At 44.3% G+C, this 112,705-nt stretch overlaps 31 protein-coding genes across 31 annotated transcripts; 15 read left to right on the top strand and 16 right to left on the bottom strand.

The window, feature by feature from the left end:
• Positions 1–13,775: 13,775 nt before the first annotated feature.
• PFICI_11490 (Aconitate hydratase) lies at positions 13,776–16,047 on the bottom strand (the record flags this gene model as incomplete). The annotated part of the gene is made up of 2 exons (XM_007840071.1): positions 13,776–13,955; positions 14,017–16,047. 2 exons carry the CDS (start codon positions 16,045–16,047, stop codon positions 13,776–13,778), a joined length of 2,211 nt encoding a protein of 736 aa, XP_007838262.1.
• A 1,113-nt stretch (positions 16,048–17,160) lies between these two features.
• Positions 17,161–18,654, top strand: PFICI_11489 (Mitochondrial DNA replication protein YHM2; the record flags this gene model as incomplete). The annotated part of the gene is made up of 6 exons (XM_007840070.1): positions 17,161–17,275; positions 17,380–17,420; positions 17,491–17,586; positions 17,664–17,817; positions 17,952–18,268; positions 18,439–18,654. 6 exons carry the CDS (start codon positions 17,161–17,163, stop codon positions 18,652–18,654), a joined length of 939 nt encoding a protein of 312 aa, XP_007838261.1.
• A 766-nt stretch (positions 18,655–19,420) lies between these two features.
• Positions 19,421–20,242, bottom strand: PFICI_11488 (uncharacterized protein; the record flags this gene model as incomplete). The annotated part of the gene is made up of 1 exon (XM_007840069.1): positions 19,421–20,242. One exon carries the CDS (start codon positions 20,240–20,242, stop codon positions 19,421–19,423), a length of 822 nt encoding a protein of 273 aa, XP_007838260.1.
• Positions 20,243–20,401: 159 nt separating this feature from the next.
• Positions 20,402–20,746, top strand: PFICI_11487 (uncharacterized protein; the record flags this gene model as incomplete). The annotated part of the gene is made up of 1 exon (XM_007840068.1): positions 20,402–20,746. The coding sequence occupies one exon, from the start codon at positions 20,402–20,404 to the stop codon at positions 20,744–20,746; it is 345 nt and encodes a 114-aa protein (XP_007838259.1).
• A 1,379-nt stretch (positions 20,747–22,125) lies between these two features.
• PFICI_11486 (uncharacterized protein) lies at positions 22,126–23,958 on the bottom strand (the record flags this gene model as incomplete). Its single annotated transcript, XM_007840067.1, has 2 exons — positions 22,126–22,976; positions 23,034–23,958. The coding sequence occupies 2 exons, from the start codon at positions 23,956–23,958 to the stop codon at positions 22,126–22,128; spliced, it is 1,776 nt and encodes a 591-aa protein (XP_007838258.1).
• Positions 23,959–24,440: 482 nt separating this feature from the next.
• Positions 24,441–29,288, top strand: PFICI_11485 (uncharacterized protein; the record flags this gene model as incomplete). The annotated part of the gene is made up of 8 exons (XM_007840066.1): positions 24,441–25,603; positions 25,678–25,897; positions 25,948–26,094; positions 26,151–28,179; positions 28,236–28,617; positions 28,665–28,765; positions 28,870–29,037; positions 29,101–29,288. The coding sequence occupies 8 exons, from the start codon at positions 24,441–24,443 to the stop codon at positions 29,286–29,288; spliced, it is 4,398 nt and encodes a 1,465-aa protein (XP_007838257.1).
• A 1,227-nt stretch (positions 29,289–30,515) lies between these two features.
• On the top strand, positions 30,516–33,017 carry PFICI_11484 (uncharacterized protein; the record flags this gene model as incomplete). The annotated part of the gene is made up of 1 exon (XM_007840065.1): positions 30,516–33,017. The coding sequence occupies one exon, from the start codon at positions 30,516–30,518 to the stop codon at positions 33,015–33,017; it is 2,502 nt and encodes an 833-aa protein (XP_007838256.1).
• A 316-nt stretch (positions 33,018–33,333) lies between these two features.
• PFICI_11483 (uncharacterized protein) lies at positions 33,334–34,578 on the bottom strand (the record flags this gene model as incomplete). Its single annotated transcript, XM_007840064.1, has 1 exon — positions 33,334–34,578. The coding sequence occupies one exon, from the start codon at positions 34,576–34,578 to the stop codon at positions 33,334–33,336; it is 1,245 nt and encodes a 414-aa protein (XP_007838255.1).
• A 2,478-nt stretch (positions 34,579–37,056) lies between these two features.
• PFICI_11482 (uncharacterized protein) lies at positions 37,057–39,082 on the top strand (the record flags this gene model as incomplete). The annotated part of the gene is made up of 3 exons (XM_007840063.1): positions 37,057–38,660; positions 38,719–38,925; positions 38,971–39,082. 3 exons carry the CDS (start codon positions 37,057–37,059, stop codon positions 39,080–39,082), a joined length of 1,923 nt encoding a protein of 640 aa, XP_007838254.1.
• A 1,282-nt stretch (positions 39,083–40,364) lies between these two features.
• Positions 40,365–41,575, top strand: PFICI_11481 (uncharacterized protein; the record flags this gene model as incomplete). The annotated part of the gene is made up of 2 exons (XM_007840062.1): positions 40,365–41,014; positions 41,068–41,575. The coding sequence occupies 2 exons, from the start codon at positions 40,365–40,367 to the stop codon at positions 41,573–41,575; spliced, it is 1,158 nt and encodes a 385-aa protein (XP_007838253.1).
• Positions 41,576–42,636: 1,061 nt separating this feature from the next.
• PFICI_11480 (uncharacterized protein) lies at positions 42,637–43,703 on the top strand (the record flags this gene model as incomplete). The annotated part of the gene is made up of 2 exons (XM_007840061.1): positions 42,637–42,877; positions 42,937–43,703. The coding sequence occupies 2 exons, from the start codon at positions 42,637–42,639 to the stop codon at positions 43,701–43,703; spliced, it is 1,008 nt and encodes a 335-aa protein (XP_007838252.1).
• Positions 43,704–44,621: 918 nt separating this feature from the next.
• Positions 44,622–45,169, bottom strand: PFICI_11479 (uncharacterized protein; the record flags this gene model as incomplete). The annotated part of the gene is made up of 2 exons (XM_007840060.1): positions 44,622–44,711; positions 44,768–45,169. 2 exons carry the CDS (start codon positions 45,167–45,169, stop codon positions 44,622–44,624), a joined length of 492 nt encoding a protein of 163 aa, XP_007838251.1.
• Positions 45,170–45,915: 746 nt separating this feature from the next.
• PFICI_11478 (uncharacterized protein) lies at positions 45,916–46,358 on the bottom strand (the record flags this gene model as incomplete). Its single annotated transcript, XM_007840059.1, has 3 exons — positions 45,916–45,935; positions 45,972–46,039; positions 46,105–46,358. 3 exons carry the CDS (start codon positions 46,356–46,358, stop codon positions 45,916–45,918), a joined length of 342 nt encoding a protein of 113 aa, XP_007838250.1.
• A 2,896-nt stretch (positions 46,359–49,254) lies between these two features.
• Positions 49,255–50,330, top strand: PFICI_11477 (uncharacterized protein; the record flags this gene model as incomplete). Its single annotated transcript, XM_007840058.1, has 2 exons — positions 49,255–49,495; positions 49,558–50,330. 2 exons carry the CDS (start codon positions 49,255–49,257, stop codon positions 50,328–50,330), a joined length of 1,014 nt encoding a protein of 337 aa, XP_007838249.1.
• A 1,026-nt stretch (positions 50,331–51,356) lies between these two features.
• PFICI_11476 (uncharacterized protein) lies at positions 51,357–51,806 on the bottom strand (the record flags this gene model as incomplete). Its single annotated transcript, XM_007840057.1, has 1 exon — positions 51,357–51,806. The coding sequence occupies one exon, from the start codon at positions 51,804–51,806 to the stop codon at positions 51,357–51,359; it is 450 nt and encodes a 149-aa protein (XP_007838248.1).
• A 46-nt stretch (positions 51,807–51,852) lies between these two features.
• On the bottom strand, positions 51,853–53,007 carry PFICI_11475 (uncharacterized protein; the record flags this gene model as incomplete). Its single annotated transcript, XM_007840056.1, has 1 exon — positions 51,853–53,007. One exon carries the CDS (start codon positions 53,005–53,007, stop codon positions 51,853–51,855), a length of 1,155 nt encoding a protein of 384 aa, XP_007838247.1.
• Positions 53,008–55,400: 2,393 nt separating this feature from the next.
• Positions 55,401–57,080, top strand: PFICI_11474 (uncharacterized protein; the record flags this gene model as incomplete). Its single annotated transcript, XM_007840055.1, has 3 exons — positions 55,401–55,526; positions 55,592–56,718; positions 56,783–57,080. 3 exons carry the CDS (start codon positions 55,401–55,403, stop codon positions 57,078–57,080), a joined length of 1,551 nt encoding a protein of 516 aa, XP_007838246.1.
• Positions 57,081–57,648: 568 nt separating this feature from the next.
• On the bottom strand, positions 57,649–59,256 carry PFICI_11473 (uncharacterized protein; the record flags this gene model as incomplete). The annotated part of the gene is made up of 4 exons (XM_007840054.1): positions 57,649–58,089; positions 58,139–58,352; positions 58,412–58,731; positions 58,981–59,256. 4 exons carry the CDS (start codon positions 59,254–59,256, stop codon positions 57,649–57,651), a joined length of 1,251 nt encoding a protein of 416 aa, XP_007838245.1.
• A 2,672-nt stretch (positions 59,257–61,928) lies between these two features.
• On the top strand, positions 61,929–64,221 carry PFICI_11472 (Bilirubin oxidase; the record flags this gene model as incomplete). Its single annotated transcript, XM_007840053.1, has 5 exons — positions 61,929–62,155; positions 62,372–62,692; positions 62,762–62,786; positions 62,838–63,207; positions 63,266–64,221. The coding sequence occupies 5 exons, from the start codon at positions 61,929–61,931 to the stop codon at positions 64,219–64,221; spliced, it is 1,899 nt and encodes a 632-aa protein (XP_007838244.1).
• Positions 64,222–64,796: 575 nt separating this feature from the next.
• Positions 64,797–65,868, top strand: PFICI_11471 (uncharacterized protein; the record flags this gene model as incomplete). The annotated part of the gene is made up of 2 exons (XM_007840052.1): positions 64,797–65,473; positions 65,580–65,868. 2 exons carry the CDS (start codon positions 64,797–64,799, stop codon positions 65,866–65,868), a joined length of 966 nt encoding a protein of 321 aa, XP_007838243.1.
• A 779-nt stretch (positions 65,869–66,647) lies between these two features.
• PFICI_11470 (uncharacterized protein) lies at positions 66,648–68,156 on the bottom strand (the record flags this gene model as incomplete). Its single annotated transcript, XM_007840051.1, has 1 exon — positions 66,648–68,156. One exon carries the CDS (start codon positions 68,154–68,156, stop codon positions 66,648–66,650), a length of 1,509 nt encoding a protein of 502 aa, XP_007838242.1.
• Positions 68,157–69,832: 1,676 nt separating this feature from the next.
• Positions 69,833–71,311, bottom strand: PFICI_11469 (uncharacterized protein; the record flags this gene model as incomplete). The annotated part of the gene is made up of 1 exon (XM_007840050.1): positions 69,833–71,311. One exon carries the CDS (start codon positions 71,309–71,311, stop codon positions 69,833–69,835), a length of 1,479 nt encoding a protein of 492 aa, XP_007838241.1.
• A 1,015-nt stretch (positions 71,312–72,326) lies between these two features.
• On the top strand, positions 72,327–72,728 carry PFICI_11468 (uncharacterized protein; the record flags this gene model as incomplete). The annotated part of the gene is made up of 1 exon (XM_007840049.1): positions 72,327–72,728. One exon carries the CDS (start codon positions 72,327–72,329, stop codon positions 72,726–72,728), a length of 402 nt encoding a protein of 133 aa, XP_007838240.1.
• A 35-nt stretch (positions 72,729–72,763) lies between these two features.
• On the top strand, positions 72,764–73,396 carry PFICI_11467 (uncharacterized protein; the record flags this gene model as incomplete). The annotated part of the gene is made up of 1 exon (XM_007840048.1): positions 72,764–73,396. The coding sequence occupies one exon, from the start codon at positions 72,764–72,766 to the stop codon at positions 73,394–73,396; it is 633 nt and encodes a 210-aa protein (XP_007838239.1).
• A 653-nt stretch (positions 73,397–74,049) lies between these two features.
• PFICI_11466 (uncharacterized protein) lies at positions 74,050–75,977 on the bottom strand (the record flags this gene model as incomplete). Its single annotated transcript, XM_007840047.1, has 4 exons — positions 74,050–74,633; positions 74,690–75,286; positions 75,334–75,515; positions 75,568–75,977. 4 exons carry the CDS (start codon positions 75,975–75,977, stop codon positions 74,050–74,052), a joined length of 1,773 nt encoding a protein of 590 aa, XP_007838238.1.
• Positions 75,978–77,356: 1,379 nt separating this feature from the next.
• On the bottom strand, positions 77,357–78,747 carry PFICI_11465 (uncharacterized protein; the record flags this gene model as incomplete). The annotated part of the gene is made up of 3 exons (XM_007840046.1): positions 77,357–77,690; positions 77,754–78,214; positions 78,271–78,747. 3 exons carry the CDS (start codon positions 78,745–78,747, stop codon positions 77,357–77,359), a joined length of 1,272 nt encoding a protein of 423 aa, XP_007838237.1.
• A 652-nt stretch (positions 78,748–79,399) lies between these two features.
• PFICI_11464 (uncharacterized protein) lies at positions 79,400–80,983 on the bottom strand (the record flags this gene model as incomplete). Its single annotated transcript, XM_007840045.1, has 1 exon — positions 79,400–80,983. One exon carries the CDS (start codon positions 80,981–80,983, stop codon positions 79,400–79,402), a length of 1,584 nt encoding a protein of 527 aa, XP_007838236.1.
• Positions 80,984–82,219: 1,236 nt separating this feature from the next.
• Positions 82,220–83,373, top strand: PFICI_11463 (uncharacterized protein; the record flags this gene model as incomplete). Its single annotated transcript, XM_007840044.1, has 5 exons — positions 82,220–82,282; positions 82,341–82,937; positions 82,995–83,063; positions 83,112–83,205; positions 83,261–83,373. 5 exons carry the CDS (start codon positions 82,220–82,222, stop codon positions 83,371–83,373), a joined length of 936 nt encoding a protein of 311 aa, XP_007838235.1.
• A 181-nt stretch (positions 83,374–83,554) lies between these two features.
• On the bottom strand, positions 83,555–84,726 carry PFICI_11462 (uncharacterized protein; the record flags this gene model as incomplete). The annotated part of the gene is made up of 2 exons (XM_007840043.1): positions 83,555–84,597; positions 84,654–84,726. The coding sequence occupies 2 exons, from the start codon at positions 84,724–84,726 to the stop codon at positions 83,555–83,557; spliced, it is 1,116 nt and encodes a 371-aa protein (XP_007838234.1).
• A 1,416-nt stretch (positions 84,727–86,142) lies between these two features.
• On the top strand, positions 86,143–86,520 carry PFICI_11461 (uncharacterized protein; the record flags this gene model as incomplete). Its single annotated transcript, XM_007840042.1, has 1 exon — positions 86,143–86,520. One exon carries the CDS (start codon positions 86,143–86,145, stop codon positions 86,518–86,520), a length of 378 nt encoding a protein of 125 aa, XP_007838233.1.
• Positions 86,521–88,438: 1,918 nt separating this feature from the next.
• PFICI_11460 (uncharacterized protein) lies at positions 88,439–91,563 on the bottom strand (the record flags this gene model as incomplete). Its single annotated transcript, XM_007840041.1, has 2 exons — positions 88,439–90,955; positions 91,042–91,563. 2 exons carry the CDS (start codon positions 91,561–91,563, stop codon positions 88,439–88,441), a joined length of 3,039 nt encoding a protein of 1,012 aa, XP_007838232.1.
• Positions 91,564–112,705: the final 21,142 nt, after the last annotated feature.

Here is a 112,705-nt window from a genome sequence, read left to right as displayed (position 1 = left end):
AGCGATTGCTTGGCTGCTGTCTGCCCCGGCGTAACCCACCCATGGAGGCCACTTCCAATGAGCATCGCAAGCCGCCCAACCAATTTAACCACCATCTCACCCCGGGATTCTGCAACGTTCAGTTGATGCGACGCAGGCCCAAGCCCGCGGAAGGCACGGCGAGGCACAGCCTTTGCTGATCGCTCGTTGTAGTGTGATAATATATATATCGCGCGGACGCAGGACAACCCTCCCTGTCTGACCCTTGCTCTCCCTCGATCTACCATTTCGATATCCACAATCTTTGCACATCTATCCTACTGCTTACTTGCCTTTTGACGGTGAGCAAGATGGACAAGCGCGAAGCCATCACGGCTTCCAATCTTGGACCCGTAGTGAGTCTACTCACTTGGATTATGGAGGCTGCAATAATCATGGCACTGAGTGTTAAATTCACATTGTCATACATTATTCCCGGAAACCGTCACAGGGAAGACATGACGCTATATCTAGCAACAGTGAGATGAGTCCCAGCGACAAGGCACACGTAATACTGGCGCAGACATGCTAATCGCAGTTGACCAGGCTTTCAACATCGGGTTCACAGTTGCGATATCCATTGCGGTTTCACAGGGAATAGGAAGACACCAGGAAACACTGTCTCTGGATCAATTAGAGTCCCTGCAGAAAGCAGTATATTCTGCCGACATTTTATTCCTCTTGGTCTTGAGCTCTGTGCAATTGTCAATTCTCATCTTTCTTTACGATCTCACACCGAAAGACTTTCACCGTTGGCTTATTTACGCAATGTTTGGGTTCGTTGCCGTGTTTACCACGACGTCTCTTTTTGTCGCCATCTTTTCATGTCGTCCATCTCGGGTTTGGGGCATCATGGGTGATCAATGCATCGATCAACTTTCCTTTTGGCAAGCGTATGCAGCTGTGAACATCCTGGTGGAAGCTGCTTTGATTCTCTTGCCAGTTTTCATGTTCTATCCTTTGGCCATGAGACCAGGGCGTAAAGCCACAGTGCTTGCCTGCTTCTCTGCTCGGCTTTTGTATGTATTGAGATGTTCCCGAGACGCTCAAAATTGATGTCACGAAGCTAATATTGAATAGTGTTATCGGAGCTTTATCATATCAGATATATGAAGCCCAGAGACTTAAATCGCCTCATGATCGGACCTTTGATGCTTGGAGATACCTCCTTTCGGTTGTAATTGTTCACGGAGTTTCCTTCATCACTGCCTGCATTCCGTACATTAGGCACCTGCTCATAAGTATGGAGTCGGGAATGATACAGACGGGGCATATCAAGCTACCTAGTAGACCTGGCGCCGACAGTGAAATTCCCCTTCGATACATCGCTTCGGACAAGGTCGACAATACATTATCCGGCAGTTCACACGCGAGCGCACAGAGGGCCAGCTTCGTCGCATGAAAAATGGCCATATCAAGAGGAAAGCAAAGAACTGCTTCAAGGACTCAATATCATGCCAGATTAACGGCAATAATCTTGGCCTCGCCAATCATTTTCCTGGGAAATGTTAGCATCAGCAAGGAGCGTCGCGTGGCGGTAGATGATTCATGTGGGAATCCATATTACGCACCGGCGTTACCACTGTCCAAGAAGCATTCACGATGGAATAGTCCAGACAAATGCATGCCAGGACAACTAATGAAAGCCATCATGGCCACTTGACAAGGCTAGGCCAGGCAGCTCTACCAAGAAGGATACCGAGTATCATATCACCAAGGGACCGAAGGGATGGAACAAGGACCAGTCTTCCTACTCTGCCTAGACGGTGATTGCCTCGGTGTTTGTTGCAAGCATTTGTTGATTTGCTAAGTCAGGCAATCAAGATGCTTACCGAGGGGTTTATTGCTTGAGCTAGTTTCAAGGCGTTGACCCCCCCTGTAAATAGCTGGGCTCGGTAGCGACTCTTTGTTTGTACAGTATTGGTTAGCGTGCTCCAATTGGCATCGCCCCGACACCTCTGGTCTCGAAAAAACACGGTACGTATTAATTTGTTCAAAGCATATGGCACAAAACGTGGCATTTTATTTCTGCGGTCGTTATAAACAGGACTATAGCTAAAGACAGTTATTTAGGTCTGCTATATAATATAAACTCGAATACATTAGAGTCAATATGGCACTTCCAGCAGAAATGGCACATTCCCTGACTAGGCCCCTTGATGAACGAACCCTGTCGGCTTTGCCACTCATGCGCAACAAGACGCATGGATGCAAAAGGTGCACACAAATCAATCGCTGAACGGCCCACTCAAAATATCGAGGATTTCTTTGGCAATCCAAGAATGCGTGAGTGTGGTCGGACTATATCACGTCAGCACGCTACACAGCAAATGCGAATGTCACAATAGCAGGCAGGATTATGGGTGATGACATACTGATATTCGTCCCAGTAAACACGAACTTGTGGATCCGTACATATGGTCTCTTCGGGTGTTTCGCGGTAGGCGCCCACCAAACAGCTGCCGTATTTGCCGAGGGGGTCAAATCCGTATTTCTGCGGATCCGCGTAGTAGTCGAAATCGTCGAAGAGTGGTCGCAGATCTAGATTAATGACAGATTCCGAAGTATAGCCATTTAATAATTCGGCCAAAGAATCCGTATACGACCGCAGTTGCTCGCGACCTAGATTGTCGGTAAAGAACCCGTACGGCAGCTCAGCCAAATCTGGCGACGCTATTGTCAAGATCCTGGCACCGGGGATCGCTTCCGTTAGCTCGTCCCGGGCTTGGCCTAGTGCTTGGTATGACTGAGAAGCACTGATGTTCGGGTTGAAGAAGACGTCGTTTGCGCCAGCAAACAAAACAAACAGGGGCGTTGAAATGGCAGCCGTATCATTATCCGAGAAGGATGTGCCGTCAGGAGCCACCTTCTCTATGAACGATGCGACCTGGTCCACGACTGAAGGAACCGGAATGGTTGAGCCATTTCCAGTATATCCCTGCACCAGCTCGTTGGATGTTGTTGCACCTCCTACGGCATAGTCGTACAGCGGGATGCTAAGGTTGCCCGCCACATACTCGGGCCAAACTGGTCCATTGGAGAAACGGCCACCGTTACTTGCGGCAGCCAAGGTCAGTGGTTGTTTTGTACAGATTTGCAGATTGGCGCAATATCTTACTAGGGGGGAGTCGGCGGCCACGTGCCATTGGAGATTCGGTATGCACCATCGCCTAGGAGCCCATGATCAGTTCAAGAGGATTCCGACAGCCAAGACCAGTGCGATTCAGACGAACCATTATCACTGAATGAGTCTCCAAATACCACGATTCCAGAGAAGGATTGGCTAGCACCTCGGCGTATGGGAGAAGCAGAGATGCTTGGCAGCGCGAGGGCCGCAACTAGGATGAGAAACATGTTTCCAAATATGATGGTGTTTGCAGTGAGGCTCCTAAAATCAGACGACGATATCCCTCATTTATGTATTCTACACACACCTTTACCCAGAGTCAACAAGAGCAGACAGGAGCTGCCTCGGCCCGGGAATAAATTTTCGAGCAGCACTATTTGCAAGCTGAAAATCCTTCCGATCGTCGCATGAGTGGTGTGAACAAGGATTCAAGAAGGGATATCAACTTGATTGCAGTGTAAAGTCAGGAAGTATGCAATACCATGTTCCCGGGTTGTGTAGCCCTTGCTTTGCGATGCATCGGGGTGTAAGCAAGCGTGATTTTTAGGGCACTTTAAATCCGAGATAAGCCAGACTACGGTCCGATCCAGGCATGGTTTCCGTCCTCGCTCCGGCCATGGGTTGGCCTTTTGGATCCCAGTCAAGTGACGCCGCCCAAGGTAGTTTTTTGCTTTTGAGGGTAATTGCCCCGATCCCATTCGCGTCCTTCAAAGACAAGGTGACTGAAAGTTTCCGTGCTTCAAATAGAGGATAAACGTCGCTTGCACCTTCAATTAAGACAAGGAGTCGGAGTCGTTTACTGTGGTCGCTTGTTTCACCCCCCGCGCACCGTCAAATTAGGTTCCACTCAAACCCCCGCGCTGCTGCGTCTGCAGGTACTGGTGAACACGGAATACACTGTCGTTGTCCCTCGAATATTTACCACTAACCACAACAAAAACACACGAATAGTTACTTGCTGTACCAATTGTAATAGCATAGACTAGAGCAGAATAAAAGCATTTGCTATGGTGCTTGTATTTGAAATTATTCAAATTTGCAAAAGCGGAGGAGGCTGTCTGGGGAGTGTTATTGCCGGCAGTGCGGACGACAAGGGCATATTTATCGGTGGCAGTATTATGCAGATCCAAGACCAATTTCCACCGTGGCCTTGCAGATTATACACTTGAATTAGTGGTGCTATGAGTAAATATCCTGATGATGCTCAAAATAGTATCAGCGACTTGTTGATACCTTGATGCGTTGCGGTTTGTACAAATCCTCCAAAGTAAGTTGACCTTCCCGGGGACTAGTGCATCCAGCCGACCAGCCGCCACGAGGGTATCCATATAATATATATGCGCAATGCTCGATACTAGTCTCTTGTTCCCCTGCCTAGAGCCTTATTTTCGTTTAAGAGAAAAAGGCAGACTCTTTAAACGTCGTGGCAGTACCTTCCAAGGTACGTCAGCCAGTCTCCACGTAGAAAGGTTTCACCAATCCCGCCGAGAATAAACAGAAGCCGAGAATCAAATACATAATAATCATATCCATGGCGACGATTGCCGTCAGCGAAGGCATTTGGATAAATGAAATCAAAAAGTCTGGAGGAGAGTGCATAATATGGATTCGATTCCCACATTCCCGCAGGCGTTTCACGGAAAGCTGACAAGAATTGCCGGTCTTTGCCCCTTTAACCATATCGAAGGCAGATAAACATACCGAAGGCAGCCTATAATCGTGAATAAAAAAGGAAAGACCCCGAGTATAAATCGGCGCGAGTTTAGAATCGTGGACCCTGTAGCCGGGCAATGCTAGGTACATCAAGGTGTATGCACGCACCTTATTGCGGCACCAAGAAGAAGCTTTCCAACGACCCAGACTAGCACCCGCTAACCACGGCTAGGATTGTTCTTCAGTGGTTCCAATAACAGCCAGAATTCACTTCCCATCCAGAGTTTGCCCGCCACAGAGAAGTCTCATGAAATTGTCGCGACAAGCGATAGTCCACGACCTCGCCGCTCGCTGACTTAATCGGCGGTTCCTGCTCAATCATTTATATGATGCATTGCACCATAATGCATAAGAGGAGGCCATTGGTCGACAGAATTCATTTATCCTTCGTTACTTCGTGCATGCAGAAGGATTTCACACATGAAGCATTGCGACAGATCTCAGGAGCACAGGTCGCCTCTGATAGAGACGTCCAAAGATGAACAGGCGGTCGCTATATAACACTTTACAGACTCCCAATCCGTGAATGCGATGCGAATGGAACTTCCAATCTCCTAAACCCCCACGGCTTGATTCCTAGTGCGGGTTGACTTGCGTTGAGTATAATAGCTTGGAAGATTCATGCTGGCCAATGGTGGCAGAAAACTCTGGGAATATTCGTTGGAGACTGGAAGCTGATTTTTCAACTCAAGACTTTTGGCTCATTGCTCCATAATTCCAACGCTACATAAGTGGCGTGACAATGACATTCATCTCACAGGTCTTCAAATCGTGAATAATTACGAATGGATTAGTCTTGCATCATATTGCGCGTAAGGCATTCCATGAGATTCCTTGTGAGAGTTCCGCTAGCCAAGCTAGGTCTGGAGCCGAGTATAATAGCTTCAGCTTACGCAGGAGACAAGTTACGTGGACACCACCTTTTCGGATCTCGTTGCCATAACTCTCGGAGTTCTCGGAACTATGAATGATCGCAACGAAACAGAATCCAGTCACATGTATAATTCATATTCTCAAGCCCAAGACCAGCCAGGCAATGCCAGGCTGCATCGGGGTGGGCGAATAGCGACTTGAGACTCTTGCGACGCAATCCCCGCTTGATTGCATCGTTCATTGTGAAGGAATCTTTTGGTCGATCACTCCCGTTCAAGACAGCGGCTGCATTGTGGTGCTCCGGATAAGGACTTCTTGATCCAATTGGGTGTCTGCGAGACAGCTTGGTTGGGCACCGCACCTCGATTGTATGACAGCTCAACTTAGTATCGCCTTTCATTGGCTGCTTGCAAGAGACGGCGTTTTCCATTAAGCTCAATTAAGTGTGACTACCCACAAAATTAGTCATACCCGATATGGACATGGTAGTTGAAAGAGTATAAAATATATAGACATTTGATTGGGAGTATACTTCTACTTGATATAGCTTTCCATGCTGGCGCGTCGTGACAACTAGACCTAGATTTGGGATGGGTTTCTTTCTTTCCGGTTGGATACCTGTTTCGTAGTTGGACTATCCCGTTCAATATTCATTTGCAACTCTAGGATAGGCTATACCGAAGAATCTACTAGTAGCCAGTTGGAAATATTTCGCGAGCTGAACCTTTAGCTGCCTTCTATCTTGAGCTGTTAGTTACTGGGCGACATTGAATGGGCCGGCAATCCTTTCTGACTATGGCCTTCTCCCAAAGGTTGCTGCCTGCCTACATGGGACCATGGTTCTAACAAACTTTATTCATGAAGATGGCAGCTGAAGTACGTCCCAAGATTTCTTCTTCCCCGGTTGATTTTGAGTTTGAGAATGAGGAGGGATCTACCTGATCGTGGGAGTTTGACTCCTCATTTCCATGCCGACGGCAATTCGTGCAATCCATGACCACTTGTGGTCTGGACAGACGCAGAGGGTGACCGACGGACATTTAGACTCTTCGTATATATAGAAGGATGTTTCGCAATAGATTCAGTTGATTTAACTTTGTGACTCTACCACAGGAAATCTTGTCAATTATTTCTTTCACTCCAAAATTTTATTATACAATCACATACAGATTCTGCAAAGATGACTGTCAAAAACGGCACCCGTTTTGACTTCATCGTTGTCGGCGGAGGTACGGCTGGCGGTATTGTGGCCGCTCGCCTAGCCGAGAACCCCAACGCTCAGATCTTGGTTATTGAAGCAGGTACTGCCGACTCCATCAACCTTGATGAGATCCGCACACCATCGTCTGCCATGAGTCTGCGTAATGGCAAGCATGATTGGGCATTCAAGACTACTATGATCAAGAGGGATGATTATGAGCGCGTCGAGAAACCCAATACCCGTGGCAAGGCCCTAGGTGGTAGCTCGGCCTTGAACTATTTCACCTGGGCCCCTGGATCCAAGGCCACGTTCGACTTGTGGGAAAAGTACGGTGGTAAAGAGTGGACATGGGAACCCCTTGTTCATTACCTTCGCAAGAGTGTCACCTACTACGACGATGCAGGTGTCTACCCCAAAGAGCTTCAGAAGATTGGTGGCGGTGGTCCCATCCCAATCGCCCACGCGGAACTCATCCCAGAGATGCAGCCTTTCCGTGACCTCATCACCAAAGCATGGACATCTACTGGCCATCCCATCACCGAGAACATCTTTGATGGCACGATGCGCGGCTTGACGCACAGTGTCAACACCATCTACCAAGGTCGCCGTACAGGTAGCTTTTTGGCTGTTGCCAACAAACCGAACATCACCATCATGGGCCACACTCACTCCAAGAGGCTCATCATTGATGAGGTGGGCAAAGTTGTTCAGGGCGTCGAAGTTATCCTTCCATCTGGGGAGGAATTGAAGCTTTAAGCTACTCGTGAAGTCATCATTTCCGAAGGCGTATTTGAGACCCCCAAATTGTTGATGCTAAGTGGCATTGGACCAGCAGCAGAGCTGAAGAAACACAACATTCCCGTCATTGTCGACTCTCCACATGTCGGCAAAAATCTGCTGGACCATCCTGGTGTACCATTCGTTCTCCAAGTCAAGGACGGGTATGGAATGGATGACTACATTCTCCGCCACAACACAGATCAACATGGTGAAGCACTCAAGGCCTATGGTGAAGGGAAACATGGTGGCCCTTTGGGGTCTGGCTTCCTGGAAATGGTTGGGTTTCCCCGTATTGATGAGTACTTGGAAAAGGTTCCCGAATATCGAAGGGCAAAGGCCTCCAACGATGGCAAAGATCCTTTTTGCCCAGATGGACAACCTCATTTTGAACTCGATTTTGTCTGTCTGTTTGGCAGCGCCTTCCAGTGGCACTATCCGACACCAGCCAAAGGCAACTACCTGACGGTCATGGTCGATCTTGTCCGGCCAGTATCCGAGCCAGGAGAGATCACTCTCAACAGCACCGACCCTTTGCAGCAAGCGAACATCAACCTGAACTACTTCAATAATGACCTTGATGTCATCGCTATTCGAGAGGGTATTCGCTATGCTTACGATATCCTCAAGTACAGTGATGCCTTCAAGGATGTCGTCATTACTGAATATCCATTCCCCATGCCCCTGCACGACAACGACTTGATGAACAGAACTGTTTTGGACCGTTCTCAGACCTCATTCCACCCTTGTGGCACCGCCAGACTCTCCAAAGACATCAAGCAGGGAGTTGTCGATCCCGGTCTGCGAGTTCATGGCATCAAGAACTTGCGTGTCATTGATGCATCTTGCATCCCGGAGATCCCCGACTGCAGAATCCAGAACTCTGTCTATGCTGTGGCGGAAAAAGGTGCCGATGCTGTCAAGGCTGATCATAAAGACTTTTACTCTTGAAAAATGACGATAAACTCTCATGTTCTTAGCTTTCCGAATGGTTTTGGTTGATAGTTATTTGAGTTGACTACCCAGGACTTTACTTTGTTGCGATTGGCAATGTGTGAATCTTGTAGATGGAGCTATCGCTCACATTCCAAACCTCCCGAGTGCCTAGTTTCTCGGACATAAATAACTTCGAGCAATCTTCAACACTAAGAGTCAATTCGAGATGTCATGTCATCCTATCAGGGACAATTAAATACTTGATCACGTCTACTATAAAACAGCAACGCCAAATTGATGATTCGACCTCAGCTCTCGACTTTGAGCCATGTCCCCCACTTGCTCGCCATGACCGGCAGTGGTGTAGAGTTATTGTTATTTGGCTTGTTTCTGCAGCCGACAGGTGTGCAATTTCCCAGGAGCAACTCTTCGGTCTTGATGATTGTGATGAACCAGTCTATTATGCAAATGTCTCAATTATGAAACTGGTATGAAAGCCAGTTGGTAGGCTCCTTGCAAAATTAGTAGGCTTCGTGCAAAGCAACATGCAGAATCCGTTTAGATCTGAACTCGGAGCCACTTGTCATGGAGGGTTGTATTACGCTCGTTTATGGCTTCAAACACTTGACGACAATGAAACCTATTTCATGGGAATCTAGATGGCAATAATAATCGCCACTACATATATTGCGCCGTATCTGCCATATCCACTCTATTAGCCTAGCTACTAGTATGGAGCTTTATATTTTGGTCTGCTGGCGCAATAGCCAGATACGACAGTTATAAGCTCCGGTTCGCGCTGTTGCGCATAGTCTAGGTATAAGTCGTTTTACACTACCAGAATAAAGGGCATAGGTTCGAACCCCAGAATGGCCATCCGATACAAAACCCAAAACCCAGAACACCAGAACAAATCACAAAATAGATCATCAGAACAACCGATCACCAGAATATTAAAATAAACCACTAAAACAACCGATCTCTCAGATCCAAAGGGGAACTTCTAATTCTCCGTAGGTCCAGAGCCCGCCTACCAGCATATAGAGCCTTTAGATCGCAATTATTTTCACGATCTGGGGGGGTGTATTGCGCCATATCTGCTATATCCACATTATGAGCCTAGTTACCAGTATGGAGCCATATATTTTGGTCTGCTAGCGCAATAGCCAGATAGATCATAGGATAGTTATAAGCTCCGGCTAGCGCTGCTGCGCATTGTCCACTTCCAAATAGGTTCGATCTCCGGATACTTAGTATCACCAGATTTTCCAGACACCAGGCAACGCCAGCTAGGGTTGCAGGCGTCGCCGCAAGATCGGGTCGTACAAATGAAAGGCTAGACTCAAGGCCCCGGCTTGCTACTTTTTACTTCCTATTCTATTAAACCACAATTGTCTTCCCGATCTAAGTTGATATATTGCGCCGCATCTACCATATCCGTACCATTAGCCTAGCTACTAATATAGAGCTTTACATTTTAGTCTGCTGGCCAGATACGACAAATATATAATCCTGGTCCGCTCTGCGGGGCAGCGCGCACCTCCTCTACTTCCGGGATTTCTCAACATTCCATTCCCCATTTTCCCAAAATTTTACTTGTCAACCCAGCGTATACCATGGCGGCAAAATCTAGAGGGTATGAGCCACTTCGAGAAGACTCTCCAGAAAGATGCCTCTCAAATACGTCGGATATTCCAGAGCTCCCACATAGTCGCCGGCGCACCTTTACCTTGGGAGTTAAACAAATGACAATTATTGTTTCAATCCTCATTCTTTCACTAGCGACAAACATTTTTCTTGGTTCCAAGATCAGACTATCATCTTGTGATAGAGAACATACCTCTTTTATGGTATGGTTGGTCACCGGACCCATTGTACGTGTTCCAACGTTTCCGATATTGGCAGCGGGCATCAACCGTGATATCCCAATGCAGATCTACCCAACAACGAAGTATACGGGCTAAAACATCACAGAGGTCAGGGCACTCTGGGAAGAATACAGTGGCGACCCTGGGGTTGTTGCTTTGCCGACCGCTTCCGTTGAAGAAAAAGGGCTTAAACAAGCCATGAGGTTTCCATGGGATGAAGATAAGGGTGTCTACTTGCTTCAAGGATTTCACAACTTGCACTGTTTGGTCTATATTCCGTCGTCGATGGTTTCGCATTTGATCGCGTCTCCAAAGCAACAGCTTACTACGGCCAACGGTACTGACAATGCGACTAGCGTACTCTGTATCGATACATCATGTACACGGAGACTGGCCAGCCAAACCACATTGCCTATTCTCATGCTTTGCATTGCTTGGACCAATTACGGCAAGATGTTATTTGCAATGCAGATGATACACCTCGATGGGCGGGTGATCAGGTCCCAGTAGGAACGGGCGCTGGATAGGTTCGCATGTGTAAAAACTGGAGCAAACTTGAAGAATGGGCACTCAAGAACACGGCCTGTTTCCGCCACGAGGACGAGGTCCCAGGGCCATTGACTGAGCGGTTCAAGTCATGTCCTGACGGTCGCATATTGTGGCCACTGGACAATGGCACAAGTTGAATTACCAGGTAAACTGCTGCTGTATGAGATAACGCACCGCTTAGAGGGTTTGGGGTCGATAAGAAAGAATAGAAGGGAATATGCAAGCGAACCGATTACGAAGAGTGATGATGAGCGTTATGGATAACGGAGGTTCACTGATTTGGCAGTGCGTCGCACAGGGCTTGCTTTGGTGTTTCCACACATTTGGCCTGGTCGACAGGGCAGGCTTTACTCTCCGGGAAGATCCACGCAGAATTGCTGTTAGCTCGTACATCTCTCCAAAGTAAGAAGCTGGGGTGACGTGTTACTGTTATGCTGCATTATAAGACACCAACAACCTTTACGCCGATGCTGTCAGTGTAACCCTGTAATGTTACGACCCTTGCCAAATCAGTCCCGTAGCGGGCGCTGCGGCAAGCAACCACAGCCCTACCGGGACGTATCAGTGTGACACAGACGGCCAAGGCCCAAAAGGTCTCCAACCACTTTTAGCGGCGCATCAATCTTTCAGGGTCGCATGAGCACAAATGAATGTTTCTCTCGCATGCTGCGACTGCTGGCCTTGAACTGGTTACCACACACCCACAGAAAACGTTGACGGTCATCGATTGAAGGTCAAGTCTTCCTAGGGATTGAAAACTACAATGTCAGAAAAGCCTAGCGAGTCTGTGCCGGCTGGAGGCCTAGAAGAGGTCCCAGTCATCGAGCAGACACATGAAGAAGCCCCAAAGGAAGATCTGTTTGCCTGGCTACAAACGCTAGGTGCATTCGTTCTGAACTTGAACACATGGCAAGTTTTCAATTCCTTGCATGTCGCCAAAATATGTTTAGTGCTGCTAACATGACGGCTCAGGGGCTTGATGAATGCTTATGGAGTTTTTCAAACTTTTTACCAGCTCGACTTTCTGAGCTCCTACAGCTCCTCCCAGATCGCGTGGGTCGGGTCGACGCAGGCCTTCCTACTGTTTCTAGTCTCTATAGTCGCTGGCCCAATTTTCGACTCCGGTCACCTCAAGTCTCTTTTGTGGACTGGCTCAGCTGCACTGGTCATTGGTGCGTTTCTTGTGAGCATCACGAGTCAATATTATCAGGTGCTGCTCACGCAGGGCATCCTGATGGGACTTGGGCTGGGATGTTTGTATCTTCCCGCGCCCGCAGTCGTCTCTCAGTACTTCCACCGACATGCGGCTCTTGCTATTGGCGCGTCGTCGACAGGCAGTGCACTGGGTTTGTGTTGCTTTTCTATCGGTCCTACAGAGATCAACCAGACTAACATACTCTAGGTGGTGTCATTTACCCCATTATATTCTCTCAACTCGAGCCACGGGTTGGTTTCGGCTGGGCCACGAGAGCCTTAGCTTTTGTCATCCTAGCAACGTCTCTGATTCCCGTCATGGCAATGAAATCTCGATCCAAGCCTCAGCCGCTTCGCAATCACAGCCTTATCGATCGTCAGGCATTCCGTGACGCGCCTTACCTTTTGCTTAACCTCGGACTTTTTTTCGGCTTTATGGGTCTTTATATTGTTTTTTACTATCTAGAGCTATTCGCCCTTGACCGAACCGACTCCTCAACGACTTTGTCCAAATATTTCCTTGTGATAGTTAACGGAAGCTCGCTAGCTGGGCGCCTCATTCCTGGGTACTATGCTGATAAGATTGGTTCTGTTAATGTACAAGGGATTGTGGCCATTTTAAGTGCTATCCTTACATTTTGCTTGTTGGTCATTGAAACGGCGCCTTCGATAATTGTGTTTAGCGTCCTCTACGGATTCTCCGCTGGGGCTTTTATGGGCCTGCCGGCTGCGAGCATCGTAACGTTGTTGGCCGATAAGATCAAGATCGGAACTCGGATAGGAATGACGCTGGCCTTTGTGGGCTTTGGGCTTTGGGGTGCTTGTGAGTAATCCGATCGCTGGGGCAATTCTGGGGGCGGGTCAAAATTGGGCTGGATTGATTGTGTGGTGTGGCGCGCTGCTTATCGCTTCCGCTCTATGTATGGTTGCTGCGCGCATTCTCAAGGTTGGACCCAGGCTGTTGACGGTTATTTAGATACTAGTCAGTAGTCTCGCAGTAGATATTGCTGTAAGCTGGCAACAGTCTTCATCTCATTTCATTATCACTAAGTTCGTTGCGCATTGGATTGTGTAACGGATCATTTCCACACTCGTAGGCCATAATCTTTTGAACCTACGGCGTTTTGAACAATGAAAAGTCCTCTCGTCCGCCGCGCATCCAATACACACCCAACGGCGAGCAGTATCATTATCAATCCTTCTCCACAGGAAACGGCCTATTAAGAATGCATCTCCAGCTGATATATATATACGGGAACAGCATTATGGGGCCTCGGCGGCTATAAAATATATCGAAGGGTTTCCAGCGATTAAATTGTGCTGTACAAGAGATTTCGAAAGGTATTTAAAGACGCCGAGAATGGCAAATGTAAACTTTCTTACCTATTTATAAGCAGAATACTAAGCTATATGATGGCTCATGCAGATGGAGATGATGCTATGGCTCCAGAGATATTCAACGGCACACAAACACTAGTTTTCCAAACGTCTCTCCCTTAAGTCCTCACTGGCATGTATCTCATGTACGAGCTGTGAAATGTTTAGCCAGGGTGTTCAGCATGCTGCCGTCCTTGAACCATTCAATCTGCAAATCATTGAATGTATGGCTGAGGTTAATGATGAATGCTTCACCATTGCTTGGATGAACAGTCATTGGAATTGGTTTGCCAACCTCCAAGTGTGTGCACCCAATATCAATCTATTTGCGATTAGCTTAATTCGGATGATTCCTTTTTCTTTTATTGAGTGTGTATACTTACTAAGTCATCAGGCTTGACGCGGTCATAATCAGATGGATCCGCAAATGTCAATGGAAGAATTCCTTGTTTTTTCAGGTTAACTTCATGAATCCGGGCGAAGGACCTGGCAACAACAGCAAAACCTCCAAGATGTCGAGGCTCCAAGGCAGCATGTTCCCGAGAACTTCCCTCGCCGTAATTCCAATCACCAACAACTACCCATCGAATACCCCTAGCCTTGTAGTCACGCGCAACTTCAGGAACGCCATCCCAAGCTCCAGTGAACCTATTGAAAACTCTGTTCACCATACCATTTGCTGCGCTCGTAGCGCCAATTAGCAGATTATTCGAGATATTGTCCAGATGCCCGCGATATTTCAGCCAAGGACCAGCGGCGGAAATATGATCCGTTGTCGTTTTTCCTTGGGTCTTGATAAGGATTGGCAGACCTTTTGCATCTCGTTTATCCCATGCGTCGAAAGGCGTCAGAGCTTGCAATCTTTCCGACCCGGGCGAGATCCGTATTTCGACTGATCTACGGTCGACCGGAGGCCCTTGGTACACATCGTGAACCAATTCAAAACCTGAGTCAGGCAAACCATTGGTATCCGTTGGAGGCCTGAGGACAAATTCATCACCGTCCTTGTCTGTGAGCTTGTCGATAAGGGGATTAAAGGACAAGGTTCCGGCAATGGCCATGGCGACCACCACGTCAGGCGATGCCACAAAGGAGTGAGTTGCGTGGTTACCGTCATTGCGTCCTGAAAAGTTTCGATTATACGAAGAGATAATTGAGTTCGGTTCCCCATCCTTCGTGTCTTGACGACGCCACTGGCCTATACAGGGACCACAAGCGTTTGCCAAAATCGTTCCGCCGAACTCTTCAAACGTTTGAAGCTGGCCGTCACGCAACATAGTAGATCGAATTTGTTCAGAGCCTGGAGTAATAGTAAATGCTGCTTTTGCTTTGATGCCATGGTCGAGGGCATCACGAGCTATGGAAGCTGCACGAGACATATCCTCGTATGAAGAGTTCGTGCAGGATCCGATCAAGCCGACATGAAGTTTGTCGGGCCATTCGTTGGTTTCAACAGCCTGGGCGAATTTGGAGATTGGTGTAGCTAGATCTGGAGTGAACGGGCCATTGATATGCGGTTCGAGCTCTGATAGATTGATTTCAATCATTTGGTCGTATTCGGCGCCCTCATCGGCTCGCAGTTTCGAAGCATAAGCTCGAGCAAACTCACCCACAAATTGTCGTTGTGTAGCGGCTAGATAATCGTACATTCGGTTGGTGAAGGGGAATATGGACGTTGTTGCTCCAATCTCTGCTCCCATGTTACATATTGTTGCCATTCCAGTGGCAGAAATGCTCTCAACACCCGGCCCACAGTATTCGATAATCGAGCCAGTTCCTCCCTTGGAGGTCAAGATACCAGCAACCTTGAGAATTACGTCCTTCGGCGAGGTCCAACCGGATAATTCACCTATGAGCCTGACGCCGATCATTCTTGGGGCTTTGAGTTCCCAAGGCAGGTCGGCCATGATCTCTACACCGTCGGCACCACCTACACCGACAGCTCCCATTCCAAGTCCGCCGGCATTCGTCGTGTGTGAATCCGAGCCGACAAGTAGACCGCCGGGGAAAGCGTAGTTTTCGAGAAGAATTTGGTGAATAATGCCCGATCCAGGCTTCCAGTAGCCGATACCATATTTGGAACAAGCGGAAGAAAGGAAATCATAAATTTCTTTATTCTCGGCGTGTGCGCGACTGAGATCTTGCGTGCCTCCTTCGGAAGCCTGAATCAAGTGATCGCAATGTATCGTTACAGGCTTAGCTGTGGATTCGAGCCCTGAGGACATGAACTGCAAAAGAGCCATTTGAGCCGAAGCATCTTGGAAAGCGACACGGTCAGGGCGTAGGCGAAGATAGGAAGTCCCTCGCTCTATATCCTGGTTATAAGGATCGTCCAAATGTGAATACAGAACCTTTTCGGCGTAGGTCAAAGGTCGATGTAAACGGCTGCGTACAACGAGAAGATTCTCTGACATCTTTTTATATTCAATAAAACTGTCATCCTCCCAGTTGTTCTGCCGGACCTGTCGTTTTTATTATACAAAGTTAGTTGTCCATAGCTTTTGACAAATCATTTCTCACCTGAGCCGATGTGTGAAGGGGGAACTGAAGACGAGATGATCGAGGAAGCATTGAAAGTTGTCTGAGTTGATCTCTAGTCTACAAAAGAGAGGTGCTGAAGAGCGACTATATACCCAAGCAGGTGATCTGCGGTGGGTACTGACTACGTCAGTACGACATCATTATGCACATCCAGTCGCCTAGAAGGATTAAAATGTGGTTGAGGATTCCTAACTTACGCGTCGATCAAGCGAAACGCTTGAGAAAGAGGCTATGGTGTGAGACCTTTTCAGGACTGAGGCGCCAAACAGCTTCCGTGCGGAAGTGTTATACGGCACGGCACGGCGACAGGTAAACATCGCCAGGCTTTGATGTTTCTCCTGAATGCATGAGAAACAGAAAAACGGAGCCAAAAAGATAACCGTACGAGGAAGGATGCGGACGGATCAGACTAAGTGGCCGTGTCTGTGCGGATCTTTCATATGATGGTAAGCTCCGATCAAGTATGCAATAGATTGATCGCAGCCGGCAAAAACATAGTTCATAGCGAGGAGAGTTGCGACCGTAAGTAGTCCTGCTTACACATCAAATGGACGAACTGAGCCGCAGAAAAGCTCAATAACAATATTCGGGAAGGTCCCGGAGTTTGCTAGCTGCACTGGATCGCGCCGAAAGCTCGGAGAGATCCAGTATAATAGTGCGCCTTCGAAACTACCCACCGATTATTCACCCCCACCTACCTACTATCTAGTGGCGTCGCTTGGATCCATTCCACTCCGGGTCGGTCCAGTCGTGATCCTAGTTTGCGAACAATCAAATGTGGCTGTTGAGTCGAGCACCGCGGATTACATTCAGGAACTTCCCGGATGACGGCCGTTATTGGATGTGTCGGGTTGGCCCGGTAAATTGTCGTAAGCTGCCTTGACAGGCTCGACGAATAATCTCGTGACCGCAATTCAAATTGCAACAAAGTCTAAGCCGAGCACCTTCTTTTGCTTCAAATTCTCTAATATTCACAGCTATTCATCATGACAATGTCAATGAAACTTGAGCCAGTGTCCGCGCCACTGCCGGGAGTGCCCACGAAGCGGCAGACTCCCTGGTCGAACCTCGCTGTTGGAGCCATGATACAGATTTTTCAATGTAAGCCGGGTTTCGTCGATGCATTCTATCGTTGCCGTGCACCGAAGTGTGCAGAATGCAACACCATCGCTGGTCAGTGCGTAGACACTGATACATTTCCACAGCATCGTCGCTTGGTCAACCTTTCGAGGTTCTAAAGACCCACGTGAGTTATTGACATGTCCTTTCCGTAGACAGTACTGAGACTGGTCATGATATTGATTCACAGTGTGTAGGTTGCAGCTCATAGAAGCGATACGCTTCGAGAGGCCATACAAAAGACATGGGCACGAGGAGGCATAGCTGGATTTTATCAGGGATTGATCCCTTGGGTGTGTTGCGACCTAAATGACACCACCACTTTCAGAGCCTTTGCACCACTAACACCTTGGCGCTTGAAAACTCATAGGCTTGGATAGAAGCCTCGACCAAAGGTTCTACCCTGATATTGGCATCCGCTGAAGCTGAATACTATTCCAAGACGTACCTCAACGCAAGCCCTGGTGCTGGTGGAGTGATAGGAGGTGTTGCTGGAGGAGCGGCACAAGCCTACGGTTCCATGGGTGAGTAAGCCCTATGCTACAGCTACACATCCACTTCAGTTCAATCGTTCCGCCCGCTGCCCCCTATTTTAAACAAACCCCCCCTTCTTTATTTTCCCTCCCTCCTTTCTCAGTGCACAACCTAAAAAGAACAGGTTCCACAACATGTATGAAAACTATTGAAGTTACCCGTTCAAAGAACGTGCAACTTGGAGTATTGGATCGTAGCACCACGGCGATATTTGCAGACATTCTTAAGACACAGGGCATTCGCGGTATATATCGAGGTGTCAATGCCGTTGCCCTTCGACAAATCACGGGCTGGTCCTCCAGAATGGGCATCTCAAGATTCAGCGAGGAGAAGATCAGAGCATTGAGGGGTAAGAAGAAGGGTCAAAAGACGTCTTTTGCTGAAAAGATTCTGGCATCATCTATTGGTGGCGCACTTAGCTGCTGGAATCAGCCTTTCGAGGTGAGACTTTCTTTCGCATCACTTCGAAGCAAACTGGTGAAATTATTTGTGTTGACTATATTGACGGTTGGAATTTCCATTATAAACTCCTCCCCAGTCTATGAACTTTCCCTTCTTCATGAACCTTTCGTCGATATTTTTATGATTGAATACTGATCCTTTGCTTATAGGTCTTGCGGGTAGAAATGCAGTCCATGACCAAAGACCCCAAGCGACCAGCGAATATGACGATGCTATCCACTGCAAAGTATATCACTCAGACCTCTGGCCCTCTCGGTCTCTTCCGTGGCATAGTACCAAGAATAGCGGTTGGTGTTTGGTCGACTATTTGTATGGTTGGGTTTGGGGACATGGCCAAAGAAGCAATGGCTTCTTTGAATCGCTGATGTGCCATATTGTGCTTTATGTGAAGAAGAAGGATAGATGAAACCGTTGATCGGAGTACACATCATTTTGCAGGTTCATGATCCTATCATAAGCCAAGCTATCATATCAAACTGTAAGGCCAGTGCCTAGGTGGTAAGTAGCAGTGACTTCACGGAAATAACGGGAAACGAAGGTTTAGATGGAGTCGACTAGGTAATCTACCTACAGGCCACGAGACCAATAATAATCAGGCATTAATGATCCTCTCAATCTGATTTGTGGCAAACGTAGCAAAAGTGATATACAAAAGAGGGCGGAGAGCTAGAGTAACTGCGGGGGAAATTAGGTACTAGTACCTAACCTTAGTGTGGTGCCTAGCACCTAACACAAATCCCGCATTGAAGCACATTGCGGAGGTTTGTAGCCATTGCGTATTGGGATATTGGTCAAGGCTGCCGGGATATTGATGTGCGCTGGGTGATTCATACATTCTTCAGATATTGGTTATAATATCTAAAAGATCTTACATTGAATTCACACTAGTGAATTCATTTGACCTCAATCTACAAGAGGTGTTTGAATCATGACCCATTCCAGCATGCGGCCACCACGGTTGACTATGTCTACAATATTGACACCTACGCCGTATCGATTCACGTTCTAGTATTGCTAGTTACAAGAATGGTCAAGCATCACAGGTATGTTGTGTGACTGGAATTGTTCGAATTCATTACTTTGTCTTAGCTAGGCAGTTTTACCTTTTCTCACATAATTATCTTTACAATCTCAGACACCCTTCCAAAATACACGTCCCTCCATCAATCTTCTTGCCGTTCGGAAAACAGTCGCAAAGCTGAGTTTGCCTTCGGTATCAAATACAGCAGCTACCTTCAGTGTTCCACTCGCGTGGGCGATCACCGTTTCACGGTTATCCCGCTCGCTCAGCACCGAGCATGCTGATACCATAGTCCCATCAGTCTTTGCAGCAGCAGTAAGGGCGAGGGCGACAGTGACGGGAACAGCCTTGTGTGGCTGCCCAACTGACATAGCGCGGACGACAACGTTGGCGAGTCCTAAAGATGTACCAGTCGGAGCAGAGACAACGCTTATTTTCGGTACGCTGCCTGGAACTTCATCTTCCCTTGAAGCAAGACCCATTCTGACACCCGCTTGGCGTCGAATAGACTCTAATTGGTCCTTCAATGTCGGGTGGTCATCGATTTGTTGTGGGCTAATAGAACCATCAACTCCAAGTGCTGCTGCCCCAACAAAGCAGCGCCCGTTTCCGGCATCGATACAGGTAACCGGCACCGAGTCAATTACGTCGACAAGATTTCCAGTGGGGAAGAGCTTGCCCGTTCGCGAGCCTGCCGGGTCGATGAAACGTAGCTCGACCGGCGCAGAAGAGCCGGCAACGCCGTCAATGGCAAAGTCACCATGAGCCTGAGCTTCGCCATCGACGACAGCGAATTTTGCGTGGATGATTTTGTTTGTATTGGTATTTCGGATGCGGACGGTGGCCGAAGTTTGATCTTGACTGGTTGCAGAAGCCGCCGTTATCGCCAACATGCCCGAATCGACCGCAAAGGGGCCGACCGCTGCGGACATATTCCCGCAGTTACTGGAGAAGTCAACGTGAGTATTATCCACACCCAAAGAGACGAATGTATAGTCAACATCGGCATCTGCATGCTCTGAAAACCCCACGATGCACACTTTGGACAGGCTAGAGATCCCAACTCTGCATGGGCCGGAGAAGACGTTGTCATGGAAATTCACGACGACAACAAAAGAGTCATCCCGAACCTCTCCCTAATTCGCACACATGTTTTCGATAAAGTTGGTCCTATGGATACCACGCACAACATCAGCATGGTCCGCGTGAATCTTGAGGATGGCGCCGACACTGCGACTCTCACTGCTACATCACTTGCACAGCATGCTCCCCCCGGCAAGGGTAGATATCCAACCGGGCCAAAGTATACTGTGGGCGGCGAGTATTCCGTTGACCTTGTCAAGGATGAAGCAGGTGTATGGAAGATTACGAAGTTGGCGTTGAACGTTGTCTGGACTCTAGGGGATGCTTCATTGATGGGTGGCCCTCCGAAATAGACATTTTCAGCTAGGAGACAGAGAACAGGTGTTTCGGGGAGGATGCATGGGTTTTCCTTATGTCTTGTCGTTCTTTATGCAGTTAGTCGTTTGACTGAAGTAGCAGTAGCAGGAAGTGTCTCACACGTGTAACACAGCCAATACTCTTTCTCTCATTGCAGTACACATGTCACGTGCAAACTAGTTGTAATTTCTATCCTTACTAAGAGTACGGAGTCCTACTCAGACCATATCGTGAGTATCCCAAAGCATCTTTGGACTTTTGTCACCACTCTCTTCCTCCCTGCATTTATTCATTTGGGTAATAACGACCCTTTCAAGGGATCCGATCAAACGGCCAACACCGATTGTGTTTCGGCGATTTCACTTAGTTTCTTAGGCTTCCGTGAATGCTTTTGCCAATGCAATACAATTAACAATCAATATATACAAATTTGCACTTGAATGCGACCGTACTTGGTGCAACCATTAAGTGATCAGACATTGCCTCATCACGCAATTACCTGGAGGTGTTGGTGTTTAGTTGTGGTACCCCGGCCATGTTCGCGCTCCTTTCAAAGCAATTCATAAGTTTTACACAATTTGGTGCATTAAGTTTTGTGCAATCTAATAAATTTCTGACTAGCCTTGCTCCTCGTTGAATCCGTGCATCCTCCAATCTGTATCATGATTTTGCCGATAACATTCCGCGGAATTTTCCAAGCGAAACATAGGTACCTAGTCTTTTATAAGCGAATAGAGATCGACCGGCTTCATAAGCACGGCGCAGCAAATCTCAGAAAAGAATAACTTCATGGACACCCCAGTGACTAGCGCCATTAGGAATCGAACCTAACACTCCTTATACCCCCTTCCGGTGTTGCGTTCACCAACTATCTCGACATAATCAAGGCGGCTACTCAGGGCGTTGTGGACGGCGTTAAGCCCTGCAAGACACGTTTCCAGCGAGGTTATCGCTAAATTTCCACCATTTTACAGCGCCTCTTGCCCACATTTCTCCCACGATCCACATAAACTGTCTCAATGCAGGGGGCCCAACATGTCTTCCTGTCCCCGAAGGTCGGCAATTCTGAAATTATTACATCTTCAATTACCAAGGAACAACTATACTTGCAATAACTATCATCTAACTAAGGAAATGTGAGAATATCAGTGATTGCGCAAAATCAAACATTTGCGAATGGCTATTGAGGTAACGTACTGATACAGTACATAATTGGAGCCACTAGCAAGGAGCATTGAATGAAAGTTCTCGTGACACTGGAAATGGCGAATGTCCATTCGTCTGACGACCATAGTCAATTGCATTTCTCCTGTAGAACTGCGAGTACTATGAGTCAGAACGAGAACTATCATGGCAACAGCTGCGGCACATATTCTCAATATCTGCATTTGGCAAGTTCTAGCACAACAGACCAGTACAGAGTGTCTAAAGAACTTGCTGCCTCATCGGCATCATCTGCACATTTGAGACATCGCACGACAAGGTCACAATATCTTCTTGGCACGAAGAATCCCATGTCCTCTTCGCAGATCTTGGTTATCTTGCTTTTGAAGGCTTCGGGTTCCAACATGCTTGAAGCCATGCGATCGATCGTGGCCCACATGGCAATCTCGCACAGCACTAGCCCCAGACTATACATTTCGTATTTCCTGTGATATCGCGGCCTGTCATTGGGTTCTCTTCTGCGAAGATCGGGATGCATGTATATTGCTTGTGCCTCACGATTCACGTCTAGCGACTTTTGCGCGGCAGTATCTGGGCGTGCAATAGAGAAGCCTGCGATGTAGGGGGAGTCGAAGAGGATCGCGGCAGGTTCTGCCTTGTCCCTGAAGAACACGACGTTTTGCGAGTTGAAGTCTTTGTGAAACCAACGGATAAGGCCAAAGGAGTAAATGGCGCTCGCGAGGTCCTGGGCAAGTTGAAGGCGTCTCTCCAAGCTGGGTCGCTTGAAGCCGGTCGCGACTTGAGTTTCCTTTCGCATAAGAGAACTTAGGGACACAGGCTGCTTTGAATGATTGGCGGCATCAGGAATTTTGCAGACTAGTCCAACTGCGTCGGATGTTTCTACAAAGCAAAGACCCTTGAGAATCCTAAGACTCTGCGGGATTTCGGGTTGAGATGACATGTGCACGAGTCCTGCAATGCGGCTAGTGGCGATTTGCACGTCGTCGTTGGTCCAGTCAAGCGTTCCATACGAGTACCACTCGACGACACAGATGTATGGTGCTAGATTTACAGAATTAGAAGCTGGTCTTTTCATGTGAAATGCAAAGTCCCACTCACGCTTTTGGCCGTCTTTGAATAATTTGAGAGTGACTGAGCAAGTACTCTTCCCAAACCCTTCAATTTCATCAATTGACGAGTTCGTGCGTCTATACTTTTCCCAGTCGCTCGCATTGATGGAAACTCCCTTTTCAAACTTTAGTCGCTCCTGCCACAACTTTCCATGCGTTCTCACAGACACTTTATCATTTTGAGAAGCTTCTATGAGTGTGTCCAATATCTTTTGGTTCTCGTCTGCGAGCATATGTGCAGGTAAAGCTTGGCTGCTCAATGTAGACCGTATAGTGCCTGGTATGATTCGCTCAAGCCGATCGTTCCAGTAGCACAGCTTTTGCACCTTTTCATTTAGAGCAACCTTGTCTGATTCGCCCCAGGGCTTGGACCCGAATGTGAAGCGAAGCCTGAAGGAGGTTTTTTCTTGTAGCACATTCGCAGCCTGCCGCTGTTGTACCAATTTGGAGACCAGCCCAGAGTTGTGCTTGGCTCCAACAAGAGGTAACACAGTACTCAAAGCGTGGGCAACACTGGTGTTTGGCTTTCTCGTTGTAGGATTCACGCTTGAAGTATCCGAATCTCTGTACTTGTTTGAGATCTCAGTGACTTCGGTTAAAATATCAATAATTCTGGCGATGGCACTCTCTATTGGTGCCTCCAAACTCAATGATGCATTGTTATTAAATGACAGTTCGGCATCGCTTGGTAGATTTGGGTTAGCATCGCCCGTGTTCTCCTGAAGAGCTCCTGAGACTCGGCACCAGGCAAAGAATCGGTAATACTCCATTGATAATTGTGCCACGATGCCTGTCATATCAGCACCAAACGCTTTTGCTTCGGCGAGACTCTTCCATATCGTCAAGGGTTTCTCCACAACAGAAATCAGGCCACTTAGACCAACGATAAAGGCGGGTATTTCGAGCCCCGACATGTCAAATGGGTCGTTGCCAGGAAAATATAAAGAAGAAGAAGAATCACTTTACGTCGCGCGAGAAATGTCTCTGCCCAGATAATGTCCAGCAATGGGCTTTGGCTCGTGACGACCCGCGAATAACAAGTAATTAACAAAAAGCAGTGGTTTGGGCGTGCTGGGCTGATTGCAGGAAGGAGCAAAGCATATTGTAGCGAGACGGAAAAGCGGGGTTAAGGCAGAACAGGTGTTGGCAGAGCTTATTTAACGCCCATGGAGAACATGGCTGGCTGAGCTGAGCTGCTCAGACTGTTTGTACCCTGTTTGTACACATCGGCACGCCAAGCCAGGTTCTCAGCCGCAAACTGCAATGTGGTCTCAGCCCTCGGGATGCCAAGTCATCCGACCAGCTCTGCGCGTAGCTGCCCAAACTGCAGCCATGGTCGTTTCTCCGATTTTGTGAAGAACACCTGTCCGCAGAATCCAGTGTGATACCGCCAGATATGGACGATCCAAATGCTCCCACGAGTGTTACTAGTTTGAGCTTGTTTGAGTATGATTTTGACACTGTATCTCCAGATGCAGAAGTTCTGCGCCGAACCGAGACCACCAGGACATTGTACGGCCAGGCTGCGTTCTTCAGTTTGGTCAACAGATTGAACATACCTGTGCTCAATAATTCTTCGAACTCTTCCGGGGGACAAGACCATGTATTCGTTGGGACAGGAGCTTCGTATGGTGTCACTCGACCTCTCATCCGTCACGACCACGCTTCGATTAATAACAGCAAAGGGAAAGAGCTAGAGAAAGACCTCTTGAGCCGCAAGTTTGTCACCAAAAAGATCGTGCCTATTCTTTCCAAGTCTGTCAGTGACGCTCAACAGCTAGCCGCAATCACCAATGAAGTGCGCATCCTTGGAAACAGGACAGTGAAGCAGACCAAATGCTTGGTACAATTGCTCTGTGTCGCCTGGGATGAGCTCCCGAGAGGGGGCCGTTACTGGCCTCGTCTCTTACTCGAAGCAGCAGACCATGGAAACCTCGCTGCCTTCATGGCGCAATCCGCAGACATAGCCGATTGGAAGGTGAAACTCGATCTAAATCTCGATATTCTCTCAGGACTCGCAGTGTTACACAACCACAGGATAGCGCACTGCGACTTGAAGGTAGAGAACGTTCTGATATTCCAAGAACAAGATACCACAAAAGTCGACAAGAGCAAGTATGTTGCCAAGCTCTGTGACTTTGGATTCTCTGTCATCATGAACGACTATGACAACGATGCCATGTTTTCCGCGCGACTTGGAACCGAACCCTGGACCGCCCCCGAACTGACATTTGGAACCAAGGTCAAGGTAGACGATCTTCCCCAGGCAGATATCTTCAGCTTTGGGTTGCTATTCAGCAGAATCTACATGCATGGTGGCGACCCTTTCGAAAGTCTCATCCTTGATAAGACCCGCGAGATGAAGCGAGATGAGGACGCAATGATGAGACTTGTTGATTTCCTGAAAACAAAAATCTTTGAACGAGTCGCATATACGGAGAGTCAACAACTACTTATCAATAAAACACTATTGGTTACGCTGAGATATAAGCCCGAGCACAGATTCCCGATTCGGCTAATTGGACCCCAGCTGATCCTTCTCGGGGTATTATTTACAGAGTGAGTTATCAATGATCCAAAAAGAATTAGGTTCATTATCGCCAAGGAGAAAGGCTGCTAAAGATCATCAACAGCCATCCTACTGCTGAAGCTGATAACAGCGAACCTGAAGAGACTCACTCAGAGAAGCCGCTAGCCGCATCGCCTCAACTAAATCCGCCTGGTGGATTGTGGTGGAATATGGTCAATATTGCGAGCCAAGGTTTTTCAATCATCATGAAACCGCTCAATGTACTTCGTGGTGCTGTCAAGTCTGGACTCCTATCTGTACTGCGATTAGTCCTCAAACGAATGGTAAGATCTTCTGGTCTTGGTAGAGCAAATGACGCGCTGATTCATTGTAGGGTTTGTTGAAAGATCCTTTCGAAGACCTGTGGAAACCAAAATATATGGAGGTTCAGCCCATATCGAGAGTTGCAGGGCTATTGGACACTCAGAGGAACGTCGCTTCAGAGAGCGATAACCGTGATTTCTTATCTGCATTGCCGGATGTATGCACACACAAGGCTGCATCATATCAAATAATATAGGACTAATTTTCTTTTAGTTCGAATACACAACAAAGTACGCCCATTTCACGCTTCCCAGAGGGGTTGCCAAAGAATTGGTTGAGGATTTGAATTGCAAAGTTCAAGAGTCTTCAACCAGCGTCTCAGCAGAGGCATCATTCCAGCTCGCGATTGCTCATTTTGAGGGCATTGGTACTTCGAGAAATGTAGAGCAGGGCCTCCAGTGGCTCAAGACTGCACACTTCAAACAGTCCGCCAAGGGCATCTCGAGCCTGGAACCAGTGTTCTCATCGTTGGGCTTTCGTGTACCCCACGATATCGACGCGATTACCCGCTCAAAGCTGCCAGATCTTGCGAGTAATGAACTGCTGGTATCTTTGAGTGATGTACATGGCAATAAGATATCGCAGCCGCAAACATTTACTGCGTTGCGGCAGTGGATTCGGTCAAACCCACGGGAGTACAATGAGTACCTGTGTTCTTCTATCTATGGATCTCTGAAGATAACATGCCTTGGCATCTACATTCTGGCGATCCAGTCTTCGTTGGAAGGTCAAACAAAAAGTGAAGAGGATAGATTTGACTCGGACTCTCTCGAGGGATACAATCCTCACGAGAAGTTCCAACTGAGTCAAAAAGCGTCCTTCATCGAATCCGTCCGGAAACTAAAATGCGTCCAGAAGGCAGATTTGTTTTCCGTCACATTACTTCAGCGGGCCGCTGCTATGGGAGATCTAGAGCTGGCCAAGACTCTGGTACTAGATTTGGGCGCTGAAGTCGATTATGTTGGTACTACGCCATCATACACACCACTTTGGATTAGTTGCGCATCTGGCAATATTGACGTGGCTTCGTTTCTTTTCGAACATGGAGCAGATGCAACCCACCGAGATACCAAAACTGGCCGTACTATCTTGCATTTCCTCAACCAATGCAGAGACACTGCTGATCTTGTGCGACTCTTCGAAATCTCATCTAAGGGCGGTCTTGTTGATCTTGAGATACGCGATGCGAGCGGGAACACACCTTTGTTGTCGACATTCTGCGGGTGGGATTTCAGCAACGGCGATGCCGCACGATATCTGGTGGGCCTAAAAGCAACCGCTGTCGTAAAATCAAAGGATTTATGGACGCCAATGACAGCTGCCGCCGCTGCATTTAATGTGGATCTTATACGAGAGATCTACCAAAACCATGATTCAAGCCTTTTGAGCGGAGCAGCTAGTCTGACGAGGCCTGACCAGTCTCTCGGTGAAGCCAAGGTTGAAGCTTTCCAACAGATTTGCGGCATGAACGATTTCCTTCGACGACGTATCGGGGGAGCTACAGCCATGAGCAAGTTGACAGAACTGGTGAATCTCCTCATGGATCCTGAGATGTTGGAGCACTTCTCTCTATCGGAGTTCAGCCAGGGAACAAACCCACTGATCTCCACATGCTACCAGGGACATGTAGACATGGTATCCGCCGTTCTGGACGCTACCAACTCCCCAGACCTAAATGAGGTTGACGACCAGAACGGCATGAGCGCCCTTCACTGGGCCGCAGAGCGCGGAAGAGTCGAAGTCGCTTTCCTTCTCCTGCGCCGTGGGGCAGACCCTATGATACAGGACAGGGTGGAAGGTCTCACTGTTTTCCATCGAGCCGCTAGATTTTTTCCTGATCTCCTACTCAAACTCATCAACGCAATTGAAGATGGCAGCCTACCCTGTCCGGAAGGAATGGACATATATACCATACTCAACACCAAGAGCCATGACGATCACACCGTGTTCATGACAGCCTTGATCGAAGGGGCGAAAGAGCATCTGAAATTTGCTGAGCATATCCGAACTCGCTACAATCTCGATTACGACATGGACTTGATCTCACATGAAGGCAAGATGGTTAATCGAATGGAAACCACGATGACCTTTACTGCATACATGGTTGAGAATGCCATCATGAGCAACCTCTTCACTCTCGAACAAATGGAATATTTGATCGAGATGAACCCTCGACCACGTTTCATTGCTGACTCACTTGGCAGGACTCTACTGCATTATGCTGTAATGGGGACGCAACATGGTGAGTCTATTCTTGACACAAATTGTGGATGCCCACCACTGCTCACCCAAATACAGACAGCATGGGGAGCAACCCAACCGGTTATGCCACATTGAGGCTGCTTTTGCGGACGTTCCCTGGAAAAGAGTATCTGGAGATAGCGGATAACACGGGTAGCAGTACACTTCACTACGCGGCATTTTGCTCCAATGCTGTTGCCATTGAAATCATCAGAGACCACTTCCAGAGCATCGGCAAGGAGCTCAACCCTAATCTCATCAACAAGAACGGCTCTACGCCCCTCGATGGTCTGGGTTTGCAGCTGAAGAGATTCAGGTTTGAAGAGTCAGAATTGAGGACTATAACGGCTGGCTTCCGGCGAAACACGGCACGCTCATACGAGTACATGCGCAACCTTGGTGCTTATTTGAGCTCGGAACAGATCGGCATTCCGTTGTGGTAGGTACTCGACCCGCGTCGGAGGCATTCTAATTAACACCTGCCAGGATCGTAACTCGTCGTACAGCCGAGCTGCCCAGAGAGGCACTGATCGAGTTCTTCATCACAGTGCAGATGTCCATGGGTCTGACCTGGGAACTTGTTGAAGGTAGGCCAGAAAGCTACTCCACTCTGTCCTGCCCCTCAAGCCACGATACGCTTGCTTCACCAGCTAAACCCCCGTGATACGATGTGCTAACAACATCCCTGCAGACGACAGTGAAAAGCCGAGGGACGCGATGTCTGACTCGATATACGTCATGGAACTCTGCTGGTGCTTTGACAGGTTTATCCTTCGTGCAAAGGAGGTCATGCCCCACACAATTGCGGCATACATCCAAGAAAGGCTTGCGCAACGGTCAAGAAGAACAGATAATTCTGGTGAGTGATGAAGTCTGCGCACTTTTCATGACGCAGAGGCAGGGTTAACATGCGACGTGATAGGTCCATGGGAGGAAACTACATACGAAGAAACCATTTACGACCATACTGTAAAGTGGACCAGATCTGGCCGCTCCTGGAACAATGACGAGATCTCCACTTTGGTACAGGAACTCCTAGTCAGGTGGATGGTCTTGATTGAGGAAGAAGAAGGATTGCTAGGTGTGGTTCAAGTGAACTTGGGATCATAAACGGCAGCCTCGTCTCTAGGAAGACGAGGTGAATGGCCGCGCTGCACAACCCGCCGGCAAGGACAACGAGATTCAGTGTAAGCATATTGATACACTAACGACGGTGTGAGTCTCGGTTTTGGTAGGAGAACGATCGGACGGATTGGTGGAGTCCGCGGCCGGGAAAGATGGAGCGGGAATCCATTCTTGGCTTCGGTGCTGCGACCTAGAGATACCAGATATCAAGCGGGCGATTGCCAGCTAATCTGGCGTAGAGCTAGGGTCATACATGATGGTATCCTTTCTTTAATCAATGATATTTCTTCCTAGTACATTGCTCTCTTCCTCTATCCAAATTCTTGACTGCGCCATAGTGAGAGCTCATTATCGGTGCGTATCTAAGCGAACAAACAGGCCTATTAGAGATTTTGCTAAGCAGACCTCGATATGCAGGCAAGCTGACCGAAACCGCCACCTGTGGCCCCCACCCTCAGCGAACACAAAAAAAGACATAGACGGGAAAGGCCCCCACCAGGTACAGCTGTTTCAGATGCATGCACATTCAAGCCACATGCTAACCCAGAAGCCTGATCGCCTATGGAGCACGTTTTTCAACCACCAATAAATGCACAGCGACGCCTAAGAGGATTCTAAGTGCAGTGCGGTAATTGTGGTCATATTTCTCACATGGAGGGTCAAGGTGCCGTTGCGCAATCGTCTGGTGAGTGGGCGACACGGTGGTATTCGTACTTCAGCTTCATGTAACATCATTCCGCATTATGCAGTATAACGCGAAAAGAGCCTATTTTCAGGGCCTCAATAGTGATTGGTCTTAATGAGGTGTTGACGGTGTTTGGCCAAGTGCAGCTGAAAATTCATGTCCCTCCAAGTTCTAGGCAACATGCCACCACATTCTCCTATTTTTATAAACCGTATTTTCATTGGAGGTTCATGATTCTTTGCAGCTCCCGCCACAATCCTGCGGACCGGCTGATGCACCCACCAATGATGTTCGATATTAACATCGGAACGGTTTGTTCGTATTTGATTTGTGCTTGGCCGACCATTGGTTAATCATGGATTGCCGCTTCAGGAATGCTCGTGTATTATTTGTATCGTTCTTATCGCATGATTGAGAGTATACCTGTCAATGCCTTCCTGCTTGAGCTTTGAGATTACAATGAGAACATCCTCCCAACTTCCTCTCTATCAATTATACGCACAGACTGTATCACCGTCTAATCCATTATGAACGACGAAGTCAGAGATGGTGCCTTGCTCCATTCTTACAGCAATGAAGTACCACACCACCAGCACCAGGAGTCTGCCATCGACGCCATCCAAATGACCGGCCAAGGTTCAACTCAGTCAGCTGGCAGCTGGGAGACGAATCACGGGTATCGCAGTACGACACCGGACAGATGCGACGCTCGTGGGCTTGCGCCGCCAACAAATGCGCCAGTTGCACCTTTCCACCTGCCACCTGTTGAGAGCCATGACCAAAGTCGTGATAGCGACAGCGCCAAGGGGTCGAGCGCTGCATCAGGCAATATGGGAGACATACACAAGTACCCTAAAATGTACCAAAGTGCTGAGAGTGGAAGCAGTACTTGGCGTACTGGTTCCACCTCCACAGTCAAGGTTTCTCATCGACCGGCTCTTCCATTGAAAGAGTCCCTGGGCGTTGTAGGATTATTGAGCATCTTTGGTGGATCCCTAGGGGCCTTAGGTGTCCTTGGTTTCCTGATCTTTCTGTGGTTCGGATACGGTACCGAGCCTGAAGGAAAGACGGCAACCGACTTGTGGCGTATCCTGGCTTTGCACAATTGGATGACCCAAACCATTACCTTGTGCTCTCTCGCACTGCGCGTTCTGGTCTCGACTCAGTCAATCGTGTGCACGTCGTTGGTGGCGGCTCTGATTCTAGAGAAGCGCTCTGTGCGCAAGCCCGACGCAGCGTTTTTCTCAGTCTTTAGAGGCGTCAATGATGGACCGAGAAAGCTGGTACAGCTCATGCTTTCGCACAGGCCAACAGCTGTGCTCCTGTACCCAGAGTTCTGGCTTTTATCCCTCCTTTCACTTATCGCACTCAGTCTTCAGTTCTCATCGACAATTCTCCTGTCCGATTTGCACGATTTCACAATTGTAGGAGGTATCAACTCGACAAATGTTCAGAGCCTGTTCTATGTTCCAGAGGGCCACGGGCCTCAATGGGCCATGAACTTTGTCGACCTTTTGGAATCGACGCCAGTTCTTTCTTTATTCGGTGAAAGGCGCATTAATAGCAGCGTCCCGCCAGATAATAATGGTTTCAGCGACACTGGTCTTGTCCAGCAAGGTCTTCTCCCCTTCGCGGACAGTAATACGAGGACCTCAGTAAGAGACTATCGCGGTACAGGAATGGTGTTGAATTCCAGAGTCTCTTGCATGCCACCTGTCATGGAGGTCAAGTATTTGTTGGACGAGCAATTGGATAACCCTGTCGCGCCAGCGCTCGCATGGTTAACCGGGACGCTAGACGCAGCGGCCAGTTTGCGAAACAGCGGACAAGACATATCAAATTGTAGCGCGGGGACATGCGAAACGATTGGCTTTCGGTGCAATGTACCAATTGTTCGCCCGGACTTTCCAATTGCCAACTACCCTCAATCGTCAATATGTATCGTCTCATCTGGGAACAGTGCACCCAATCTTGATTCCTCTATGAGGTGGGACTCTTCGAGTATGCCTTGGTCATGGGGTGTTCCTCTATACATGGCCATTGTATCGAATGCAAACGTTGAGGACTGGCCTGCGGATAATGAAAGCCACCCCATCACAGACGGACATCGCGACGGAGAATGGCTGAGCTTCACCATTGCTCCTGATCGCTACGTTAATGCTACGTTGTGTTTTCCTGCTCTCAGCACCGAGCGTTATGTGGTGCACCTGGAAGCAGAAACCGCCCTCAAGGAGCCGGTGATCCCGTGGAATTTGACGACATTACAGTCCGATACAAGCGAAGTTGAAAACTTCCTTGATGTCAAGTCAGGCAACCTGAGTCACATGAAAAGAGGTATATTCGACATGGATCTGCACCAAGAACCAGACAGCGGGCCTGCTCTTGATGTATTTCCGCCTGCAGATCCCAACAGCACCATGACTATTGGTATGCTCGCATCTCGGATCCCAGAGACGCTCGTCTACTGGAACATGGGCTATGCTATCGGATCAAACCAGACCATCCCCCTTTGTCTGGGCTGTTATTTGGCGCCAGTGCCTATACACTATGAATTTGTCGCATTGATGGGGAACATCATCACCAGTTCTGGCCGTGCAGCCTATGCTGTGCAGTCCCTCATCTACATGTTGACAACTGGTGCTTATATCGAGTCGCTCAAGCTCAACTACCCCGCAGAGCCAGTCCAGCTTGCAACGACCACTGTTGTCAGGACCCCAGGCCCTTGTTCCCAGTATACGTGCGGTGGTTTCATATCCGTCGCTACACTCATAGTTGTTTACTTGATATGCGTTGCCGCAATAACAACACTTTACGTGGGGCAGGTGAGGTATTCGAGATGCGGAAACATTTGGCATACGATCTCTCAACTCTTATCGGATGATTTATATACATTGATCGCAAACGGTAATAACGCGATGGATCGGGCAATTGCCAAGGATAATTGCTACAAGATGAAAGAAAACCTTGTGGGGGTCGAAGCAAGTGAAATGGATGGCGGCAGGGTAAAATTCGTGAACCGAAATTCTTAAATCTTCTTCAGAGTAGCAGTTATGTGCCTTGTAAATTGATTTGGGATGGGAAATGGGGTTGGATCAGTTTAAAGTTGGGAGTTACCGATAATTTAGTTCTATTTGTTGGTTTCTGGCTCTGAGTTGTTCATCTTATTATATCAGCAGGGACAACAAAAGAATTGTTCATATTTTAAATGGCGACCCTAAAGAATCTTATCTCAGCTGCAAGGTGGGCTTCCCGGTGCATACTTAAATGAAGGCGTAATGCATGAGCCTTGTGAGTATCAAGTCAAAATTAATTCGAGCTATCGTAAGAGGATACCTGAGCCTAAAGTCATACGGCGGTACCCTGCACGTTATCATCCCTCCTCCAGTCTCTGTCCTCACAATGCACCCAAGTCACAGTACTGACATACAGCCTTGGGGGTCGTCCAACTGCGGTACTGGGCCGGCCAAAGAGACCCGGCTGCGAGTGCCAGGCCTGGCCGCGCCAGCTCATCTTTTCGACGGGGCGGCCCTGGGCGCTGAGGAACCGCGGCCGGCCAAAGAGGCCCGGCGCTAGCGGCAGCTTCCATCCGACCGCCCACTCAACGATGCGGTCCAGCTCCTGCCGCTGGTCCTCGGCCGTCTCAAAGTCAATGGTGAGCGTCTCCAGGCACCGCAGGTGCTGAAAGGCGAGGCCCCAGGCGCGCGGGGAAAAGTCGGGGTTGATGTCGTTGTCGCCGGCGGCGGCCCGCGCCGCTGCACGCTCAATGTCCTCGCTCATGACCCTCGTGCTCACGGTGCCCCGGAAAGGGTTGATGCTGAGAGACTGCTTCGACTCCCAGTTCCACCAATCGCCGCGACGGATCGTGATGCGAAGGTGCTCCACGCGTCCAAGCCAGGGAGTTTCTGTGACGAGACGCCAGAAGTGGAGGGGGCTGTTCGAGTCCTCAAGCCAAAATAATTGTGTAAACAATCGTACACGGCGGATCAGGCCGCGCCGGATAAATTTTTGTCTTGGATGCTGCTGCTGCGGCGCCTCCTCTCCCAACCTCACCTGTTCGTCATTGTCTTCTACTGCTGTGGGCGATAATCGCCAATAGATCCCGGCTGCTAAGTGCTGCTCAAAGTGGGTGCGTAGCGTGTCGATGGAACAAACGGCCTTGGCCCCATAGTCTCCCCGCATCATATAAAATCTGTGCTCTCTCTGCCACGCAGGCAGTTCATACGCTTCGATGTAGACCCGTCGGCATGTTCGTAGCAGCGCTGTGGTTACCGTCATGGGTTCAACATTGTCTGGGCGGAGCCAGTCGTAACCATAGGGGGCGCGCCGGGCGACGCGCCGAGCGGCGTTGATACTCGGACCCACTGCAATGTCGACGGATGGCGTCTCCTCCTCCTCTTCCACCGGCTCGTGGTCGTGGCGGACGGCGAGGTTCGGCAGCTTGGCCTGGACTTCGGCGGAACAGTACTCCTGCAGCGCGTATCGGAAAATGAAGTCGCGTATCTCTGAGGGCAAAATATTGAACAGCGGTGACTGCATCTGAGGATCAAAGTCGGGGTCGGCCCAGTGGCCGATCACGGGTGGCCGCGCCATTGCTTCGGTTGTGGTATGAGCTGACCTTGTTCAATCTTCTTTCTTCCAGTCCCTGATATACTACGAGAGACTATAGCAATGTCTGATCGTTTTATATTCTTTACAGGGCACGTTTTCGTTCTGTGGTGGTCGTGATTCTTCAGGCAACGGCAAGTAGGCGGAGACGTTTTGGCTCAGGCAGCAGCAGGCAACATCCCCCACCAACACGGGAGAGGGGCTCTGTCCAGCCGATTGGACGCAACTGCGAAAGCAATTCAATGTGTCACGCAAATTTGGAAGGATATTTCCAATCAAAAAGTTCACCTTTGGCCAAATCAGCACAATCAATGCAGTTTCTAAGGGAGAATGGATGGTAGGTATTTCGTCGTGTTAAGGAGAGAGTCCACGGTCCCAATGAAAGGTAGCTCTTGAGCTAAGACTGGGAGGCATATAATCATCTTTGCTAATCATTTTTGTTTAGGGCATGGAAATGTGATCTAATTTATAGACCTATATCATTTTATTATTCAAAGTCAACCAGTTATGGAAATATTCTTACAATAAGTTTCTAGGTTAGGTATGTAGGTACCCGCCTAATAGGCCACATGTATATTGGCTAAGGCGGGTTTCCACCCATGGTGTGCGCTAACTGCAATCCAGCTAACGTGCATGTCGCTGTAACCTGTTACCGAGGTCATATATTTCGACAAGTCAGTGTCTCAAGAGCCCACGAGGTAGGAGAATTTCCGTCTTGTGCTAAGTATATGGCAATTGAATTTTCTTTAAATATATCCATCCAGTGCTGCATTGGATTGTGAGGAAAGCGATGGAATATACGTTGGGTCTGTTTGGGAAAACGCTGAACAAGGCGGGCAGCCTACCTGTAAGGTACCATATCACTTATAGTAGGTAGGTTAGGTTAGTTAGGTACTAACCTAGGTTAGCTAATACCTAGCATCTGTGCAGCATTCCGAAACAGGAAGATTGAGGTGTTGCAGAGGTCGACCAAAGTAGTCCTATAAGTCGAAAACCTCTCGTCTCAATTCCAGCATTCTTCTACTCCTGAGGCGGTACAACGCAGCTATTTTTTTGATCATTTTTCATGTCAGCGGCATACTGCGTTCAAACCGCCGTCATCCTGTCAAAAATACCAAAACTAGCGAACGCCGCCTGAGACGCTGGGCCTCTGCCTCTGAATGTTCCAGCCACTACAAATGTCGGAGCTTTTAGCCACCAGGTCGAAGAGAAAATTTTGTACTTTGTAGAACCCTTGGGGCAAGCACAGCCTTACCTTGATGCTTTGACAATCCACTTTGTCCTAGCATATCATGTTGCAATTTTGAAATATTGAAAGCCATTTGCGCTCAAATAATTACTCCAGGATTGCAGGCTACATGAGACAACGGCCGACGGAACAACACTTGAAGCGACGAGGGGTACCCAAGAATGACAGGACTTAGTTACGATATGTGGCGCTCGAAAGCAAAAAGCAAAGCCGAAAGACGACGTCCAAATCGCTGCAGCATTAGTAGAATCGGAGCCGCAAGTCTAATCCAAGTTCGGCAATGTCACTTAGACTCAGGAAGATATGATTGGAAGATGTAGGCAATATAATTGCATTTAGATATAAACAGCTGATTTAAAGCTTTTCTATCAAAAACGGTTTGTTGCTATGAATTGACGTTACCACGACTCGAACGAATTGCAGACTCGTTGCGCTCAATCCTAATTTAAAGTTCACCATTTTCGATAATGCGAATTGCTACTTATCCAGAAACTGACAATGGACGACGCTGAAGACAAGATACCTCGCCTCAAACAAAACCAAGGAAACCGAGCAAGTAAGTCAGAGACACGATAAGCATTGAATAGAGCCGTCGTCAATGTCCCACAGCAGTATTAGCTACCCAATTGTCTCGTCACTTTAAGGTGTAAGACTAGTGATGTTCAGGACTTAGTTAGTATACGAACTCGAGAAGTCTAGCAAACCATCGGGGCAGTACCCAACTCAAGACATTGGAAAATGGTTGTTGCTAACCCATGGGTGCAACAGCATCTTTCTCTGATTGTACACAGCCAGTGTACGCAAGGTCAAGCTGAATACACTACCTAGGAACATATTTTTTCTGTGCCTGCATTTTGTAGCCCAATGAGATACTTTCACATCGTCTCAATTTCTTCGCTTATTCTGACATTCAGTCATCATAGGTGAGTCTCGTATCGAATGTCTATCGAGGATGATCGGGATCCGAATAGAAAGATTCGGTTCCATCTTGTCAAGAATAGGAGCGTTACCCGTTGAGACTTTTCACCCAGCACATTACCCTGTCATCTTGACCCTGACCACGGATCATGTGCACAGCCAATCATTGCCCAGGAGAGAGGGGCAATAGACATGGGTGCTTGGCCCCCAAATTCACTGGGCCCGATGACATTACCAGGCTCCCACGAAACGGAACAACCGTCTCTATTCCTTTTCTTCACCTTTCACGTTCCATGATGACAGTCCCTTTTCGGTATACTCCTCTCAAGCCCGGTGAGATCCGACTGCTTCATCACTCTATTCGTGATGGAATCGTTGTATGGGCTCTCAAGACTGTCCAGATACAGGAGCAAGGCCCTAATGCATCAGTAGAGTTCGACGCGCTTTCCTACACATGGGGCGACCTTGGCCACACCTTTCCTTTTCGATGCAACGACTCCGAACTCCGGATCCACGGAAATCTGAAGAATGCTCTGCCCTATCTCGCTAGGCGGCGCTCGTCTCTGCCGCTATGGATTGATGCCGTTTGTATCAACCAGTCTGATGGGGAAGAGAAATTTGTTCAGATCAACATGATGCACAGCATCTACCGTCAGGCAACTCAAGTTTGGGTGTGGCTGGGCTGTGACCCGGAACATGGAGACGAAGCCATTTCGTTGCTACCAAAGGTCAGCGCGGTAGCCAGAGAGGTCATGAGTCAAGCCTGGGAATTCGATCAGGCCTCGCCTGTGGACAAAGGCTTGCCGGCATTTTCCTCGCCACAATGGGGTGCTGTGACCAAGATCATCAACAACAACTATTTCTCCCGGCTGTGGATCGTTCAAGAGGCTGCATTGGCGAGGCACATCAGAGTACTGTACGGAGATGGGGAGATACCATGGGACGTGCTTGACGATGCCGTGCGGAATGGCCCAGATTTGCGCCATCGCCTTCGGGATGCCAATGGCTTCAAGCCTCTCCCTCTGCCTGGCGGGACCGAAGTTGTGTTCGACATTCGCAAATATACCCAAAGCCTTGCTAATCCACAAGAAGTACCATTCGCACTGATGAGGTTGCTCGTTTCTACAACCAGAAATCATCATTGTTATGATGCTCGGGATAGAGTGTTCGGAATCCTCGGCTTTTTCTCCGGACAGGATCTCCAGAGAGTCGGGATAGGTAGAGACATGGACGCGTGGGAGCTCTACACCAAGTTGACGCGCTTTCTTTTGGCCAACGTGAACCCATCAGCGATGAATTGGTGGTACCTCCTCACTCTTGCATGGTCCTCGGAGAAGAAAAGGGCGGGCTTACCCAGCTGGTGTCCCGATTACCACAATCTGGGCGACAGCCCGACGCATCCCCAAGAGCTGCTACTCCCTCTTGAGCGACACATAGCATCGACTACTGCCAAACATCATTATGATGCCAGCCGCGGAAAGAGAGTTCCGCCACTGCCAGAAAACCCCCGCGCGATCTCTGTGTGTGGAAAGATCTTCGATACCGTCGAGACATTGCTTCCCGAGTTGGTTGATGTCATCAAATGGAAAGACCAGCTCACTTCTGTTGAGGAAGGTAAGCAGAGATTTTTGAGATTCCATGCTTGGGAGAAATCGCTAGCCAAGGCTGTTCTGGGCGACCAGGTTGACAACCTGCCGGACGACCCAACGACGATGTGCACCAAGGAGGATGAAGGTCGGGTAAGGTTCACGCTTGACGGGTATTGGCGATCGCTTGTGGGCGACATGACGGAAAGGGTACGCTACACTTTGACGTACGAGACATACCGGACATTCAAAGTGAGCCTCGCTCGTTGGGCTGAGCTAATGGAAAAATTAGATGTTGACTTTGACAGTCTTATGTAAGTCGACATGCATGATCAAACCCCCATCTCGATTGCTGCTTATGGTTCCTTTTAGTCTACTTCACGAGTGTGCCTTTGCCGGTCCTCTGGACCCTGCAATAATCGAGGCTGACAAGGAAGCCATGGGACTTATCGGCCCAAACACACCCTGCATCAAGTACATGAGTGATAGTGCTTTTTTCCTTATGGGGAAAAGGCCCTTCATGACCTCGATGGGTCGCTTTGGCTTTGGCCCGTTGAGTCTGCAAGAGGGAGATAAAGTGTGTGTGCTCAATTATGCAAAGACGCCGCATGTACTGCGTTGTAGTAATCCTGAGGGTGCGAATTATCAGATAATCGGCCAGGCGTATGTTCATGACATGATGCATGGCGAGGTGGAGAATTTGGGCATCGAAGAGCAAGACATCTTGCTTGTGTGAAGCCTCGATTAACATCCTCTATATCATTAAGGCTTGCCATGAAAGGGCAGAGAGCTTCATGTCACCACAAACTGGTGCAGAAACTCCACCTTATCGCATCGAGGGGTAAACTTTAATGTAGGTAATAAAAATAGCCGCATCGAAAGCAGCCTACCTACCTGAAGGGAAAACAAAGTCACGCCGTAACCTTGCATGCAACTTTATTGAGTGAACCGCCATTGAAATGGGAAAAATGAAAGACCAAAGTTACCGACCTGAGTACCTAGCTACTAATCCAGCAGTTAAAGTTTACCTACGCAAACAGCGCGGGGCAATAGGGTGCGAGCTCTTTCAGGTATAGCTTGGTCGCTCTCCATGCGCATCCATTTCCAAAATTGTTCCATTGGGAAAAGTCCAACTACCCCTTCTCAAAGCTTGGCGGTTAAAGAGATAATTAATAATTATGCAGCCTCACCGAAATATGCAAGGGTGTCATAAATGTTACGCGTTTGATTGGCTCACTGATACGATGATACTTTCTGCCCAGCCAATAAAGAGTCAGTTATGGAGCTGGTAGGGTATGATTAACTGTAAATGCATGGTCTTGGTATGGCTCATAGACTTCATTGGTATCACGCTGACGATCTGTGCGTTGGAGGTCACGGCGGCACGGAGACCAATCATCATGTTTGGCCAGCCCAATTCATGCAAGAGCGCTCGAAGATACGTATTGTGCCTTTGTCTTTCTTTGTAAAAATGACGCAAATGTGAGTTGTATTTGAACGTCAAAGATCCCGCTATCCACACCAGACATTGGTACAAGTAAACTTGTGTTTGTTTTGCCAACCGCAACTTGCAGGCTCTTGCGATCTTATCTAGCACCTTGCCTGAGACCATGAGTACTGCAATCTCTACCCTATAGTATAGGAACTTGAAAATCAATGTGTATACTAACTAGTGTCCATTAGCATCTAATGTCTGCACAGAGACGATCACGCTGACGAGCCAGGCAGATATCGATTCGCAAACCTTATTCATGCAATCATGCTCGCCGGCTCAAAAAGTGGAGATTCAGTCGCCCACAAGCAATCTCACGTTTCCAGACGGGCTATATATAACTAATATATCCGTGAAAGGGCTTGATCAAGATCTCAGCATCGACGTCAGCCTCATCCAGCTCACGACTCTTTTGTCAATCAGTGGAAGTGTAAAGAGCGGCCAACTAATCATACCATCTTCACCGGCCTATGGGATCAGAAAAGTTATTCTTGCAACTACCGAGCCTAGCTCCTATAGTTCCTCCATGGCAGATAATCCTATGCATGTATTTGGTGATAGCATCGGTTCCTGGGTACAGAATGAAGGGACTAGTGCGATTCTCCACAATGTCACTCAGCTGACCGAACTCGGAATACAATCATCTCTTGTGGCGCAATTCCCTCACCTAACAGAGGTGGATGAATTGATTCTGGAGGGATCCTTCGCTAATTTCGGCGGTGACGACTTTTCCCCAGTCCTCCCCAACCTTGTGCAAGTGAACGGAGACGCCATTTTCAAAAGAAAATTCAGTCCTATCAAGGTCGGTGATCTTGAAGTAGGTGGGAATCTGACAATCCAAGATAATGGTGCTGGCAATTGGGACACTGCCTCGGTGGGTGGCAGCAGCGACGGATCACTGTCTGAGGACTATTCTACATATGAGTGGAACATCCATCATGTCGAAGGCCACTTTATCGTTTCGAATGTCTCAAATGTCGCCATTTCAATGCCGAATCTTACAAACGTCAATGCACAGCTCACAATCGAGAATTGTGTCAACAGCACATTTTCTTTTGCTAGTACCACCAGCATCCCAGTACTATTGATGCAAAACAATCCTGGCAGTCTCTTGCCAGGTAATTTTCGGACGTTGCAATTCGCAGATACAGTGGTACTAAATGGCAACATCGACATGTATGTTGATGAACATTATTGTTCGAGTCTGATCATCAGCTGACACTTCAAAGGTCATCAAATGGTAACATTTTTCCATCACTGAGACTTGTTCAAGGACAGGTTACAATCGAAGCTTGGAACGCGGATTTCAACTGCTCAAAATTGGTACAACAACAGAGGGATGGACTGATCGGCCATCTTACTTGCAACGGGACAGACAGCGGAAATTCCACCACAACAACCAGCGTCCAGCCTGTACCGAGCGACCAAGGGAGCTCCCTCTCACTAGGTGCATGGGTAGGAATTGGCGTTGGTATTGGCGTTCTCGCACTCGCTCTGATCTTCTCGTTTAGCTGGACGCTGTCACACCGTCGCCGCAGGAATATGGAACGCAAGATAAATATGAATGCAGAGGCTGCCCCATCGCCCGATGTCGTGATGGCGCACAACGGGCATGACTTGCCGCCAAGAATTCTGGAGTTTGAAGGCGATACCAGCTTTCGACCTGCCGAGATGGATGGGCGTCGCTCTCCCGTCGAAATGGACGCTACACCACGACCGGTGGAGAAGCCAGCTTAGACTTATTTCCTTACCGCCGGACACGCTTTGTGTTTCAGTATGTATGTTCATGCCATTCTGCGATTCGTAAATAGTCAAGTTCACCTTGTTATAAAACAAGAAAGCTGAAAAGCCTGGAATTAAGCTGAAGATAAATGGCCATAACCCATGCAAAACATTCATCAAGATTCGTCATATGATATGGTGGCATAACATCCATGAGGATATGTCATATAATGTCATGTCCGATGCACGCATTATATTATTTGCTCTGTATCTCTTGAACTATACTCCCTGGCTTAATAGTACCAAAATCCACATCTGCTTCCATTTGCTTCAGACTCACAATGATGTCAGAAAGCCGGTGGACGGAATCACGAAAGGACGTGATAAGCCTCTGGTGGTTGGAATTCACGATGCTTGGAGGTAGGCAGGTATAGCTTGGACATATGTTGGTGGTTAGGAGAAGGAGGAACAAACACCGCGCATGATGTAGTACAAATCCACCTTTTCCTGCAAACGAGAATGTTTCAAACCGCAATACTACAACAGCAAATTATTAACTGATTGATGCTCTAAGACACACCGAACCCCATATCAGACAATTCCGCCATAATCTTGCCGCCATAACGGGGGCAGCTTGGGGACGAGCAGGAGGTGGGGCACGGATGCGAGGGTGAGGCGGTGACTGATGTGAGTTGTTTGTAAGTAAACATAGAACACATGGCAATGGAGTTCAAACTGTCTTCTCTTGGCGTTATTGTCATGCACAGTCACAATACAGAAATTTCTATGGGGTGGATCCATGTGCATCCTACGCCGCACTGAGCCACACCTTTCTCACTGTGTTTGCAACCAACTGCATAAATAATGCTTGGCTACACTTGGCGTGCATCATCGGCCCAGGAGTCTGGTACGTCTCATTTGGTGCTCGCTGATTTACTCTTGTGCTTAAATAAATGTGTTGCGTTTCTCAACTGCTCTCACAATTTCAAGTCAATTGTCCCAATTACCGTACCATTTTCATCACAGTTGTCACTCTCATTCAGTCTCCACTAGTTTCTATAAGTTACCAAGTCAATATGAGTCGGATATTTTTTTCACTCCTGGCACTGGCTGCAAGTGCTGTTGCTGGCGATTATGGTCAAATTTCAGGATGGAGAGAATCGGCGCTGGACCAACTAAACCCGAAAGCTAGAGATGCGATTATTCAGGCAAACCACAATCCTACCGCCACGCGTTCGGTAGCATTCAAGCCTTTTGAGAAATACTGGGGCTCTTTGGCAGAGAACTCGAAGCTGAGAGACTCGGAGTGGATGTGGCGTAAGTAGATTCGGACGAGGCTTATTAGCGGAGCTGCAACTGACTGATGTGCCACGTAGGAATCAACATAAGCGACGTGTCGATACCAGACGCGGACCTGGAGGACGTCGATGAACCGCACGTGGCAAGCGCAATCTACGATTTCCAGTTCACAGGGACCAACCTGTCAGAGGCACTCGACGGCGCCGATGGAACCTTCTGCATGGCTACTCTGACTAGCATCGACCTCCCGGTAGAGATTATAAATAAGTACACCGACGACGACGACAGTACCGACTGCGAGCCCATTCTTGGCAAGTCATGTATTGATTCCCTCCTCCTGGCCGGCAACGGTGCTACCACCATCTCAGATGATGGGAATTCGTGCATACCACCACGCTATTTCTGGAGCGAATTGCTGGAGTGCAGCGATTCCATTGGTAAAGCAACAGTGTTCAGCACGCTTTATGGGGACTACCCTCTCAGCGGGGTGAATCGACAAAACAACGCGACCTCGTCGCCTTTGGTCAGTGGTCAAGGTTTCTTCGTCAACGTGTCGGAGCCCCTGAATGGATCTCTCAGCGACGGGTACCTCCAGAGTGTCAACCGGCTCCACGTTCTCATGATTAACACCCGCATACCCACGGATTACGGTTTTGTTGGAGGACCCGAATTGCATTGTATGCGCGTCAATGCGACTGAGCTTCCAGAAAATGACGCTGACGGGGATGGCGATGCGATGACAAGCGAAAACATCCGGAATGTGGGCACGTCAATCACTGACCCGTTCATCGGATGTGTCATGGGAGTCTTCCTCACTTTGGTCGTATGCTTGGGAGTGCTGTGAGAGTGTATGGCTACAGCATATAATCTGAATGACCAAGATATATTATAATAGAAATGCAGCTTTTATTAAAGATTAAGATTGTTGAGGCGTAACAACCGTATACATGCACTAATGGGTATGAGTCCCCTATTAGCGGCCAGATTGTCGGTGTTCCGTTTGGCGAAAACAAGCGGATTCGAAGAAAAGTATACGTAAAAAAAAAATAAGCTTATACAGGTATAAAGCGGGCCTGGCGCGTAACGTCGGGGCGGCGGCGGGCGGGCGACTGATGAGTCAGCAATTTGGGGGTGCACCGGGCAGCTAACAGGGAACCTAGTGGTCCCCAGATTATCTAGGGCAGAGCGAAGTGCAGATATTGAGGGGACATCTAACTAACCAATTTCATAACATTGACCATCCTCAGCCCTATCAAATCACTTCAGACCGCCGCAAATTTTGGCCATTCTGCAGATTTTGCGAGACTAACCTCCGTATGCACATTGGGCGAGATCTTGAGGTCCGTGGTGAATCTCTTGTGAGTTCAGCTCGAATGATCTTAAATGCAGTTAGCGTACTCCCTACGGCTGCGCTTCTGTCTGTGCGATAAGCCCAAAGCATTCCAGCTTCGTCAAGGCGAATTGAGACTCGTGTTGATCATTTTCAACAGAAACTTGCCTGGTTTGGTCTCAATAGGTTTCTGTATTCAATTGGCTGCATTGTTACAAGACGTGAACGGTTCAAATAAAAATGTTTTGCCTTATCTAGGAATGACATGTGGATTTTTTGGCAAAGTCAGCTACGAGATCCCCGAAATCCTTCTCTGCTGCAGTGAGCCTTCTCCAGGTAGCTTAAGGATATTCCGACAGGCCGCGCAAGTACCAGTTGGAGAATCTGGAATGAGTCTATCTAGATACGTTCCGTGTGATAGATCATGTATCACTACTTGGGTATAAAGTTCTTGCCGTCCTTTTCATGGAAGTTGAGGTCTGCAATGTCCCATTCATCCAGCATGCGCACCTGAGTCAGTCGCTGTTAGCGATGATGCTAGTGTCGGCCAGAGAACATGACACCGGGCCACAACTCACGTTTAATCCCACAACGTCGCCAGCCCATGAACTCCAAGATCCCTGAGGGTCCATACAGATACTGCTCCCACAGCGTCCACAAAACCGATGAGCTTTTTTCTCTGTCGCAAACCTGTAGTCGACGAGGACTTCCTCCCCGCTGATCCATTCAAGCTCGTATCTCTCCGGATAGATTAACAGATAGCCGTTGTGGGCGCAAATACTGCAGTTGCACATCTTTACGGGAAAGTGGAAGCCAGGTTGCTTGGTCAAGACTGGGTGCTGAACACGGAAGCGTACTGCGCCGCAGTGGCATCCACCAGTCTGGGAGACGTTGGGCATTGGGTCTTCGTTGAAGCGCCAGACCGGCGGGTCAAACCGGCCAGGCTTCTTGGTAGGTGTCGTCTCGCTTGGTGTAGACATTGTTATTGTTTTGGAAGGAGTTATTCAATGATGAGACAGCAATTAGACCTTGGGACAGACCGTCTTCGATGAGATATTTCTACTTATCCAGGAATGAGCTAGGCCGCTTCGAGAAATAAGGAATTTCGCTGTGCATGATCGCAAGGTTCAGGGCCATCATTAACTTCCAATGCAATGTCGGGCGGACATAAGCTAAATTCGGACCGTTCGGGCCGGATGCCGAGTCGGCATTGCGGTTGTAGCAGCTGTTCAAAAGGAAGGCAAGGCAAGGCAAGTCGTATAGTCGGTTATTGCAGACACCGAAGCCCCTCATCGTCAGACAGAGAGCTGGAGAGTCCTATACAAGGTACATTCTCCGCCCTCAGCCGCAACGAAACTTCCACAAAGACACTAAGAGATCGTGGATTGATATGGTGTGATTAATACTAGGAAGCGAAAGCGCAAAATGAAAAAGAGGGAAATATCATAAGCCGAGCGGGCCAATTATCTGGCCTGACGAGAAAATCAATAAAAGTGTTATGGCAAACTTTTCCATTCACGAAATGAGCTTTGTGGTAATACTAGTAGGTACATATCAATCATCGTGATATTCATCAAGTACTCGCATGGAGGCCCACCCAGAAATCCTAATCCTACTACAGGATATACATCACGACCTCGTGAGCAATATGATTGTCTAGTAATCTTATAAGCTACTTCACCCAATTAACATTTAGTCATTCCCCCGGAGCCACCTGGCCATAGTTTTAGTAAATAGTAGGAGGGGCTGCATGCATATAAAATGCGGTCAGGCCCAACTTACCTCCTGTACAGCCTTCAAAGCAAGCAGAGGGCACATAGCCACCACGGCTTCCCTCCTTGTACCAGATGCTAGACAGTTGTTAAACGTGTTCAAGCCTTTATTAAGTATAAGTAGGATTCGATGATCAACTCACTTGCTATCGCCACAGCCACCAGGTTCTGTGATCTTGTAGCAGCTCAGACTCAGCCGAGTCCCAGGAGCATAATATCCTAGAATCTGACCGTTGACATAAGCAGTCTGTCGATACGGAACGGGGCCGGATCCACAAGTGCTTCGGATATTGCAAGTGATGGTTCCGCCGCTCAACTGCGGTATGGGGGCTGGTTCTGGTGCCGCAGACGCCACAGCAAGTAGAAGAAGCGTAGAGAATAAGAAGACGGATTTCATTTTTACGACTTTGAGAGAGAAAAGTGCCAAAGCTGAGAAGCTTGTAGTTATCGGTGTTGCTATAAACGAGTGGGTGCAATGCTGGTTTAAATAGCTGAAAACTAAAATATGCAGTTAGACTTTTGTGTATAATGAATATGCTGTTACATCCGCCGTACTCACATATGCTAAGCAGCCGTGGATCTTTGTAAAGTTGCAGTTCCGCCAAAGGGTTCAGCCCTGTCAAGGTTCTCGTGGTCTCAAGACTCAATTGCAGCCACAAAGTTAATAAGTATCCGGCGTAAAAGGTCTTACCAGCTGTTAATGATCGTTGAAAATAGAAAGTAATGGAGGGTGTACCATTAAGGTTGGGTGGTTAAAGCTTTGGGCGAGGACGCATATCGAGGCTTGATCATGCAGGTTGCCGCCCTATAACGCATCGCTATTCGTCTCTATTTCCGTGCTGAAATTCAGGGTTCTACGCTAAAATACCCGTGGCGGTAAATGTGGGAAGGGTCCAAGACGGAAGATCTAAAGTAAATAATGGAGAATTAATCTTTTGCTTTGTCATTACTATTATGAAAAAGGTGAAAACCGAATCCTAAGGACCTACAATCCCTACCTAAAGAGCTATGCTGATTATGTAAACCGATGAAATAAAAATATTAGGAACTGTGACGGATTATGTTGAAAGCTTTCACTTCTTAGGGACTAATTCGATGCTTATACTTAATTCAGACCACAAACCACGCTCGATTAATCTCTCATGAACTTATCATCCAGCTTCAAATTTTTGTGATTAATAGGCAGCTAACCAGACGCAAGGACAAAAATTGTATCATAGCTCTCATAGCGGAACACCATTGTCTCAGAAGAGTTTAGTTGCGATATTCAATCATACAGTATGGTAGGCCCACCAAAGACGTTTACTTACGAGCATTAATGGATGGATGAAGTTCTAATGTGCATCCAACAATAATAAAAGGTTTCACACAGGCACTGCGACTTGCTGGAAAGTAGGCTGGTGGCGATTAAGTTTAAAGTTTATTTCTCGGGATCATTCAGCTTTAAGACTTGTATAGCCGCCTCACATAGCGGAATGGGTCCGTTGATTCTTGTTTTTAGGTCAGATGGGCTACGATTAGGATTAGCCTGTTGCCCAGCTTACGAGCATATTGAACTCGCCATACCCTAGGTATAGTACCCGGGCCATTTTGTATTTTGGGGGGCTGGCATTCTCCCAAAGCAGTTGATGCAGCCAAAAGTTTCCCGCTTCCCGTCCAGTTGGCTTTTCGGGCCATGGAATGATGAGGTCAAGTGAAGATGTATAGCTGCTGGCCATGACATAATCTACGTCAGAAATGTCCGCATTTGTCTAGGAAACACTTCTTGTCACCTTCTAGAACCACAAGCATAGTCATCTTCCTTTCCTCTTCCTATCGTCTGCCCTTCCTCTTCATTGACTACGCGGTTTCCATTTCGCCGTGCTTTGTGCCTGGGAATGTAATGTCTTAACGCTCTCTGAGCTGACAGATAAGCGCCACCATGAAGTCCAAGTGATTACGCGTGATATTCCTCGCCAGCATATTCTGATCCTGCGACGGCCGCAGATGTCCCACCCTGCGTGCGAGATAGTGAACATGCTACTGCCGCTCGTCGGCAGTGCCGGTTACTGGTCTATGTGTTTTTGATGACCGCTCGGAGAGAGGTAGATAGTGTCCTGTGTGTAATACTTGCTTGGAGATTACTTCAACATATGTACCTCCTAGATTACTTTATCAATGAAACAGCGAAAGATCATGTCTTGCCGGTCAGACTCAAAGTGGGGACGAGAAACGAACCCCGTTTAAATTCCACATCGGTGCATGTCGATCGTGCTTTGCAAAACTGACTAGGTGTAGAACGACAGGAAGCAGGAACGCATTGGGCTCTGGCCTGCTTTCGTTCTGATGCTGATTCCGAGAATGGCCAGGATAAGGGCCAGGAACAGCTCTGTCGCAAGTTGAGACAAATGCAGCTCTCGGCCAGATGTTGACCATCAATCACTCATCACCAGCTGGTGGGTATGGAAGTGAACCACTTACAATGAGGACCAAGCTTGTCTTGTTGAGCCATTTCCTGTCTTGGTTGCTTCGGTCTTTCTGTAGAGTCTGTTTTTTACTGTACACTAAGGTAGCTAGGAATAATTCGAGATACAATGGTCAGAATCTGTCTCGCTGTCGCGCCTACTAGATATGGTACTATTCAGGTAGATCCCCGATCCCGTCAAGCGCGAAACCGGCATATTAGATATCTGATAATCTCACATAAAATAAACTACAATTGGTGCATAGCCCATTGACAGGCGTGCACCGTGACACACGCTAATTATTGAATTTTTACCTCATATATAAAAAAGCTGCCGGGAATTGCCATTAGTGGGCAACGTACCCATAAGAACAATGCGAATATAACGAAGAAAGCAAGCCAGCCCACAGATTCTCCATACTCAGGCGACATCCTTGTGGTTCCAGCGGATAGCACAGCTGTATTCAAACTGTTGGTACATGGATTATCGAGCCTCATCATTAAGCTTATCATTTGGTCAGTATTTCTATCAAACCATGCACTCCTTTGTCGATCTTCACATTATCACATCAAACTGCCTCGCTGTGCCACTTGGCATACATCATGAGGCTTGGAAATGGAGCAAACTGGGTCCAATTGGGTGATCTTACGATTGGTCTTTAGCATTCGTAAGTGCATGCACTCGCCTTCGCTCAAGTCAGACTTTTCTTCTTCCTTTCATTGAAATAAATCTTTGGCTTGCTAATCTTCTCATCGGACAAGTCAGAAGGAAGAGAAAGAACACACCATTTCCTTTGCTGTCGTCGCTACCAAGAAAAGAAAACAGAAAAATAAACATCGTCCAGTCAAAATGTCCCGAAGCTTGGTCATAATCCCGCTCCTGGCAACGGTTGCGGTAGCTGACCTCACCAACATGGTGTCAGGATGGTTTGAAACTTCCATGACAGAACTTGATAAAGATATAAGGGACCCGGTCATCGACGCAAAAAGTAATCCTACGGTTACACGCTCTGTGAAGTTTGGAATGCTGGAAGAATACTGGTCTTCCTTGCCAGAAGACTCGGTAGTGCGGAACTCGGAGTGGACGTGGCGTAGGTAACCACGAGTGCGGTGTCTTTCTCTGGATCTGACTGCTAATTGTCATACTTTACAGGAGTCAACATCAGCGACGTCGCAACCCCCAAGGTAGAAGACAATGACCTCGCTGACCCGCATGTGGTCAGCACAACATATGACTTCACGTGGCCTTATGGGGACGACCTTTCGGAGGCTCTGGACGGCGCCAACTCGAGCTTCTGCATGAGCGTTGTGGAAAGCCTGGACCTCCCCGTCAGCGTCCTGAACGGGTACACTGAAGACGACGCCAATAGCACCAGCTGCGTACCCGCGCTCGGCCAAGATTGCGTCGCCGCCATCCTGCAGCGCGGCGCCATCAGCGCGGCGGGCAACGGCAGCTATTGCAGTAGTCCTGCAGAACCGTGGAACTTGCTGTCGGCCTGCAAGGACTCCCTCGGAGACGCAGCCGACTGGGGCATGGACGGCACAGGCTATGCCCTCGGCGGCCTTGACGCTAGCAGCAATGAGACCAGCAGGCCGTGGACCAATGGCAAGGGCTTCAAGTATGACATTCTGAGGGACTTGAACGGCAGTCTCAGCGACGATTACCTCCTAGCAGTGAACAAGCTGCACATTCTCATGTTCAATGCGCAGATACCTACGGGCAACGGCAATGAGTACATTGGGGGACCTGAGTTACACTGCATGCGTGTTAACACAACTCAACTTGAAGAACGGGACGCGGACGGCGATGGTGTGGCCATGGCCAGTGAGAATGAGCGCAGCCTGGGGACATCGCTAAGCGGGACGACGTTGAGCTTTAGCATTGGGTTCGCCATTGTAACATTCGCTGTCCTGAAAGTCCTATAATGTAATGAGCACGGCTGCGAAATAATTATTGTACCATACCTTGCAAATTGCGAAATCGCAGGGTTCGCAAGTTCATTTCTGGCTCCCGCAGAAGCACTAGATGAAAGGATATTTTGTTGGACTTGAAAATTTAAATTTACTTATTTTTCCTAGCCTTCCCTATTTCCAGGGCTCGCAATGTCTATCTATGCCATCCTTATACTGATCGTAAGATTCATGCCATATAATTTCATCGGCATAAGTTGGTCGATTAGGTTTGTTTTACTTGAGGCAGAGCTGATCTCCATTGTTGTCTATATACATAGTCATAAGTCTGTTCTGCCTCAAAATACTCAGTTGACTTGGTCTTCTTATCTCGGAGCTGTCAACGATCGCACGGGCTTTCTGGCTTTTATGCCACTCTCGTGCTCATCTTGCCCGTCTGCTTCCATCTTGTTCGCATCTTTCCACATGAAGGGTCCCTTGAAATTGGTCCTGAGTACAATGGGGTCCTTCAAGCCCAGTAGGGTAAACAAACGCCCACGGACATTGTAAAACTTACCGTGGAGTTTGCGCCCCTCGTGTGTTAACCACATGGTGTTGCTTTCAATCTCTACGCCGCAACCAACGGTCATGCCAGGCTTGTACTTCTGCTCGTGAATGATTGATTTTGACCCTGACGTCTGGCTATCGAATAGACCGCCATCATCGCCATGGTATCCCCAACTGCGGGCGTCTGGCGCTGTCGCGTTTGCTTGCCTTCCAGCCTGGAAACTCTATGACGGCTCCGTCATGCACTGTACCAAAGCCAATGGCAACGATGGGGTGTTCTGGAACCTCGGGCAACTGTTCGGTGTTTTAGGGGGATTGTTCTGGTTCCTCCAGGGTAATCACATAGTAGAATCGGCCCAAACCGGGTGGCAGAGGTTTGTTCGTCGCGATGCAAACGCGGTTTTCTGACACGTGAGTGACACAAAGCCCATCCTCCGAGATCTTCGTGGAGTCATACACAAAATAGGCATTCCAGAACGATGGACCTGTGTCTTCCTAGGCGTCCTGGCGTTCCAGGAAGCGAACAACCTCTGTCTGTTGAAACGCGCGGGCCAGCTCCAGCGACGTCCAGCCATGGGAATCCCGACCGCCAAAGTCAGCGCCATGTTGCTTCAAACGCTCGAGCAAATCCACATTGTCATGCATAGCACAGGTGGCTTTCAAGTCATCGTCGCAGATGGCACTCTCTAGATCCCGCTCAATAACTAGCTCCAGGATGTGCGAAGCTGAATGCTGGATGGCGCCTCGAGACCATTCCTGTTGCGCGATGAATAGTGCTGTTCTTCCCGAATTGTCCAACAACGTGAAGTCTTCACCATTTTCTAAGAGCAGACGAATGCAGCTATCTTGGCCCGATTCCGCAGTCCGTTGGAGAGCCGTCATGCCCGTGTCACTATGCTGCAAATCAATGACCAGGCTTGCTCTATCGTTGTCAATCTCGGCCATCTGAATCAGCCGTGCCACGATCTCATTTAGCCCGAGCCGGCTTGCCTCAGACAACGGCGTCGACTTGGCTTTCAGATGTAGCGACGTGCAACGCGGTGCTGCCATTCGCATCTGCTATTGTGGCATTTGCACCTAGACTGAGCAGGAACTGGACGCAATCTGCATGGTTATTTCCGGCCGCTGTGTGGAGCGCGGTCCTACCTCCAGAGCCCCCATCATCAATCTCGGAGATTTTGTGGTTTTCGCACAGAGGTTTGAGCACCTCGAGATCCCCCGAAGCACTTGCCTTCTGGAGCGGCCGCATTGACTGAGAATCTTCCGCATTCACGTCTGCTCCGAACTCCACAAAGGCTCGCAGCAAGTTTATAGGTGTGTTTCCATCCTTCCTCGCAAACAGAATGTGCAGTGGCGTGAAATTTTGCACCGACTCGTCGGTAGCAGCAGCATTGATGCCGAGTTTGTGGTCGGGCGGGCTATGGTCAAGCAAGAGCTGCAACGCCTCTGGGTCATCTCCCACTGCTGCGAAAAGGTGAAACGCATCGAAGCCATGGAATGATGACACCGTAGGATCAGCTCCGTGGTGCAGCATCAATCTCAGCGACTCAAGACTCGAGTCTTGAAACATTAAGCTCAGGAAAATTGGCAGCGCACTCTCCTTGCCGACATTTATGTCGGCTTTGTTTTCCAGCAACAATCGGAGCATTGGCATGTTTTTTGCGACTAGCAGGGGATAAAAAGCCATCGGCCCCTCAAACACTATGTGAAAAAGCTCAACAGACTCGTTGGGGTCTGCTTGCCTCTTCTTGAGTAGGTGCTCTGCCCAGCCACACAAACCCAACGGAGCTGCCACGTGCATGGGCGGGAGACTGGATAGTGATATTTCCCGAGCGATTGTGCTTTTGTACCACAACTTGAAAAGCTTTTGACCTGCCTCATCGCCAGGGTTGAGATTGAACAGTTGCTCGAGCTCAGTATACACCAAAGCCCAGTCATTATGGTCTGCCCTATTATCCATTTTCCAAAGTGTCTCAGCTTTGCGCAAATGGTCGGCCCAGCTCGAATACTCGTAGCGGTCTTCACTAGATACCATCATCCGCCTCCGAAAGACTAGGTGCGGCGGAAACACATCAAGGAGATCTGTAAATGACCTTCCGCCGGGGAAATTCTGATAGGTTGGGACTCGGCGAGAGTCACCTTGCATCGGATGCAGACCTCATCCTCTAGGAAGTCCTCGGGCTCCACCTTGTCTATTGGAACAGAACAGAACTTGCGAATTTGAGGAGCATCCCGTAGGGTTAAGTGCTTGTTGTCGACGTGTAGGAACACGCCCGATCTTTGGGATCTGTGTATTGTTGGCGGGCGCTTTGTTCGAAGTCGCTGCGCGCTTCATCCCACAGTCGCAAGGTTCTCATGATGATACGATGGCTTCGGGAGGTCACTGTCGCGAGCTTTCTTGGTCTACGATGACCACAAATGATACGTGAACCGACTCGTATCAAGTGGGTGGCAGATATTTACACTCACCCACAGCAATGGTGGATTCATTTCTGCGTGGTGGTTTTGTTGACTTGTCATGGCCCACCCACCATGCAGAAGGCGGATCACAGATCCATGACATCGACCTTATATCCGCATTGCGACCGGGCTCGACACTCAGACGCACAAAATAATAAAACAATTACTTCCACGACGTGTTATAAACCTTATGGCCGGAGGCAGAAGATACTTGCAGGAGACCGTTGTGGATACGACATTGAACAAATTGGGTCTGTCTACTATGCACAAGATGACTGTTTATTGAAGATATTCGATTGAAGAAGAAGAGAACGGTAATCAGCGAATATCGGAATATTCGGGAGAATAAAAAATTTGAGCTGTAAAAAGCAAAGTTTCACTCCTGCTGATAAAGCCGCAAATTTCCCGTTTCGCCGGTCATTTCCTATATGCGGCAGACGCAATCCATACCTTCAGTGCTGGCGACGCAATTGATTTCAGCTTTCGTGCTTATTATGTATATCTTAGACTGGTGTACGGTGGATAATGATCAATATATTCTGTGTCTTGAATGGGTAATACTTAAAAAATTAGGGATTATCTTACAACAGCTGGGATTGGTGATTAATGCGAATTATTAAACAGCAAGAGTTATCGTGACTTTAACAACATTGAAACGATATTTATCCCAGCTCACTTCCAGGTGAGTAACGGATTCTTAGAGCATGATATGGAAACAAAAACAAAGTTAGATAAAGTAAACAAGCACTTGACAAAAAGAGTAAATAAAAACTGCAAAAAAACATACAACACCGGGGATTCCCCAGTCGTCACCGACCTGAGTACTGATCCGGCGGTCGCCAGCTTATCTAGGGCAGAGCGGACGGGATGCCGAGTATTCTAGCGCCTATGGTCGTATGTGATAGTTACTGCAACAGTCAAATTATATATAGGACATTCAATGCCATTTAAAGCAGATCACGAGGTCAACATCACAATGGATTGGAAGAAGTACGCTAGATTGCGGTGGTTTCGACTTATAGTATCTAATTATTGGTCCGTCGGGCCGATACCTCCTCATTATCATCACTATCAAATGAGGCCTGGAACGATGCGTAATTTATCACTTTGCCGTGCTATCATCAGCGGTTGGCCTCGGAATGTGGCTTGCTGTGCAATCTGGCAATTGGTGCCATATTTCCTAAAATCGGGCTTTTTGTTTTGAGCGGCTGCTGTTTGCCAAGTTCGCTGGGAGGGTCCAATGATCTCCGCAATCACAAGCTCAAATGATCTAGGTTGGAAATGTTGGGATTCGAATGATGTGTCCCTTCCCGAGCTCAATGGGGGCCATGTCTCCCTCCTTTGAAGCTTTCTGAAGTCGTGTTGGCCTTATATATTCGGGGCGAGAAGTCTAAACTTGCAAAACACTTTCTGACTGACTGCCCAGCATTGACTGAGCTGCGAATGGTCTTATCACCATTGTATCACCAGCATCATCTCGTCGAGCTTGAGGGTCGGTGTGCCTTCTACCAATCATATGCCACGTGTGTTTTGGCTTATTCAATCTGAGGCTTAAAATTCACACACCGCCAGCTGTGCCGAGGGCGCTTGCGTTATCTTGCCGCTATCTTAGCGCAGGGACTAACCCAGGTAGGCATAACGCTTTCGTCGAGGGGCTGGAGGGGCTCAAGCGAAAAGCCGGGGACCCATAGCTGACGATCACCCTACGACTGTGTTGAGAGAGGCAGAGAGGTTGGACTTGGCTGGACTGCAGCAGTGGATTATTGCATTGGATTGGCATGGGAGGCTGGAAAGGTCCAGGTCCCCAAGTCCCTTGTTGAACAAACTCCCAAGGGGTCCCGTCTCCCCTCCAGGTTTATCAGTTCTTTATCGGCGACGCGCGCGGGATCGCATAATCTTTTGACCAGGAGCCGGACAGGTGTCGTGTCCCTGGGGGAATCAATTGATCTGTTTCGCAAACTTGTCCAAGGAGAGAGCCTGTTCCACCCCTTCCCTCTTTCTCATCTCCCATCCTCCCACTCGTCTGTCGTGCCTCAATTCCACGAACTGTCTCGTCGCCAATTGACGCGTCAGCCCACCATGGCAGCTCAAGAGAAAAATGGCCCGCAGCTGGAGGGCGACATGTCCTTCATCCAGACCCCTCCTGCTCAGCCCTCCAAGTTCAAGTCCACCGACTGTGGTGTCGCAACAACAAATGCAAGTATTGTATTGCCTACTGTCCCGTGCAACTCAATGCCATGCACACTTACTAACACGCGTTGCACTTTCAGGCCGCTGCTATCCCGAATGCTCCCCTCCCCGCTGAAGGCTCTGGCAATGACTCCTTCCCGCTCATGACCCTCGGCGGCCTCCTCGTCGGTGTTCCGATCTCGCTTGCCTGGTTCCTTGGCGGTGGCTTCTGGACCTCGCTGTTCTTCTTCGTTGTGCTGTTTGTGCCAATTCTCGTCAGCGTCTGGTACGTCACCTCGCGCAATTCTCCGAGGATCAACACCAAGGCCAAGCTGCCCGGTCGACCAGTTGAGGAATACCTCACATTCAAGAAGAATGAAGACCGCGCCCGCTACAACACCGCTTCCTCCAAGATTCCCATGGAGGACTTTATTGAGAAGTATCTCGATGGCGAAGTGGACTTCAACGGTGATGCCCTTGACATTCTCGAGTATCGCCATGACTGGGCCTCGTGGGCTTTCACCTGGAACCTTTTCAAGTTCATCTTTGCTGGATTTGGAAAGAGCGTCTTGTTTCACACTCGTGAGCAGGATGAGGAGCAGATTAAGCCAACTTACGACGCGGGCAACGACCACTACAGCTATTTCCTGGGTCCTCGCATGGTCTACACCAGCGGTATCATCTCTGACCCCTCCAAGGAAGAGACGCTCGAGGAGATGCAAGACAACAAGATGTCCGTTGTCTGCGAGAAGCTCGACCTGAAGGAAGGCGAGACGCTTTTGGACATTGGCTGCGGCTGGGGTTCATTGGCTCGTTTCGCTGCTGTCAACTATGGTGCAAATGTCACTGGTGTGACCATTTCTCCCAACCAGGCTGCTTGGGGTAACGATGGTCTTCGCCGATCCGGAGTTCCAGAGAGCCGTGGCCGCATCTTGTGCTCCGATTACCGTGACATTCCTGAGCAAAAGTTCAACAAGATTTCTCAGATCGAGATGGGCGAGCACGTCGGTATCAAGAAGCTGACCGGTTTCTTCCGCCAATGCTCTGATATGCTCGCTGATGATGGTGCCATGTATGTTCAGCTCTCTGGTCTGCGCCGCGCATGGCAGTACGAGGATTTGATCTGGGGTCTGTACCTGAACAAGTTCATCTTTCCTGGTGCCGATGCTTCTACCCCCCTCTGGTACTACGTCAGCTGCCTTGAGAGTGCTGGTTTTGAAGTCAAGAGGTGAGTCATAGTCCTGCAATGTATATGCGTCATGTCACCTGACAGCAGCTAATTTGTTCACCAGCATTGACACGGTCGGAGTTCACTACTCTGGTACATTGTGGCGCTGGTACCGCAACTGGGTTGGCAACGCCGAGACCGTTCGCGCCAAGTTTGGTGAGCATTGGTACCGTATCTGGGAGTTGTTCCTTGCTTGGTCCACTATTGCCTCGCGCCAGGGATCTGCCACTTGCTTCCAGTTTGTCGTGGTCAAGAACCTGAATGCAACACACCGTATTGATGGCGTGCTGTCCCAGCACGGCATTCGCGGTGCACTTGCTGCTGCTCAAGCCAAGGGTAGATCTTTCTTCCCTAAAATCTAAATTTCCAATTGGGGATTGACCCGAAACAAGTGTGAGAAGGACTTGATATGGTTCATCAAGCACCTTGATTTCTTCATGAGTGGCAAACGTGTAGGCCACTAGCTACCAAGACAATCAATGATCGACACTCACGTGGACCCACAACTGACAGCTTCGGCCATTTCCTGCGGTGACCACCACGAAGACTGCGCCTGGTTATAACAAGACAAGTCCCATGTTTATTGGTGCTTACTTCCACTGACCGGTCAATAAAACATCATGATCTGGTATCATGATATGGCAGTGGTGCAACTTCTCAAAATATGGGGTTGCATTCAATATTTATGAGACACGCGTCCTAGCTTACCAAAATACCAAAACTATATACAGAAGGGGGGTCAAGCCTCGAGGCGGCTTGTGTGAAGCATAACTACCTAGGTACGCAGGCAGTTATTCCACCAGGACACGACCCATATGAATATAAACAATTATCAAATATGCACACTGAAACTGACTTGAGAGTGAATCTGCAAGCCCAAGAACTATATACATTTCCTGACTTGAAAGGCTTGTCAGTCTTTCAAAATGTTTACTCACAGACAATAGGGTCAATGAGGACACCGGATTGGGGAAAAGGGTCGAGTGGGCCCCAGACGTTGCCGAGCTCATCAACACCAACACCTCGAACGAGCCAGGGCATCTGAGAGAAGTCGTTGCCGGGCGGGGCTGTGCCGGGAATCAGCTGCTCAGCCTGAACCCAGACGTTGACTGGCTGTACATAAGCTCCAGCGAGAAGGCCCTGCTTTGTAAGGCGAGTTTTAGGTACACCGTCAATTTGTGCTATTGCGCGGTAATCTCTGGCGTAGCCAGTGGTGATGTCGGCGCGGTACTCAAATCGATTCTGCTCGTTGCGGCCATTCCTCAGTGCCACAGAGGCGATGAGGCGATCTGTCACGTTTCCTGTACACGGATCGTAGTCCATGGCGTACAAGTTGGCAGTAGCTCGAGCGTTGGAGACAAAGCCGATGAACTAACCCGGGTCAGATGCAAGCAGCTCAGGAAAAAGATCCATTACTTACTCGGGACTCTCTCAATTCCGTGTTCGTATTGAAGTTGTCGATACCCAAGAGTGCCAACTCCATACGGACGTAGACAAGGTCAACGGTCGTGGTGATTTGGACATTTTGAGCAACGATACTGAAACAGATCATTTCATTGCCTCTGCGAATGCCCTGCCACGTAATGAAGTCACCAGGCAGAAAGGGCGCCATACTCAAAGGATCTGGCGCAGCACTTTGTCGGAGTTAGATATCAATATGACACAGCCGCCAACTCTTCGCCGTATAACTCACAAGGTACCAGAACCCTGAAAGGGACGATTGGTGGACGGGCACAGTGGGTCGGTCGCGTTGCGGGGGATGCACATGGGAAAGCCGGAGAAGGAGCTAATGCTAGGACTCTCGTCGTCGGCCGTGAAGAAGGGAGCGTCGGCGTAGCCCACCGAAAAGACGGCATTGGGATCGCTGATGCGCAGCGTGGGCCCGCCGCGAATCTTCATGCTCCCGTCTTCAAAGTCAATGGACTCGACAAAGCCACTGGATAGTCCTTCGAAGAATTCGTACGCAATGATTTGTCCGGCCGTGGGCACGTTGTTGACAAAGTTGCCAATGACCTAAGGCGGGCGGAAAAAGACCAAGGTTTCAGTAATGTCCAGTTTGCTTATAGTGTATAGCATGATGATCCCTCCATCCAAATTTTCTCTTTATTCTTCTTTTTTCAACCAAAATTCCTTGCTTTCTGATGGTCTCTGGGAGGCCGCACTGGGAATCGCACTGGAAAAGATCGCACTGGAAAGCCGCACATGATGTTGTGGCGGGTGGTGTTCGCACTGGATATCGAATATAGCCGCACCCTAACTCACATTGACCTCATACCCAAGCAGACTGTCAACCTCTGAAGCAAAGTCCTTCCATGGAACGTAGGCAGCCGGGAACTGGACCAGCATGTTCTTTGGAACGACCATGTCAAAGCCATTGATGGAGATGGAGCCGCCAGTGTTGTACGAGTCGTCATTCGCCACAGCGGCCTCGAGGCCACCCTGAATGAACAACGGCGCATCCTGAGCAGCAATGAAGGGAATCATGTTAAGGACTTGGGCACCCAAGAAAGCCCAGAGGAGGGATGGCGACTTGAGCATCTTCACAAATGATTAGAGAAAATAGATGTGATGGATCTGGGGTTTTATGAGATGGATGAAGAAAGGTCTTGATTTCAGGTGGCAATAGTTGCTCCTTTATAGACCTGTCTCCGTTTTTCTCAAGACACGTGGTATGTTTTTTCGGCGATGCGTCCCCGAGTCGACTAGTAGGACTCCTTCGTGGACCATGTTTCTCAACAATCATGATTTTTCTTTCTTGGACTTCGCCTAACGGCTTCCGAGCAGATGCAAAAAGAATTGCGAGATTGCGTAAAACGCACCCCATCGTGAGTCTTGTGATCCTTTCTACAGTTCACGCGCTTTAGGCGCCCCTTCGGTAAGCTTCTTTATCCCGACTGAGTAATTCAAGATCCACTCACATACCACTGGAGTATGGAAACTTGTTTGTCATGATTACAATAACCTGGATAAGATGCCCACGATACTCTTGGCGTATAGTCAATATGTTGTATTATCTTGTGCCGAATACCACTCTGACAGGGGAATCGGAATGATGGAGTTTGAGAATCACTGTCTTCAGGCTGCAGAATTGTCGTGACCCGGAATCTGCTGGCAGGGGTCCTGATCTTTGAGGGAATGCATTATTGATCATATGGGATTTGTCCTTTTCGTATCTTTCAGGGGCCGGATTGACTCGAGCAATGAGGAGTTGTGCTTGATAAACGAGTTGCGTTGCCAAGTATTATAGCCAAGAGTATCGCTCCAAGGATTCCCACATGGTGTGGTCGGAGGATACCCCTGCATCTCTCTCGTGAGCCTCCAAACACAATTTACCTCAGCCACCCACAGGTATAGTCAAGTGCACCGCATCGCTACCAGGGATCCCGCGTGGTGTGGTCGGAGAATATCCCTGCATGCGTCTGCCTATAAGCCGCTGAACTTTACGGTTCAAGCCACATTTCATGGACGGATAGCTTTCCGTGAATTGGAAGGATTGTTCAGCAGGGCGAAGCTGTGCCCAGCTAATAGGCAGAAAAGTAAGCCCGTATTCCACATGATTACAGCTCAGGTCAGCAGTCCTATGCCTTATTTCCCTGACTCTTTCCGATGCACGCGGTGGGGGCACTAAACAAAGACTATTTCTCCCCAACGAGATATATACTGTTCCCAATTCATCGAAGTATAGCGCAGCGTTACATGAAAAAAGGCGGCTCCACCCCCTATGCCGTGGAATGCTACAATATTCTTCCCGGACTTGGGGTAGCGAATCACAAGAACCGACATACCGCGGGTGCGTCCGCACTGCGCCTGGGCCCTTGAGTGATGGTACCCCAGGATGAGACCCCCGGGGGGCGGCCCGCGGGGCTCTCCAAACTTGATCTATTTGCCTGCCAAGTCAATATATGCAGCCAATCACTTGGCTCTCTTCTTGGCACCCTGAATCCAACACCCCCGCCGCGGGCAACCGTTGGCTGTATGTCATCTTGGTGTGAGCATTGGCAAACGTCGGACAATCCAAGACTTCGTCAAGAAGCTTGGCCATCTCTTGTAAGCTGAAGCTTTTACCAGGATCTCGCAATCTTTATTGGAATTGTAAACTTTGTCGGGAATCAGCCATGAATGCAGGAACAGCTCGCTTACATTGAGCATTATCTCCGACACCTTTGCATACAAACATTTGGTGCAAAGAAAAATGGCTCCAAAACGGAAATAATCACGATGATCGAGAGATACCAAGAATAGCAGCATTTCACGAAATTTCATTCCCGGATGGTGAGACAACCTCTCCAACCCAGTCGGAGCATTATACTGTCCGACCAAACCAACGATGCTACCATTGCGCATTTTCGTGGTGATCTTGATCAGTGACTTGAATGAAATGAACATTCAATTTACTTAATTAAGTGGGGAATCCGTCTAATACTAAGACCATAGATGAGTAATGCTGGTGGATTGTGGCTGCAATCCAACTTGGCAAAGTATGGCCACATGGAGAAATATTTTACGAAACACGCAAAGACGAATGCAAGGCAGGGCAACGTCCCTCCAACTCACGTGAAATTGCAAAAGGTGACTAATGCTTATTGGGGCTGAACTTGTTGCATAATCCTCACCAGCCGCACATTATCGTCCTCAGGTTGTGGAATGGAGATATCCTAGAGATTCAGTCTGACACTTTCGATTCCATATCATTTTGAATCATCTCAAATTGGATTAAAGAGAAATCATGTTAACAGTGCCGGAGAAGATTGGTACTAGGAGAACTCCCCTCTCCTCAAGTCTCCCGGCGTATAGGACAGCTCTCGTGCTTCAAAGAGGCATCTTGACAAAGTTCCCAGAAGAAAAAAGTGTGAGTGGGTGTGTGAAGCCAGCCAGGATCTGAGCCCACTTCGCCCGGTCTCGATAATATGTACGCGTGATCAAGGGATGATTTCAGGAGTCATTATCCCAAAACGACATTCGGACTCTAAGCGAAGTAGAGAGCAAGAGGTCTCTGCTCTTCACCGGGTCTCATGTGCAAGACTCGGTCAGGAGGTATGGACTCGATTCGCATCGAGAGGCCAGCTCATCCATTATACTCATGATCCCAACTCCGAGATAGTTCTTGACTTCTATAAAAGCAGACATGTCTTCCCAGGTTCAAGTGGACTTTTCCCTCAGCATCAACACAGACTTCATCGACATTCATTCTTTCTATTCCTTTGCCCATCATGGCTAAAGGGCTTACCTTGTTTGCTCTCGCTTCTTGCCTCTTGTCACTCTCTTGTGCACAAACCTATGAATCGGTCATCCCTCCTGAAGAGGCGGAAGCCCTTTCACAGATCGTGGAGGATGATCCCAACGATGTATTCAGAATCCAAAAGGATGGAGAAAGTCCAGAGTATCCTCTGATCTATGGTGTTCCTCTTCCCATCCCTCCAGTCAAGCAGCCAAAAAAGTACGTTTAGGTCCAGAGTGTACCCATTACCCAGTGCGATCAATACCTACCTCCCTAGTGCGAATTTTCTTGGTGCGAATATTCATGTTGTGTGTTTCTCCTCAATGTAAAATCCTGTGCGTCTCCCATCCTTTGTGGATAGTTTCACTTGAGCCGATGCTAGTCCAATCATCCATAAGGGTCGATAAAAAAGTAAAGTGGAGCTAACAAACCTAGAATCATCACCAATCCTGTGACTGGCCAGGACATTTGGTACTACGAAGTTGAGATAAAGCCTTTTGAGCAGCAGGTGTATCCCAATCTGAGCCCTGCCCGCTTGGTTGGCTATGATGGAATCTCCCCAGGTCCAACTTTTGTGATCCCAAGAGGCACAGAATCCGTCGTTCGTTTCATCAATCAAGCTGAACGCGAGAACTCTGTCCATCTCCACGGGTCTCCATCCCGCGCCCCATTCGATGGCTGGGCGGAAGACGTGACATTCCCTGGACAATACAAGGACTATTACTATCCCAACTTTGAGTCGGCACGCCTACTCTGGTAAGTAGTCGAAGAACCATTGTCATAAAAACCTGTTCAAATTGCACTACTAACTGTGGGCACTCTCAGGTACCACGACCATGCGCTGGGTATTGTGAGTTCACTTAACCCACAACCTGTTGAAAATTCGCTAACCACTTTATAGACTGCTGAAAATGCATACTTTGGCCAAGCTGGAGCTTACATTGTCACGGATGAAGCCGAAGACGTCCTTGGTCTGCCCTCTGGCTATGGCGAGTTCGACATTCCCTTGATCCTCTCGGCCAAGTTTTACAACTCAGATGGCACACTTCAGACGACTGTGAACGAGCGTGAGAGCACCTGGGGAGATGTCATCCATGTCAACGGACAGCCCTGGCCCTTCCTCAACGTAGAGCCCAGAAAGTACAGATTCCGATTCCTCAACTCTGCCATCTCTCGCAGTTTCGCCCTGTACTTTGCTACCAGTGCAAACCTGGGCGCCAGACTGCCTTTCCAAGTCATTGCCTCTGATGCTGGTCTCTTGGAACATCCAGGTAGGAACCATCATGACATTCTCAACCATTATTGCAAAGTGGACTGACCATCCTACAGTCAGCGTTGATGAACTGTACATCTCGATCGCCGAGCGCTATGAAATCGTTTTTGACTTTTCTTCCTTTGCCGGGCAATCCATTGAGATGCGAAATGAAGAGCAAGCTGGTGGCATCGGAGTCGACGATGACTACGAGAACACTGACAAGGTTATGCGCTTTGTTGTTGGCTCTACTCGTGTCGATGACCCTTCAACTGTCCCTGCTGTTCTTCGCGATGTTCCCTTTCCCCCGTCCACTACCGGCATTGACCACCACTTCCGCTTCCACCGCAGTAACGGCGAGTGGCTCATCAACGGTGTCGGCTTCGAGGACGTTGAGAACCGTGTCCTGGCCAAGGTCCCTCGTGGTACCGTTGAGATCTGGGAGCTCGAGAACAGCTCTGGCGGCTGGAGCCACCCGATCCACGTGCACCTGGTCGACTTTAGAGTACTTCAGCGCACCGGCAGCGACCGTGGCGTCGAGCCGTACGAGGCCGAGGGTCTCAAGGACGTCGTGTGGCTGGGCCGCGGCGAGACGGTCCTGGTCGAGGCTCACTACCACCCCTGGAACGGCGTCTACATGTTCCACTGCCACAACCTGATTCACGAGGACCACGACATGATGGCTGCCTTCAACGTGACTCAGCTTCAAAACTTTGGCTACAACGAGACCACCGACTTTGGTGACCCCATGGACCCCCGCTGGCGCGCCGTTGATTACAATGCCGCTGACCTTTCGGTTCGTGGCGGCGTCTTTACTGATGATGCCATTGTGGACAAGGTCCAGCGCCTCGCCCTCGAGCAGCCCTACAGTGAGCGCATCCAAGTCGAAGAGGCCCTTACCGAGTACTGGACCGCCAACGGTGCTGGTAACCCCAACAGCCCCGTCAAGCGTGACGCTGGTGTCCCCATTCCTCGATACCGCCGAACGCAGCACCACCATTCGCCGGCCGTACCTGTTGTCGCTGCCGCCTAAATCGTTCCCTAGCGAGCGACTAGAATCTGTTTGAGTGTATATACTTCTTATCGTGAATACTTTGAGTTCGAAATTGTGCATTGGCACAGACAGTCATTACCGGAGTTGGCCCGATCTGTTTACACTTGGTTCGCATGTTTAGCTCGTACATATCACTTCTTGTATATACACAGTCTAGTATAGTATATTTCACTCGCTTTGGAGACATTTGAAGAAACCATTCTGCGCAATCGTCTGAACAATCTTCTGAACAATTGTACTATTGCGCACAGCTCAAATAGAGATTTTGTGTGTTGGCTCAAAATCGATCTTTTTTTTCTCTTTTTCTTTTTGGGATTCCATTGGGGCTACTGCGGAGGGCCCTGAATGCTGAGTGACCTACTAACTAACATACGTGCATAATCCCAGGGAATGCAGATAGCTAAAGCGGAGACATGGCGCACCAACAGCCACTGTGCATATGCGACCAACTCTTGTTCTTTTAAACGACATTCAAAAGCCACAACTTGTCAAGCTTTAGATCTTTCAAGTTTATGTGATATCCTGCAGTCTCAACTTAGCAAGAATTTCAAAAAATGGCGGATATTCCAAGTTCAGAAGGCCATATTCCTTTTGACATTCCCGGGAAAAGCGACACTCCTGGGTCGACCTATTACAAAGTGTTCGGAGATCTTACGAGTGGGGAGACGCCACTGGTGATGCTTCATGGCGGCCCTGGCGGCGCTCATGAATACTTGCTGCCTTTCGCAAAGCTCTGGCCACAATATGGTATCCCGGTTATCTTCTACGACCAAGTCGGCTGCGGCCGTTCAACTCATCTTCGCGACATGGCCGGAAACAAGGAATTTTGGCAAGAGTCCTTGTTCGTCGCTGAGCTGAACAACCTGGTAGACCATTTCAAGCTGCACGACGGCCCCGGATTCCATCTCTTGGGCCAGAGCTGGGGCGGGATTCTTGCTGTCGCCTTTGCTGCTACTCGGCCTCGTGGCCTGCAAAGGCTGGTACTGGCCAGTGCGCTCGCCAGCATTGAGCTCTCCATCAAAAGCATCCACTTGTGTAAGGAGGCTCTTCCAGCGGATGTGCAAAAGGTCATCGATGAAGGTAGAGCGAAAGGGGAGACCGATACCCCAGCTTATAAGGAAGCCTCCGGGGTCTTTACAAAGACTTTTGTGAGTCGTGCTCCAACTATGGCGCCAGAGTTGATGGCGGCTTTCAAAACCATGAGCGAGGACACTACAGTCTATGATACTATGTAAGTTGGTGACTTTTGCTCTCTCTCTCTCTCTCTCTCTCGCCAACCAGTCCTTCATCTTGTACTAGGCTAGTGTTCCTGTCTGCTAATTGATTCTACTTTCTAGGTATGGCCCATCTCTATTTGACTGTATCGGGACTCTGGTCGGTTGGACAGGCATATCGCGTCTTCCACAGATCACTGCCGACACTCTAGTCTACAATGGAGAGTTTGATACGTCACATGACATAGCACAGGAGCCATTCTTCGAACTCATTCCGCGAGTGCGATGGATCACGTTTCCAAATGGAAGCCACTTTTGCCACTTGGATGAGGGCGGACTTCGGGAACGAGTTTTGAAAGTAGTAGGGAGATTTTTGACGCACCACAGGGTAGACAAGAAGGCGACTGCATAGTACGCGTACGCTGTACATACGCTTCCGATTTCCAGATATATTTTCTCGTGAATGAATATGCATCAAGCAAACATGCGTTGTGCGAGTAGCTCATGATGTTGTATGAGAATTTGCACAAGGTTCCATTTATGCATGTAAGGGTGCCAATGCCGGCACTTGGTGTGGCTATAACCCGGTTGTGAATATTGAAACTTTTAAATAGATGCTCGGCACACTCAGGAATTATTCCGGTCTGCATTCGCGTGTGTTACATTGCATGATTTTGTAAAATTCTCCTGGCGACTCCAACACTCCAACGCCACTTAAGAGTGGCACGGACTTTGTGGTTCCATTGCGGTACTCGTTTGCATGTACCTTCTAATTCGTTGATGTGGCCGCCTATAAATTCTCCAACCGACCTATGCGAAATGAATCATATTCTTGATTAGGAACATTTTCCGTGCCGTCCCACCATGTCCACACCACTCTAGAATCCTCCTTGTCGGGTGCGCCTCCTCGAGCTTCTGCAGATCACGATCCGGCGTATTTCCGTAGCCGATGACTACAACGACCACCCTGGGATCCCATGAAAAAGCGAAGACATGTTTTCGTGTTGGAGTAGCTTGCATTAAGATGTGACCCGCGGCTTCCAAACACGTTTTGAAGACTAAGCAGATCCGATGATTGGAAATATGCTTTCAAAGCCAAATCAGACCGTGGTTTTATTATACCCCTAATTTCTACCCCTATGAAACAATCACCTTAGAAATTGCTATCTGTTGGCTAATGAGACTTGACTTTCATGGTCTCTCAAACCATATATAATCATCGAGACTGTCTTCCAACAGAAGACCCATGCGTGTGGCTTTGCCGTTTTCCAGAACAAATTCGGCTTTCTTGCTAAACACCTCACCATCCAGGTAGTCTTTCATGTGCATGAGGTATTTGGTTTGGTCACATACATGTTCAAATGTGACAAAGAAACCCATGGACCGATCCGAGGCGTCAATGAACAGCTTCCCATCTTTCACCTCGACGGTCATGCCATGGTAGCCGGCATTGTGGTAATCGCCCGTGTATGCGCCGAGAGGCTGTGTTTGAGGCTGCGACTCCTTGATTCCGGGGCACAGTTCCCGTCGCAGCTTTTCAAGCCTCTCCTGTTCCCCCGACTGCCACTTCTTTTCATTATCATGCTCCCTTTTGTTCCAGTCAACACGATCACCTTTTGGTACTTTGAGGATCTCATCGATCAACTCTTTGACTACAATGTCTGCGATAGTGCCTCCAGAACCAGAGTTTCCAAAGACAGCGCAGCCAAACTTGTGATCTGGCAGGAAAGTATGACGAGTACCAAAGCCGGGGACGCCGCCATTGTGCGTGACAACTTTGTGTCCACGGTAATAGAAGATATCCCAGCCTACAGCATAGGACCCGGGGTCGGTAAAAGGGTCAAGATCGTCGTCATCCATATCATTTATTATGCGTGGCTTTATGATGCCATTGATAACATCCTCAGTTATAGGACCTTCGTGGTTGATCATTGCCTTGACCCATTTGATGTAGTCATTTGCGCTTGTGATGATTGAACCTGCTCCCTCAGCCTCGGGACACTCTGGGGTTTGAAAACTTTGGTATGTTTCCTCATCTTTTTTCCAAGCGTGGCCTGCTGTAATGCGATCCCCGAACCCTCTATCTCGGGCACGCGACGGCTGGAGACTAGTTGAACCCATCCCGAGAGGCTCGAAGAAGTGCTTGTGAAGATAGTCGGAGAACGATAACCCGCTCTTCTGCTCGACAAGGTGAACTGCGGCGGTATACATCATGTTGTTGTATATCTGCTTTGATCGGATCGGAACGGCCACGGGCAGGTGTCGCAGGCTCCTGACGATTGACCTGGTGTTGGGGGGCTGCGCAGCCCGAATACCGAAATAAGACCAGTCATGGCGAGGCACGCCAGTCCTGTGGCTGAGAACGTCTTCCACAGTAACGTCTTTTGTGTAGCTTTCCTCGGACAAAACAAAGTCGTCTGGGAGAAGATCTGACATCTTTGCGTCCCATTTGACATCTGGATATTCATCGCTCTCGACGAGCAATGCTACAGAGGCTGCAGTCAAAGACTTGGAACAAGAGGCAATGTCAAATAGTGTATCTGCAGTGCATGGTTTGCGTGGCTCGAGCAATGCGTAGCCGTAACCCTTCGATGCTACATGCTCATCTTGCACTAAAGCAATAGCAATGCCGGGGACATGATGTTCCTCAAGAAGGGACTCGACATGGGATGAGAATTCTGGGGAGTTGAAGAGATCCATGGGCGCCGAATGGTTTCGTATGCTTTTCGCGTCACTTTGATGAATTGGTGAGAGTAAGCCGGAGTAGAAGGAATGCGTATCATCTTCAAATCCTTTTTCAATGTCCATTGGGAACAGATGCATGCATTATAGTTGGTTTGTTCTCCTGATAATCTCTGAGATGATCTTGTTAGAATGGCACCATGTGGGACTAGCTTGCCAATTTCTCGGCATTGGAGTCATCCACCTAAATGTCCCGCGCATTAGGTCTTACAAGCAATGAGGCTGTACAAGCGGTCTGAGTCACAAGAGGGAGGCATGATTTCTGTCGCATTGCGTCTTATAAATGTATCAATATTGAGAACGTTGCAGAAGGGCATTTCGTCCAATAGAACTTCTCTGTTTCCTGCTGGCATTTTCCCAGACAGGAGACAACTTTGTTGTGGCGCTGTTCATTTTTCAAGGAGTGTACTTGACTATCAAAATTGAACTGTTGCCTTACTTAGTAGTATGTTGCCCAGTCTAAATAAATTTTCTCGATACATATAGGTAGCTGGGATTGTTTTCCCCTTTGTGTCCTGGCCGATTATAGTGCTATGCAGCTGTTCGGGTAGGTACTAGGTAGGATGATTGGAAGGTACACACTGTACCCACCTACTACCTACCTATGTACCTACTAGGTATGCGGTCGGTAGTACGTAATGGGCTAAAAGGTGTCTTGCATATGTCAGCAACCCTTTATCGGTTCTTGAAACTATTTTTAAAATACTCCATTCAATGGTTCTTCAATCTTTCCCAATCTGTGCTTGAAACTATGCTGCGTTTTCGTCATTTTTCTTAGAAGTAGAGGTAATTGAAAACTCCACATTGCGCGCGAGAGATCCTTACACTCGCAGCTGAGCTTGGTGTGGAGCTTCAACATTTCGGTGACATGGCCTAGAAGGTATACCACAACAGTTTATATCAATGATACAACCATTATAAAAAAATAAAGAGTAAAACTCAAGATTTTCTCCATCTCAAAAATCAATGCGTGAACAAACAGACTCGACAAGCCCTTCCCTTTGTGGTACCCGAGCTACTCAACCACATTGTAACGCGCCAATCAAGCTCTAATTACACCTGTCAAATCGGCACTAATTCTTTAGGATAGGTAGGTAGCTTTCTTCTCTTTCGCAAAGTCCCGAATGTTGGTGGAGAAACCGATGTAATACAAGAGAAGGTAATGTGAATTTCGAGTTTTCCTACGAATATGGCCGCACGTGGCGTGCGAAGTTAACGTTCTTGCTGCCTTATTCTTCGATTCGTTCAAACACACCTATACACCTCTCATTGTTACTAAGATTCTGAAGAGAAAGGCAGGTCAGATTGGATCAACTGCAAATTGAAATGGCGAGGGGTAGAGCAGTTGCTCACCCAGATAATGCGGGTATGCAGCTTACACCTGCAACATTAGCACGCCCCTCCATGTAAGCGAATTTCTTTTTTGTGCGATTAGGCTATTTCAACTACTAGGTACTTCTTGATGTAGGCACGGCTGGGATGGTGTCCCGCACTCAAGTTACGAGACGCTTTGGTAAGCAGAAGGATTTTTTTTTTCTCCAGAATAATCAAGGCAACATGCAATGCTAATCAGACATGGGTTCGAAAGATTGTTTGGGTATATTCATGATCCGGGCTTCTAACGCAGATTGTAGTCATATTACCCAGTCCTTTTCGCCTTTGTTCTGACACGATTGGTCTAGATCACTGACATATTTGGCAACTCTACTCATGATCCAACCAGATGCGATACCAGCCTTTCCTGGGGCTGTTGCATCAACCTTTGCTTTGCTACTCTTGGTGCACTTTCCTGCCGCATTTGAGTACTCCAGGCAGCTGCTATCCACAGCATGGCCCAGTTTCAGCTCGTCTGAAGTGAAGCAAACTCCGTTATTGAATGAGAATTGAAGGCAAGTGGGTTTGCTTTCACAGGCGGATCGACAGTGCTGAAACGAGAAATGCGCTTCTCGTTCACTCTGATGCAACGAAGTCTTCTGCTCGTCGGACCAATTCGCTAGGACAGCGTCGCTGTATTCTCTGCCACTCGATAAGTTGTCCCAGTCTTTGATTTCGGGCCGGAGCTTTGGCAGCACTAGCCCCTTGAATATGTCGCGAAAACGGGGAGCTGGCCCGCCTCCGGGTCCCCATTTCGCCAACCACTGTCGTTCAAAATGCCACAACTGCCTGAACTCGGCCTCATTCATGTGGTGAAAGGTCGTTGGTGCATAGCACCAGGGCTCTCTCTCGAGCTTTGTGACATTCCAATCTATCGTTGTCAAGCTGTCGCCTTGAAGGTGAGGAAAGGCCCAGAACATGTCGACGCCCGCGTCTTTCAGTGCCTTTCCTAGAATAGCATCGCCTGCCCACTCCTTCTGGGTGAGCTGATTGTACTCGTTCAAGTGTTGCCTCCAGTGATGCGACACCTTTTCCGCCGCTCTCCTGGATAGCACAAAGCCGGAGCCACCATGGCCAAACAGAATATTGTTTATATACATGTGCTTTCCGAGATAGTGTGGCTCCGCTGCATCAAACTTGGCAAGATATGCTAGCATGTTTTGCCACAACATATATGTGTCTCCCTCAATGAAGACAAACCAGGTCGCATTGGGTCGGTCTTGAAGTGCGCGGTCCACCATGGGAAGAAATTTCCACTTGTCAAGTTTCCAACCTGCGTTTTCTTCGGCGCCCGATGGTCCACTCCCATACATGGTCTTGTAGGATAATCCCTCCCTCCCGTGGGTGTGTAGATGCTTGTACAGCGCAAACTCTGTCGCTGTATCCTTGATGGTATCATCCACATCGGACAGTACGTCGTGCGTCTGACATCCCTGAATAGTCTCGTTGTAGTCCGAGTATACAATGAAATCCGAAACACAGGACATGACAGTATCGAAATGCACGGGAAGTTTTTCCTGGGATTCCGTCGCGCCAGTTCTGAGAACAACGGCGACATTGTCGGACATGAAAAGTTTGGGGCATATTGGACTGGGCCCGTGGGCAATGATGGATGAAGAAGAAAACGATGCTATCGAATATTGAAATTTGTTCAGATACAGCATAAAAGAGATTGTGAGAATGAACGACACTATCATGAGGCGAAACCCGCGCCGTCGCATGCCTTTCTGCCCGAGCATGATGGCATCAAGACTCCGTGCCATGGGCATGACGCATCCAAAAAGAGTGTAACAAATTCCAAGATTGCGCGAAAAAAAAAAGTATTGACTTTAGTATAATGGGTCACAAAATCAATTGCGATGGAAAGGTTTAAGTGAAGCTCTACTCATGCATGGAGTGGGGGACGGAAGCGCGCACTCTTTTTTTGGAGGTTATATTTTTGGGGCGAACCTTTCCAAATCTGCTCACAAGCATAGAATTAGACGCCCGTCCCGGGCATGATGGATGCTCAATGCAAGGGAGGCCACAAGTAGTAAATATCTATCCCCTCCATGGCCGGATTCCCCCCTCATTGGTCTGGCGTGACCGGGGTTGTCCATTTCGTCGTGTTTGTGACTTGTTTCCTCCACCAAACTCCCCGCTATGATAGGCCCATCCGTCCCAGCAGGTTGGTACCTGCCGCCCACTATGCATTTTGAGCTGTTGGTGCCAGGATTGCAGCAATTTCACAATACGTGTTCATACATACTGACAAGGTACATATGGTTGCATCAAATCATTTGGATCATCGCAATCATCTCGGGATCCCTCACCACGGGCTGAGGGCATCGGGCGCTTCCAAGGGCCGGTTCGCTCTGGTTCGCTCTAGCAATGGTCCTTGAGAGTCGAGACACAACATACCCTCCACTGGGTTCCAGAAGGGTGACCCAAAGAGTTGGTGCCTACAATACTTTCGACCATTGTTTGCCACGGCCCTTCCCAAACACGTAAATGTAGTGCAAGCCGGACCTAAAAAGCGTCCAATCACTGCAGCGGCCTGATCATTTGGCCAGGCTGCCCAAGGTGTTCCGATTCTACAAGCCATCCTGACTTACTGCTGTAGGCGGTCATTCCGTATGCTTGGAAGACTCGTCGGTAATGTGAGAGCCATTTCGCGTGTTGTTCAATCTGGAAATATCATGGATTCGCAACGAGAATAGCCGCCCAAGTATCAATATGCCAAGCATTTGGAATGAATGAGCATGATTCCTTCACATGCTGCATTCGCCTCAAGATCCCGCCATTACTTCTGATACTTCACCCATTCATGATTCCGCCACAATCAATCTTTCTATTAGCAATCTACGTCCACATGAATCTCTACTGCGCTGGGTCGTAGATTCTTATGCACATCGTTACCTTCTAGTCGGTGTGATGGATCACGCGGCAACTGACGTGCCCTCCTGGCTCGAAAGTAGAGACGAGAACACTGGAGTGCTGTATACAAGCCCTGTCGACACGATCAATGGCTCTTTTACTTTTCCTCGTCAATGGCCGCTCAACTTTCGAGAAACGTCGCTCATCAATATCACCTGGACAATGAAGTATGAAGGCGTCAATCTGTACTACTACCAGAGAGGCAAAGTAGCCGTGTCGACACAAATCGCCAGTAAGTGATCATTTGGATCTTCCTTCCTGTGCTGCGGCTCATGATGGCAGCCAACCTGGCCACGAGCTGGTATCAATGGAAGGTGTATGCAGAAGAAACCAACCTCACCGAGCCGTACGTGTTCCATATGGTGAACGCTCGAGGCACCACGTACGAGCAAACGCAAGGAGGGTTCTGGAGCACGAGCTTCTATATACTTCGGAACGAGACCTCAAGTTCTTCAAGTTCCTCCAGCCCTTCGACAAGCGCCTCCATCTCTTCGACAATTGCATCTTCAAGCAGTCTCTCATCTTCTCCAACTACTCAATTACTACCAACAACCTCACTATCCAGAAGCTCCACTGCCGCTATCGAGAGCACGAGCATCTCGCCAATGCCAACAGATGCTGCGCCGATCGATCTCGAGACTGATCATGGTGGGCTTAGCACTGGAGCCATCGCGGGTGTGGCTGTTGCTGGTGTCGTCGTCACGATCTTACTTGCGCTTGTCGGCTTTTGCTATGGCAAACGAAGAGTTCGGCGTCCACAACCGGTTGTACCAGAGCCTAGGATAGACACTGTGGAGGTTGCACCAGCATATTGGGAATATCATCCTCCGCCCCAGGAAATGCATGGTGCTCCTGATGCAGTTCAAGAGCAGAAAGCTGTCTATGAATTGCCCCCGGGCAGAAACTAGTTTTGTAATATCTATTGGGGTTTTAATTTGTATTTCACAGGTTCCGTATAGGGACGTTAATATCAGCAGTGAAAAAACCGCATGAACTTTTTGAAAGTGATTGTTTGGCCATGCCTGTTAGAGTTCCATGGTGCATCGCTGCCAACCTACGATGCAGCAAAGACGTGCAGCTCGCACCACAAGAAAATTTAAAGTTCAATATGTGCCTCGTGCATCACACCACCAACTAAGAATGCAGACACCCGCACGTTCATGATATTGCCTTTGCTCCGCGACCTCTAAAAAGGCGTCTTTGACGCAGCTCTGCGTGGGGATATGACATGGTCGGCATTCGTTGCGTGGGTTGCGACATTTGCATCTTGCTTGCACCTGCTCATGCTGATGTCTTTCTTGCATTGACATAACTCTGACATCTACTCGCTAACCCGTTGTCGCAAGTTGCACACGGATAATGAGGTAGACAGAGAATGAGGATATCATCTACAACTAAATCGCCATCACAGATTTCTTGGCCCAAGGTCTTCGTCGATCGCAGCGACGAGTGTGCCGACAAATTGACTTTCACTTCACTCGAAAGCGTGCATAGAGTTGCAAGTGGGTCCTATCACTGAAATCCCATCGATTGCCCCTCAACAATCCCAAGCATGACTGAATTACACCGAATTCCCCGCAATCCTAAATGGATGCGCCTCGGTATTATATACAAATTCATTATCGCGTGATGCCGAGACCTGCCATGGCGCCTCCTCTGCCTGGATCATGTACAGGTATTTAAAGGTCTCGGCAAACATGAAGCTCTCTTGGCTGTTGAGTAACTGTCCTCCGTTGGCAGCATTCACGTCTGAAATCGCAGAGAGACCGCTGCCTGCCGAGCATGCCGCCATGATGCTCTCAAACGCGTCCCAGGCCCAGTCCTGGTATATGGAGTTCCCTGTGGCGCGGTAGGCATAATACCAGCTCTCGATTGCCTCGGGGCGGAGTTGGTAGTCGCCACTGTTGATCCAAAATCCCGATGTCTCATAGAACGAGGTCTGGTCATTGGGGGGTTCGGCGATTTCAGCTGAAGTCGAGAGGCTTCCATCATCTTTCCAGCTAAAGCTCTCAGGGCCAATACCCGTCGCCGTGGCAGTATATGTTTCGTGGCAGCTGTAGGCTAGTTTGATACCAAAGTCGACATAGTCTTGCCTATCTAGCGTGAGGCCCCCTAGGATAAAGGTACCGCCACTGAAACAGGCAACTTGATTGGTGTGAGCAGATAGGACGAGCGAAATGAACCAAATGAAAGAGACTCACGGTGGCCAGAAGTAAATGTTAGGTTGCCCGTCCCCGCATATATCGCTAGAAAAGTCAAGTCCGGCCTAGTCGATGGGTGAGACGCCAGATATTTGATGGTCGAATCCGCGGCTGTCGTCCACTTGTCCTTGTAATTGCTGAAGCGTTGTGTATCATACATGTACATCTTGAGCAAATACTCATAGTAGCTGTCGTCGCTACCCCACCAGCCACCACTAGACTCAAGAAATGACCCATTTTCGGGACTAATGTAAGTACCAAGCAGTCCGGGATATGGCTCTGCTATCTCTGGCGGGCTGGGATTCAAGAGATAAGACTGGGCTTTCTCTGCCAACTTTGCATACTCTTCGTTGCCAGTCTTGTCACTCAGCCTAGTCCACTCGAGAATCAGGGTACCGGCCCCTGCCAAGCTGACTTGTGTATCATCATTGGTTCGAGGGGGCTCAAATAGCAACCGCCCAATGGGGACTCCGCTGGATGTATTGAAGGCAACCTTCAAATTCTCAGCCAAATGCACGGCCTGGTCAAGGACACCTGTCAAGATTGTTTCATTCATCGGGTATGACTGCGAAAAGGGTCCAGAGAGAAGATCGTGAGCTATCGAATAGTGAGTTGCGAACAAGACTTTACTCCTTGAGACTTACCAGAGAGTAATCCGCCTATGTATCGAATGGTGCTTTCAAAGAGTGAGACGGTACGTTCCACATCACTGACTTTATCAAAATCTATGCGTGGGATAAAATCCAGAATCTGCTGGACCACTTCATCGTTCCCCATGATCAGAGCCGTGGAGAGGGCATCTATAGCGGTCGCGCCCCAGCCGTTTCTGTTCAGATATTAGCTTGCTGATCTATGTAGCACAATTCAAATACACCAACCTATCATTAAGTGAGCCATTCGTCACTGGCCGCAGTGAATCACTTGGAAATGCCACATCGTAGTAGCCAGCCCACGCTTGACTAAAAGCCTGGCTGACTGCCGCGGCGCGGTCGGGATTTGAAGTATAGTTGTCCGGCGGAGTGGTTTGGCCAGCGTTTTTACTTGAGCGTCTTGCTGAAGCACCCAAAACTCCTCCCAAAACGGCGGCAATAACCACCAGTCCACACACAGCCGCAATAGCGATCCAAGTTCTCTTTTGTCTCAGCCCAATGCTTTGCTTCTTGGCGGAACCATCTGCAATTAATTGGTGACCAGGGTCGAAAATCGAGCTATCATCTGAATTAGAACTCGATGATCCGGATCTCTGCTGGAGCTCCAACTGATCGACCTTCGCCGTGCTTCCAACCATACTTATTCCCTGGCCAAGGCGATTTAACTCGCGAAATAATCAAGGAGAGGAAAAAGTAAGCGCGAGCCTGATCACGATAATTCAACTTTCCCAAAGGATTCAACAGCCAAGACATGCCAAGACCATGCTTATTGGCTCTCGGCTCGGCTGAAATGGAGCATGCGGCACAGCATAGTGAAAAAGGTCCATTGCACCAGGCAGCCAGATTTAGCTGCGCTGAAAACCCATGGCTGCAGGCCTTGCACACGAACTAGATTGCAGTTGTTCTCGTATCCTTAAAAGACACCCGTGCACTCCTGGTCTGCACCCCTGATCACTATCACGGTCCGGCGCCGACCTTAAAAGAGCCGCACGATGTTTGGACGTGGAGGCTCTTGGGTAGCACAATTCCCTTCCATGGGGATAAATGGAGCCTTGGTAGGGATGGTTGTCAACTTTATTTTCGTCTTAGCTGAATCAGTGTTGCCAACAGTACCTTTATTACCTGCCCAATCGAGAGTTGGACCCCCAGCGTGTGGTCAGCCTATGCCATTTCAAGACAGAAGATACCTGTAATGTCAAAGGGGTTGGGTCTTAAATTGGGACTGACAGGCGCTTAATTGATTGATTTAGATGCAACATAGCCCACTATGGGGGCCGAAAATGCGGGTAGACGGATGTGAATTGTGCTAATACCCAGCTAGGTTAGGTGACTATGGATGCATCGGCGACCACATTCGTGATATGAGCGACAAGATAAAAAAAAAATATGTCTATCCGTGTACAGAAATTGTATCTATCCTGATCTATGACGAGTTACTCGGTGTCGCGCTATATGTGCCTTGGCAAATATGGCAGAGGGAGTCCTAAAGGTCGCTGTGCAAGTGTATGTTGTTCAGAACTAGACAACACGTAATAAGATAAGAAAAGAATCCATGGTGCAAGAAATAATGGTTTCGTTTTCATCGCATGCGATAAGACAAAGTCGTACCTCTCTTCACAAAGTGCTGAAACTTGCATTACAGAGGCGCATGTAGCCGGTAAGATGGAGCTGAAGACGTTTGTAAGCAGGCAGCCTTGGCAAAATGTAACATTTTATTCACTCATGCACGTGAGTTTCACACAGTTCTAGGGAAGAGATGAAGAGTACCACACAATGTCATGAGGTTGAAAGCACTAGTTATAGTCTGTCTCAATCAGAATGATTGATCCTTGGTTGCTGTCTGAGGGTACACCTGCACCAATAGGCAGTGAGCCATAGCACTAGCAGGGAACTGATTCCTTCTTCTCCATTATTACACCACCGCTTTTTTCAGTCTGCTATTCAATTGTCTCGAGCAGAACCGATTCCATCCATCCACGAGTCTTCGTATCTACCCTTCTTCCGGCGACTTGTGACTTCAAACCAAAAAGGCAGCAATCGCGACTGCAATAGACAGCGCCAAGCTTGCAGCGGGAAAAAATGCGCCACCTTCCGAAGTTGCCACCGGCGATGGCGTACCATCCGGGGTGCTCGTCGCTGTAGCCGTCGCCGAGGCCGACAGCTGCGTCGCAACAGTGGCGACGGTCTCAAGCAGCACTGGAGTAGTCGTGTATGTCATGGTGTCGAAAGCAAAGGCGGTAGTGGAAAAGGACAGGCTTGAAACCGGAGAAGCATTGGGAAAAGCCAGTCTATCAGAAGCTGGCGCAGCCGGCTCCAAGGAAGCTCGATCAAAGTCTTCCGGGTTCAGTACACTAGATGAGACAATGCTAGGTCAGCTTGTGTAGTCACTTCAAGGTATGGACAATGCAGCTAACCTGTCAATCACGTGAGCGATGCCGTTGTATAGGATAGTGTTTGGAAACGTAATCTTGGCGTTATTGACCCAGGCTGAACCGTCCGGTAATACGGTAAATGTCAGGTTAGTTCCTTGTAGGCTTGGAACTGTCACGTTGCCCAAGGACGGCGAGAAGATGACATTGTTGGGAATGATATGGTATTGTAAGACCTCCTGAACTGTCTCCAGGTCCGCCGACTCGAGTACAGAGCCAATCGCCGTGAAGGCTGCATCAGTTGGCACAAATATCGTGAAATCAGAGATATTGGCACCTTGGACGCCGTCTCCAGTCAGGCCTAACGCAATGTTAAGTTGAGCAGTTTCCACTGCGGCATTCATGGCGCGATAGCCGGCTCGGTAGGTAAATAGTTGGAATGGAGCTCCAAAAGAAAGGACCGTGTCAATCTTGTGGATTGTAATGCCTTGGCCCAGAGTGATATCCTATGTCCCAGGTTAGTACGCACTTTGAGAACGAGAAGGATTATTTCAAAACTAACAGCTTGAGTGACGGTAGAGATAGTCTGCTCTCCTGATAGGACGCATACATCATCTCCATTTTTCACCAGGCCGTTATAAGCGCCGCCAGTAAAGTTGGAGAACGGCTGCTCAGCAGTGATGTACGTGTCGTCGAGCAAGGTCTGGGCAAAGGTGGGAGTATCGGTAATCACATGCGACGGGTAAACACCTTTGAAGACGTGGTTTGCAAGTAAAGCACCTATAGCGACAGTGTCGTTGCGAAACTCAATGGCCGCGCCCTCGGGAATGTCTCTTGGAACGTCTGCAAAGGCTTGGTTCGTTGGTGCGACAATGGTGATGTTTGACGCCGAGGAAAGGGTCTCTGCCAGCCCATCGACAAGTCCGACGAGCTCGAGGAGTGTGCTTAGATCATCCTGAGAACCTAGAAGCGCGGCAAGATCCCCTTGAGCCACACAAGAGCCTGCCATCAATATGCAAGACCAGAATGATGGACGCATGATGAAATTTATTTGGGAACGACTAATATGAGAATCACAAAAGAGGTTGCTTAGATGGCGAAGAGACTACTTTATAATTGCGATGTTGCAAAGTGGTTCTCTGAGAAAACAGGAGTTGCTTCCAAGATGCTCTTTATATATACGTCAAATATCCCATCAAGATCGAGTTTTAGGAATCCAGCCTCCCATAAATCAAGGCATGCTACGCTAACTCGTATAACGTCTGGCCAAGACGTGGTCGTAAGTCAATATTGGTAGAGATATTTTTTCACGATCGAGGAAAGGCAAAAGAATCAGCTGCCTCTCTCGCGATATTGGTGTTCTAAGCATCATTATGCTTCACAATCCATGATGTAGGAGTGTGCACAGCCTATGCCCAGAAACGTGGCCACCAATCATCCGCTGTAGCTCGCTGAGCGGAGACGGTCAAAATTCGCCGGCCCCACTTCTACTGGACATAGGCACTTGACCTGTTGTTACCGATGACACCAGGAAACATGGGGAAACGGCCAAAATTCGCCGGCAAATCAGCCCTAACCCAGTAAAGAATAACCTTAAATTGCACCCAGTACAACGGCACAATTCATGACCCGGACCTAATTAACATGCGCAAATTATAATGTAATCCAAAGTTTTTTGATACATATTCCTTCTACTGGTAACGTAATTTTGTTTCATATCGCTTCAAAATGGCCATGTAGTCATTGTACCATCCCTCGAGCCAACCTGTCGCTTCAAACAGGTGTGTTGTATAACAACTCGTGGTGGGATCGAGCGCCTTGAGGCTTGCCGTTAGGCCCCCCAACTTCAGAACGCAGTGCTCGATGCGAAAGCTCTTCGTCGATATGCATTGACCATATGTGTTTGCCGGGTCAGTAGCCGCCACGAATGCGTTCACAAGCACAAAAAGAGCATAAAGGACAGTTGGCGCAAATGAAAACGTGGGAAGGCTGAGCACCAGCGCAGGATCCATCTCTGCAACAGTGTCAATGACGGCATGACATTGTTGGACAAGGACATGGAGTGCTTTTTCGAGAGGAGGGATGATATCGACTGGCTTGGGGAAGTCTCTGATGGCAATGCGACCCGGGATAAACGGTGCCCCGAACGACGCCTTGTTCGTAGGGGTGTGCAGCACGACTTCATATATGTGGATCATGGCTACATGCCGTAGCACTCTCAGTGTCTGGCAAAACACCAGATCGGACGGCATCTTGGCCGCCCATGCATCGACTTTGTTCTTCAGAGTCTCGATAGTGGCATGCGTACGGTAGTCGTTGCCATCTACAAAGGTAGACAATTGGCAAAGACAGTGATGTTCAGAGATCTCTTGGATCAACTGCGTGATTTGGACAATCTGACAAAGCAGGATATCAGACGGGTCGCCACTGCTCTCCATATATGAAAGGCATGTCTGGTGATGATCATCCCACGGAATTGCAATACGGCGCCGCATGGATATCGCCGAAGTCGAGAGTGCCACAAAACAGGAAAGCCAAGTGCGACGGGCTTCTGTTGACATGGGATCATCATGTCGAGAGAAATATGCCGCGGCCGACGGCTGAAGAGAATATCCGGCGATGCCAAGGTCAATGGCAATGTCGGAGGCCAGTTGAACGAGCTGAAAGCAACTAGCCTGCTGGCCTTTTCGAGTAGATTTATTCCAGAAAGCGGATACGAGCAGCGCCTTCACGAGTTCAAGTGACCTTTGTCCTCTGCCAATTACCTCTTCTCCCAACACATGCATCGTTTCCCACACGAGCTCATCATGCACGTCTATATCAGTGCCCTGATCCTCCCGTGTAAAAGTATACACCAGTACACAGAGAAGCAAAATTGGCGACTTTGCGCGAAGCTGGCTCAGGTCCACGGGCAAGCGAACTACCGGCCACACTGCTTCCGCTTGCTGTTTGAAGAGAGCGAGCAGATTTTGCTGTGCGTGCTGCGAAATTCGGGCGTCCAGGAATGACAACACGTCATGGTGCCGGCTCTCTGGCATACCCTCGGGCGTCCGGTCCAGTGTTGTGCCGTTGTTCTGGTCCTGCAATGAGTTCTTCAATTCCTGAACTTCGGCTTCGAGGTCTCGGATACGGTCACGCTGAAGACGCGGTGCTGCTGGCACACACTCTAGGCCGTTACCAGTACACCGTTCGCATGTCCCTCCCAGTGATGTGTCTACATCGCACTTGATCTTGAGGCGATGGCACTCCTCGCAAGCGCGCCTCCTGTTTTTCATCTTGAACTCCAGTTTCTCGCAAATGACAAAGCTGATTTCTAGGCCCGAAAGTAAGGCAAAATTATTGTTCGCATCTTTTGGCCCGATTTCGTTGTCGTCACCACTGCCAACAGGATGCAACTCTCGTGTACGTGGGCTTGGCGTTATCGCTTAACTCTGCTAGTGCTGATTCACCACATAACAGTTGAAGGGATTTCATTTTGTTTTGGCAATACTTCGTTCTAGAAAACCCACCGTATTCTTTTACGTAGAGACTCTAGGCTGTCAATTTTTCTCGACGTTCAATGCTCAAGGTGAAAATCCACGACCAAGAGACATTGACCCTCAAGAACTGGTCAACTTATGACTTATCTAAACATTTACCTGATGTTATCAGGTTCTCTCAATACCAGACTAAGCAGGCCGTAGTGAGGTGGCTATGGTGTCTCGTGATATTGTGATGCCTTTCATATATGCTCTGTACACGTCTCCTTCGTAAACAAGTACGACCACATTCTGGCGCCCCTGGACCGATTCTCCAGTTCAAATTTAGCAAAGAACCCCGAGGATAATAGTTTGGAAGGCCTCTGGACTTACTGCAGTGTCATTTGGTGGGAGAGAGGCGCCCGATTAAGACTCTATCGATGGATAATACAGCGTCACGAGTTCGCACGGTTGATTCACTGATAGAGAAACCCCGGCTATTTGGCGACAAGAGTCAGCTCCTTGCTGTGCTAATAAGCTTACACAATCCTATATTTCTCAATCGAATCACCGCATGGGTCTATGTCAAGGTATGTAGAAAATCTCTACGTGATTCACGTGATGAGTTTTGTACTAGATGACTTGAATCTAGCGTAATGCCTCGGTCGCGAGATGTGCTTACGTTGTCTATTCGCCAAGACCGTTGTCCTGCTTCACGGCTCCACAGTGCTCACGTTGCCAACATACACGACGCCGTGGCTGACATGATGTCCGCTACCAAGCTTCCGGGCTCCACAATGCTCACGTTGCCTGCAGAATGATATTCTGATTGGCTCCATTGGACAATGCATGCCATATTATGATGTTGGTGATTGATTGACTATACCATTCAAAACGAAAAGTAGTCAAGTAAAAGATGTAGAGCAAGTGTATATAAATATTTCACTTCCTCGCCATTTAAAAGTTTTCATCGTCTCAACATACATCACCGTCACATCTTCTACGCAACTTGCATTTTTTGGATTCCACATCCCTGTGCCTGAAGTTAAAATCATGAGCATCTGCCATCCTCCGCCAACTCTCACAGAGGCCAATTTGCCAGATCAACATGGAAAGGTAGGCCGCGAGCAACAAACCTTTGGTTTCAGTTGAAAAAAAGCTGATATTTGTCAAGGTTTTCATAGTCACTGGGAGTTCAAGCGGCTTTGGCAAAGAGCTCGCCAAAATCTTGTATCAACGACACGCAAAGGTGTACATTGCCGTCCGATCCGAGAGTAAAGCTCGCGTTGCCATCGAAGAACTACGATCTCTGTTGCCCCACTCACAGGGCGAGCTCTTATATCTGCACCTCGACCTTGCGGATCTTGTGTCAGTCAAGGCATCTGCCCTGGACTTCATCAGCCGGGAGAACCGCTTGGATGTACTTTGGAACAATGCAGGTGTGATGCTTCCTCCCGAGGGCTCCAAAACCGTTCAGGGGTTTGAGCTTCAGCTCGGGGTCAATGCTCTCGCCACCTTGCTATTCACGCTCTGGCTCCGTCCGCTTCTGGTCGCCACTGCGGCAAAGTCGCCCGCCAACTCGGTCAGAGTGGTTTGGGTATCCTCAATGGCCGCCAAGCGCGCGCCCAAGCCGCCGATTGATTTCTCCAACATGCGTCATGAGAGGTTTGACGAAGGTCAACAGACCAAATACAGCAGAAGCAAAGCAGGTATGGTCTTGCTTGCAGCAGAGTTTGGAAACCGAGTTGCAAGTGATGGGGTTGTCAGCATTGTGAGAGAGCCATTCCTAATAACTTTGGATCAATGTTTACTGAAATAAGAAACTCAGAGCCTCGAACCGGGTATAGCCAAGACGGAACTTCAACGCAACATGCCTGCCGCTCAGAGGCTCCTGGTGGTCAGTCAAATCCATTCCACTGTGGTATCATTCTAACCTGTGACCAAGAGTGTTGGTGGATATGAGCCAATAAAAGGAGCATACACCGAGTTGTTTGCTGGGCTGAGTCCCGAAATCACGCTCCAAAATCAAGGGCTCTGGGGTAAGTTGTGAAGACAAGCCGTTAAAGAAATCGTTCAGATCTGACTTGTTTCCAGTGGTTCCGATCGGTCGCTTGCAACCATATCGCAAGGACCTTCTCGACGAAAGTCTTCGTATCAAGTACTACGAGTGGGCAGAGTTGCAGATCCGGCCTTATATGGACATTTAGGTGCCTAGTAGGTAGTTTCTCATGCGTGCTTTAGTGAGCAAACTTCGTCACGCGACTAAAGAATTTGGTCAATCGCCGCGCACAAGATAGTAGCCTGATCGGGTTCAGTGTTTAGGTTCAAGTTGGAGCAAGGATAGAGATACAATAAAAATGTGCATTCACCGAACGTTTGTGGGTGATTCTACGGCATGTCTTGCATTGTCCTCCACCAGGCACTATTTCTGGAAATTTCGTCATCCTCGCCGCCGATAAGGCACCGCCACTTCTCTAGGAACCAAGGTGCTGCCTCCCAGCTCCGGGAGTCCCACGGCATGCCTTCACCACGTCCGTGAAGAGAGGTTCCAGTATTGCCCCAACATCGCACACCATCATTTGCCAGATCCATGCACAAGTCGTCTTCATTTATTGTAGGAGGGCTCTGCGATATAGCCGCCAAAACGTTTGCGCGAAATGTTGGCCAGGGTATCAAATCTATGTACGGATGATGTCGAACAAGGAACTGGTTTGCGGTAGGTCGGAGGTCTGGCGGAATAACATATTGACCTCTATCCTTATCGAGGGAAGACCGTGCAGACCACGCTGCTCTTCCATCCTTGAAGAAGAGTGACTCGGAATCTTCATTCCAGAGCATATCTGGCGTCATGCCAATAAGCGGCATATTGAGCAATTGAGCTGAGATGATTGTCATTACAGATAGGGAAATGGTCCTTGGAGGACTGGGGCATGGGGCCTTCAACGTGCCCAAAGATGGCCACACTGGAGGATTTGGTAGTTGGGCAAAGAGCCTAACGCCACAGGATATAACCTGCTCCATGTCAACTCGTCCATAGGTGAGTTGCACTAGTTCGATCCGACGTTGGGATGAAATGTTTAATGCTTGATCGAAGAGTGATGTTTCCACTCCGTACCCGAGACTGATCAGTCCGTACTTGACGACATGTCGAAGGCCGAATCCCTCTTTCACCATGATGCGTAGACATTTGTTGATTTCGTCCCTCGAAAATGAGAAAAAGATTGGGAATTCCAGTACATTCTTCGATATAGTTTGACTGGAAACACTAGCACCCGGATCAGCACTGGTCGGTTGCCTTATCTCCGGATCACAGCTTTGGGTTGCTGGCTGTAGAAAACGATTAAGAACAGCGACTGAGTCGCTGCTGCTGGCAGCTAGTGTCGACACTGCTAGTTGCTCAAGGACGCGCAACCTTTCTTTTTGCTTTGCCCCTGTGATTGTAATCGTGAGTCACGGCCGGAGAATTGTGCTGCGTAGCGTGACTCACGGTAAGTTCGTTGTGCTTCTGCATTTTGCCGTTTGCGTCGCGCGCTGGTTCCGTATGGTCGACTTTGACGCATCACTCATTTAATATTTGCGGTTGAGAGGGCCCCTTGTAGGATGAGAATACTATGAAAAGTGCCATTATGGTCTTTTCCAAAAGAAAGGGAATGGGCCGGCTTAAAATATGGCGCTAAACAAGACCTTAACGAATTGGGACAGGGATTCGCGAGTTGCTCACGTCAGAGCTGAAGGCTTGGTAGTAAGCGCCAAATCAATGTGCACCATATCAACTGGAGGGCGATGCAGCAGTGCCATCTACCGGGCCCCCTGTATACTATATCCAACTCCCGTATCTCAGAGGAAGAGATGTGTTAAATGACGAACAACAATACCCAGCTAGGGTTAGGGCAAATGTTTGGTGGTAGCAGAGCATGCGCGCTGATGTCCGATCATGGTGGGATTTACTACAACCTATTGAGTGGTTGAATTGTTCTTGTTCGAGTGAGATTACGGTGTGGGACATGACGTGCAGAGATGGCAACCGTCGCACTGGATCAGCAATGCCCTGACACGGCCACAACCTGAACCGGCATCTAGACCGTGACAATGAATGGTTGAACTTGTACATTCCTATCAGGAGAGTTGTGCGTTCATACCAAAACAACAAGTGATTTACTACTCTGTTAGATCGTGAAGGAGCGCGCTCAACAGGGCATATGATGAATTGCACATTAACTGCCAACGGCTACACAGAATTAGGTAATAAGCCCGAACGATGTACGCCTATAAGATAACTCACACGCAGACCTGACTCCGTTAGTTGCCATCATATGAACAACAATTTCAGCCGTAGATAGCAGTATCAAACCAGACATAGCATTAGGTAGGGCCATTCTATCAAGGTTAAGGTTGTCAGGTAAATTCACTGCCCTGATGTCAGTCCGTTATCAGCTGAGTTATCAGCCTCTCTCTTCTCTCATTTAATGTGACCAACTCATATTCTTCTATATGCTCCATTTTGAACTTCCGCCGTTTAAATTGGCTTAGTAAAAGCCCCCTTGTGTCTATGGATCCTCCATAGCAGAAGTATTGGGATTATTACGGGCCTGGCGAGCGGCGGTCGGGTACTGACATGACTGAGCAATGAACCTAATGCAGATACCTCTTAGTTGCTTATAGCAATTCGATCCGGCGTGCTGAAAGGATGCACTCTTGCTTAAACCTTGGCTCCCGGCACTCCTAAGATCATCGTTCCCCGAAAAAGGGCCGAAGGTCGAGAAATGTTGAAATTTGTGAGGACCTTGGAGGCGTATGAAAATGGATAAATTGATTGAATCGGCTCCTCGTGGGTCCTAGAAATTCCAAACTGATAATCATTCATTCCATTCGATCCACCAGACACAATAGCAACCCTTTCATCTGTCCGCACTATCTCGTCAACGACTGCAGAGACATACTTGCCCTCCAAGACATACACATTATCGAAGAACACAATGCGGATTTGCACACTTCTCAAATTGGCAGTCGCCCTCGTCGCAATCGCTGATCCCTGTGCCGCCCGCAATCGCAAACCGAGGCCATGGCCTATTGGAAACTACTGCGCAGGCTACAAGGAACTTGCCATATGGACCAGATGGCAGATTGTTATTGCAAACGACACAGAGTACAACTCGGATTGTGGCCGGGGTTGTCTTGACAACGTGCGAGGACGCTGCGGCCCCGTCACATTCTGGGAGTGCGAGCGTAACGAGGAGGGCAGAGGTCACTTTAAATTCCTCACGAATTCATTTTGCACTACCGACGACATGATGGAGGCAATATACGCTTGTACGAAAGACGAACAGGACACCGACTGCACTGTCGAGTCCTGATGAAGATTCACCAAAATCGAATCGAGCTTGCTTGGCAAAGTTTCGTCATGGCAGAGATATGGGAGTGTCACGGTGTCTGATAAGGGTTGGTTATCAAGAGCACCATGGTTCTCCAAACACGAAGCAACATGTATCTCCAGCCTATGAGATACAAATGGGTTTTACAGAAATGTCTAATTCTGGGATACGCGAGAAACCACGGCAGACTAGTCGGCAAGTCAACTACCACAACACTACAGCACATGAGATACCAAAGTTAGAGACAGAATATGGAGAGATGGGGGAGCACATAATGTATTGATTACGATGGATGATAGTTCCCAAGGCAAATTAATTATCGTGGACCCATTCGCATCGTACTCTTCTTGACCACAACTGACCAAGTAACGTTGATTCGGCCGAGGCGCGGCTAGAAACCTCAGCATTCACATGAAAATCCTTTTCCTTTCTTCTTTGATTGGGGAGCCTGGAGTGAGAGAAGATTCGGACCGATAAGTTAGTTGGTGTTTAGACTCATCAAGAAACCTAAATTCATCATATGTGATCTGACCATAGATGCACGGCCCTAAAGATGACCGGTTTTGCTCCGAGAAGATGCAAACAATGTGCAACTCCCGGCCCTCCGTAGGGGTGCTGCGGCTCGATAGGTCCGGATATGCGACTGCGTCCATGTTGGGGGTTTCTTATCGGGGAAAAAAAGTAGCGCATATGACACTTGTTTGGTCACTCGGAAATCATGTCAGCAATTGTGATCATCGTGATCGGTACTGGAAATGATTAGGCATTTACCGACCAACATCGGGCCTCCAAGCCTTTGCTCTTCTCGGAGGGCATAGTGTGGCACATTGATCCTGCGCGTCTCATCCCTTTCGCGCGAAGCGGACGAGGTTCCCTTTTTCTGCCCCAAAAGCAGGGACTTCTTGGCACACCACCCTGATAGCTCACTCCCTCATAGGTAGGTATGCATTTTTATAGTTTTGATGCAGCTATGAAAACCCTACATTGGCCCTGGAGAAGCCCGTAAATATCACCAGGGTGCCTTGGCGCCCTGGCAGCCATTCATCGATACGGGAATCGAAAGAGCTGCTCCCCTCCCAGTCTTGCCATAATAATTCTAGTGAACCGCTAATGATAAGCACTGGACAGTGTTTAATGCAATCACTATTAATTGCTACTCTAAGATTCTTTGCTATGTTGAAAGTATCCGAGAGCTCCAGATCCGAGAAATTGTTGATTTGCCCCATATCATCCTGGTGGGCGACCAGTCCTCTGGCAAGAGCTCCGTTCTGGAAACTATCTCCCGCGTCCGCTTCACTGCCACATAGGACCTATATACATACCTACTTGTTTCGCAACGGAACTCGTACTTCGATGGGCGGTTAGTACAAATTTCCACGTCACTATTGACTTTGCTCAGACCCGGCACCACTTAGCAATTCAAGCGGACTGGTTTCAGGCAAGCTGCCCTATCTGAAATTATCACCGAAGCGACGGAGAATATGAGAGACCGTCCTGGAAGCAATAAAAGATTCTCTCTGGATATTCTCCGGGTGGAAATTACCGACCACGATGTCTAATCCGTCACACTGGCTGATCTGCCAGGCTTTTCCCCTACGTTGAGAGCGCGGATTATATAAGAGAGGGTCGGAACATCGTTCGACAACTCACTAAACACCATCTGCAGTAGCACCATCCTTGCCGTCGTCTTGACTAACTTCAATCTCGCCACGCCTCGCTGACCCGAAATTTGCATCCATCAAAAGGCTCGACCGCGACTTCCACGCCTTGCTTATCAGGAAAGGGGCTCCTTCTGTGGGATGACAAGGATGGTGAGAGGCTTTGGAAGGCTCGGAAGCGAAAGGCTTCCCGCTGAGGGTTCTCATACTCTGAAATTGTGTGTCGAATGTTATCTCTAGGTTCAAGATGCGTCGAAAGCAGGAAACTTTGCTTTGACGCCACAGTCCAGAAGTTTCATGCTTAGTGGTTTGACGTAGTAGTCATCAGCGCCGGCATTTTCGCTGTTTACCCGATCCTTTGGACTATCTTGGCCAGTTATGATGAATATGGTGGTTTTTCGCCATCCCATTTTTTCCTCAAGCAGTCGTATTTGTTTTGTAGCGTCGATGCCGTCACAATTTGGCATCTGAAGATCCATCAAGATCAAGTCAATGCCGGATCCTTGGTGACTACCGAATAGTGACTGTTGCTTCGAAAACACTTCGATAGCCTCGAGACCGTCCATAGCGCAGAAGAATGATAACCCCCGCTTCTTACAATACATCTCCATGACGCGCAGATTGACTTTGTTGTCATCAACCAGCAGCGCTGTCGGCTTCGAGACGGTGAGAAGTGGAGTAAGCAATGGCACCCTTTCTTTCGGTTTCTCTCTAAGAGCTATATCCGACACCAATCCTGATAGAGGGCTCGGGGTCAGTTCAGGATGCACACCACTGTCCAAAGACGACTGCGTTGTCGATTCCGTTGAACACGTTGAACTAAGACTAGAGTTGGTCTCATCAGCGCTCTGGCTATCTGATGTTTCCGCAAGAGCAGCAGAAAGTATCTCGCAATGACCCGGATAATCTTTTGAGACTTGAATTGCTGAGGCAAGTCTGTCAGCCTCTTCAAGCGCAGCTATGAGTGTTGACGTCAGAAAGGGCGCGCGTGCATAAACAACATTGCTCGATTCGTTTTCTAACGATAGTTGAATATGGGCGGCTGGGACCAAACAGATGACGACCTGCTTCTGGGGAATCTGCAGCAGTCTTTCCCGAGAACGTTCTGCGTTCGGTATGAATTCGACGATAGTGAAAAAGTCCCCAGCTTTATCCCATGGCGTGAAGCCTCGGCAAGCTAGAAACTTGGTGAAGTATTTGCATAATGCTGTAGCCCCTGCAATGGTTGGCTCGAAACAAAATTGCGAGGGTAGGTTACCGAGCTTTGTCTCGGCTTCCGGTAGTAAACGAGGGGCGGGCACGGACTCGGTCGCGTTGAACTTAGCTCTAAATATTGAGCCGCATCCAATCGTCGATGATACCAAGCTCACAGACCCGTTTAGGAGTGCGGCAAATTTGGATGCGAGAGTCAAGCCGAGTCCGGCACCCGTAGAGTATACCCCAACCTTTTCATATGCCTCAAATATGCGTTGTTGGTCACTGAGATGTACGCCACAGCCGTTGTCCTCGATATCAATAACCAGCTCCTGGGAGTCTGGCGGTAAGGATATTGTCACCATTATCGCACCTTTGGGCGAGTTCTGAATCGCATTGACAAGAATTGGGAGTAAAGTATCCCTGAGCAGAAGGAAATCGATATTGAAACTGCCAGAGGCTGCAAGTGGGGTGCAATTGAAGAGGATGGAAGTGGTGTACCTCGTGTCAGAGGTGATCATCGGAAGCGTTTCTTTTGCTAATTCAGACTCAAGGCGATATACGTCGAGAGCCACGGATGAAAGGTCTTTCGAAGCAATGTCGGCCCATTTGTTGAGGGTGATCATGTTGTTGATAATTGATGTCAAATCGCGTCCTGCCGTCATGATCGTGTCAATACAGAGCGAGGTCGAGTTAGAGTTATTCCCTAAAGTCGAATGATCAAGAGCTTCTGATGCTTGGCGGAAGCTCTCTCGTAGGTCGCTGCGGCCTAGTTCCTCTGCTAATAGTTCGGCAGAGCCCAGGATGCCATGAATGGGGGTGCGCAGCTGATGAGAAAACCCCCTGAGAAAGGTTTCTTTTGCCAGCATCGCCTCTGTCAACAAACGATTCTTCCATATCTGGGTCAGGGTATCTGCACAAGTCTGGACGAACCAGGAATCGACGTCGTCAAACACTAATCGTACGTCTTTGGATGCCACGACCAACAAGGACGGCCCCAAGGTTTCTTGGACCTCAGCAGAGATGAGACGTACGACTCTGTCGCACGGGAGATCCTGGTGGTTGCGATGGGTGATAAAGTCGTCGAGGAATTCAAAGTCTTCCCACAAACCATCCTCAATATCGGATATCGAGATTGCTTCTCGTCCTTCGAGGTGTATCTGCAGAGCCTTCGACGGGTGGAGGCTGATGAGGGCATCTGGATATGCATCTTTCAGGACCTTGATAATATAATCTTGAGACAAGGCATCGATCCCTTTTGATTGAAATGTGGCGACCAAGCCACTCATTCGATGCCGGTCCCGTTGACGTCTTATCCGCGTACACTGAACGATATCTGATACGACCGAGTCGGCCAAACGAGCTAAAGTGCTTTGCTGGGCCTTGGTCAAGGAGGGTTGAGCCGTACTCGAGGCGACGCAGAATGATCCGAGGCTGACTGTTTCATCGAACTCATTCTGTAAACGAAGCGGAGCGCCAGCGTAGGCCACCAAACCGCCAGCCTCAACATATGGGCACTCGCAAAACCTCCAATCCTCCAACATATTTGGTAACAAGAAAACACTCTAGGGGCGGTAATGTGTTAGCAGCTTCCACATAATAGTACAAGATAATGATATATTAAGCACGCCTTGGCAGGGTTCGGACTTACACCAGGGGGTTGAATGACTGTGTGAGCGCATATCGTCTCCCCACGCGGGAGATCGCCGAGAGGAAGTCCTATCGTCGCCAGGCGGATGTAAATGTTGATGTCCAGAAGCCCGATGACAGCAAATTCCCAGCCAGTGGATTCTTGGGCAAGGAACACTTTCTCTTTCAGTCCGCACAAGAATTCGCTTTCGTCAAAGATATTGCGGGTATAATACCAGAGCATAGACAGCCGAAGGCGTTCATTTTGGGCCAAGGAGGCACGCAAATATCGGTGAGGGAGGCTGTGCAAAGGCTTCCCCGGGATGGGAGATGCAGCATATTCGTCGATTTTGCAAGGGAAAAAAGCCTCTTGAGTGCCTTGCGACCATGGCGTGAGTGGTTCGTCGATGGTATCAGGATCGAAAATGGGCCAGACGGTTTGAGAACGAGCCGGTGGTGGCCAGTGGCTTTTCGAGCTTAGCAGCACCGCGGCGTCTGCTTTCGGGTAGAAGGGCTTCTGCCTACGACGCGTAGGGTCCGCCATAATTTCGAAAGTGAAGATGCGGATACAGGTAGAGATGACATTGAGTATACGCGACGATCATTGCAGTCGGTGGAAACGATCTGCGTGTGTGGGCGGTAGAGTAGAGTGGAATGGCCTGGAGGCCGGTTGCGCAGAGCTGTGTACAGAGTAAAATGAAGCAGGAAGACAAGACAGGTGGGGGATGGCGGTAAACCCCATTGGCAAAGCACCTTTTCCTACTAGTAAAGTGTGCACTAGGTACCCTTCCCCAGGCTTCTCGAGTTCCGGTCCGTACTGTACGCATCAAGCAGACACACTGTCCGGATCTACAGCTAAATTGTTGATACTGATGAACGCGAGCACTATTAGGTAGAAAGATGTTCAATAGGCAACAAAGTCTGTGATCAGCATCAGCCTTGGAAGATACATTGACCGTTTATATTGTCCGTTGGTTGTTAGGCGTCTTGAATGCCTATGAAAATACCGAGACAACTTTGCTGTAGTCTTGGTGCAGAAGTCGCATAATAAAGGCGCTTCTCGCTTCAAATTCCGCCCAAGTTAGTAGGCATGGGTTTCTGCGATTCTCATTGGGCACAGGGCGAAATGGGGCTTAGTGGGGCATTGGAGCCTGGCCAGGCTAGCTGCCGAAGCAAACATTCAAACGCACCCGACTTCCCTGCAAGGCAAGGATGCAGGTCTAGGCCCAGCTCCTCCGCCTTTTGGCTGTCATTTCTCACTATGCTTGCAGGGCTTGTAAGTTCACTGTAACTATACTGTGTCATCATAGATACGAGAGATACATAACACCAGCTCTGATATATACCCAGTACCTTATGTACCCACGTAAAGCCATATAAAGGCAATCGCTAAAACCGTTATGCCTGCCGAATCTGGCTGAAGTGCTAGCTAGCATTCAGCGCAGCGGCCGTAAAGGGGATGAACAATTAGTTGTCGCACGACATCACGCGCCTTGAACTGTTTGTCGTGGAGCTTGGTCATGAAGCTTACGTTCATACAATCTCGCCAAGCAGTGAAGTCTGAGTATAGGTATTTAAAGATACTACTAGCTGAGACTTGGCAATCTGCGTACCGTGCGGTTCGTCTGATTTTCTTTTTCTTTTTTTTAATATCTTTCATTTCCTTGGCAAGTTCGATAAGAGTATACTTGATATCATAACGGTAGTAGGATGGATTCGGAGTCACTAATGTCATTCACAGTTACTTGAGTGATAAATCGTAATAGGTGTATCACGAGCTTCTTATCACATTTTGATTAATCCTTTGGCAGCGCAGCTATTTTTGAAAACTGGGCGGGCCTAGTTATAAGCACATTGACACCGCTTGCAAAGGTCTCTTGTTGAGCTTCTTCACATGTCAAGCTATTGAAGGCAATGATTGTTGCTAGAGGTGACATTTATTGCTTCTCAAAGGCACCAATCTTGCACGTCGATTCGAGGCCATCCATCACAGACATTGAGCAGCATCAGAGTTCCAATCCCCAGCCTCGAATGACAAAGAGATGTCTTTCTGTTGAATTCCTATTATCGCCAGCTTTCAAGTCCTAGCTGCTTTCAAACCCTTGCAAAAGGACACGTCAACCTTTCAGGCAATCAATTTTCCCCCCATAAGTTTGTGAGAGTATGTGTTTCTCTCACCTGAGCCGATGTGTGAAGGGGGAACTGAAGACGAGATGATCGAGGAAGCATTGAAAGTTGTCTGAGTTGATCTCTAGTCTACAAAAGAGAGGTGCTGAAGAGCGACTATATACCCACGCAGGTGATCTGCGGTGGGTACTGACTACGTCAGTACGACAGTTTCTGTAGGTAATGTCGGAATGATAATCGAGTCCATCGTATAAAGCATGTCTTCCTGGGCATCAGCAAGAGAGCTATAGGTATTTCTGACCAGTGCATAATACTTCCTGACTCTTTCAAGAATTTGCGACACACGAACAATAGCTCCAACCATGCTTCAGACCTCACTAAGTTCGAATGACTGTTTACGTGGATCTCTCTCGCTGGCTAACTCTCAGTCACTTGAGAACCACCGTAGTTCACGCCGCTTTCCGAAAAGGCAAAGTAAAACGCTTCTGTCAACCAAGAGATGTCCTGTTCTGACCTACATGGGCGATTCTTTCTCCTCAAATGATACTCCACCGCCTGATAAGATGATTGGAGTAAACCCCGGGACTAGCTCAACGTTGTTCGAGCCCTTTGCGACCAATGGAACAACATCAACATCAAGGAGCACATTTGGAAGCAATTCAGCCTTTGTGATCACTCCAGCTACCGCGCACTCTGGCTTTTCTTCCACTAGCACCCATACATCCAACGCCAGTCTTAGTAGCGGACTGTTTGGAGGCTCTGCAAGCAACACGGCAGGTTTTGATTAATAAAGTGGTGCCTTGTTTGGATGTGATACTGGCGCCCCAGAGAAGAATATGCGATTTGGACCAGCAAGGGTCAATAAGGACTAGAAAGAGATCTGGTCAATAATAACCATTAATTAGAATGATATTCTTTCAAGTCTTTATTAATCTTGACTTCTCAGATTACAGTGTTCAGCCCGACACAGGCTGCATTTACTAAGTTTTAATGAATGAAATAGAATTAGATACTCAAAATAGAAAGCAAGAATGTTCCGAGCGAAACGCGCCAATCAGAACATGCCTGCAGGATCGATGTCTGACCTAGATGCATTTGCTCAGCCCCACTGCCGCGCCTTGACTCTGACTACAACTCACCAACTATGACTGCATCTCACCAGCCGTTCCTATTTGATCCCTTCTCCTTTCTTCCACAATTTTTGATCTCCCTGCTGTCTGGAGGCCGCCCATAGAACTCACTCTGTCGACCTGTGATTGTACTCGCATTCAATCAATCTCAAATTTCGTTCCCCTCCGTTTTGCGAACGCCCCAGTACGAACAATGAGGGTAGTAGACGTGGAGAGTCTCGCGATTGTAGAGATTGATGAGGCTATCACACCCTATGCGATACTATCCCATCGCTGGGAAGAAGGGCAAGAGATAGTCTTGGGCGACATGGAGCCCCCAATACAAGTTGCCGTCGCCCAGAAGAGCGGATATCAAAAGGTCAAGAAGGCGTGTGAATATACGCGGAAGTATTCACAGGAGCATGGTCTGGAGAATCTTCAGTACATATGGGTAGACACATGCTGCATCGATAAGACCAGTAGTGCAGAGCTTTCAGAGGCCATAAATTCCATGTACCCTGGTACGAGGAATCGGTCGTCTGTTTCGCTTTTCTCTCTGACGTGTCAACGGTTGATGATATTGCCGAGGAACAGTCCGATCTTTCCAAGAGCACATGGTTCTCTCGCGGCTGGACGCTTCAGGAGCTTTTAGCCCCCAAGGAAGTTATCTTTGTGTCCTCTTCCTGGGACAAGCTTGGGACCAAAGCAGGACTTTGTCGGCAGCTTTCACAGATCACATCAATTGGAGAGGCCTACTTGAGCGGGGAGAAGACTCTGGCATCCGCCAGTCTCGCTTGCCGTATGTCTTGGGCTTCGAAACGCACAACCAAGCGGCCTGAGGACAAGGCGTACTGTCTCCTTGGAATATTTGATGTCAACATGCCATTGATATACGGAGAAGGCCTGGTCAAAGCATTCAGGCGACTGCAGGAAGAGATTCTTAACGACACAACAGATGAGTCAATCTTTGCTTGGTGGCAGGAGGACGACCATGATTCCGGTCCATGCGGGTTTTTGGCCAGTACACCTGCGGACTTTGCCCGCTCGGCAGACATAGTACCTTGGACACATGCGACGTTGTCTTCATTCGAATTGACGAGGAGGGCCATTGGCCTACAAGCAGTTATTGACGAGGTAATATTGCAGTGCAAAGATACCGCCAGCCTCGATCGACTTCTGGCGATCCCCTGTGTGGCAGGGGAGGTCATAATACATCATATTCACTAATAATTCGTATTACTTTCAATTAAAAAACTTTTGGATTTTTACTTCACCTTTTAGAATATAAAACGACTAAATTAAAAATAGTCTTCGTTTAGTTTTATAAAAACCGATTTATTTAAATTATATAAAAAAATTAAATTTGCAATATATAGCTATTTGCGACGGCCCGGCCTAATATAAATTATACGTATAAATTACGTATAAAATAAATAAATTATATATAAATTAAACTAAATTTATATTATATATTAAATATAACTAACGAATTCTAAAACCTTAGCCTTTCGTATTTCGGATAATATAATTATATAAAAAACTAATTAAAATTTATATTAAAAATATATTAAGCTAATAAATAATTTTAAAATATTTTCCGATAATTCGGAATATTATAAAAAAATAAAAAAACGGAAATAAATCCGGAAATTACGTAAAAGCTGCGAATATTATATAAAATTAAATATATAAAGATTAATTTAAAATTATACGCAAAAAATTAAAATAAAATATAAAATATAAAAACGATAAAGGCACCTCCGCTCGCTGCCTAAAAAATTAATATTATATATAGCTTAGATTTAAATTAAATTTTTAATATAATTTAATTCGGGGCTTTTTTAATATAAAATTAATAACGGTTCGGATTTACCTTCCCGAATTTAAAATTTTTATAATTTAATATAAAATTAAATTTAATTTAATTTTATATATAAGGTTTCCCGTCGTTAACGGGATTATATTAAATATAAATTGCTTAAAGAATTAAAGGACTAAAAATTATTTTATAAATAAATTTAACGTTGTATATTCTTATAATAATAAAATAAAATTAATTTAAAATTATATTTAATATAAAAAATTTATTTTTTCGTTTTTATAATAATAAAATATTAAAATATAATATAATTATAATAATATATATTATTTTTTTTAATAAAGTTTAAAAAAAATATATATAATTATTATTATTATTATTTAAATTTTTATTTTAATTAAATCGTATATATAAAATTATCGATTAATTTATTATATTAAAATTTATTTAATTTTTTTTTAATTTTTGCGTATTTATTATTTATTAATATATAAATTACGCAAATCGAACCTAAAAATATTCGTTAAATTTTTCGGCTATCGAACCTTTTTTATATTTTTATATTTTTTATAAATAATATTTCGGAGTAATCCCTTTTGGCTTTAATTAAAAATTTTGCTAATTTTTTTTTATCGATTTTAGATTAGTTTTCGAGCGATTTATTTAAAAATAAAAAGCCTAAATATTAGGACGATATTAATTATAGCCCGCGTATAAATATAGCGGATTAAATACGGCTATAAAATTTATATTATAAATTAATAGTTTATACGGTATAATTCTTTTTTTTTTAGCAAATTATTTATATATATTAATGCTTATTAGCAAATAATATTTTTATTTAGCATTATTATAACGCATTTTAATATTAAAAATATTTTAGTTTACGAAATATAAAAATATTACGAATATACACCCTTATATATAGCAAAACAAAGGATATTGGCGCTTAAAAAACAATATACGGGGCTTTAAAACCGAAATCCGCAAATATTCTAAATAAAAACTAGCCCAATACCCCTACCACCTATTAACAGCTATTAACAGGCTTACTACTAAATTAGTAATTTAGGAGTAAGATTTATAATAAAAATTAGTAAGCTATACGTAAGCATTACCATTACGATAATAATTTAGGAATATTAATAAAAAAATAAATAAATATATATTATAAAAAAATTTTCTATATAAATAGTTATTACCTTAATAATTAATTTAAGCATTTATTTTACTTATAAATAAAGCATTTAATACGCTTTAACGATTATATTTATAAATTAATTTAATTACCTTTACCTTTAGATATTTATTGCTTAATACCTTTTTTTAAAATTATTATTCTTTATTAGTATAAACCCTAATATTTTTTATATTTTAGGTTTATTTTAGAAACCCGTAATATAGTCGTTATATTTTAATTATTTTTATTTAGGTATATTATTTTTAAAAGAAATTTTAAATAATATTTAATAGGATATCGTTAACCGGGAAAATTTTTTTTTTTATTTAAATACTTTTAGCGCTCGCTTATATAAAAAATAAAAGAAAACGATTTTAAATTTATTAAAAATTAATATATAGAATTAATTAAGGAGATCCGCGTATTTAAAAAAAGAGAAACTATTTTTTTCGCGCGCGAAGCCTAAATAGGATAAGTTATATAGGAATTATAAAATTTTAATAATGCTATAATTAAGGTAGCTAATATTATTTTTACTTTAATTTATTCCGAAAAGCTTAAGCTTAGCGTATTAGCAGCTTTTAATAATACCTCCGGGTTATTTCGAAAATATTTGGCTTAAGTCCGAGCTTATTAGATTTTTTACGGCAATTAATTTATAATAAAAAAATAAAAGATTTTTTACGCTATATTTTATTTTAAAAAACGAGTATTTATTTAGTTTAAATTTTATTTTTTAAACGTAATTAAATATAAATAATAAATAAAATTATATAAAGCGGAAATTTAGAATATTTTTTAAAATTATATAGGATTTAAAGCGGCGCTTCGATTTTTATTCTAAAACCCGGATAAAAAACGATAAGCTAAAAAGGAATTTAAAAACCTTAAATAAAAAAAATCCGCATTTAATTATACGGCAGATTTTAAACGTATTATTATTAAAATAAAATGCACCGACGATATTAAAATTATATTATATTACCGAAGATTTAAAAACGATATTAAAAACGAGCTTAGTCGAATTTTTAAATTATTAGCCGAGTTTAGTAAATATAGCGAATTTACCGTTAAAATCGATAATTAATTATACGTACGATAAAATAAAAAAAAAGGGGGCTATTTTATACCCTGGTTTTAACGTAATTATGCTAATATAAACAAATAACGAAACCTTTAATAACCTAAAAATAATTAGCGTAATAAAACCTTATACGGAACCTATAGCGGATAAATAAATTTTAACGCTACCTAACGTAAAAATAAATTAAAAGTTAAATGCTATAATTATAATAAATTAGGATATTATACTAATAAATACCGCTAATTAAAGAAATTAGGATTTAAACTAGTGCCTAAAGGTAAAAGATAGCTTAATAGCATTAAAAGGGATAATATACCCTACGAATTATTTTTTTAGACGGCGTATTTCGACGATAGATATCGAACGTATAAATCTAATAAAAACGAAAGCGGATAGTACCTTTAAATAACGAAAACCCTAACAGCCATACGATTAAAAAGGACCGTATATTTTAAAAAATAAAAATAATTTTAGGATAATAACGATTATATATTTTCGGATACTTTAAAAAATAAAGCATATTATTAAATAAAATAAGCGAAAAGCTAGAATTAGCCGGATTTATACGATAATACCTCCAGCTTTAAAAAAAGCATCGATATCGATATAAATATTAATAAATAAAAACGAGATAAATTTATTAAATTTATTTAAAATAACAACAAAAAATATATTATCGATTATATATTTAGAAACGGAATTAGCTACGTTTATAACGTAATTATTATTATAATAAAATAATAGGATACCGTATTATAATTTATAAAGATTTTTTAGAGAAAAACCGATATTTTATAAATCCGATAAACCTTAAAAATAATAATAGGAAATAACGCAAAATTTACCTATATATACCTAATATATAATACCGTAATATAATACGGATATATTAACCTAAATTATAATATATATTTATAAAATAAAATCCGAAAAAGGATGTTTTTTTTACGATATAATAAAAACGCTATTTACTATTTTTTTAAAACGGGAAAAATAAAAAATATAAAAATTAGTTATATCGACCCCCGAGGATTCGTAGTGTTTTATATATAATTATAAGATTTAGATTAATATTTAAAAAACGAAGATAGGAAATAGGAAAAATGCCTATATTATAATTATAAATATTACGCAATAAAAAAAATTAGAATATAGCACCTTTTTAAAAAATATAAGGCAATAGGATATATCCGCGTTATAGCTATTTAATTAAAAAATAATAGTATTAAAAACCTAATATAAGCTATAAATAACGGATATAAACCCTTTATATATTCGATAGCTAATTTATTATTACGATTAATTATCGAAATAATAAAAAAAACGGGAGAAACCTGTATTAGGATTATAACTAGTTTATATTTCGTATATTAAAAATATAAAAAGCTAAAAAAGCCTTTTAAAAACGATAAAAAATAAGGAAATACCTTTAATATATAATAAGAAATAGGCGAATTATTTAGATAATATAAAAATCGACCTTTATTAGCTAAAAAGAATCTAAATATATTAAAATAATAAATATATACGGCCGCCGAAACGAAACGAGCTAATAAACGAATTAATAGGAATTCGGGAAATAATTACGGGTATTTTTAAAGCGATAAAAATAAACCCCGATTAAAAAGTCTATATATGCTATAAGCAGTATTAATATTAATAAATACCTTACGATTTAGATTAAAATTATAAATTAAAAAATATAAACCCTAATAAATACGGAAACTTAAAGAAATTTTATTTCGCTAATAATTATTAACGCTTTATAAATATTATAAAAGCAAAAAAAGACGCTTTACGTATTTAATATTATTAATAAAAAATTTATATCGTACGGAAACGGAATAATAAACATAAAAATTACGCATATTTAAATTTATATCCAAAATTACGAAAAAAGATTTAAATGCGATATTATAGAAATCACGGATTACGATATTGTTTTAGGGATATTTTAGTTACGAGCGAATAATTTTAAAATTAATTAGAATACCGGCTAATTTTAGTAGAATATATTAGGAAAAGAATTAGCTTTTAAAAAGCGCTAAAATAAGCCTTTAAGCAATTTTAAGATATTTGGATTTTATTTTATAACTAAGCATATTAAGCCGAAATTCGAAATTAAAATATTAAAAAAATACTAGGAGTTTAGCGATTTATTTAGTAGAATATTAAAAATAAAATTATTAAAATATACGAAATATAATTATAAAATATTTTTCTAAAAAGGAAAAAAACTATATTTTATGCTAATATATTTAGTAAAACCTTAATATAAAAAAATATTAAAAGAATATTTAGCGGATATATTATAAAAAAAATAAATTACCGAATTTATTTTACCCGTAAAATACCTAATATTTTTCGTATTTAAAAAAAATAAGGACGGAAAACCTAAATAAAGATTTTATATCGATTACCGCAGGCTTAACGAAATTACGATTAAAAATCGATATCTTTTATTTTTAATTAAGGACCTATACGATAAATTATATAGAGCCTAATAATTTATAGCCTTAAATTTGCTTAACGCGTATAATTTAATATATATTAAAGAAGGAGAAAAATAAAAAACCGCTTTTTATTATAAATACGGATATTTCGAATATAAAGTTATGCTTTTCGGATTAATTAACGCATTAGCAAGTTTTTAAAATATAATTAATAATATTTTAAAAAAATATTTTAATAAATTCGTAATAATATACCTCGATAATATTTTTATTTATTTTAAGGATTTTAACGAATATTAATAATATATTAAAATAATATTATAAAAATTATAAAACGCAAACCTGCTAATTAACCCCGAAAAAAGCAAATTTTATAAAAAAAAATTATTTTTATAAAATATATAATATCCCCCGGAAAAATTAAAATAAAATTATTTAAAATCTTAATAATAAAAAATTAGCTTATTCCGATTTTAATAATAAAAATTAAATCTTTTTTAGGATTTATAAATTTTTATTAAATATTTATATAAAGATTTAAAGGTATTACCGCGTTATTTACGTATTTGACGAAAAAGGATGTATTTTTTGATTGGATAACCGAAGCGTAGGAAGCCTTCGAAATAGTTAAAAAACGAATTACGGACGAATCCGTAATATATATAGCGGATACGGAATAAAAATTCGAAATCGAAATAAACGCCTTAAATTACGCTATAGGCGGATAATTTACCTAAAAAAATAATAACGGAAAATTATATTTAATTATATTTTATAGCAAGAAGTTTATAAAGGAATAATTAAATTATTAAATTTATAATAAGAAATTTATAATTATTATCGAAGTATTTTAAAAATAAAAATATTATTTTAGCGGAACCAAATATTAAATTAAAATTTATACCGATTATAAAAATTTAGCCTTATTTATTATTAATAAAAAATTTAATAAATAATAAATTAAATAAGCAGAATTTTTAGCAGATTTTAATTTTAAAATTATTTACCGTAAGGGATTAAAAAATGGCAAAACTAACGCCTTTAGCCGAAAACCGGATTATTTTTAGGAAATACCGAAAGAAACTAATATTATCTTTTCGACGGATAATAATAGAGATTTAATACTAATTATAACCTTATATATAATTATAAGGATTAATAACGATAATAATTGGATTAAAAAAATGACTAATAATAATGGAATACTCGATATATACGCCGATAAAATTAAAATTAAAGAATTATTATTTATAAAGCTAATTAAGGATTATTATAAATCACTTATTAGTGGATATTAAGGAGTATTTAAGATAATTAGGCGAATTTAATAATATTTTAATTATTTATAGCTACGCAAATATATTAATAATATTATTAAAAATATAATTTATATAATAAAGCAAAATTAGTATAATATAAATAATACGGAAAATTGCAATTTATACTACCGCTAAATAGGGTATGGAAATCTATTGCGTTAGATTTTATCGTAAAATTATTATTTTTAAAAGAATTTTTAATTAGGATTTTTTACGATAATATTTTAGTATTTACCGAGCGATTTACGAAGTACGCCTATTTTTTTTTTATATAAAGAAGCTAGTAACGCAAAAGAATTAGCTTATATATTTTTTCGAACGATAGCTAATTAATATGGATTATTAAATAAGATTATTTTAGACCGAAATAAGCTTTTTATATTAAAATTCTGGAAATTATTTATTAATTAGCTAAGATGCGATTATAAGCTTTTAATAGCTTTTTATCCGTAAATTAACGGATAAATAAAACGAGCTAACCAGGTATTCGAAAAATATTTTAAATATTACGGTAACCACGAATAAAATAATTAAATTATATTATTATTACTCGTATAATTTATATATAATAGTGTAATACGAGAATTTACCGGAATATTACTATTTTACGCCAATTACGGATATAAACCCGATATTACTAAAAAATTATTAAAAGGGAAAGAATTTATATTATACGCTATTTTACGCGTCGAATAATTTAAGAATTTATAAGCAAAATTCTAAAAGACTTTTATCGCTATTTAATAAAAGGCAAAATTATAATACGATAAAAAAAAGATTAAGGGATTAATTTTTAAAAAAAGAGATAAGGTTTACCTTTTACGCAAAAATATTAAAATAAAACGATTAAGCGAGAAATTCGATTTTAAAAAATTTAGATTATTTAAGATCGATAAGAAAATTTCGAATATTAATTACTAATTTAAACTATTAAAAATTATAAAAAATTATAAAACCTTTTATATTTTATTACTCGAACCAGTATTAAAAAACGCTAAAATCGACGAAACGCTAAAAACCGAATTAAATTAGTAAAAATATATTATCGAAAAAATTATTAAATAAAAAAAGGTTAAACGAGGATATTAATTTTATATTAAATAGGAAAATTATTTATCCGAAGAAAATATTTAGGAATTTAGGAAATATATTAAGGATTATATTGCTTTTAAATATTACTTTTAGTTAAAATTAAAAGACTAAGATTTCTAAAATTATTTCCGATCCCGATCGAAAACCAATTAATAATATTTATACCCCCGGAAAATTAGACTTTAGCTACGGCTTCCGTTTTAGCCCGCTTATTTTTTTCGAGCTTATTTAGGGATTAAAGGCTACGATTTATTATCTCCGTATTACGAATTATTAAATAATTTTGTTAAATACGAAGGCGCTTAAGTTTAGTTAGCGTAATAGCAGTTTATTCGTGAAGACGACGAAGAAGTTTAAAAGTTTTTTTTTTTCCCGCCGTAAACGTTGCGATTCGTTTATTATCCGAAATAAAAAAAATACCGGAATACCGGTTTTATTATAAGAACGACCGCGACGCGTATACTTTTTATACCGCGACGTTCCCTTTATTATTCGGCATTTTTAGCTACGCTTATAATATAAGGAATAAGCTATAACGTCGAAATTTAGTTTTTCGATTAGAGCTGCGAGACGATATTGTTGTTTAGTTTTTAAAAGTTTTTTTTCGCCGTTAGCAGGTTTTGCGATACGGGATAATATAGTGAAATATATATTATAAATAAATATATAAGGACGAAAGATAAAGGAACGAGAAGTGGGAATTACGATTTATTTATGCGATTTAGAGTTTTTCGAGGACGAAAGACGTGGAGAGGGGAGCTAATATTACGAATATGCACCTTTATATACGGCAAAATAGAGGATGTTGGCGTTTAAAAGATAATATACGGGGCTTAAAACCGAAATCCGCAAATATTCTAAATAAAAATTAGCCTAATACCTTTGCCACTTATTAATAGCTATTAATAGGCTTATTATTGGATTAATAATCTAAAAGTAAGATTTATAATAAGGATTAATAAGCCATATATAAGCATTATTATTACGATAATAATCCAAAAATATCAATAAAGAAATAAATAAATATATATTATAAAAGGATTTTTTATATAAATAGTTATTATTTTAGTAATTAATTTAAGTATTTATTTTACCTATAGGTAAAGCATTTAATACGCTTTAACGATTATATTTATAAATTAGTTTAATTACCCTTATTTTTAGATATTTATTATTTAGTATTTTTTTTAAAACTATTATTCCCTATTAGCATAAACCCCAATATTTTTTATATTTTAGGTTTATTTTAGAAACCCGTAGTATAGTCGTTATAAAAAACACCTAATAACTTTTAGCTATTTTATAATTAATAATAAAGATATTATATATATAATATATATAAGTAAAAACGCTTTTTAATTACTCCGAATGCAATTATAAATAAAGCTAGATATAACGGGCAAATTATTAAAAAAAACTTACGCATATAATATTAAAATTATATAAAAATATATAAATAATAAATATTTTAAAATAAATTCGATTTTAAACTAATTTTAAATTAAATTTAAATAAATTTAGGTTTAATAATATATTTATTAACGCGGTATTATTTACCTAATAACGCTCGATTTTTTATTTAATAATTCCGATAAATACCGAGCGTATATAATAACGCTCTAATGCTTTAATATTCGTATTTATTCCAAATCTTTTAACCTTAATATCTTTACCGAATTTAGCGTATTTAATCGTCCGGAAATAAATTAATTAGGCTTATTATATTAAATCGATATTTTAACCCGCCGCAAAAAAACGATTATTAAAAAAATCCGCGAAAAAATATTTGCGTAAATTAATTTTAAATTATTATTTTATAATTATATATTAATTATAATAGGTTTTATTATATTATAATAAATTAACGTAAAAATAATGCTTTAAAATACCGTTTTAAAAATTAAAAAAATATATGCCTTAATAATATAATACGAATATTTAAAAAGAATAATATAAATTTAAATATTAGATTTAAATATATTATATTAATATTTAATTTAAATAATTTTTATCGGATATTTAAAAAATTATAATTTAAAGCCGTATTATAAAGCTTATAATATTAAAAATAATATTTATCGCGTTAATATCCCTTTTTTCGTAATAATTTATATTAATAAATTATTAAGCTTTATATAATTTAAAATTAGTTTTTATTTATATATCGGTCGAGTAAAAGGCAAACTATTATAAGGGTATAGCTATAATTACTTAATTAGTTAAGGAGGTATAAAGCATTATTAATACGATATTATCTTTAATATCCTTATATTATTTAACGTAAAAAAGTTTTTTTTTTATTATATAATCGCTAAAAAGAATTATATCTATTACCTTTTATTTTTAATTCGAATACCTAATAATATTAAAAAGGAATTGCTTAAAGCGTTAAAAAAAATATTTTAAATATAATAGCCGGTAAGTTTTTTTTTTATTTAAATTAATTTAAAATCGATTTTAGTTTATTTTTAAATAATACGATTTTAAGTTATTTCTATATATAAAAGGCTTTACTAAAAATATAACGTTAATATTATACGGATAATTTATACTTTTTTAAATATCGAATATAATATAAATATATTAATTCGACGTAAAAGGCTTTTATAATATTTTACTAATACGGATATTATTAGCGTTTTACGGTAATAAATTTTAAAAAAAAGCCTTTTAAAAAACGAACGATAAATACGTAAAGTTTATTTTTTCGGCAATTACGATAATATCGAACGTTATATAATTATTATTATTATAAAAAAGCAGGCCACCGGCTTTTACTAATGCAAATATATTTAAATAAATCTTTCTTTTAAAATGGTTTATAGTAAAATAAATTTATATTTAATCGTCGGGGCCGATAAAATTATTTAAAATACGTTTTTTTACGTTTTTATAAATAATAACTAATATAAAATATAAAAATTAAAACGTTTACGTATATTTTTTTAAATTTTAAAATAACGGACGCTTATATTATAATTTTCGAAAAAATATTTTTTTAAATTAAACGCTTTACCGGTTATTATATACGATTTAAATATATTAACGGCCTTAGCAAAAATAGCAAACGGCTAAGGCTTATAACCGTTATTATTAATATATGCAAAAAGCAAGCCTACGGCTTAAAAAAATATTTAGCAGGTTTATTAAATATAATTCGAACGAAAACTAAATTAAAATTATATTAATATATATTTTAATATATACCGTTAATTATAAATTGCAATATTTAAAAAAATTAAATTAAAAAGGTTATTTACCCTTTTTTATTATTTTTTATAAAACTTATTTAATCCGAAAATATAAAAACAAATTTAGTTACCGTAATAAAGTTATAAATAAGCATTTAAGCGAAATATTCGGTTAAATTAAATAAAAACGATTCGATAAAATCGTAATATTATATATTATTCGCGATTTAAATAAATTTTTTTATTATTATTTTCGAAAAACTTTAAAAATAATATTATTTTTTTAAATATACGATATTAATAAAAAAATAAACTATTATCTTAGCTTAAAAAAAGGCTATATTAAGCGTATTTTAAAATTTAAAAAAATAATTAGGTAAACGCAATTAAATATATTAGCATTAGCGAAAGTAAATATTTTATAATAAATAATTAAATTAGTCGTAATTTATTATTATTAATAGTAATTTTAGCGTAAATTTCCTTTTTTTTGCTTTATAATAAAAATTAAATATAATTTAAATTATATTTAATTTAAAAAAATTTATGCTTTTTTAAATTAAAAAATTAAAATTTTTCGAAAAAAACCGGCGTTTATTATAATCGGAAAAATATATCGATTAAAGCTTATTTTATATACGATATTATATATTAAAATTCGTATATAAATTTTTATTATTTATTATTTTAAATGCTTATTAAAATTTTTAAAACGTATATATCGGCTAATTGCTTTACGCCGTAAAAAAAAAACATTTTAAGCTATTATACGACCCGAATAACCTATTTAATTAAGCATAAATTATTATATAGCCGAAAAGCCGTAATTTATAATAACAAAATAAAAATATTATAAATATATTTTATTTTTTAGCCGAAATTACGCGCTTATAAAGCAAATTTATTAAAATAATAATAAAAAACTAGTTTTAAATTAAATTATATTTGTTATTAAATAAAAATTCTAAATATAATTCCGAGCGAAAAAATATTATTTTACCCGGTATTAAAATACGCCAAAAAATAAGCAATAATTCGTTTGCCGTAACAGACCTTTTTTCGTTATTATAAAAAATTATATTTAATAACGTATTTAAAGCGTTTAGCCCGCTAATATTACCCTAACGGCTAAAATAATTTATATTATTTCGGCTATTAAGCAGCTTATTTTAAAAATTTAATTTTAATATAATTTATAATTATTTTAGCAGCTTTTAAAAGCGCTATTGTAATATTATAAATATAGCCGGGAGCGAGGCCGATTTAGAATTTTAAAAAAAGTAATTTAAATTATAAAAAAAATAAATCGAAAAAATAAAAAAACAGGTTTAATTACAAAATAAGCAGCAAATAATTAATTAGGTAAAAGCGGAGCTAAAAGCGCGTAAAAAAAAAAGCTATATAATAATTAGCGTAAAAATAAAAATAGCCGTATTAAACCTAAATATTTTAGCTAAAATTATTTAATTTTAGCGTTATTTATACGTTTAAAACTTAAAAAACTAATTATTAGCAAATTATAATATATTTAATTAAAATTTAATTTTCGATTATATTTTAATTAAATGCTTTCCTAACGCGTTAGCGAACCCGGCTAAATTAACGTAAATAAGATTAATATAGGCTTAATAAAATTAACGGCTTAAGCCGTAAATATATATAATCCGTATATAGCGCCGTATTTAGCCCCCCGGTATTTTTAATTAATTTTTAATTTAAGCTATCGGATTTTAAATAGCTTTATAATTTTACGGTATTAAAAAATAAATAAATAAACCCTAAATATTTTTTTATTATAATATAATTTTATTATATTATCGCGCCGCGGTTTATTTAGTTTTAAAATAATTATAATTTAATTTTTAATTAATTTTTTATTTTGCGTAATTTTTGCGCTTAATTTTTATTTAAATTTATATTAAAAATATTACGGCGTAAATATTATTAAATATTATTATTTTAAAAGCCTTTTTATCTGCTTTTTTTAATTTTATATCGCACCGCGATTAATTTTTAATTAAATTAATTATATTTTTAAATTAATTAATTAAATAATTAAAAAAATAGCTATTAATAACTTTAAAATAATTAATTCGGTAGCTACGGCCGCTTTTTATATTAATTTAAATAATTATAAATTTATTTTTAATATAATTTTTATTTAATTTAAAAGCGTATTAAAACTAATTTATTAGGCTTATTTAAAAACTGCTTTATATATTTTTAATATAAAACGCATTAATAAATACCCTTTTATCCCCGTTTATATTATAAATATTTTTAATAATCCGAATAAAAATTAGGCTAAAATTCCCGGTAAAAAACTACGTTTAATATAATTTTAAATTAATTTTTAACGAATTTTAAAGCTTTTATTAACATATTTAATAATTAATATTTTTCGCCCGTAGCTATTATCGCTTAAGCACCGAATCCGCTTATAATAATAGCTAAAATTATTTTATATATATATATAAAAACTAATTTAGGTTTAGTTTTTTATTAAATTAAGGTTTACGATTTATAGCTGCTTTTTTAAAATCGCACCCGGCTTAGCTTATAATTAAATATTTTTAAATATAAATATTATATATTTATATTTAAATTGCTTTTTAATCGTTTTTAATTTAATTTAATATCGTATAATTTTAGCGATATTATTATAAATCCTATATAGGCTATATTATGCTTTATTAAGCCTACGGATTAATTAATATTTAAAACGCTTTTAAAGCTTAATAGGTAATAAAACGCAAAATTATAATTAAAAAATTCCGCCGCTAGCGATTTTAATATAAGCCGGGGTATATTTAGTTTTAATATAATTTAATTTTAATTTTAAATTATTTTAATTCCGTATAAAAACTTTATATTTCTTTTTTAATATAATACGCCGATAAATGCGAAGCTATCGCATAAGCTTATATTATATATAATTTAAAAATATATTTAAATTAATTGCTATATAATCGCTAAATTCCTATTTTTGCGGTTAGGTTTAGTAAAAAATTTTAGCGCGAAGCCGGTAAACGTTTTATAAATATTTTTTTTTATTAGTAATTTTTTATATATATAGCTTTAATCGTATTATTATATATTTTATATTAACTATATATATTAACGTTTTATTAAATAGACCGTAAAAAACGCCGCTAATATTTTTTAAGCTTATACTAAATTTTACTTTTGAAAATTTAATATTTTCGACGATTTTTTTCGATTTTTTTCGATTTTTTTCGACGAATATTTACCTAAGCTAAAAAATATTAAAAATAATATTTAATTTTCGTTTAATTAAAAATTAATTGTTAAACGTTTATACCGGCGTTCCGTAATTTTTTATTTTATCGAGCTAGGCTAATTTAATAATACGTATTTAAATAAAAATTATATATTTATTATTGCCGATTTATTTCCCGATATAGCCTTTTTTCGCTTATTTATATTAAATATAATTTTAAATTATTTTAAAGCTATTTTAATAAATCCGATTATTATTCCGTTTATAAAAAGATAAACTTTTAATATTGCTGCTTTTTTAAATAATATGCGTAACGGCGATAAGCCCGAATTAATTTTATTTAAAAAATTTAAAAAAGGCATATAATTTATCTTAAATATATTTAGCCTTTCGCGAAAATATTATAATTAAATAATAAATATTATTTTACGTTTACGCGATTTTTTATTATTTTATTTTTAGCGAAAACCTAGCCGGTAATTTTTTTTTAAGCTTATTAATTTAATTATTTTTAATATTCCGAAATTAAATTCGAATTTTAAGGCCTTTTTTTAGGTTTTAAATAATTACGGCAGCTTTATTTTTTACGCTATATATAGGCTTACTTTTAGCTAAATATTTAAAGCCTAGCTAATATTATACGTTCGGTAAAATTAGTCGGAATTTGCTTTAAAATCTAATTATAAATTAAATTAAAAATATGCGAAAATTAATTTTATCGACCCGTAAATATTATTCGAGCCTTAATTAGTCGGTTAAGGTGTAATTTTTTTAAAACCCGTTTTTAAGCCTTTTTTTGCTAAAAATGCCGATATTAATTCCAATATATTTAATATTAATAAAGCAAAGCCAGAAAACGCTGGCTTTTTATATATTAATATTATAATAAATAATTTTAATAAATATTAATTTTTAAATATATTAAATATTATTCTAAGGTATGATTGGTGGATTATAAACTTAGGCATAGGGAAGCGTTTGTATAATTCGTAAAATCAGGCCGTAAAAGTAGTTATAAGGCTATATATCTAATTTATTAAAGTTTAAAGAAAGAATAACTAATTATAAAGGAATAACTATTTTTTATACCTATAAAATTAATTAATAAAAATATTTTAAAATATATTATTAATAAATTAGATTTATAATTAAGTTAATTAGTAATAAAATTAATTTATAATCGAAAAAACTATCGAAATTTATAAATTTTTATAATATAAGTTACCTTATAACCTAAGGCCACTATAGCCAGGTGCACTAGCTATATTTAATAGGGCTGGATTTAGTGGAACGTTCTATTAAATTCCAATAGGTTCTAATAGCTATAATAGCCATAACAATCAATTATAATAATTTATTAACTATATAGCACTATAAATAATAGCTATAAATAATGCTATACTAATTATAAATTAATATAGGGTAAATTTTACTAATTTCCTATATATCGTTATTTAACGATATCTTAATAAATTTTATAGCTATTATAACAATATAATATGCGTTATAAAGCTAATTTTATATATTATACGATATTATATTAATATCCGTATAATACTCCCTTTATTAAATAATATCGGTTAAATTTAATAATTTAATAAATTTTTAAAATTTATCTTTAAAAAATGGCTTTATAAAGCCGTCTGCTAATATATCGTTAATTAAAATATATTCGATTCGAATATTTTTATTTTTAACCTCTTGCCGTACGTAAAAATACCATATAGCCGTATATTTAATACGTTAGTAATATTCCGGATTATATACCAAATTTATAACCTTTATATTATCTCTTTTAATTAATATAATATTTATATTAAATCCGATTTTTATAAAAAAAATTTTTAACTATATTATTTTACGGATAGCCTACTTTAACCCGTTAAATTCGGCTTCGGTAGTTAATAAAAAAATCGTAAATTACCATTTCGATTTCCAATTTATCGGTCCGTTATTTAAAATAAATAAATAACCGGACGTTAATTTATAAATTTCGTAATTACTAGCAAAATCGGCATTAAAATAACCTATTAATCCAGGTTTTATTTTTCCGTTAAAAGTAATTCTAAAATAATAATAAAATTTTAAATAATTAAATACCCTTTTTACCCTTTTTATCGTAATTTTCGATAAATTCTGCATATATTTAGCTAAATATACTATAAAATAAGCTAGGTTAGGCCTAATTTAGACTATAGCGTATATTAATCCATTTAATAAATACTAATATAAATAAATAAATTCCTTTAAAGCCGGTTTTTCGTTATTTTTATTTTTTAACGTATATAACGATTTTAGGAATTTAAAGCTAAATAATATATTAGCCGGTTTTATATCGGAAAATCCGTTAATTTCTAATAACTTCTTAAGGTAAATTGCCTAATTTATATAAATTATTTTATTTTTTCGATTTCTTTTAATTTATATACTAAAAAAATAAAAAACTAGTCCTAAATCCTTTATTTCGAATTCTTTCGAAATATCCTATTTTAATTAGTTAATTTTATATAAATTAGGACCAAAAATCAAAAAATTATTTATATACGTAATAATAAAAATATTAAAATCTTTATTAAAATACGCTAATTCGTTTAAAATAAATAAATTAAATTTAAGCTTTTTTAAATTATTTTTTAATATAATTTACTATTAGCGTAAATTTTATTTAAAACCATATAAAGCCTTTTTAAGCTGGATTACCTAAGAGTCTTCGTTAATTTTCCATTCGAAATTATTTAAATCCGGGTTTTCGGATAAAAATTCGGATAATCCGTTTATAAGGGTAATATATACTTCTTCGTATAATTCCCCGTTTAAAAAGGCACCGATTATATCGATTTATTCAATTTCCCAATCGTAATAGGCTGCTAAAGCTAATAAAAGCCTTTAAATAATAGATTTTATTTTCGTAGCGAATATTTCGAAATAATCGATTTTATATCGTTATTCGAATCTACGTATAATTAATCTAACTTTATATTTATCGATATTACCGTTTTTATCGGTTTTCCTTTTAAATACTGTTGCACGGATGTTAATACAGCATCGTATAATGCATAAAATTAGCTTTA

Source organism: Pestalotiopsis fici (genome assembly GCF_000516985.1).
Source record: "Pestalotiopsis fici W106-1 unplaced genomic scaffold PFICI_Scf_9, whole genome shotgun sequence".
In the NCBI taxonomy this organism is placed as follows: Eukaryota; Fungi; Ascomycota; class Sordariomycetes; order Amphisphaeriales; family Sporocadaceae; genus Pestalotiopsis; species Pestalotiopsis fici.
The sequence above is the reverse complement of the archived record's forward strand: the minus strand, read 5'-3'. Positions and strand labels throughout refer to the sequence as shown.